This window comes from Pinus tabuliformis, chromosome 6 (genome assembly GCF_031772625.1).
Source record: "Pinus tabuliformis cultivar Carrire ecotype Pingquan chromosome 6, CPIR1, whole genome shotgun sequence".
Classification (NCBI taxonomy): Eukaryota; Viridiplantae; Streptophyta; class Pinopsida; order Pinales; family Pinaceae; genus Pinus; species Pinus tabuliformis.
Genome location: NC_142292.1, coordinates 829,997,115 through 830,141,293, shown reverse-complemented (window position 1 = coordinate 830,141,293; position 144,179 = coordinate 829,997,115). Strand labels below are relative to the sequence as shown.

Sequence of the window (144,179 nt, the reverse complement as noted above, 5' to 3'; positions counted from 1 at the left end):
AAACTATTCTCCAAGCAAAATTTTGTATTCTACAGGTGTCTTTTAGTAAAAATCATTTTTACTCAAAACACAAAACCATGAAAGAGTGAGTAAGATTTACAGTGAAAGGTAAAAGTAAAAGTAGGTGACAGAGCATTCATAGTAAAAGACTAAATAGTGGAGGCAGATGAAAGTGTATAAGATGAAAGGTCATAAGTAAATATGACATCCAGCGTGAAGACAAAACAACCAAGTAGCTTAAAGGGCAAAAGATCAAAGATTAAGAGCCAGTAGAACCTAAATAACAGGGACAACAAACAACAGTTCAATAACTGTCTCTATCTTCTTGCATGACGATATATCTTTTTCCTAGATTACTTCTCAATGCAGTTTGAGATATTTTGTAAGTTCTTTTGTATAAATACTTCATAGTTTGAAGTATTGAGTGTGGATTGTTATAAATTTGTAGAGTTATTTTGATCTTAAACCTAAGGGTTATTGTACCAATTTTGAAGTCAACTGACTAGAGCAAGTAACAAAAAGGTTGCACTACATGATTCATGAGATGAGCTATTGCGGTGAAGTATCTACTTTGTCTGATTTTGTTACTTTCTTATGTGTTTCATAAACTTATGTGTTATCTGAATTCGAATGAATTAACTAGAAATTTAACTCAGAATTTGTTTAAGTACACTCTGTTTTGCACAATTAATCGTTAAATATATGTTTTTCTTTGATATCCGGATTTGAGAATGCTTAATTTCTCTCCCATCTTGGTTGAACTCTTGCATTTCTCTTCATAATTTGGCCTAGGGAACCCTTAATTGCTACTTGGATCCAATTGGAAACCATTTCACCATCAAACCTTTGAGATATGTAGTAACTCCTCTATCTTGCCTTGTAGACACAGTTTTTAAGCCTTAATCCAGTACTGTTTGTCTGATATTTGACCCCATAGCACAATGGTAAAAGACAACCCTTTTTCATATAAGTAAGTGATCCTACCACCCAAATTCAAATAAAAAACCCAAGCACAATCATAACTAGCCTAAAAGGAAATAACTAAACAAAGTTAAATTACAAAGAGAGAACCCTCTCTGAGATTAGGAAGGCTAGGTCCTGATCTCCAAAGTTGGTTTGTGGTTACCTCTATCATTTCTTTTTCTGACAACTTAGAAGAAATTTTGGAGTGATAACATCATTGGTGACCATACTGGGGACTTCGATCCTCAGTCTAATAAAACTTTAAGGAAACCTTAAATTTCATCTTGAGCCCCTTAAGGTCATTTTTATAAGTTGTTTTTGAAAAATTTCATAAAAACAATTAAAAAGTTAGAATTCTGGCTCCTAAGAAGACTCACTATACCAGGGAAAACCCAGATCCAAACCCTGCTACTATAGTTGATGACCCAGACAGAATTTTAAGAAAACCAAAAAAGGTAGAAACTCAAGCAAGTAGTAGCCAGTTAGTCAAAGCAAATTCACTCCCTGAGGAGTTGTCAACTTTAGAGGAAATTCCTTTTGATTTGTCATTTGACCTCTCATTATTTAGAACTAAATCTGAGAATGCAATCCATGAAACAATGTTAGACCCTAAGTTTATTCAACTCATTGAATCAAAAAGGGTGATTATCCATCCAGATTTAGATAAATTTGTCTTTGAGACTTTTGACAAGTTAGAAGCTTTAACCTCTACATTGATCAGCCATATAGATGATGCTTACCTTCAACAATCTGTTGAACTAGCTGCCCTTACTGTTGTTGCCTATGAAATTTCTACACAATCTTCAATTAGTATAAATACACCTTCTTTTACCACTACCTCACCAATAGTATCCACCACAATCCATTCCCCTAAACCAGTTATTCATTAGCCAAACACCTTATCCTCATCTAGTTCATCTCCATCCATTTCAAGCCCTTCCTCAAGTACCAACTCTTTACCCCCTAGTCAAACCAGAATCCAAGCCATGGCAAACCAATATGCACCTCTGGTTTTACCAGCGCAACTCCATGCCATTCCCGAAGATTATCAAAGCAAAATCTTTTTGTTTGATGATATTGGTCAGTACATTGCCCAACATCATGTGAACAAAATGACTGACTATTTTGAGTTGCATGAGATAGATGAATCAGATGTCCAAATGAGGTTGTTTGCCCAAACATTAACTGGGGATGTTAAGAAATGGTTCAAAGCTTTACCTGCCCACCATATTGTAGACTTAGCTGCTTTTCATAGATTATTCATTGATAGATGGGAGAGAAAGAAAAACCCTTTGCAAATACTTTCTGAATATGATAACATTAGAAGAGATCCTAATGAGTCAGTTCAAGATTATTGTATTAGGTTCAATAGCATCTACAATGCAATCCTTGCTAATATTAAGCCTCCACCTAACCTAGCATTAATCAAATTCCCTTATGGTTTTGACACTGACATGTCATACCAGTTAAGGGAAAGAAACCCTGAAACATTGGAACAAATGCAAAGTAATGCTATTAGTGTAGAGGCCAACCTATTAGCCAAGAAAGCCAAAATAATAAATGAAAAGAGAGTTGTAATTAAACAGGAAACTTCCACTTCTAATGGAAAAATAGATAATTTAGCAAAGAGTGTGGAGAGAATAATGGATAGATTAGAAAACATGGAAAGAAAAACTCAGTGGGAGAATCAACAACCATCCCCAATAAGAAACCCCAACTTTAGGAAGAATCCTAATGCTGGAAAGAATGCTATACCAGATCGGCAAATTAGGCCTCCCTTCTAGGAGAATTATTCTGAGGGTTCACAGAACCATGAAGAAGAGGATGACACCTAGATAAACTTATTAGGAATCAATAATGAAGATGTTGTTTTTCTTACTCAAGAAGAACAAGAGTTGTACATGCTGCAACAATTGCAATTAGAATATGGTGAGTCCCTTGACTTTAAACAGGGTTATGAGTAAGCTATATACGAGGTTCACAAACAGTATAGCTTAAGAAGTAAAAAGCACAATGAAGCTCCCACTAAAAGATCAATGCAGACCCAAACTAAAATGATAACAATAGCTCCTGTCACTAAAATTTTACAAATCCTTCCTAGAGGAACACCAGAGACTTCTACCCCAAAAATTGTAGATATAACCTCCAACGAAACTCAAACTGAAACAATCACTCAAAACATTCCAACTAGGAGTAATCAGAACAGAATTGCTAAAACACAGACTGAATTGCCTACTACTGAGAAACGAGATAAAAACACACAGACTGCATTTGTTAAGGAAGATCTCATCCAAACAAGCAAAGTTCAACTCCCTTTCAACATCAAAACTGAAATAGAAAAATTGAAGATATCAGTTCCCTTGACTGAGTTAGTAAAGAATGAATCCTATAGATCATAGATAATTGAAACTTTAAATATAGGAGAGGGAGAAGATGTTGTCAATTTGAATGATGATCAACCTGAATTATTGTTTGGACCTGAGGCGAATGGTATTCATCAGCAAGGGAGAGTCCCTCCTTTCTACATTAGCTTGACATTCATGAAATTTTTTTGCATAATGCTATGTTAGACTCAGGGGCATCCCATAACTTGATGCCAAAAGCAATCATGGAGAGACTAAAATTAGACCATATAAGGACTTATTTTCCTTTGACTCTAGCCAAGTTAAATGCCTTGGTTTAATCAATGATTTATGTGTAACTTTAGTCCAGTGTGCAACAAAGAGTATTGTGATGGAAATAGTAGTTGTAGACATCCCACCCAAATATGGAATGCTGCTATCTCACTCATGGGGAGAAAAATTGCAAGGATCCTTGCAATTAGATATGTCATATGCCACCATATTTGTTTTTGGCCAACAAAGAAAACTATATAGAGAGACCTCGATGAAATACATGGTGAGTAGTGCTGAAAAACCACAAAAATTTCCCATATACTCTGTGCATTTCGATATGGACTCTTTCATCTTGTACAATTCAGATCATGACAAAAAGGAATCATAGTTGAAGAACTGAAATACAAAACATCTGACTGTGAGAACATTTTTCATGAGTCCCCATGGCATCTAGATTTTGATGGATATGTCAATAGGTTGGGGGCTGGTGCGGGAGTGTGGATATATAATACAGAGAATGATCATTCTGAAGGACATGCATTCAGATTAAACTTCAAGTGTACAAACAACATGGCAGAGTATGAAGCTCTAATCTTAGGATTACAAATGGTTAGAAAATTTGGAGCCAAGAGAGTTTGTATACTTGGAGACTCAGAATTGATTATTAAACAAATTAATGGTGAATACTCTGTAAACAATCCCACACTTAGTCAATACAGGGAGACTGTCCTAGATTTGATTAAAGACCTCCTGGAAACAAACTTTGCTGCCATTCCTAGAAAACAAAATATGCAAGCCCATAGTCTTGCCACTTTTGCTAGTACCTGCAAATTGCCCTTTCAACCCAACCATTAGTACATTATAGAAGTGAGACATAGGCTTGTTATACCAGACAACTTGAAGTATTGGTAGATTTTCTCCCAGGATTCTCAGATTTACGATTTCATGAATGTTGAAGGTGAGATTCAGAATTGTAAAATAGATACAGACTGTACAATAGAAAATAACATAGATAGTGGCATAGATGTAAATATTTTAGATATAGGTAAACCCACTAAATTCACTAAAGTAGAAATAGATAGCTTAAAAAATGTAGAGATAGAAGAGATAATGAATGATGATCCTGAAATTCTAAACCTTAAAAATAATTTTTTGCCTAAGGGATTAGTCCCATTAGAAGATTTGTTTGACTCAAACGATGTAGCTAGAAAATCGAAAATGGAGCCTTTGAGAGTAGATATAGAAGAATGTAACATAGGAACTGAAGAAAAACCTAAACTCATTAAATTATCAAAAACCTTACCTCCAGAGGAAAAGGTTAAATACATAAATTTGTTTAAAGAGTTCCAAGATGTTTTTGCCTGGAGCTATGAATACTTGAAGTCTTATGACACCAGCGTAATTCAACACAAAATACTTCTCAAAGAAGATCATAAACCTTTCAAATAGAAACTTAGGAGAATTAATCCAGTTCTTATGCCATCTATTGGGAAAGAAGTTAAAAGAATGTATGATGCCCAAATCATAGCTCCCATTAGATATTCAGATTGGATTTCAAAATTAGCCACTACTGGGAAAAAGACTAGGGAAATCAGACTTTGTGTTGATTTCAGAAATTTAAACAAGGTTTCATTAAAAACAACTATCCTCTACCAAAAATGGACCATATCCTTTAGAGGGTAGTAGGCTCATCCAGAATTTCGTTGCTTGATGGATTTTCTGGATATAACTAGATCTTAGTTCAACCAGAAGACCAAGCCAAAACTGCATTTACTACTCCTTGGGGTACCTTCATGTATTTGAAGATGCCTTTTGGATTAATGAACGTAGGAGCAACATTTCAAAGAGCTATGGATATAGCTTTTGCCAAGGAGATCCATGATTTCTTAGTAGTATACCAAGATGACATCACAGTCTTTTCTAAATCTGATAATGAACACCTAGATCACCTGAGAAGAGTTTTCACTAAATGCAGGAAATTTGGGATTTATTTAAATCCCAAAAAGACACTATTTGGTCTAGAAGAAGGAAAGCTGTTGGGACATATCATATCTAAAGATGGAATTAGAATAGATCTTGCTAGAATAGAGGCCATTTTAACCATCACCCATCCTAGAAACATTAAAGAGTTACAGTCATTTTTAGGCAAGATAAATTTTCTTAGGAGATTCATTTCAAATTTAGCAGAATTAATTAGAGAACTAAATAACATGTTAAGAAAATATTCAGCACTTAAATGGACAGTGGAGGCCAAACAATCCTTTGAAGCCATCAAGGAAGCCCTAACCAAAACTCCAGTCCTTATAAGTCCTGATTTTCAGAAAGATTTTATTATTTTTTCTTTTGCTTCAGAACACACCATTGCAGCAGTCTTGTTGCAAAAGAATGACCAAGGATATGAACAACCAATTGCATTTTTCAGTAAATCCTTAAGAGATGCCACACTCAAATACAACATTATGGAAAACCAAGCATTAGCTTTAGTAAAGGCTATCAAAGACTTCAAAGTGTACATTTTGTATTCTCACATTATTTCTTATGTTCCAAATTCAATAGTTAAGGACATTTTGACACAAAATGGGCCTGAAGGGAAAAGAGGCAAATGGATTCCCACTAGATTGGAATATGACATAGAAATAAAGCCTACTAAAATTATCAAAGGCCAAGGTTTAGCCAAACTCATGGCTGAATCGAACTATCACGCCCTAGATATTAATTTCATTAGTGCCCTTGATGGTCAGGAAGAGATGGTGACTCCACAGATCAGTGAACCTTTTACAGATTCACCCTGGTATGCAGATATCATATTTGTATTACTAAACTTACAAGCTCCTCTTGGTTTAATAAGAACTAAAGCTATATTTTTGAAAATGAAGTTATTAAGATATTGTATTATAGATAATGCTTTGTTTTGGAAAGATATTAGTGGTATTATTTTGAATTGTTTACTTAAAGATGAAGCTGATAAAATTATGCAAGAATTTCATGCAGGAGATTGTGGAGGACACTTGTATTGGAAAACTACCGCTGAAAGGATCCTGAGGGCTGGTTTCTACTGGCCCACTCTTTTTGCAGATATCAAGAAACATGTGACCTCCTGTCATAAGTGCCAGATATTTGAGGGAAAGAGAAAATTTTTACCTTTACCTCTCAAACCCATCTCCACAGAAATGCCATTTCAACAATGGGGGTTAGACTTATTGGAGAAATACACCCAGCCTCCTCAGCCTAGCATAAGTGGATTTTGACAGCCACTGATTACTTCACCAAATGGATAGAAGCCACCTCTTCTATACAAGCCACAGACACTGTCATTATCTCATTCCTAGAAAATAATATCCTATCAAGATTTGGATGCCCCCAAAAGGTCATTAATGATAAAGCAGCTGCCTTTAAATCCAAGAAAATGGTAGATTTCTGTAACAAATACCATATCACGCTTGTCCACTCCATTGCCTATTACCCTAAAGGTAATGGACTTGCGGAATCCTCTAACAAAAGCCTAGTCAATATCATTAAGAAATTATTGGAAGACAACAAAAAGACATGGAACAAAAAGTTTGTTAGGAAACCATCTCACCAAAAGATAGAAAAGATAGATCAACACATTAGAATTTAGCCTCTTCGAGGGGGAAACCTCCTTTACATTACACAAATGAACAATTCTTAGATGATACAAATGACTAAACCTCCCTTCTATATGTAGGAGTCTAAGGGGTCATAATATAATCAAGCCGACATAACAATAACATAAGGGCACAAAAATAACAATAGTGGGTTTCTATGAGGCATACTAATAACAATATGGGGACAATAGGGGCACATTAATAACAATAAGGGATACAATGACAATTGTAATGGGGGAATCACTAGTATTATAGGGGCCTAACATGCTCCTCTCCTTCCAAAAAGCGTTGTCCTCAACGCTTGAGTAGTTCTGGATTCTTCTGTATAAAATCCTCATCCTTCCATGTGGAATCTTCAGCAGATAAGTTCTTCTGGACTTGATGAGATACTCCAAAATTGATCGATTTCGTAGCTGTCGAGTTCTTGTTTCTGTGACTGCTTCTGGTTCCAATATGATTTTTCCTTCCTCGCCAAGTTCTGGCAATATTGTTTGAACTGGGAGCTTGTCACCTATAACCTTCTTTAAACATGAAACATGGAAAACTGGGTGCACTTGGAAAGTTGCAGGAAGCTCCAATTTGTAAGCTATAGTACCAATCTTTTGTAACACCTTGTACGAACCATAATGCTTTTGTGATAAATTATTATCCTTCTTAGCTTGCTTGAGGGACATTTGTTTATATGGTTGTAGCCATAGGAATACCCAGTCATCTACATCAAAACTTCTTTCGCTGCGATGTTGATATGCCTGTTGTTTCATTCTATTCTGCGCCAACGTGAGGTTATCCTATAAGAGTTGGAGAACTTGTTGTTGACGTTCGATATGATGTTCCACTGCTTGAACCTTAGAATTTTCTCTTAAATATGATGTGATGGATGGTGGATGATATCCCTAAAGTGCCATAAATGGGGTCATTTTTGCTGCAGTATGGAAGGAAGTGTTATACCACCATTCAGCGAGAGGCAACCATTTGACCCATTGTTTATATTTATCAGATACAAAGCAACAAGTATATCCTTCCAAACATTTGTTTACTATCTCAGTTTGCCCATCAGATTGAGGATGATAAGATGAGCTATGAGCTAACTGAGTATCGAGACAAGAAAATAATTCTGTCCAAAAATTTCCAGTGAAAATGGGATCTCTGTCGCTTACAATAATCTTTGGGTTTCCATGTAGCTTTTTAATTGTTTCCATAAATGCAGTAGAAACTGTAATGGCTTTAAATGGATGTGATAATGCATAAATGTGTGCATATTTGGTAAGTTTGTCAACTACCACCATGATGACACTCTTTCCCTCGGACTTGGGTAAACTTGTGATAAAATCCATTGAAAACTCCTCCCAACGTTGGCTTGGAATGGATAAAGGTTGTAATAAACATGGGGTCTTAATTGTTTCAACTTTATTTTGTTGGAAAACCAAACATTCCGCCACAAACTTTTGAATATCCGATTCAAGGCCATCCCAAAAAATTCCTTCTTAACCTTGTGGTAAGTTTTAAAAAATCTTGAGTGCCCTCCTAAGGGAGAAGTGTGCAATTCCATAAGAATCTTTTGTTTGAGTTGGGAATTTTTACATAGGTATAAGCAATCTTTGTACCATAACAAATCATTTTTCCAGCTAAATGTATCAGATATCTTGTTGTATCTTTTGAATGAGTGCCCACACTTCTTTATCATTCTTCCATTCCTCCGTTGCTTCGTTTATCCAATCTGGTTGGATAATAGAAATGGCACACAACAATGCTTCCACATCCTCATCCTTTCTTGAGAGTGCATCAGCCACAACATTTTGCTTTCCTTTTCTGTAGATGATTTCAAAGTCATAACCCAACATCTTTGTGACCCATTTTTGTTTCTCTTCAGAGGATAAGTTTCATTCTAAAAAGTATTTAAGACTATCATGGTCCGTTTTTACCTTGAAGTGTCTTCCCATTAGGTAGGGTCACCATTTCTTAAGTGCATGCAGTATTGCCAACATTTCCTTCTCATAAATAGCTTTGTGTAAATACTTTCCCTTGATTGGATGACTTTCGAAAGCAATGGGTCTTTCATCTTGCATTAAAATAGCACCAATTCCATTTCCTGAAGCATCACATTCCACAATAAAGGTTTTTGTGAAGTTCGATGTAGCTAAGACCAGAGCTTGGCACACTGCCTCTTTTTCGAAGGCCTTTGTTGCTTCTAGAGTCCATGAAAATGCATCTTTCTTCAATAATGTTGTTAGAGGTGCTGCTATTCTCCCATAATTCTTAGCAAACTTGCGATAATGCCCCGTCAACCCGAGAAATCCTCGCAGATGCTTTATGGATGTGGGGATTTTCCATTCCTTAATGGCTTTAATTTTGCTAGGGTCTATCTTAACACCTTCATGAGATACAATATGACCCAGATATTACACCTCTTGTACTCCAAAGAAACATTTGGAGATTTTTGCATATAATTGTTTCTCCTCCAATAGTTTGAGCACCCTGTCAACATGTTCAACATGATCCTTCCAAGACTTGTTGTAGATTAGTATATCATCAAAAAATACTAACACAAATTTTCTAAGGAAGGGTTCGAAAATGGAATTCATCAAACTTTGAAATGTAGAAGGTGCATTGGTAAGGCCAAAAGGCATGACCAAAAATTCATAATGACCCTCATGAGTTATAAATGTTGTTTTTGTAATGTCTTCAATTTTCATTATGATTTGATGATATCCTGAACGAAGATCCAACTTGGTGAAGTAAATTGATCCATGTAATTCATCCAATAATTCATCAATGACATGAACGGGAAATTTATCTTTAATAGTGAGCTTGTTGAGCTCCCTATAATCCGGACACATGCGCCATGATCCATCCTTCTTGTGCACCAATACTACTAGAGCAGAGAAATAACTTTGACTAGGTTGAATTATACCAGCCTCTAGCATTTCTGCAACCATACGTTCAATTTCACTCTTTTGGGCATAGGGATATCTGTACGACCTGATGTTTGGAGGAACACTTCCTGGAATCAAATGAATAGCATGATCATGATCACGAATAGGTGGGAGACCTTTGGGAGTCTCAAATACATTGGAATGATTGTCCAAGACTTTTGGAGATCTGGAGAAATAGATGATTTTGATGTGGGAACCTCTAGTGAACATAATTGTGCACTTACACCTCATTGTTCCTTCTTTAGAAGCTTTGTCATACCGTTAGAGCTAATTATCTTTCCCGGTTTCCCTGTAATACCTCTTAATTCAACTTCCTTTCCTTCCACACAAAATTTCATGAAAATTTCTTGAAAATTAAAAGCTATTGTACCCAAGGATTGTAGCCATTAGACTCCCAGTACAACATCAACACCACCCATTGGAATGGAAAGCATTGGGCTATTCAATACATATTCTCCCATGCATAGTTTGATATTATGGCACTTTGTAGAGCAATTTATGGTTCTTCCAATTGCAACCATCACTTGGCACTCTGGTGCTGGATATAGGAAGCAATTCAATTCCTTTGCTATCTTGCAATGAATAAAATTATGGGTACTTCCCGAATCAATCAACACCATTACCTTTTTCTTCGTGATTTGTCCTTCTATCTTGATAGTTTAAGGAGTGGTAATTCCAGCCAATGCATTACAAGATATGGTTGGATTCATTTCTTCTTTATCTAGGGTTTGTTCCTGCAATATATCCTCTTCTTCTGACATTTCTTGTTCCTTTTCTTCCTCCTCTTCACAATCTATGTAGAATAATTTCTTCTCAGCACACTTATGATCTTTAGTGTTTTTGCTATCACAACTGTAACAATGCCCTTTTTCTCTTTTTTCTTCCAATTGTTATGGTGTCAGCCTTGTAGGTTGTGGAAGGCTAGGGAAACAACACTTCCATCTTTATAGTTGTGAGTGGTAGGCTTCCTGGTTGCCACAATTTTGCTTTCTATTTTTCTTGCTAACCTGAATGCCTTCTCTAATGAATTAGGTTCCCAAAGGCGAACCTGATGTTGGATATTATCCTTTAAAGTCCCTATGAACACATCAATCCTATGCTCCTCTAGAATATCTTTTACCCTTATGTTCAATTTTTGGAAGTCCTCAATGTGCTCCATCATTGAACCCCTTTGTTTGAGATTTATCAATTAGCTAAAAAAGGTGTTGCTTTTTGTATCCTCATAACGCGCTATCATTTCTTTCGTAAAAATTGCCCAAGTGACAATTTTTTTACGAGATCAAAGCCATCGATACCATACAAACTGATTTGGTTCCAAATATAAAGTTTCAATACGTACATTTTGTGTGTTTTGCACATTATGGAGATCGAAAAATTGCTCCATTTGTAGTATCCATGTTCCGGGATCCTTGCCATAAAATTTCCTCATATCAATTTTTGGAACATGGTGGGTCTTCAAACCAACATTAGAGTCTATGAAATCATGATTAACATTTCTTTTGTTCTCATCGTGAGTTTCTTTTACTACCCTTTCACCATTAGTGACCATTTCTTGTAGCAACTTATTCAAATTTATCTTCAATTCTTCCATCTTATCGTCCATGCCATTCATCTTAGCTTCCATGCCATCCATCTTAGCTTCCATCTTAACTTGCATGCCATTCATGTTAGCTTCCACGCCATTCATCTTGGCTTCATTTAGCTTTAGTGAGAATGAAATGTGTTGTACTTGGTCTTGTAATTTTGATATATCATGTTTCATTTCTTCCTCTTCTTCACGAGTCATGCTAGAGCTTTCAGGTTGCTTACTAGGTGTTTCCATTTTATTTCTTTGGGGCATTAATTAATGCTAATAATTCTTCACTATTCCCTTTGAATTACTTCAAACTAATTTTTCAAACCAATCTTATGCAAAATTAAAAAAAAAACTACACATTTTTTTTTTTTTTTTTGTAAGAGCTCGATATTGAATCTGTTGTATCTCTTTAACTGTGGATCTCAAATATCTGAAATCACATCCTATCTTAGCCCTCTGAGTCCTCTTTCTAACCTCATAAGTATTGGATTCTCCAAGGATGAGTTACGCTAAATCTTACACAGTGACATGATTATAAACTAGTTCAGTAGAGCAAACTTGTACGACGAGCCACACTGTTTTGACCTTAGTACCTGAAACTAATAAACAAAAAACTATAGGCTATCCTCTTTTTGAAACTTCTTACGAAATTTCAATCTGATGCTTAAAACAAAAGTTATGACGATTTTCCCTGGGTCACCTGTTTGGAATGTAATTCGGGAGTCTGCAAAAACCTTAACTTCCTCAGATCATATCTCCGCAAATGTAGTGAGACAAGCTCTAAAATTCGGACCTGAAGTTCAAAACGATTTCGGCTCAAATGGGTTTTTTTCTGTAGCTTCTGAAACGTCGCAGAAAAAAGCTATAGTGAAAATGCCACGATGACCTGTTTGGAGCAGTAAAACCCTAGAATCCAAAGCTCTGATACCAAATGTTAGGAAACCAACTCACCAAAAGATAGAAAAGATAGATCAATGCCTTAGAATTCAACCTCTTCAAGGTGGCAACCTACTTTACATTACACAAATGAACAATTCTTAGATGATACAAATGATTAAACCTCCCTTTTATATATAGGAGTCTAAGGGGTCATAATATAATCAAGCTGACATAATAGTAATAACATAAGGGCACAAAAATAACAATAGTGGATTTCTATGGGGCATACTAATAACAATATGGGGACAATAGGGGCACAATAATAACAATAAGGGATACAATGACAATAGTAATGGGGGAATCACTAATATTATAGGGGCCTAACAAAGTTGGTCAATGCCTTATGGGCATATAAATTAACTACTAAGAAGTCAACTGGTACATCTCCCTATCAGTTAGTATATGGGATGGATGTTGTTTTTCCATCCTCTTTGGGAGTGCCAGTGATGAAGATCATCCAGGAGTTGCAGGTAGAACCAAATGATATCCATAGAAGGATAAATTAGACCATACACTTGTAGTAGACCAGAGAAGTAGTATATGGAAAATCATAAGTAATCAAGGACAAAATCAAAAAGGTATTTCATAAAAAGACCAAAGATGATGATTTTTATATAGGTGATAAGGTTCTTAAGTGGGAGTCAAGAAGAGAAGACAAAGGCAAATATGGAAAATTTGACTTATTATGGCAAGGGCCTTATGTCATTTATGGTTACAGAAGTAACAATGCTTTTTTCTTGAGAGAGATCGATGGACCAGATCTACAAGGAGGACCTATTAATGGTAGAATGCTGAAGCATTACTTTTCCACTAATTAACAACATTTCACTTTACTTTGCATCATTGTACATAACATTGTAGAATTTAGATTGGATTGGATGGTGATCTTTTGAAATTGAAGTCCGGAGAGAAGGCCCTGAGCTTTGAAGGATTCACCATCATAAGTATGAATAAGGCAGAAATCACAGAAGAACAGTTTACAGGGTAATTGCAGTCACAGTTCAAAGGCTATTGATCTTAAATTTCTTGACATTTCACCAGGAAATGCTATCCCCATGTGGAGCCACGGTTAGGGTCCTATAATAATAGGATTCATAATTTTGAATTGGCTATAATTAGTCTTGTAATATTGTACATACTTTTTCTTTTCGCAAAATGTTTTCCATATTGAAAATTAAAAAACGTAAAGAGGGTATGTCCTAAAAGAAATATCAAAGGAAAAAAAGAATAAGAAAAGATCAAAAAATTGAAAAAATATGAACCCCAAACAAAAACAGATCATGAAAGTGTGCAAGTCTAAGTGCCACTACTTTTTACTTTACTGTGCAAAATAATGGTTGTGTGCAGCTTGTCATAAATGCCACAACCCATGATAGTCAAATAGTTTAATCTTGACTAGTTCATGCTTTAAATTTCATGTTTATAGATAGAGAATAAAGATCTAGCCAAACTGTTTAATCTTGGCAGATCAGTAGTTAGGTAGAGAAATAAAATGTGCTCAACAACTTAATCTTAGCCATTGGAAGTTATAAGGTTGAAATTAGATAGTTTACTTTTCAAAAGAAAAAGGAAAGAAAGGGTCTGCTAGCTTAAATGCACCCAATAAAGTGAAGAAAAAATGTTAGGGTAAGTAGAAGAAAAGTTGCAGAAGTACAAAGTTGATTGAAACATAAGCACATTTATCATGCTTAATCCTATGTTTCAGTGTGCAGGAGCAGTTATGAAAGTGAAAGGATGTTCACAATCTAATTTAATTAACTTCCCCTCATTTCATTTCAGTCCCCACTACATACTCACTAATTTCTCCATTATCCCATCATTTCTTAAGAAAATACCATTTTCCCTTCATTTTGACCCTTACCCCTTAGTTTCACACATTCCCTTAGCAAGTTACCCTTCAAAGGTCGTTTTCCTACCCAAAACCCCTTTTCCTTAGTGTGAAACCCATTCCCCTTTGAAAAAATCATTTTCCCCTTATTAATTTCCCTATTTTATCTAAAAAACCCATAAAACCCCCTTGTCCTAAGTTTAAATTCCCCCTCCGCATTTATTTAATTAACTCCGCCATTCATATATTTCCCGACAAAACCCTTTTAACCCATAAAACCCCTTTATCCTAACTTTTGTTTCCCCCTCGATTTATTTAATTAACTCTGCAAAGTTCACATTTTCCTGATATAAACTCGTTTAATCCACCACCCTTGGTGCGGTTAACAAACCCCGCTACATACAACCCCGGTCCCACTTTATTAAACCCACTTATGTTTAACCCCACCTTATTCATTATTTAATTATAGTTAAGTGTAATTAATCCCCCCCGGGCCCCACTAATCTCCACCCCTTTTCCCTCCATGCATCTCGACTGCGCGACAGCCCTCCGATCATCTGCTTCAAAATCCAACGACCCACATCCATATCGCGCGCTCTTGATGTCTGACAGATAAAAGCCTGAGAGCATGCGAGATTCATAGTTTTGCTCGGGCCCCTTTGGGTTACATGGCAGCTTTGTGTTAACTCGTGTGCTCTCATGGAAAAACCACCCTACTGCCAAAAGTGGTGTGATGAACCTTAATACTGCCTCCCCGCATATGCCGAAACCATCTGTTGTTCATTATGAAATTCCACGCCAATTCTATGCGTTACCCGTTAAAAGGCTGAAGACGCTCATTTTCACTCTTTTCGCTCATTCAAACTGTGAAAGCTTCCTTAGCTAGTTACGCCACCTTGAGCCTCTGTGACCAAATTTGACCGCTGATTACCTCCCGAACACAGTGTGGACTCCGTCCCACAGTTCTTCCCAATTCAATACAGCCTTGGGTCACCTCCTCGCAGACCTGGATTTTATTAAAAATTGTTGTATTTTGCAGGTGATTAGCAGAACATGAGCTTGGATAAACAGTTTTGATACTAGTTCCAAAACCTGTTTACTCCAAGATTCGCAAGGAAATGTATTCAAAGGGCTTAATTCAGAAGGAAAAGAAAATTATCATAAAGCAGGAAGAAATCATTTACACAGAGGCAGTAATGGTTAAAACAGAGATGAAATCATTTTCACCAGCATAGAAAAAGATTCTTACAAACTACTCTCCAAGCAACATTTTGTATTCTACAAGTGTCTTTTAGTAAAAATCATTTTTACTCAAAACACAAAAGCATGAAAGAGTGAGTAAGATTTACAGTGAAAGGTAAAAGTAAAAGCAGGTGACAAAGCATTCATAGTAAAATGCTAAACAGAGGAGGCAGATGAAAGTGTATCAAATGAAAGGTCATAAGTAAATATGACATCAAGCGTGAAGACCAAACAACCAAGCAGCTTAAAGGGCAAAAGATCAAAGATTAAGAGCCAACAGAACCTAAATAACAAGGACAACAAACAACAGTTCAATAGCTGTCTCTATCTTCTTGCATGAAGATATTTCTTTTTCCTAGATTAGTTCTCAATGCAGTTTGAGATATTTTGTAAGTTCTTTTGTATAAATACTTCATAGTTCGAAGTATTGAGTGTGGATTGCTATACATTTGTAGGGTTATTTTGATATTAAACCTGAGGGTTATTGTACCAATTTTCAAGTCAATAAACTGGAGCAAGTAATAAAAAGATTGCACTACAGGATTCATGAGATGAGATATTGTAGTGAAGTAACTTCTTTATTTGATTTTGTTACTTATGTGTTTCATAAACTTAAGTGTTATCTAAATTCGAATGAATTAACTGGAAATTTAGCTCAAAATTTATTTAAGTACACTCTATTTTGCACAGTTGATCATTTATATGTTTTCCTCTGATATCAGTTTCGAGAACCCTTAATTGCTCTCCCATCCCGGTTGATCTCTTGCATTTATCTTCATAATCCGGCCTAGGAAACCCTTAATTTCTCCCTGGATCCGATTGGAAACCATTTCATCATCAAGCCTTTGAGATCTATAGTAACTCCTCTATCTTGCCCTGTAGACACTGTTTTTAGAACTTAATCCAGTACTGTTTGTCTGATATTTGACCCCATAGCCCAATGGTAAAAGACAACCCTTTCTCATCTAAGTAAGTGATCCCACCACCCAAATTCAAATAAAAACCCAAGAACAATCATAACTAGCCTAAAATCCAATAACTAAACAAAATTAAATTAAAAAAAGAGAGCCCTCTCTCTGATTAGGAAGGCTAGGTCCTGATCTCTGAAGTTGGTTTGTGGTTACCTCTATCATTTCTTTTTCTGACAACTTAGAAGAAATTTTGGAGTGATAACAATATCAATGTCTTCTTGGATGGGTATCTTGGTCTATAAGGAGACGACATCAAAGCTCACTAGTAAATCTCCAGGATCTAATTTGATATCTTTCCACTCTTGAATAAAGGAGGCAAAGTCTTTCACGAAAGAATTAGTGCAACCGACAAGAGGTTTGAGCTTTTGGGCTAGGAATTTAGAAAGAGGATAGGTTGGTCTGCTTATGGTATTAACGATAGGTCTCAAGGGGGCACCAGATTTATGAATCTTCGGAAGGCCATAGATTCTAGGGGTAAGGGGGTTGCTCTCAATGAGTTTTCGGGATAGGGGATTAAGAGATGGATCTACTTTAATCGTAGAAGCAACCTCTTTAGAAATGGATTTAAGGGGATTTTTCTTGAGCTTGATGTAACTCCCACTATTAGATAGATGATCCACCATTTTGTGGACATAATTGAACTTATCAAGAATGACAACAACTCCACCTTTGTCTGCCCTAAGGACGACAATGTCGGGGTCATCCCTTAGGGATTTAAGGGCAAGAAACTCGGCCTTGCTAAGGTTTTTCTTAGGAGGTTTAGCCTTCCTAAGAACAACGACGCAATCTTGTCTGATAGTCTCCTTAATATTGTCTGGAAGGTCCTTGATCCCGTATTCGATGCTACAGATGATGTCAATAATAGGAATCTTACTTGGGGCAAGGGAAAAATTGAGACTTTTGTTAAGGAGACTAAAGACAGAGGGATCAAAATTCTTGCTCGAGAGATTAATAACATTCTTAAAACCTATATTATTATTATTATTATTATAGAGTAGTTACTATTATTATTATTATTATTAAACTTGAAAGAGGAGTTGTTATTACAAACGAAGTCTTTTTTGTTGATAGTATTCTTGTTTTTGTATTTAATAGGGTTTTTAGAATATGTATTATATTTCTTCATATTATTTTTAATATTGTCAAAATATCTGTTACTTGTGTTGGGAGGAAGACACGAATAAAGTAAGATCAGAGTTGGTGGTATCGTCCTTGTTAACAATATGGTCAAATTTAGCGGAGGAATTAGGATTATCGTTAACAGGTAGGGTGGACTAGCAGAAAACGAAGTTCGATGGAGGGGGGTAGGAGTATTCAAAGGAAGAAGGAGCCACAGAATAGCAAGCATTCACGTGGAGAGGGGGATGGATGACATCCGGAGGGGAGTAGAATGTGAGCGGATAGGGACGTCAGGGAGTAGGCAGAAGCCAGGACGGAAGCTGAAGAAGGTGCAGATAGGATCATAGCTTCGAGCAATGTCGTCGCGGGGCGAGCTGGATGCATTTCAATGAAATGGGAGAGGATGGAATCAGACTATTCAACAGATGAAACAAAACTCGAAGGAAAAATAGGAAATGTACTCACCAAATTTATCAACGGGTCTGCATGATCTTTGGAGGATGAGAGTGCGGTCGGAGACGAGGGAGACACCAAGACTGCCAGCATTGAAGATTGAGAAGGCGCAGCAACAGGGGATGCCGCTGAGGAAGGAGATAGTGCAAGAAATTCTAGAGACTGCGACAGTGAGGAGCGTGGAGAGGCCGAAGCGGATCCAGACGACCTTGCAGTCTTTATCATTTCCTGCATCATCTCCTTCCTTAGTGCCATCAGTGGTTGCTGCACCTTCTCAGTCCTCAACGCTGGTAGTCTTGGTGTCTCCCTCGTCTCCGGCCGCACTCCCGTTCTCTAGAGATCATGCAGACCTGTTGATAAATCCGATGAGTACATTGCCTATTTTTCCTTCGATTTCTGTTTCATCCGTTGAACAGTCCAATTCCATCCTCTCCCAATCTGTTGAAATGCATCCAACTCGCCCTGCATTGACATTTCTCAAAGCTCCGATCTTGTCCGCGCCTTCTTCAATCTCCGTCCTGGCTTCTACCTGCTCTGTGACGTCCCTATCCGCTCACGTTATGCTCCCCTCTTCCTCTCTAGACGTCATCGATCCCCCTCTTCGCGCGGATGCTTGCAATTTCGTGGCTCCTTCTCCTTTGAATACTTTTGCCCCCTCCCTTGGACTTCGTTTTCCGCTCGTCCCCCCTACCTGTTAACGATAATCCTAATTCCTCCGCTAAAGTTGACAATATTGTTAACAAGGTCGATACCACCAACTCTGATCCTACTTTATTCGTGTTTTCCTCCCAACAAATTTGTAGTAACATATATTTTGACAATATTAAAAATAATATGAAGAAATATAATACATATTCTAAAAATTCTATTAAATGCAAAAACAAGAATACTATCAATAAAAAAGACTTCATTTATAATAACAACTCCTCTTTCAAGTTTAATAATAATAGTAATAATAGTAACTACTCTAATAATAATAATAATAATATTAATATTAATAACTATAATAATAATAATAATAATAATATTAATATTAATAACTATAATAATAATAATAATAATAATAATATTAATATTAATAACTAATAATAATAATAATAATAATATAGGTTTTAAGAATATTATTAATCTCTCAAGCAAGAATTTTGATCCCTTCGTATTTAGTCTCCTTAACAAAGGTCTCAAATTTGCCCTTGCCCCGAGTAAGATGCCTACTAATGACATCATTTGTACTATCGAATACGGGATCAAGGACCTTCCAGACAATATTAAGGAGACTATCAAACAAGATTGCATCGTTGTTCTTAGGAAGGCTAAACCTGCTAAGAAAAACCTTAGCAAGGCCGAGTTTCTTGCCCTTAAATCCCTAAGGGATGACTCCAACATTGTCATCCTTAGGATGGACAAAGGGGGAGCTGTTGTCATTATTGATAAGTCCAATTATGTCCACAAAATGGTGGATAATCTATCTAATAATGGGAGTTACATCAAGCTCAAGAAAAATCCCCTTAAATCCATTTCTAACGAGGTTGATTCTACGATTAAAGCAGATCCATCTCTTAATCTCCAGTCCCGAAAAATCATTGAGAGTAACCCCTTACCCCTAGAATCTATGGCCTTTTGAAGATTCATAAATCTGGTGCCCCCTTGAAACCTATCATTAATACCATAAGCAGACCGACCTATCCTCTTGCTAAATTCCTAGCCCAAAAGCTCAAACCTCTTGTCGGTTACACTGATTCTTTCGTGGAAGACTCTGCCTCCTTTTTTTTTTTTTTTTTTTTTTTTTTTTTTTTTTCTGAATATGCTTAAATCTATTATCGTACAAATCAAAAATACAAAATAGAGTACATTGGGCAAGGCTGAGAAAAATTGCCTGTCAGCCCTTGCCTTGCCCTGTTATCAGATCCAAAATTGAAAGGATTCAAAATTGGAATTGTAGCCGACACAGTTACATAACATAAAATGACTGGAACAACACCAAGACACCAGGACCATGAACTGGCCCGGACAAAGACAAACAGACATCTGGACAAAGACCAATGACACCTGAACCATTACAGTTGACACCTGAACATTACATTTGACACATTGACAGAGATAATGCCGCCACATAGCCGAGATACACATCGAGATCCCAACAAAAATAACAGAGATTACCGGGGCGAGTTCAATCCTCATCAGTAGTCTGGGGCGCCTCTGCAATTCGACACCCAAAACGGAGCGCGTCCTCTGAATCTGAAAGCTGGATGACCGCATCTGGGCTTCCCTCTCGGGCTGGCCTGCTCGGACCAGCATAATCAGCATGCGTAGAAGGGCCAGCATCCGGGTCATAGTTGGTGGCAGGGCGCTCAAGATCCAGCCCGCGTTCACAACCAGGCGCAATCCAACTCGGCCCAGGTTCACGTCCATGTGCCGACCAGCCCGTTCCAGCTCCAACCGGAAGGCACGCAATAGGGGAATTCTCCCTGCTGGAGCGCTGCCCTTCCGGCAGAGGCTCGACCTCTACATTCTGAGTGACTCCAGGCTCGACCGCGATCGAAATAACCAAAGTGGAATTGACTTGAGGGCAGGGGAGCCGATACCTGAGCATGGGGGGCTCCCGCTGCCCTTCTTCAGAACTCGGGCCTATGCCATGATGCCCCCCCTCCTCCTCATTGCTGCCCTGAAATCTCTGAGGCAGCGAAGTGACCTCGAGGGAGGAAGAGGGCGAATAGTAATCGTTCTGCGGGAGGGCCCTGCCCTGAATTCCCCCTCTTCGGCTGCCCATACGCGGTCTTGCTCTCGGCATTTCTGCGCTCCTTCCTACACAGGCACTCTGAATTTCAACAGCGACCAGAATTAATACCAGCCCCAAGAACCAACACCAGCGCCAAGAATCGACCCCAGCGCCCAGAACCAACACCAGCGGCAAGAACCAACACCAGCGGCAAGAACCAACACCAGCGCCAAGAATCAACACCAGGCTTGCAAACCGGCGGCACACCTCTCAGATCCTCATTCCCATTTCCGTCTGAGCGGAGCAGGGTCTCATTACTATGCACACTCATACTCTCCTGCCGAGCCAGCTTGCTCAGTTTAAACCTCATCACAGCGTCGAAGTCCAGCGTTCTCCCTCGAGCCGAATAGACAGGCATTAATGCCTTCCTTCCCCTGCATTCAAGCGGGTTAATGCCCCGCTGCGCGTGGTACCGACGGACGCCATGGGCATGCCACCTGCCCACGTGATGGCGCGTGCCATTCCCACAGCCTTTATGCACCCGCATCCGGGAGACTCTGCCTCCTTTATTCAAGATTGGAAAGATATCAAATTAGATCATGGAGATTTACTGTTGAGCTTTGATGTCGTCTCCTTATACACCAAGATCCCCATCCAAGAAGCCATTGATATCATTAATCATATCACTGATATAGGCACTGCCAAGTTAGTTGGCCTTTGCCTCACCTCTACTTTATTTAGTTTCCAAGGTGAGTTCTATGAACAAACTTGTGGTGTTGCGATGGGCTCCCCTCTCTCCCCCATTGTCACAAACTTGTTTATGGAAGATTTTGAGACCAAGGCCCTTGCTTCCACAAAATTCCATCCTAAAAAATGGAAGAGGTTCGTTGATGACACTTGTGTCATCTGGCCTCATGGATGAGAGAAACTAGATCTGTTTCTCAAGCACTTGAATTCTCAATCAGATTCCATCAAGTTCACCATGGAAGTTGAGGAGAATGGTCGCCTTCCCTTTCTTGACATCCTCCTTTCTAGGAGGGAGGATGGTTCCGTCTGTCACCAAGTTTTTCGAAAGAAGACTCACACGGAACAATACCTCCATGCCAATTCTCATCATTTCCCAGCTCAGAAATTCAGGGTTCTCAACACTCTCGCTACTCGTGCTCTAAGAATCTTCGATGATGACCACCTTGATTAGGAGAAATCTCATCTTCTTGAGGTTTTTGAAAATAATGGGTATAGTAGATCCCATAGCCTCAAGGCCTTTCACAGAGCTAGCAAAGAGCCGAGGGTTAAACCTACCCTTGTTGATCCTATCTCTAAGGTTTATCTCCTGTATATCCAAGGAACCACGAATATGATTGCCCATATTCTTAAGAAGACTAATGTCTCTTCTTCCTTCAAACCTCTCAATACCATTAAAAATTCTCTTAGATCGGTTAAGGACCCTATTGACCTGAAGGACTCAAAAGGAGTCTACCTCGTTCCCTACTCCTGTGGTATCCCCTACATTGGAGAGACAGGAAGGTCTATTAAGCAGAGGATCAGCGAACATGCTGCTGACATCAGGCACAATCGCTCTTGCACATCAGCCCTTGCAGAACATGTTGAGAAATCAAAGCACCATGTCTCAATTGAAGAATCTAAAGTCATTGCTAAAATTGATCATTTACACCACAGGTAACTCAGGGAAGCGATTGAGATAGAGAGGCATGCCAAAAACCTTAATAGGGATGATGGATGGAAATTAAGTAAAAACTGGATTCCAGCTCTCGCTTCATAGCTCCTCTGCCTTTTCCTCCCCCTTATCTTTTTTGGCTTCAGATGTTTCTATCCTAATTTTTATTTTCTTTCTCCTGTTGATGGTCATTCCTTTCTTTGCTTTCCTCCTTTCAAGGAGGATGAGCTATCCTCTAGCTTAGGGTCTCATTTATTGTAGAATTCTATTAAATTGTCCTTATTGGTGTTTTGATAATTTTTTTTAATAAAAGATTCTAAAATATAACGAAATTAAATGAAGTTTCAACCAAATATTCTTTAATTAAGTTGACCCCCAATTTTTAAATAATTATTTTAGGTCATAGTATTATAAAAATTGATAATTAATTTATTACATTACAACTAATTTTCAACTAAATATTATCTTATAAATTATTTATTTTTAATAATATTAGTAACTGCCTTTTTCTACCTAATTCACTTTAAAAGGTCAACCCCAACTAATAATATTATAAATTATTCTTGGATACTATTATTATTTGAATTGATTAATATATTAATTATTTTTAATATTATTACCAACTAATTTATTACATAACAACTAATTTTTAACCAAATATTATTATATAAATTAATTATTTATTATAACGGCTAGTTTTCTACCTAATAGGTCAACCCTTACCAATAATATTATATAAATAAACTAATATTATTAATATTATTATTTATTATATCATGATAACGACTAGTTTTCTTCCTAATTCACATTGATTAGGTCAACCCTAACTTATAATATTATATAAATAAGTTTTTCTTACATTATATTATTATCTAAATTAATAAATTTTGACAATTTCAATATTAAATAATTGATTATTACATAACAACTAGTTTCTAACTAAATATTAGTTGATTACTCCTAAATAATTTTATTTTACCAACGGCTAACTCTGAACGGCTAACACTGAACAATGATGCATCCATGCTATTTATTCTCTCAGATTGATTGATTTCTCACCTTGTCCTTAGGATGGACCACATTAGTTGGTTCGAAGCATCAACCCAAACCTTACAATGTGATTAATCCGAGAGACACTTTAAATTATGGATCACAAAAGTCTTAGATCTAACAATATTTAGAATATTGGATGGGTCCGTGTTAGCGTGGTCCATAAGCATGAAGAGAAAGCACAAGTACTGAATAAATGTTCTAGTTTTTCAAGATGAAGAAGACATAGTGGATAACGTGATGCCCTTGGTAATTGCGCGTTTGAATGTTGTACCATGTTAGAGGCTTATTCTCCATCAAGAGCCACATAAATCTTTGGCCACATATTTTGTTTATATATTTGTAACCAAACCTCACTTTTTTGTAGTGCTTGATAATCGAATTCCAGGTGGTAAACTTCACATATAGAAAAGGTTCCTTTTGATGTGCATCCCCAATGAAACTTGTCTCACTACAGGCAAAATACCTTCTAGTGGAGGTTATAACAAAGGTTTTTAGTGTTATAAAATGGGCAATACCAAAAATTGTTAGAAAAACCTCTACTACAACATCCGTTTGTGGTAGCGGATGTTTTAGCGGAGATGATAACAAAACTTCATCACAACTGAAAAAAAATCTAGGCGGTTGGACATTTTAGTGGATGTTTTTTTTAGTGGCGCATTTCAGGAAATAATAGCACAAGTGTGCTAAATAAATAAAAGCACCGGTGTTGTATACATAACCAAAAGTCCTGAGGCGTTGAATGCAAAGAACACCAGTGCCTGAAATTTATACTGCCCCAGTGCATATAAAGTAATAAAATGCTCTAGGGTGTTCTTTTCATGAATGACACCACGACAAGCAAAAAATACTGTAGCTCTGATGCTTTAATTTAAACTCGTGTCATCTATGCATATGATTTGCATAAAAGCCTCAGAGCAAAAATAATACAAAAGAACCAATGTTGTTAATTTGAATAATGCACTGGGGCTGGAAATAATATTTAATAGCATCAAGATGTTAGTTCTATGAAAGCACTAGTGCTTTAAGAATTACGGTGCATCGGGGCAGTAAATGCAAACAACATCAGTGCTTTAAGAATATAACGACCCGGTGCTGTCGTTTTCAGAAAAGGCACCGACCATGCAAAAAATATTGAAGTAACGGTTCTTTTAGATAAAATAATGCATTGGTGCATGTTCATGTTATAGACACACAAGTATTTTGAATGCGATTTTCTCTTTTTAAGAAACATTGACCTGTGACCATTCAATTATTGTGATTTTAAAAATTTATTATTCATCGAAAAATCAACATATATCTTATAACAATATTCTATAAATTATTTTTTGATTAGTTCATTTGTATATGATATTTGAATTAATTTTTTATACCATCAAATTTCTTATCTCTTCATTATAATATTTAATCATCCATATATTTACTGAGTGGTGTAACATTTCACAATGACATTGGATAACACAATAAGATAAATTAAAATGTATTTTAATGTATATCAATAAGAGACTCTTTGCCATACAAAATGGGATAGTTATTAGTAATCCCTTGTCTTTTAATTGAGACGCTATGTCCATTACATTAAACAAAATGACTGATTTTCATAGACAATTATTTCAAAAAATACAACAGCTTGCATTGACATCCAAATAGGTCATCATTCTTTGTTGGAATTGTTGTTAGTGCTGAAGCTATTTCCATGACTTGGGTTATTTGGACGAATGTTTTGTTGATTGCATTGATTTTTTTCGTCTTCTTGATCACGTTCCATCTGCAAATATAAAAATAAAGTGTAATGAGTGTATCTACATTGGTGAGAATAATAAAATTGAAATAAATAATATACATCAAGGTAAATCGAATAGCAATGTACCATAGCAAGAAGTGACTCATGAACTGTACATATGGTTTCAAAACCAAGTCTCATGCCTTGTTGGAACAAGTCTTCTATTGGCATATTCCATACTTTGTTTCCTGTAAGCTTTATACCCTATTATAAATCATAGATTTAATATAATTTATTTTTTGTTCTATTAATTATAAACTTAGAGAAATAAAACAACATAGATACTTATAAATTCCACAATTAATTTTTGATATGTCAACATATACTCACAACCCATATGTAACCCATTATCAATCAATTCTTATGATGGATCTTCTTTGTATGTTAGCACCTATTTGAAGATATTCAAGGATCGTTGTTGTAAAACAACTTAAAATATACCAAAATGAAACTTTGAGTTGTTACAAGGAAATATTACCAATTACTCACAAACTTTGATATCGACCATTTTTTTCCTTGTTGTCCCGTTTTATGTGCTGAATGAGTTCCATTTTGTTTTCTCTTCTGCAAGAAAATACTTGAAAATTAATATTTAATGCCAAATTATTTGTTTTTATGTACAAAGTCAATTGTGATTACATACATTTGAATCACGTTGTTATTGAGATGGCTCCTCTTGTGATGCAATTATTCCATTTCTTTGACCATCTCCTTGTACACTTTTTTGGACATTCCTACTGGCATGTTTCATATATCAAGTTGTTGATCCTTTGAGATTTTCATAATCTTGCTGAAAAATAAATAAATAAATTATTTTTATATTGATATATGAAAACTAAATATAACAAAATTGATATTAACAAATGAATTGTTTGTAGTAATATATACATAAAATTCTAGAAAATCATTTTAATTAATAATACTATCTTTTGAATGATTCTTTTTTATTGTTGTATGTTTTTGTTATTGCAACTGTGACAGGTATCATTGACCATTGCTCTTGAAACACTTCCTGTAGCTCATATGTAATTTGGTTATTGGAATTATTGGATTGACTTTTGTATTGTAAGTGGAAAGTATGTCTATATGTTCGTTCCACTATATCCTTCATAGTTTTGTAAAAAATTCCCTCCCTTTCATTAATCTCTAGCCCCACTCCAGATGAGCTAAGGACCAATTCATCGTGATTTACATATTCTATAATTTTTATTTTCTTAAAATGGCATTGATCTTTTCCTTCATTGTTGCTCCCTGTAGAACATTAAACATTTATGAATTAATAGATTGTTTGAAATGTGTTATCTAATATTTTTAAGTATATTATTAATGAAAATTCAAAAAAAAAAACTCACATTGAATAGTATTTTTTCAATCACCTCATTCATCCTTCTGCAATTTTTCTATCAAGCTTTTACACTCTTCTGCACTTAGATTATAGATAGTTTTATTGATCTTCTTCATTTGTGGCTCTGCATGACACACACTAACCAATAAATATGATTTAAACTTATATATAGTTTAAACATATTAATTTTGTAAAGAATTTACAAAGAACTTCAATTTTCTGATTTTCTGGATGTGTCATCAATGCGTTGATCAATATTTTTGTTACTTGACAACTTTTCAGACATTTTTTTATTTATATGCAACCTATACCATTTAATTCAGAAGCCATTAAATATATTTTATACATAAATCAAATAATTTTCAACCGAAAAGAGCTCCGTTAATCGGTGCGGTTATTTGAATAAACACCTGATGCATTTAATCTACTAAATGCACTAGGCATTTAATTGTTAAACACCGACAACGAAAATTATTTTTTAAAAATAATTTTAAATTACGACGGTATGATTTGTAACGATAAAAGAACTGCCATCATAGTAAAAAATAAAAACATAAAAAATTACTTACAAGTCACTTAACTATGCTATTTGGCAAAGGCGAGCTTGTGCGTTATATTACACCGGGCACACTGATAAACAAACTGGACACGTCTGACAAGATTCAGTGCAATATGTAACGATAGAAGCACACCAACACCGGTGCGTTATATTACATAGGGTGCACACGAAACATACATTTTTTTTTTAAATGAACATGGCTGACATTGTTTGGATCTAATTCAATAAGTGACCCCCCTACTTTACATATGAAACACCCTATATATAGTAAGCACACAAACCCATTAAGCCTAAAATGAAAAACCCTAATTGTGAAGTGTTAGACGAATTTAAACCCTAAGGTGAAATTTTGTAGTCACATAAGCAAGAAGAAGCGAGGGTTTAAGGTAAGTATTGGTTTTTTTTTTTTAATAAATCTAACAGAAATTGTAATAAAATTAATAGTAAAATTTAAATTTTTTGCTATGCAAGGTTTTGAGTGAATCACCATAACTTTCAAATTTGATCATTATGCGGTTCCAAAATATTTTGTTACTCCACAATGCTCCCATTATATCTCTCTTTCAAATGATATATTTTCTAATTAAATCCTAACAAAAATTGTAAAAAAATTATTAGTAAAATCAACAATAAAATTTAAAATTTTTATTATGCAGGGTTTTGAGTGAATCACGATACCTTTCAAATTTTGATCTTCTGATTAGTTCTGTTGCTCTAGAGCATTCTACTGCTTCACAATGCTCCCAATAAGTCTCTTGAAAATCACACACTTGAAATTTCGAGAAAAATAATGAAACAATAAATAACTTTTTACTATTTAAAATAATTTATGAAATTAGATTTCAAAAAATCAATTGCCGCTCATTTTTAAGCTATTATATATATATATATTTTAATCCGAACATTGGTGCGCTCGATAGTAAAGAGCACCAGTGCATTTAGAAATAAAACACATTGAATTTGTCGGGGCATCAAATTTTCTAAACACACTGACATGATTTATTTTTTCCCCTAGGAAAAAGTCGTAATTTTATTCATATTGATAAAATTACATTTTGTAGATGCATGATGCATATTCAGATGGCTGTTCCTGTAAAGCCAGGCAGCAAACAGAGTAAATGAAAATCACAAAATTGCAATTAACTGTTCCTGTTGTGACAGGAAGCTACAAGATATAGAGAAAAGGAAAAAGAATTCCAGTAAGATTAGACTTTTCTGCCCTTCTTCTTCTCCACCCGTCGCCAACCACCAGTGTCGGGAGTGGGTGTAATGATGGCTAGCTGATTTTCCATGGTGATTAGTTGGAGTTCTTTGTCAGAATCCGAGCCCTCTGATCCATGGGTTCTTTTGATGCCGCTTATTTCCATTTGTGGCTCTCGTTGCAGATCCAAAATGTGAGTCCCTGAATGTGTAGCTGGAGCGTTCTCCTCCTGAGTAAATGTCTGTCTCATTAGAGTATCGGGTTCTGTCTGATTCTCTGTAGGCTCCACATTTGTGTCTTCTTCTTCCACTGGTTCGGTGTGCTGCCAGCCTTTGGGATTTTTTTGCTGATTCTTGGTTCTCCTGGTGTCCTTTCGAGAAAAAGGGCAGTCATATGAAGGTGCCCTGTTTGCATACATCCCCTGCACCGGAACGCTGTGTTCTCATAGTTGAGCTGTTGTATCCATTGTGAGTTATTGAAGTTCAACGTGATGTGGTCAGGGAGCCCTTGACTCAGGTCCACTTCTACACATATTCTGGCAAAAGTAAATATTCCCCTGATAACTCTGTCTTCATCCGTTTTTAGGAATTTCCCCAGGGAATCCCCAATGGCAGCTAATACTTTGTGATGCCAAAAGTGTAGAGGGAGACCATGTAGCCTCACCCATACAGGCCTCGTTGAAACTTTCATTGTATTAGCGTCGAAATCAGGAAACCAGGGGGTAAGGAAGAGGCCAGCACTACCCCAGAACCAAGGCCCCTGATTGATAATGCTGTCTCGTTCTTGTTCTGAGTTAAATCTGACTATGAAGTAACCTTTGGGACAAAGGTATATTTCACAGCTTGATGTCCATGTTGTATAGATCCATTGGTGCAAGGCATCTGATTTTGGCCAGAAGCCATTAAATCTGCAAATAACTGCACATTTACATAAATCAGAATGAAAACTAGTTACCTCTGGCATAGCGACTTGTAGCGTTGGTGATTCTGGCTTTTGTTCAACAATGTAGGGTCCTGGCGCCTCTGATGGTGGTGCTTCTTTATTTTTCATTTTTTCTTTTCCTTTCACAGCATCCCGAAAGGAACCTGTATTTTTAGAGCTGGTTCCAGTGCTCCCGCCACGCAGTCGGAGGTTTAAGATAATGGTTGAATCTTTAGTAATGCCGTATTGCTGGAGAGTTTGTTTGTCCTGCATACTGTATCCTGCATATATAAGATTTTGGTGTTGTGCTGGGGTTCCAAGATATCTCTGGATTTCCTTTTTTAACTCATGAATTCTCATTCTCTGACTGATCCACATGCAGTGGTGTTTGCCCTCTGTTGATTTTATGAAGATCTGGACCAGATCGGCCTCCATATTGAGTGGATCGGTCTTGTGGGGTTCTCGTTTTGCTAGATCTAGCCAATCGGGAGGAAGTGGCGGCATATTTTGTTCAACCCTCATCTCCGCGGCCATATCCAGCCTGTTCTTAACGCCCTTGACTTTTTGCCCGAGTATAACAGGGTGTATTTGTAGATCTGGGCGTTGACGAGTTATTTCGTCCTCTGCATATTCAGTTTTACCCTGAGTCCGATGCCCCCAAGCTTGGACTTCGAATAAACCGTTTGGGGGCTGCCAGAAAGTGATAGATCGTGCCCACAGCTTTCCGAGAGGGGGTCGAGGAGTGGACTGCCGGATCTTTTTTCCATCAGCGCAGGCAATACTTCCTGGCCATGGCGTAATCCTCGCTGGGGAGATCGCAACTACCCATCGTTTTGCTAGCTTGGCCCCAAGGCCGGCATCATTGCTCGTAGATCGAAAACCACCGCTTCCATAATCCCTTAGCAGATCGTATGGGTGCAGAGGAGGCATCAGCCGCATCTCTTTCCACCTTGTGCAGACATCTCTGCCTTGCCGGTCTGGATCACCCACGCATGGTAGCTCAGATACCCAGATCTGTGTATGATCAAGTTGTGTTGAAGCGAAGCACCCAGGGTTTTGAGGAAAAAAACCCAGATCCACCATGAAAATGTCGGCCTGCTCCATGAGGGGAGATATTTCCTTCTGCTGTTGAAGTCTTTGATCCAATCCATGTGTATCCTTTCCAGCAATGAAATCGGGAGAGAACCAAAACGATGACTCGAATTTTGAGATCCCAGCAGCCAGACGCCAAGCAGATCCGGGGCCTGGCTGATCTCTGGGGACGACGGCGGCATAGCATGTTCGTTCTGAAACCCTAGGTGCTTGAAGACCCGCCATCGCTCCGTTCTCCAGTGTTTGAAAACTCGAGTTTTTTGAGTAGTTGAGGAATTATTATTATTTTCTCTACTTCCACTGACATGATTTATTATTATTATTTATTTATATATTTATTATTATTATTATTATTTTTGAAATCTCGAAATGGTGCGGTTAATATTTTAACACAACAGTGTGGTTTGCATTTAAATGCATTGGTACTCTAATTGCTATAAGAGCACCAACATGGTAGAATTTGTTTTTATTTTTGAAATCCTGGAAACAAGTGCGAATTGATATTTTTTAAGTTTAAACGCATCATTGCTGTTTTTTGCAAGAGCACCGATATGATATATATATATATATATATATATATATATATATATATATATATTGAAATGTCGAAAATCGGTGCAGTTATTATTTTAATGTCTTGGTGCAGTTATTATTTAAATGCATCGGTGCAGTTAGTCTTGATAAGGGCACCAGTAGGGTTTAAAACCTATTTGAAATTTTATTTTCACATAAAATAACATATTCATCTCAAATTATCTTTTAGGATGCATCCACATGAGTTACAATAGTTCATAGTATACATTTTCTTCTTAAAGTCGCCTTATTTTTTAAAAATGGTTTGAAAACTATATTGAAATTCAGATTGTGGTTATATGGTTCTTGAAATTAATTTTGGATATGTACACAAAATTTTATTTATGGTTTTTCTCAAATGCACAAAGAAAATCTCATAATATCAAATGGCCAATTCTTCAAATTCCAGCTTGTTCCATATTACTGATCAAAGTCTTTCACAAAGTTCTCCCTTTCCATCTCTAGTAAGTTCAGATTTTATTTATATTTTGATTATCTAATTGATTTTTGCAGGATCTTGATTCAAAATCAAGTTCAATTACAGAAAATGTTCCTCCATTCCAAAAATGTCGGAAGCTCTTATTAGGATCAACATATCATAAGCAGTTGGTAAATGAAAATGGACAACCACTTCACCCTGCATATTGGAACATGACATTTTCTAGCCGCAATCTTGGATCAACGATAGTAATAATTGTTTTCAACAAACCAATTGCATTGACGTGCTTACTAATATCATTGATGTACTAATGTTCAATATTTTTTAAAATTAGGATTCTAGTGATGATGAGCGACCCACCTACCATATTCCGGTGCACCCTACTACAACATCAAATCGAGAGAAGGTTGCATTAAGAGCAAGACTCAGTGAGGAAGCATACAAAGAATGGTTGAATCAACCACCTATTTAATTCCCACTGTGTACAAATTCACCAATTAGGAATGACTACAACAATAGTAGTTCTTCAGCACAAGTTGGCAAATGGAGGCAATTAAATAGAGATTGGTAAGGATGATTACTTATGGGATACGACTACCATGGAGGCAAGGTTTTTAGATGCATTTCAGAATGATGAGTTAGCGGATGATGCTCATATCACTGATACCTTATTCGAAATCCTGAAATTTGCTTCCACCACCCCTATCTTTGGACCTGGCGGTAAGTTAAAGTTTACTCAACTGGGGAAAAAGAAGTTACTATACAACTTGAAAGCAAAGCTTGGCATGTCGAATGCATGTTTCTCAACAATATTGAGGTAATTCACCTACATGATCGATTAAGTCCCTTATATTTTGAGAAATATTGTCACACAATCAACATTAAAAATGGTTGATTTTATGAACGTTAAATATTGACATTGTACAATTATATTTCCCACCAACTTTAGGTTATTAAAAGATAAGTTTTTTCTGAGTGATAATATCTTGCCGGGTAGATGCAAAGAGGCAAAGCAGTTGTTGAAAATGTTGGGTGTTGTGTACATATCATATCATGCATGTTTGAATGATTGTAATATATATAGAGGAGAATATGCAGACAAGGGGATATGTTTGAAATGTGGGCATTGCAAGTACTGTAAATAAAAAAAATGGGTAAATCACATGGTCCTCCTCATAAGATATTGAGGCACATGCCTAGAATCCCAAGGATTCAAAGGCTCTTTCGTTGCAAAGAATTAGCTATGTTACAGGGATGGCGTGCCTCACACAGAAATAAGTTAGGAGTTATACAAATCCCAACATATTCAATAGCCAAGAAGCATATAGAGGATACATGGCTTGAAAAATTCAAGGATGAAGTACAAAGTCTACGATTTAACATAGCCATAGATGGAATCAACCCATATTCCCTCTAGAACACCAAATATATTGTTTGGAATGTACTGTGGTCAATAACAATATCCCCCCATGGTGGAAGCTCAAAGGCGCGATGGCTAGGGTTTCATAGTTTCTCGGCTTCCCTTCTACTGCTAGCATTCTTCAGATCTCAGAATCAACATCTGCACCACCGCTAGGGTAAGGTGAAAGGTATCAAGGTTATGTCGAGATCATAGTCTGACACTTCTCGCTGCTGCTGATTAGAAGGAGTTATTTTTATCACCGATCTCACTGCTCGAGGGATTGATAAGGGAGCTTGTGAATGGTTCGAACCCTGGTTTCAACATCCCGTGCTAGGAAGGAGAACGATAGCTAGGCTTTTGTTAATACTACGCATCCGCTTTCGGTTGTAGCATTCTTGTATAAACCCGTCGTGCACGATGGCTCAGATGGGAGAGAAGGGCTTTGTTTTCATGTGCCAGGATCAGATCTATACAAGAATGTAATGACTCTTGAACATAAATCAATTCCCTATCTACTCTTGGTCACAAGGGAAGGATTGGCCAGATCAGAGGGCAAACCCTTGGTTTCTGAAAAGGATTTTTTTCTTGGAACGTTTCTTGTCGTAGATTTGTTGTTCAAGCAAATGGACCTGAAAGTTCCCAATCCTCGACACAAATTAAACTACCGAAAAGGGGGTGCAAATGTAGATTTTCTTTGCCTGCTCTCCCTCTCGTCGGATCAGTATTTATATCCAAAAAATCAAGTTGATTTGGTGGTTTGGATATCATTTATGTAGACATTTATTCCACTGCAACCCCTTCCACTCCTCTCTAATCCTTACCCTGATTTTGATCCGGCTAAAGACTTGCGTGATTGTCATGTATGGGATTTAGATATGGGAACCAAGACATCTTTTCAATTTTTTATTAAAACCCCATATGCAAATCAATATTATTCTGGTTTCGGGGCTCATAGTGCATCAACCAATTGAAGCAAAATATCCCACACATTCTGGGTATTCCGATGCTCCTACAAAGCTTGATCTACGGAGGAAAATCCATGCAGGATGAACTGAGATTACAAGATTATAACATTCTTCCATCATCCACCATCATATTAAATTTTAGGCTTCGGGGAGGCTCTCTTGGACCAAGCAATCAAAAGGGAGCATGGGGAGTGTCTATATTAGTCTCCCCAAAGGAACATAATCGAATCAAGGACAAGTAAATGGAGGTCCTTCATTCAAAGACATCCTCAAAGGGAAATCTGTTGCATCAACAATACCAGATCAGACACACAATATACCCAACCCCTATATAGTGGAACAACTGAATCAAATACCAAAAATGATTGTAGATCTATAAGAAACAATTGATCTATGCACAACCTATGAATCTCAAGCAGTTATATGCAAATTCAACGGTTTCCTTCCAAAACCAATGGATATTTTCCACTGGATCTTCACAACTTGGACAACAAATTGTGATATTCACCTATGCTCCAAGGGCTTTTTCATAGTAAAGTTTGCATCATCAAAGGAACATGAATATATATTGCAAGAGGGCCCGTGGTTCTGGGGTTCTGCGGGACATTTTTTCACCCCTTGGTTTCTAGATTTCGATGCCAATACAATGGTGGTATCAAGAATTATGGTTTGAATTAGATTGCATAATACCCCCCTATATTTATGGCACCATAAAGTGCTAGAAGGCGTTGGAGACCTCTTAGGGAGATACAAAAAGACAGACACACACAGAGTTAAAGAACAAATCTACACTTTCGCCAAAATATGTGTGGAGGTGGATCTCAGTAAAGGATTGCCGAATTGTATTTTATTGACACATAGCAAGTAGTGCTAGACACAACTTCTAGATTTTGAGAGCATGGCTTTTAGATACTGAATATTCTGACAAACCAAACATCTACAGAATTCATGTCCTGATGCCAAGAAATCGCCTCGAAGGAAGAAGAAATCAGGAAAGAAACCCAAGGGATGGCAATTTCCACAATAGCAACATAACGAAGAAAAGGATGATGAAGAAATGGAGCCCCCTACCACTACAGAAACCCAGAATCCACAAGACAACGTAGAAAAGGAGGGAGTTAATCATGAAGTTTTAGGAACTTTAGCACACACATCATGGCAGGAGATCATCCCCAAAGCAAAGGATACAAGGGGCTCTAAACGCCATCAAGTATTTGAAAGTTCAGATTCAGATAAGGAAAATCCAAGAATGAATGAAGGGTCCCAACTAGCACTTGTAACAACCACTCCATCCCAAGGAGAATGGCGAAAGGTAGAAAAGAAGAAATGGAGAAAAGGGTAACCTGTTTACTTCCATTTCATAATAGTTTTTTTGTCTACGTGAACACCAGTTTCCACTAGGAAGATTGAATGTATTATAAGTATCTACAACATGTAATTTTGTTTTCATTAACAAAATTACAATTTTTCCTGGGGGAAAAAAAGAAAAAAAAACAATATCACCCCATGGTTGTCGATGAAGAATGAACATCTAATGTTGGTTCTCATGTCACAATCCTTCTCAAATAGGAAAATGAGAAGAATATAACCAAACTGAGAAAATAAGGAATTTGGAAACAACATTGAAGATTATTCTAGATTTAGATACTTATTAGTTTATTAACCAGTTCAAATGTTTTTCCTTCTTGTTTATTTCAAAATGAATATAAATATAAATCATGTAGTGATAAATCTACGAGGACTTTAACAATGAAAAAACTGTGTATTAATATGTAAGATTAAATTTTTGACATGATAGGTATAGTCATGTTTACTATATTTAAATTCCAATTCTTGCAACATTATGTAAACTAAAAGGAGGCCTTTTTCATGTATAAAATGTTGATTACATCTTTTTATGGACCATAAGAGAAACAAATGGGTTTACATGGATGCATGAGAGGTTTTAATTTTTTCTTCACGAATAATGGAAGAGTTTTGACTTTCTTTTCAATGGTATTTATAGATAAAAGTTGAATTAATAAATATTTTATGGCTAAGAATTAAATGATAAATAAAATGATGGTGATTAAGAGACATTTGTCTGAATTTCTAATAGACTTGGTGATGCATTTTTGTTTCCTATTTAGATTACATAAAATAAATATCTATTTTTTAAGTATTTAAAAGTAAATTATTTAAAGTAGACATGCATTTATCATTGTGAACATGTTGTAATATTAGCTAGGAGAAATGTGAAAACATGAATTTTAGTGGCTATATCGTGAGAAGCATGTGGAAAAAATAATATTCCCTCAGTTGTTCATTAAGAAATAATAAAATATATTATTTGTCAAAAATCAAATCTAATATAGTATGGTTTTTGTATTATTTAAATCATATTTATTATTACAAAAAAGATAAATTTAAATAACAATAGCAAATAAATAACCAAAACAACACCAAAATGATATACATGTAAAAAGATTTAATCTCTTTTAGTGATTGATAAATATGTGATTAAGATGGGTCTATAGTGGTTTTCTATCTCAATATATAGATCAACCATAATGTAATTTTCCATTGTTTAAATTATATTTTTGAATAATTTATTATTATTATTATTTTATATTAATAATTTGAATGAGTTACACATTTTCGTCTTAATAAGAACTAACTAAGATATTTTACTTTTACTTATTTTTTCCTTGTGAGTATTGAAATATTTTAATGATTAGGTTAGAATGAATATGAATGAACTATCTAAGCAATAGAAAAATATTCATGGTAAATTTACAAGTATAGTTTCCACCATACTAAACTTTGTAATTTATAAAAAAATCTTTGTTTTTTTTTTTAAAGTAAGTCATTTTGCATGTAATTTCATATATAAAATTTTGATACAAGTTCACCAATACATAATATATAATAAATATTATTTCATAAAAATAAACATAATGATGATAACCATCTAACAAACATAAACATCATCTAAGATATACATTCAAATTCACTACTATCATTTAATTATATACACCTCTAATATAAACATCATTAGCTAGCACACAAATCTAATAATCTAATAGGGCATCAACATTGTGATCACATCTAACAAAACACACACATTGTGTTCTAACATCATTGCCACACACATCCTCAAATTAATGTACATCTCATGTCAAATAACTGTTATCACATACACATATATCTGCAAGCACATTAAATAAACATATCTAACATGACCCAACAATATACACATCAACACCAACATATAAATTAAGTACATAAATATGAACAAAAAATATGTGATATATATATATATATATATATAAACAAATCAGATAACTGCTATCAAATATCTGATACAACCAACGTAGTAATGGCAGCCTGGTCTATAGTAGAAGATGATGGCTGGTCAAGTACTGCCTCAACAATCGAACTATCAGGTGGAGGAGAAGGTAGTTGGTCTGCTCTCTCAAGAGAAACATGAGGCACCTCGGCTAATACCGGGACATGATAATCAAGCAAATGATGAGGAGGTGTACTACTAGAAGGATCATCGACACCTTGACCATGATCCAATGGGGTAGTACTACTAGAAGGATCGCCTTCACCCTAACCATGATATGATGGGGTAGTGCTACCAAAAGCATGATCACTACCCTCATCATCATGATTCAAAGGGATAGCACTGCATGAAGACTCGTGTGACATATCTGTTGCATGCCCTACATCCCTCCTCACTGCCAGTAGCCTGCTAGTTTCAACGATATGACACATAAGAGTCATCATATCGTGCAGACAGTCCCTCAAGAGCTCTAGGAGCTTAAGATCTACCCGGATATCTTGATCCCTCGCAGGTCAGACCCCCTCCTAAACCAAAAAACTAGATAAATGGTCGTAGTAGTCTATCCTAAATCTAAGGCCATCCCTACGGGCTTGGATGCCCACACCCCTTTGCATCTGAGGATGTGCCTCACCCTCTTGAGCCTCTCCCATCTCTGCATCTGATCCCTCTAGTGGGGAAGGAGGCATGTCCCCAACGAAAGTGTCGATGTATACAAAATATATAGTACACAACAACAATCAGATAATTTCATTAAACAATTTAATAAAACAAGTTAAATAACATGCTAGAATAAATTTTATTCTAATTAATTAGGCAATAAAATGAAACTAGAACAATTTAAAGAAAACACTAATATTACCTCTATCATCTGCAGGTTCATCCAATGTGAAGAGGATGTTGGGAAACTGTCTCCAATCCATCACTGCATATAGACACAACACTAAGATAACCATGTGGTCATCCTCACTAGCCAATAGTGCTAGTGCCTAGGCGGAAATCCTGGCTAGATACTTTGACAGGCCCCTCTTGGGCATCATCTCGCCCCACATGCACATCTGTACCTTAGTCATCATCCTAAGAGGGTGACAATCAAATGTATGCCTTGTCTTTGGACACCTCTGAAAAACTAAACAAAAAAGATCTGAAGCGAAAGGGAAGTTCGCCATCCCATGTATCATTGCACGAAATCTCTTTAAGCCCTACAAAACTACTGCAAAAAAATGGCAGACCATCTTATACATCGTGGCGCCGACATCAAAGAATCAACATAAAACAAAAGAGGGTAACTAATGCATTGTCCATCACTAGTATAATGTGTAATGGTGGTCACTAATAATGAGAGGCACCTAAACTCCTATTCAACAAAAGAAGCAATCCATAGCTATTCACCATGCACCTGCTATACGAACTATATAAACCCCAACATATCTCTGAGAGTAGACAAGTTGACTCTCTGTTTCAACCCCATGGGGGACACCAGGGAACCTGGGAAAATCCTCCCTTCTCCTGGATGGGCTAGCGATTAAATATATGTCCTCCTTAGAGGGCCTATACCATGTCTCAGGACTGATATGGAAAGAATATTGGTGGACATCCCACTAACGGATCAACTGTGCCAACAAGCCAAGGTGTGCCTTCATAGATGTAGCCTCATCATAGTACTTAAATAGGCTTACATTCCTCAAGAGCACTTGGGTTGTTGCGCTAATAGGGTGAGGGTATAAATCTCTCTCCTCTCTCATTCCTTCCATGGTTGGACCATATTGTATTGGTTTGCCATTTCCTCCTGCTCCCTGTGTTGACATATCTGCTACATGATTGACATATAAAATATATCAGCCTCATACATAAAACTTTTTTTTTAGCAAATGAAAAATGTATTTATAAATATGGACACATAACTTTCAATTAAAAAGAAAAAAATATCATCCCCGGTGCACCCAAAAAACAATAATGCATCAACTCCGGTGCAATATCAAACAAAACAACACCAACTCCGGTGCACTATCAAACAAAACAACACCGGAAATAGTGCGTACATACATATGATGCACTGCTTTTGGTTCACATACATATATTTTCAATGTAATGCGTTGAGACAACCTTATGCATGGTACAGAACATTCAGGTTATCAAACACACCAAGCTATATTTTTTTAATATTATGTTTGTGGTTCGTTTGATAAATATAAATGTACCAGGAGTAGCCTAAAATCGTTCGCACCGATGTACAATTTATAGTTTTTCCCGGTGCGTTGTAATTTACAAAACACATTGACAACACCATGGTGCATTAGGTTCATGCATCGAATTGCGATGAACCCTGTAAATTTATGGGGTGCACTGCTGTCAGTGTGAGTTGAACCTATTAAACACACCGCAAAAGATTTTTGTTTTTCAAAAAAATAGTATTTTTATAACTATTTTCCAATTCTAATTCACCAAAAAAATTAAATTAGAGAGAAACATAGACATTACCTAGACATTTGGTCGTCAAGGAGGCATAATTGACACGTAAATGAGAAAAACAAATTTCACCACCCTTTGAGAAAATTGGAAAGCCACGCACTGAGCACAATATAAAAGGATGGTGAGCAAGATAAACACCGACAATAGGGCGCTTGTATAAGGAAAGAGTAGCATCGATGCTTTAGATCTCTACAACATTGCAAATGGTAAAAATGAAATTTACAGATGGGAGTTTTTTTTAAACCCTATTCAGTGCGTTATTATATGATATGATGGATAAAAAGTATGCTAAAAAATGAAAGTTATCAGAATGGCTCGAAAATGGAATAAATGGATAGATCTCGGCGATCTGAATTCAACACAAGTCGTTTCGTTCATAACAGACACCGTATGCTCCCAAAAATGTGTTCTGATCATTTTTGGAAACAAGTAAATTAAAAAAAAAGGCAATATGCAGGGTTGCCTGTCGGCAATTCGTACAACTGGCTGGGCCTGCTGACTTAGCAGGTTGACTGGGTTCCATGGGACAATCTCAACATGACACTTGGCAGGTTTCTATGGGATATAAAATGGTCGAATTTGATTGGAGGTTGATTGGTTGAGGTGAACCAACCAGAGGCTGCCACGTGGCACTTTGGTGGCCAACAAAATTTTGTTAAGGTAAAAATTACACCTCTCAGGGGTTTGAAGATAAGGCCTCTACTACACAAGCCACATGGTATTACTTGATAAGCATTAGGCGCAATTGGTATTTGAATACTATATAATGTAGGTTTGGGAGAAGATTAAGGGGTCAGCCCCAGGTCTCATGTGGACCCACATGATCACGTGCGCAGAGAACAGAGCCAGTTGGAGGGGGGCCAGCCCCAGGTACCATGGAGACCCACATGACCAAAGGCGTGCGTCAGCTAACAGGCCCCCAAAACTTAGCCCCCAACGTGGTCGCATGGGTGCCACGTGACTGAGATTTTCAGAATAAGGGGCTAATGGCGAATTTAATGAGGCCACAAATTGTGGTGGCTATTAGCCAAATTGTTGCTCCGTTAGCGATTTTTGGGGTGAAATTGTAGGACAGTTTGTAGACAGTTGCATTTTGTAGAACGAATAACATAAAAACTTAGGGAGATCACAACTTTCTTAGTTTTTGGTCCTTTTGGGAGCAAAAAACAACTAGACAGGGGTTTTTGATAGCTTTGAAGCCGTTGGAGCTAATATTGGAGCTACTTGAGCAGTATAACTTGATGTAATCACTATTTTATGAGCATAATGATATAGGCCCAACCATTGGAAGCTGGACCAGGAGATGTAGCCAAGGAGGGGTGAACTCCTTCATCATTTTGTTGTGTTGTGTTTGCTGTTATGGTGATGTTGTCTCATGTTTTCTGCAAAAAAATAAACTTTTTTAATTCATGTTTATGTGTTTATGAATTTAACATAAGAGGCTTAAAAGACCCTATTTAATCACTTGCAATTTTTCATAAACCTCAAGCAAATTCATATACAGATAATTATAACAACATTGGTGCGTACTATTTCCAAAAGCACCATTTATATATATATATAACTAAATACCCTATAGCGATGCTCTTGTTAAGATGCATTGGGGTGTTTTAATACATGAACCACACCAGTGCTTCGTGGGAATATAGTCCCACATTTAAAAAAAATAATTAAAAACCCCCTAGCGGTGATCTTTCTAAGACACACCAGGGCGTTTTAATACATGAACAACAAATAGTGTTTCGTGGGAATATAACATCACATTTAAAAAATAATTAAAAACCCTATATAATTTCTCTTATTAAGACACACTAGGGTATTTTAATACATGCACTGTACTGGTGCTTTGTGGGAATATAACACCACATTTTTTTTTAAATTAAATACCCCTTAGCAGTGCTCTTTCTAAGATGCACCAAGGCATTTTAATACATGAACAACATCGGTGCTTCGTGGGAATATAACACTACATTTAAAAAAAATTAAAAACCCTGTAGCGGTGCTCTTTTAAGTATGCATCGAGGTGTTTTAATACAAGAACATCAATGGTGCTTCGAGGGGATATAGAACTGATACGGTGAAAAGGATTTTAGGACTAAATATTTTAAAATTTAACCTTTGTCCGGTGCTATCGAGTAGTGCAAGCACTAATGTGTTATATATATGTGGCGTATCATTGCTTTAAATAATGCTTCGATGGTGCACTATACTGTGTACACATCAGGGCATTCACATATTGGTTTAGCACTAGGTCATCATCACAACATAGCACTAGACTGGGTAAAATGAATTTTACAACCAACATTTTTGTAAATTTAACCCTTTTACGTGGTATCAAGTAGTATACACACCAGTGTGATATTTTATTTAGCGCACTGTTTTTTTTTTTGCAATAACTCTGCCACTGTGCACCATGTTCTATTAGGCATGCACCAATGCATTTGTATATTGTAGACGCACCGTTAAAAAAACGTCCGTCCGCCCACCGTCGCTAAAAATGGATTTTTGGGTAATTTTTATAGGGGCTTCTACAAAACGAGCATGCTTATGCATCCTTAAATTGTTTAAGAAGCATGGGAAAAAGCATAATAAGTAGTAAAAATAGTTTACCTCGCAACACTCCAAAGCACTTCACAATATGGCCTTTGTCTTGTTCATGTACTCTGTGACCAACCTAACCCAAATGACTTGGCTTCTTCCATCACTCTGGTTCGTTCAACTTCAATCTATCATCATTCATCTGTCCACTCCTTTTCCATCGGTAACACCACTTCAAGCATGTCAATATCAAGTTCAACATCCTGGTACTATTCTAGTAGAGAGGGGTGAAAGGGGGACCCACGTTCAGTCTGTGTGTTGGTGCAGATGTCTAAATGTGTACATAATACATACAAAATGTAGTGTCTATATAGGATGAATAGGGGATAAGCCTTTGTTGTATGTTGCTCTTGAAGTTTAGCCATGATTTAGTTTCTAACTTGGGGGTGTCATGCATTTGATGGTAGCCATTGTTGCCATCATGGGAAGGTATTGATGTTTTCCCAATAATTTGCAAGCTTGGTTAGTCCCTAAGCAGTCATTTACAACCTCAGTATATCTAGTTGTTGTTGATCACAAAGTTTAGGAAGTTGTTGCCATGAGTCATCCTGTAATAAGGAAGTATGACCATTTTTAACTTACCAGAAGTAATGATATTGAATCATATGTATACCTTTTTTGGTAAGGGACTGCATGGAAAATCCAGTGGTAGTGATGTGCATTCATGTGGGGTGTTGTGGAGGTGCACGAGGAACATATTTGTGGTGCCAAATACTTTTCCATAGACCTGGGCCTCCTTGGATCCATCTCCAATAGATTTTTTTCTCCTAGGAGGGTCACCATGATCAAGGGTTTATGTAACCCAAGTCCTCCTTTTATCTTTGGTCTGCAATGGCTAACCTAATCCACCAAGGACCATTTTTTTCTAGACGGGCACCGCCCTGCAAAAAGGTGTGCTAGACATGTCGTAGTTCCTGTATAATAAAAGATGGAGCCACCAACGCTAAACATAAATAAATTGGTAAGGCCTGAGGCACTGCTTTTAGTAGCACCAATATTCTAGCAATGTTGAGGGAGTGGAAGGTCCAACCTACCAATTTATTGTTGATTTTGGATAGTATTTCCTCCCATTGGCTCCATTTGAGGGAGTTGGCAGCCAATGGGGCATCCAAGCATTTAACAAATAAATATTTAAAAATATATGTAATAAAAAAAGCATTGTAAAACAATAACAAGCAATATATGATAAGATTTCAACGATATTTGTGAACATGGTATTTTTACCTTTTAATTTTTTTTAAGAACATAACTATCTTTTAGATAAATATCAATTCTCGACTACTACTACTACTACTAATAACTAAATTAAAATCTTAGAAACCCTATTCCCAAATAAACACATCAATGAATGTAATTACATTGAAATGTTCTAAACACCATCCTAGATCCATATTAATTACCTCTTTTCACTTTAACACAAGTTTGCATCTCAAGAAATTTGATCCCTCTTCGAATCTAAGATGGATGTAGGTTGGTTTAATTATTACTTATAATTAATATAATTATAATTATAAATATAGTTATTAATTTTATGTTATTTTATTTTATTTTATTTTTACCAAGTCAAAATGTTAAAGATTACAACATATCTACCATATTGGGATCAAATATTTACATTGGAGTTAAGTTTACTTATGAACCTTGAATATAAAGATTTTTTTTAATAAAAGTGAATTGGGTGAGGGGAAACCTTGGATAAAATATAATATTACGATATTTATTACCACCCCCACCCAATAAAAAGTGGTTAGGGGTGGGAAAATACTAATTAAAATGTACTATTATTACAATTCACTTAATATTTCCCGTCACAACTCACCTAAATATTACATACATTTTACTCAATATTTCCCCTCACCCCTGCTAATTTTATAGTTGAGTTTGTTTACTTTCAAACTTCAAATATAAAAGTCCACTAGGCCTTGGATACATGAATACCATGTGATAATACCATGGATTCTTAACACCATGGATATTTTTATTTTTATTTTTATAGGATTATTTTTATTTTGTATTTTTTATTTTATTTTGACCGAGTTAAAATATTTACATGTTACTTTCCTAATATTTCCCCCACCTCTGAACAAATCCAAACAAATGGTGAAAATATAAATATTTTGTTTTAACCTTTACATGCCACATTGATTCAAGGCCATCATTTTCTACAACTAATTATGTATCTACATATAACATAAAACTAAGATGGATCTAGGCTACTTTAATTTCTCCTTGAAATAGGTTATATTCGACATGAATACCATGTGATAATACCATGGATTCTTAAAACCATGGGTATTTTTTTTTATATAATTATTTTTATTTTAAGCAAAGTCTTTCAGTCGAAATCACATAAAATAAAATTTTTATTTTATTTTGTTTTCACCGAGTAAAAATATTTACATGTTACACGTTTCTAGCATACTATAGGCATTAGATCTTGGCTCAATGAAGGAATTACATATATCCTTCATACTAAGAAGAAAATTATTTTATTTTATTCTATTTTTTTAAAATTTCAATTACTTTATCTCACTATATAAAGTGTGATATAAAATAAAGGTGAAAATTGAAGTATTTTATTTAACATCCTTCGCATATACATATACCAACCTAGATCTATCTTACATCTTTTGCATATAACTCTACCAAGCTCCCTGAGGGATCAAATCTCTTTTCACTTATACATCTTTTAAAAGTGATTTGCATCTCAATAAATTTGGTGGATCAAATTTCTTTACTTGGTAGATCAAGAATTAAGATGGATCTAGGTTGGTTTAATTATTAATTATAATTACAAATATAAATATAAATGTAATTATTGATTTTATGTTTTTTATTTTATTTTTATCAAGTCAAAATGTTAAAGATTACATCTCTTCCATATTGGGATCAAATGTTTACATAGGATTTAAGTTTACTTATGAACCTCAAATATAAGAAAATAAAATTAATAAAAAGTGAATTGGGTGAGAAGAAATTTTGAATAAAATATAATATTACAATATTTATTACCACCCCACCAAATAAAAATGACTAGGAGTGGAAGAAAATATTAATTAAAATGTAACATTATTACATTTTACCTCATATTTCTAATCACATGTAATATTGGACAAAGGTAATAATATTTACTTTTACCATGAAAAATCAAGAATTAGTTACAAAAGTAAAATTAGTTCTAAAAATTAATTTTAAAACATTTGCGCAACTAAACTAAAAGATAAAAGAACAAGATTACGGAACATACACTATTATCATAAAGAGAAGAGAGGCTTCATTGGAAGGAGGGGAGAACCATAGATCATAGTTTTCAAAAGCAGAGATCTCTTTGTATGAACAAACGTTTATTCATTGAGCTACCACGAGGTGGTAACCTGTAAGCCACCATTAAGTGACTGCTATTCCACAAATTTACGCTCCACATAGGAGGGGTTGTCGTTGAAGATGACAATAGGATGTTTTAAAAGACATTGAAAGAACCCTTTTAGATGTTAAAAGTAAACAATGTGTCAGGGAGTGGGACTTGATTGTAGTAGTTAATTGTTAATTGAGTCTTTGCATGGTTACATCAAGATGGTTGGTAGCATTGATTAGTTAGTGTTGCATGGCTAATTAAAAAAAATTATATGCATGAATTGGTTTTGATTAAAACTTATTGCAAGTTGTAAACAAGTGATTATGGTAGTACTTCATGTGTTGATCTGTTGGTAACAATACACTATGGGAAATTGGAAATGTTTAGATTGTTCCCCTAACTCTTATAAACATTTACCCATTAATGAATATTTTCATATACTTTTATGCATGAAACTAAATGATTGCAAAAGTGAATAGTTGTTTAAACAGTGCATATTTATGACTTATGTTGTTGATGGGATTGAGCAGGGGTACTTTAATGGCCATAATAAAACATGTGAAGGTGAAACGTTGCAATGCAAATTGCAACCGTAAATGAGAAAGTATAATGTTATGATATGCATGATTGTGTTATTTGGAAAATCAAAATGTATATCACATGTATGTCAGTTATGTTTCCTATCAATCTAGATATTGTGGACCCATGTTGTATGAATGCATGGTGTACATAAATGTTTCTTTTGTTTTAATGAGAATATGAATATGGTTGATTATGTAAATTATTGTGGAAAAGAGTGTTAAAAGAGAATTTCACATGCCAGACAGTTGTGAAGGACCAGAAGGCCTTGAGTTGATGGCGATTGCTTGCCCAGATTTCCTCTCCCTAGAGATAAGATGATTTTAGTAAGGGAAAATAGTTGGTCAAGATGGTAGGAGGGGAAAAATCCTAAGGGAACTTTGCTGATTTGGAATTTGTTGGAGGCAACCCAAAATTCATCATAGACAGGACACTGTTGTAGGAATAGGTAGGATGCTACCAAGAGGAATCCTGTATTGGAACCTATGTGGTCATTGGAATTCTCGAGATGGTTGGCCAGTGGAATTTGTTATGTAACTAACTCACAAAATAAAAGAAGAGATAGATCAACAACTTCAAAATTATCCTCTTCGATGGGGAAACCTCCTTTATATTACACAAATGAACAATTCTTGGACGATTCAAATGATAAAAACTCCTTTCTATATATAGGAGTCTAAGGGGTCAAAATATAATCGGAGCCGACATAACAATAATAATGTAGGGGCATAACAATAACAATAGTGGTCTTATATGATGCAAAATAATAACAATATGGGGACTACATGGGCACAACATAACAATAAGGGGTTACACTGACAATAACAATGAGGGAATACACTAGTATTATAGGGACCTAACATGCCCCTCTCCTTTAAAAAAGTGTTGTCCTCAATGCTTGAGTAGTTCTAGAAGCTTGTATAAAATTCTCATCCTTCCATGTGGAATATTTAGTATGTAAGTTCTTTCACTTGATGAGATGCCCTAAAATTGATCAATTTCGTAGCTGTCGAGTTCTTGTTTCCGTGACTGCTTCAGGTTCCAATATGATTTTTCCTTCTTTTTCAAGTTCTATCAATATTGTTTGAACTGGGAGCTTGTCACCTAAACCTTCTTTAAGCATGAAACATGGAAAATTGGGTGCACTCAGGAAGATGCAAGAATCTCCAATTTGTATGCCATAGCACCAATATTTTGCAACACCTTGTAAGGACCATAATACCTTGATGATAACTTATTATTCTTCTTAGCTTGCTTGAGCGACATTTGTTTGTATGGCTATAGCCGTAAAAATACCCAGTCACCTACATCAAAACTTCTTTTGCCGTGATGTTGATTTGCTTATTGTTTCATTCTATTATGCATCAAAGTGAGGTTATCCTTTAAGGGTTGGAGAACTTGTTGTTGATGCTTGATGTGATCTTCCACTACTTTAACCTTTGAATGATTGTCCAAGACTTTTTGGAGATCCAGAGAAATAGATGATTTCGATGTTTGAACCTCTACTGAACATAATTGTGTAGTTATGCTCAATTGTTCTTTATTTAGAAGCTTTGTCATGCCATTAGAGCTGATTATCTTTCCTGGTTTCCTTGTGATACCCCTTAATTCAACTTCCTCCCTTACAATTTTTTTTCAAGAAAAGTTCTTGAAAATTAAAAGATATTGTAGTCAAAGATTGTAACCATTGGACTTCTAGTACAACATCAGAACCACCGATTAGAATGGAAAGCATTGGCCTATTCAATACATATTCTCCCATGGATAGCTTTATATTATGGCACTTTCCAGAGAAATTTATGGTTCCTCCATTTGCAATCATCACTTGACACTCTGGTGCTGGATATAGGAAGCAATTCAATTCCTTGACTATCTTACAATGAATAAAATTATGGGTACTACCTGAATCAATCAACACTATTACCTTTTTCTTCTTGATATGCCCTTCTATCTTGAGAGTTTGAGGAGTGGTAATTCCTGCCAATGCATTACAAGATATGGTTAGATTCATTTCTTCTTTCTCTAGGGTTGGTTCCTAGTGTATATCCTCTTATTTTGACATTTTTTATTCCTTTTCTTCCTCTTCTTCACAATCTATGTAAATTAATTTCTTCTCATCACACTTATGACCTTTAGTTTATTTGTTATCACAACTGTAACAAATGCATTTTTCTCATTTTTCTTCCAATTGTTGTGGTGTCAACCTTGTAGGTTGTGGAAGACTAGGAGAAACAACACTTCCATCTTTATAGTTGTGAGTGGCAGGCTTCCTTGTTGCCATAATTTTGCTTTCAATCTTCTTGCCAACATAAATGCCTTCTCCAATGAATCAGGTTCCCAAAGGCGAGCCTCATGTTGGATGTTATCATTTAAAGTCCCTATGAAGACATCAATCCTATGCTCCTCTCGAATATCATTTACCCTTATATTCAATTTTTGGAAGTCCTCAATGTGCTCTACCTTAAACCCTTTTGTTTGGGATTTATCAATTGGATAAAGAAGGTGTCGGTTTTTTTATCCTCATAACAGGGTATCATTTCTTCCATAAAATTTGACCAAGTGACAAATTGTTTACGAGAGCAAAGCCATCGATACCATACAAACTGATTGAGTTCTAAATATAGAGTTGCAGTGCGTACCTTTTGTGTGTTTTGCACATTATGGAGATCAAAATATTGCTCCATATATAGTATCCATGTTATGAGATCCTTTCCATCAAACTTCCTCAAATTGATTTTTGGAATATGGTGGTTCTTCAATTCAATGTTAGAGTATATGAAATCATGATTAACATTTCTTTTGTTCTCATCATGAGTTTCCTCTACTACTTTTTCGTCATTAGGAAGCTTTTCTTGTAGAAACTTTGTCAAACCTTCCTTCAAACCTTCCATGTATTTCTTCAAACCATCCATCTTAGCTTCTGTTACTTTTTGTGAGAGAGAAATTTGTTGCACTTGGTCTCATAATTTTGATATATCATGTTACATTTCTTCCTCTTCTTCATGTGTCATAGTAGATATTTCAGGTTGCTTACTAGGTGTTTCAAATTTCTTTCTTCGAGGCATCAATTAATGATAATTGTGCTTCACTATGCCCTTTGAATCACTTCAAACTAATTTTTCAAACAAAACTTATGGAAATTTTAAAAACTACACTTTTTTTTTATAGGAGCTCGATATTGAATATGTTGTATCTTTGTAATTTCGTATTTCCAAGGTCTAAAATTTATTCCTATGGTATTCCTTTGATTCCTCTTTCCAACCCCACAAGTCTGATCATGATTGGATTCTTCAAGAAAGAGTTATGCCAAATCTCCCACGATGGTCAGATTATGGACTTGTTCAGTAGAGCGAAGTTGTACGAGATGTCATGTTTCACTGTTTCAACCTTAGGCCCTGAAATTGCTACACAAAAAACTATAGTCCATGAAATTTCAACCACTTTTTATAGAATTCAAATATGATTCCTGAAACAAAAGTTATGGCGCTTTTCCTTAGGTCACATGTTTGAGACAGAATTCTAGAACCTACAAAAACCCTAACTTCCTCAGACAATATCTCCAAAAATATAGCGAACCAAGATATGAAATTTTACACGAATTTCTTTGGGATTTTGGCTCCACGTGGTAAAAATTTCAGATTCTGAAGCCTCATAAAAAAAATTTATAGCGAAAATTCCAAGATGACCTATTTGAAGAAGCGAAATCCTAAAATCCAAAGCTCTGATACCAAATGCTATGCAACCATCTCACAAAATAGAATAAGAGATAGATCAACGACTTCAAAATTAGCCTCTTCGAGGGGGAAACCTCCTTTATATTACACAAATGAACAATTCTTGGATGATTCAAATGACAAAATTTCGTTTCTATATATAGGAGTCTAAGGGGTCATAATATAATCAGAGCCGAGATAATAATAATAATGTAGGGGCACAAAAATAACAATAGTGGGCTTATATGGGGCACAATAATAACAATACGGGGACTACATGGGCACAAAAATAACAATAAGGGGGCTACACTGACAATAACAATGAGGGAGTACACTAGTATTATCGAGACCTAATAGAATTCCAGAATGGATCTTGTATGGTCTTTGTCATAAAACTGTCTGGATGTGAAAATAAATCAATCTGGTTGTAGAAACCAGTTCCCATTGGTTTGAAGGAGTATTCTTTTTCCATTGTGGTTCTCATAGCAGAACACATTAACTAATTGGATAAGTTATGTGTTAAAAATGATTTTTCTATATAATTGTATAAATATTTTATGTACATCTTGATAGGAAAGGAGCCTAGTGCTCAGAAAGGAATTATTGAAAATGTAATTTTCTTTGTTGTGTTACCAATATCGTGAATTTATTTAGCAATAGGCTAATCCAATATGCACTTGGTGTAGTTATTGATCATTTTGATGATTGGAGAGCTAGGTGCTCTCTGAGTACTTGTAGAAGTACTGTGTGGATGTCTTTAGCAAGAGGCTAAGATAGAATGCGCTTGATGCAGTTATTGATCAATTTGATGGTTAGAGGGTTGGATTCTCTCTCAATACTTGTGGAAATATTGTGATTAAAATATCACTTGACATTGTATAAATAAATGATAGTTATAAGTATTCATTTGATTGAGAATGTTTTGAATAATGTGCTTATGTTGGATTTGTTGATCATAGATTACAAGGTGCTTATTGTTGGGCTATCAAATCATTGGAGTGCTTGCGTAAAAGTGACCATGACTTCTAAAATTAAATGGTAAGTAATGGTAAGTTGGTATAGAGATTTTGTTTTGTCTCTATGAATGTGAATATTGGCTAAGTGATGGAAGTAGAAATTGCATACTATTATAGCTGTAAATGCTTATGATTGTTGATAAAAAGTTATTACTTTTGCTTATTGGTATTTCTTGGAAATGTAAGTCCTTCATTTAGAAGGTGAAGGCTCCCCTTATGAGTTGTTTAAATTTTTATATCATGAATAAAAGTTAATGATAAACACCAAGGACGGTGTTTACTTCAAGGGGGGGAGTATGTGATATCTCGCAAAAGAAATAATATTTACTTCTACCATGGAAAATTAATAATTAGTTGCAAAAGTAATTGTAATTTACTTAAACTAGTTATGGATTAGGAAATTAGTTCCAAAAACTAATTTTAAAATATTCGTGCAACTAAAAGTCAAAAGAACAAGATTAGGGAACAAAGACAATGAAATTATTGGTGTGATTATCATAAATGGAGAAGAGAGGCTTCATTAGAAGGTGGGGAGAACCATAGCACATAGTTTTCAAAGGTTGTTGGACAGAGCTGCACATTAAGTTTTTGGAGAACTCGTGAGGGAACATCTCTTTGTGTGAACGAAAGCTTCTTCCTTGAGCTACCACCGGGTCGTAGCTTGTAAGCCACCATTAAGTGACTGTCATTCCACAAATTTACGCTCCACGTATATTGTTTGTTAACAATTGCTATTTAGACCCCTAAGGCTACAATCCTCAAATGATTAACTCATAAATCAAACATTGGAAGTCATATCTTCCAGATTTGCATAAGTGAATAGTCGAAGTGTTGCAGTTTGAAGAGAGATAAGTTAACCCCTTCGAAATTTTATTTATTCCTATGCGTTGAAAGGTATGGCTAATCATACTAACAATGTTTAAAATGAATTATTTATTTCTGTGCACAGATGTATAGTTAATCTTGTTAATCTCTTTGGAAAATCTTGTAAAGTTCCTGTGCATTAAAAAGATTGCACACATATATCTCGCTAATTTATTGAAAATGTTTGCTTAGTTTATGCACAATAAAAGATAAGTTAGGGATGTTATTTTTCTTGGAAATAAAACACGTCAAATCTGCACACAAAAAGATTAAAGAAATCATGATATTTTTCATGAAAATAATGTATGTAGATTTTTCTTATGAAAAGAGAAAGAAAATAAGTAATTTCATTAAAAGAAAAGATTGCCAGGAAATTATGAGAGAAAATTAGATTATTAATTTCCTTAGAGATATTAACATGATTCCTATAGACTCTTAATATGAATATGTGTACAATAATAATATCCATTATATTGGAATTCTTGAAATACATTTCTATGTTAATCCTTGGAAAGGAGGAAAGATTTTGCATGCATTATTGTATTAAATTATTGGAAAAGAGAAATGTGTGGACATGCATGAAAGAATGGTGCTATGCATTAGACCTTATGAAAAAAAAAATGATTATTTAGTGCATGTACATAAAACGACCAATGTGCTATAGAATTATATATTTACATGCAGGGAAAAGATTAATTGTGTCTTAGAATTCTTGAAATTGAAACACATGTTTAATGGCTATTATGTTTAAAATCTCCTTTTGAGAACATCAATGTGTATTTGCATGCACATAAATTGAACTAGTTAGTTTGATGTTTCTTGAGAGGAAATAAGTTCCTTGCATGCACCAAAATAGAATTATTATGTTGGATATTTCTTTAGAGGAAATAAGTTATTTGTGTGCACATAATAGAACTACTATGCTTGATATTTCTTAAGTGGAAGTAAGTTATATGCACGCACGATATAGAAATACTATGTTTGGTATTTCTTGAAAGCAAATGTTATTTGCTTGCATTAAAAATATAAATATTGTGTTTGATCTCTTGAAAGGAGATATGATATTTGCATCCATGAAAAGTACACCTATGATGTTGGATTCTTTGAAAAGAATTATGCATGGAAAGTATATAATTATTGTGTTAGGCCTTTTGAAGAGAAACAAGAATTTGCGTGCATAAAAGAATAATCATTATGTTAGACCTTGGAAGAGAAACAAGTAATCACATGCAATAAATGCATTAGATTTTCTTTGGAAAAATACATATATCCGCATGCAATAAATAATAACTAACACATTAGTTTTATTTTACAACAAAGCATGTATTTGCGTGTACAATAGATTTTGTAAATAACTCTATCTTGGGAAAGATGCTTTTGGAAAAGGGACTTGCATTTACATGCATGATAATAATATCTATTGTATTGGAAAGATTACTTAGTTTCATGCACAAATAATAAGTTGAGGGGCTAACTTTCCTTGAATAAGTTTTTATCTAATTACATGCACGAAAAACAAAGCTATGTTGCTAGTATCCTTTAAATGAAAATGGATGGTTACATGATGGTTTTCCTTTGGAAAAGAACGTGTGTTTGTGTGAGAGAGATCATAGTAATGTGGTATTTATTTTGACATGCTTTTGCTTATAATTAATGCATGAGCAATGTGGTTAGAAGAAACATGTTGTGATATTTTATGTACATTTCATGTATGCACATGAATAGATGTTGAAGAATCACTATTAAAGATGGATTTTTGGTTAATAAATACTTTATGTAATCATGATAACAAAGTTGCTGACGACAACAATGTTGAGAAAGAATGGCGACTTGTGAAAATGATAGATTATGTTTAACATTGTGGTAGGTAAAGGACTAATGGTCCATGCAGATGAGTGCGAGATGCAGGATGGTCCTCTAATGGAACAACCATACCATAAAAATGTAAAGATTGAATATTTGTGGGTAAATAGTATCATGATGATTGTAATAGCTTTTAGTTAGATATGTTGTATTTAAATGGTGTAATATTTTATGGCAATGGTCAAGGGATGGACTCCCTTGTAAGACATTGAGTGAGGAGTGAACACCCTCATGAGCGTTTAAAAATAAAATTAAATGTTTATTGGTTTTCACCCTACGGGGTTTCTAGGTTATATCAGTGTCTAATGATGTGGTTGCATGTTGTGCTACTTTTATGATGTGGATTCCTTGCATGAGCTGACGTTTATCATATCAAGTATGGGATTAACTAATCTAGTTAAAGGAATCACGAAAATGATGCAAGGTTACATAAAAAATTATGTTAATTTAGATAGTTACCAGTGGGTAAATTGCGTAAATATTTTCTAACTCCATGCATTGCCATGCGAGGTTACCGAGGAATGTTACAAGTGGTATAAGAGTTGAAGATTGCAACATTGATGCCTTTTGGGAATTAATAAAGGAAAATAAGTAGAGATATGATACTAGTGGGAATTTGCTCAGGTGTGATTCTAACAAACTACATAATGATATATGCAATAGAGTATTTTTGAAATGAAATGCATGATGCATGATTATAACCGCATTGAAGAGTAGTAAGTAATAAAGTCTGTTGCAAAACCATGCTCATGACATTTGAATCTTGATGAGGATAAAAGACAATAAAACCTCTATTGCACCCATGAACAATCTTGAACACTCACTAGTGAAAGTGAGAATTGATTACGAGCCTTTGCATATATGAAAACATTAATGACACATTTAATGAACATAACTAAAGTTACCATGCACTAATTATAAAGGATGAATGTATATAGTGATTCTATGTGAAACAAATGCTTGAATGTAAAAGGTGGAAGGGGTTGTACTTGAAGAGGACAATAGGATGTTTTAAAAGACATTGAAAGAACCCCTTTAGATGTTAAAAGTAAACAACAAGTCAAGTAGTGAGACTTGACTGTAGTAGCTAGTTGTTGATTGCGTCTTTGCCATGGTTGCATTAAGATGGCTGGTAGCATTGATTAGTTAGTGTTACATGACTAACTAACAAAATTTATATGCATGAATTTATTTTGATTAAAACTTATTACAAATTGTATGCCAGTTATATTTCTTGTCAATCTAGATATTGTGGACCCATGTTGTATGAATGCATGATGTACATATATGTTTCTTTTGTTTAAATGATAATGTGCATATGGTTTATGATGTAAATTATTTTGGGAAAGAGTGCTAAAAGAGAATTTCACATCCCAGAAAGTTGTGAAAGGCCAAGAGGCCTTGGGTTTATGGTGATTGCTTGCCCAGAGGGGTTGATGGCACTTGCTTGCCTAAATTTCCTCTCCCTATAGATAAGATGATCTTAGTAAGGGAAAAGAGTTGGCCAAGATGGTAAGTGGGGAAATCCTGAGCCAACTCTCTTGATTTGGAGCATGTTGTAGGAGGCCCAAAATTCCTCATAGACAGAACACTGCCAGAGGAATAGGTTAGACATTGCCAAGAGGAATCATATATTGGACCGAGTGTGATCATTGGAATTCTAGAGCTAGTTGGCTAGTGGAATTCCATAATGAACATGGTATGGTCTCTATAATAGAATTGTCTGGACTCAATCTAGTTGTAGAAACCAGTTCCCATTGGTTGGGAGGAGTATTCTTTTGCCACTGTGGTTCTCATAGCAGAACAAGTTAAATAATGAGATAAGTGATGTGTTTAAAATGATTTTTCCATATAATTGTGTAGATATTTTATGTACACCTTTACAAGAAAGGAGCCTAGTGCTTGGAGAGGAATTATTGGAAATGTAAGTTCCTTTGTTGATTTACCAATATTATGAAATTCTTTAGCAATAGGCTAAGACAATATGCACTTGGTGCAGTTATTGATCATTTTGATGATTGAAGAGCTAGGTGTTCTCTGATTACTTGTAGAAGTACTGTGTGGATGTTTTTAGCAAGAGGCTAAGACAATATGCACTTGATGCAGTTATTGATAATTTTGATTGTAGAGAGCTGGATGCTCTCTCAGTACTCATGGAAGTACTGATTAAAATATCACTTGAAATTGTATAAATAATTGATAGGTATAAGTATTTCATTTGATTGAGAATGTTGTGACTAATGTGATTATGTTGGATTTGTTGATCATAGATTACAGGGTGCTTGTTTTTGGACTGTCAAATCATTGGAGTGCTTGCGTAAAAATGACCATGACTTCCAAGAGTAAATGGTAAATAACAGTAAGTTGGTATAGATATTTTGTTTTGTTTCTATGAATGTGAATAATTGCTAAGTGATGGAAGTAGAAATTTCACACTGTTATAACTGTAAATGCTTATGATTATTGATATAAAGTTATTATTTTTTCTTATTGGTATTTCTTGGAAATGAAAGTCCTTCATTTAGAAGGGAAAGGCTCCCCTCATGAGTTGTTTAGATTGTTATATCATGAATAAAAGTTAATGATAAAAACTAAGGATTGTGTTTACTTCAAGGGGGGGAGTATGTAATATACCACAAAAGTAATAATATTTACTTCTACCATGGAAAATCAAGAACTAGTTGCAAAAATAATTGTAATTTACTTAAACTAGGTATGAATTAGGAAATTAGTTCCAAAAACTAATTTTAAAACATTTGTGCAACTAAAAGACAAAAGAACTATATTAGGGAACAAAGGCAATGAAATTATTGGTGCGATTATCATAAAGGGAGAAGAGAGGCTTCATTGGAAGGTAGGGAGAACCATAGATCATAGTTTTCAAAAGTTTATGGACAGAGTGGCACATTAGGTTATTGGAGAAGTCACGCCAAGAACATCTCTTTGTGTGAACGAATGTTTCTTCTTTGAGCTACCACTAGGCTGTAGCTTGTAAGCCACCATTAAGTGACTTCCATTCCACAAATTTATGCTCCACATATATTGTTTGTTAGTAGTTGTTATTTAGACCCCCGAGGCCATCAATCTTAGAATGATTAACCTGTAAATCAAAAACTGGAGGTTGTATCTTCAAGATTTGCAGAAATGAATATTCCAAGTGTTGCAATTCGAAGAGAGATAAGTTAACCTCTTGGAAAGTTTATTTATTCTTATGCGCTTAAAGGTATGGCTAATCACACTAATGCTCTTTAAAATGAATTATTTATTTTTGTGCACAAATGTATGGTTAATTTTGTTATGTCTTTGGAAAGTCTTGTAAAGTTCTTGAAAATGTTTGCTTAGTTTATGCACAAAAAAAGATAAGTTAGGGATGTTTTTCTATCTTGGAAAGAAAACACGTGAAATTTTCACACAAAAAGATTAAATAAATCATGATATTTTTCATGAAAAGAATGTAAGTAAACTCCTCTTATGAAAAGAGAGAAAATAAGTTATTTCATTTAAAAAAGATTTCCAGGAAATTATGAGAGAAAATTAGATTATTAATTTCCTTGGAGATATTAGCATGATTCCTATAGACTCTTAATAAGAATATGTGCACAATAATAATATCCGTTATATTGGAATTCTTGAAACAAATTTCTATGTTAATTCTTGGAAAAGAGAAAAGATTTTGCATGCATTATTGTATTAAATTACCGAAAAAGAGAAATATGTGGGTATGTACGAAAGAATGGTGCTATGCATTAGAACTTTGAAAAAAAAAAGATTATTTAGTGCATGTACAAAGAACAACCAATGTGTTATAGAAATATATATTTATATGCAAGGAAAAGATCAACTGTGTTTTAAAATTCTTGAAATTGAAACACGTGTTTATTGGCTATTATGTTTAAACTCTCCTTTTGAGAACATGGACATGTATTTTCATGCACGAAAATTGAACTAGTTAGTTTGATGTTTCTTGAGAGGAAATAAGTTCCTTGCATGCACCAAAATAGAACTATTATGCTAGATATTTCTTGAGAGGAAATAAGTTATTTGTGTGCACAAAATAGAACTACTATGCTTGATATTTCTTGAGAGGAAATAAGTTATCTGCATGCACAATATAGAAATACTATGTTTGATATTTCTTGAAAGGAAATGTGTTATTTGCTTGCATGAAAAATATAAATATTGTGTTTGATCTCTTGAAAGGAGATATGATCTTTGCATCCATGAAAAGTACACCTATGATGCTAGATTCTTTGAAAATAATTATGCATGGAAAGTATATAATTATTGTGTTAGGCCTTTTGAAGAGAAACAAGAATTTGCGTGTAGAAAAGAATAATCATTATGTTAGACCTTGGAAGAGAAACAAGTAATCACATGCAATAAATGCATTAGCTTTCCTTTGGAAAAATACATATATCTACACGCAAGAAATAATAACTAACACATTAGTTTTCTTTTAGAACAAAGCATGTATTTGTGTGTACAATAGACTTTGTAAATAGCTTTATCTTGGGAAATATGCTTTTGGAAAAGGGACTTGCATTTGCATGCATGATAATAGTATCTATTATGTTAGCTTTCCCTTAGAAGGGGACATGCATTTGCATGCATAATAGTAATAATAATAATATTTATTGTATTGGAAAGATTACTTAGTTACATGCACAAAGAAGAAGTTGAGGGGCTAAAAATTTTTGAATAAGTTTTTATCTAATTACATGCACGGAAAACAAAGCTAAGTTGTTGGTATCCTTTAAATGAAAATGGATGGTTACAGTGGTTTTCCTTTGGAAAAGAACGTGTGCTTGTGCGAGAAGGATCATAGTAATGTGGTATTTATTTTGACATGCTTTTGCTTATAATTAATGCATGAGCAATGTTGTTAGAAGAAGCATGTTGCGATATTTTATTTACATTTCATGTATGCACATGAATAGATGTTGAAGAATCACTATTAAAGATTGATTATTGGTTGATAAATACTCTATGTAATCATGATATCAAAGTTGCTGACGACAACAATGGCAGGAAATGATGGTGACTTGTGCAAAGGATAAATTATGTTTAACATTGTGGCAGGTAAAGAACTAATGGTCCATGCAGATGAGTGTGAGCTGCAAGATGGTCCACTAATGGAACAACTAGGCCACAAAGATGTAAAGATTGAAGATTTGTGGGTAAATGATATCACAATGATTGTAATAGATTTTAGCTAGATATGTTTTATTTAAATGATATTTACTTGTAATATTTTATGACAATGGTCAAGGTATGGACTCCCTTATAAGCCATTGAGTGAGGGGTGAACACCCTCACGAGCGTTTAATAATAAAATTAAACGTTTGTTGGTTTTCACCCTATGGGGTTTCTAGGGTATATCAGTGTCTAATGATGTGGTTGCCTATTGTGCTACTTTTATGTTTTGGATTCCTTGCATGAGCTGACGTTTATAATATCAAGAATGATACTAACTAATCTAGTTAAAGGAATCATGAAAATGATGCAAGGCTACATAAAAAAGATTATGTTAATTTGGATAGTTACCCATGGGTAAATTACGTAAAAAATTTCTAACTCCATGCATTTTCATGCGAGGTTACTGGGGGAGGTTACATCATACCTCAACCTAAGCATTACATTTTACTCAATATTTTTCGTGAGCCCTACTAATTTTATAGTTGACTTTGTTTACTTTCAAACTTCAAATATAAAGAAAAATTACAATAACAAGTGGACCAGTTGAGGGGAAATATTGGGTAAAATGTAATATTATAATATTATATTTTACCCAATATAACCTAGTAAAAAGTGGATGAAGGTAGACAAATATATTAGATAAAATGTAATAATTAGATTTCTCCTAATATTCCCCCACCTCTAAACATATCAAGAAAAATGTCCAACAACAATATATCAATAAAAATGTTTTACCTTTACAGGCTACTTGGATTCAACGCCATCATTTTCTACAACAGATTATGTATATAAATATAACATCAAATTAAGATGGATCTAGGCTAGTTTAATTTCCCCTTGAAATAGGTTATATTCCACATGAATACCATGGGTCAATACCATGGATTCTTAAAACCATGGATTAATACTATGGGTCATTTTAAAATTTTTAATTGTTTATTTTTTATAGTGTTATTTTTAGTTTATTTTCTCCGAGTTAAAATGTTTACACCATTATAACATACTATAGGCATTACATCTCGACTCAATGAAGGAATTACATATATCCCTCATACTAAAAAGTGATTTTTTTTTTTTCAATTACTTTGTCTCACTATATAAAGTTTGATGTGAAATAAAGGTTAAAATTGAAGTATTTTATTTATGGCTGACATTGATTTTTAAAGTTATGTTTTTTTTTTTTTTTTTTAAGTAACGTTACACACAACATCTCTAGCATATACATATATTAGCTAACACACACATTTTTTTTTAACGTTATGTGACAACATCTTCCTCATGCACTGGGTTGTGTATTAATTGCCTTTTGGTGCAATTAGTTGACACACACCCACACATACACACATACATTAATTTTTTTAATGTAACGTTACGTGACAAGATCTCCCTCATGTATTGGGTTGTTGAGCCCCTCTCAGCGTAAAAATAATTATGTTGAAATATTCAAACTTCTTTTCAGTCCTTGCAAAGGACAATTAAGATCTATTTTCCTATGGACCACTATTAGTTTAGCATTGACCAAATCAAATTATAATATTAAACTTTGAAAAGTAAATATTTACTTTTCAATGTTATTATAAAAACTATTTTTCAAAGATTTGATTGGACCATAATTTGAAGGTCTTAGCATTTGCATAATACAATGTCATGTGGATAACTGCCTCACAAATTATTTGCCATAATTTTTATATACAAGTACAATATTCATGGCATGATTTTTATATATTTGTGCAGTTATTTTTTATTGTTAGGTTTTGCATGAAAACCACTCAAAATTAAAATCTTTGAAAATGTTTCATTCTTAGGTAGATAACATATTTATTGTTAATGACTACCCACCATAATTTAAACAAGTGTTGTAGGGCAACGTAGTCCTTGCCACTTAAGTGGATGTTATGTTTTTGGAAAAATTGCAAATTGATATATGAAGTGGAAAAATTAATTGCTTCCTAAGGGATAAGGACTTGCATACATTTTTGGTGAGTAGTAACTGTTAGCCTTGCTGGCAAAAGGCCCATTAATGGATCCATTAATGCACTTGACATTTTCAATTTTGGCTCAAAGATCATCTAATGATCAAAATAGGCACAAGAGGAAAGCTCGTGGAAGGGCAGAAATGCACTATCGCGAGGCTCAAAACACTCTAAAACCATGAAAAAGCATTACCGCAGGCTTAAACTGGGCATTGCACAACTGCCGTTAGATCTGGCCGATCAACTGCCTGGAAGGGCAGAAATGCACTATTGCGAGGCTCAAAACACTCTAAAACCATGAAAAAGCATTACCGCAGGCTTAAACTGGGCATTGCACAGCTGCCGTTAGATCTGGCCGATCAACTGCCCAGATCTAAGCGGAAAATCGCATATCAGCCGGGCAGAGGGGAAAGACTTAAGGCGAGCACATGACACCGCTGATAAGCGATCGCCGATGATCAGATCGGTGGGGAACATATGTAGCGATATATATATATATATATATATATATATATATATAAGGCTCGAGCATTGAGAGATCAACGATTGCGATGGGTTCGCATTGCTGTATCGTAACGATGCTATACCATAAGGCGAGGCCTATGCACAGGTGTAAGTGCGATGCGATAACCAGACCCAACGACATTATAGTGGGGATTTCATACATTTTGAGATTTGCGCCTAGGCCATTTTCAATATATTTGGTATATTTTCGTTATATAAACGAAAATACAAAGGGAGCCTTGGCAGCGGCGATAGCGATAAAGCCCGAATCCAAAAGGGTTCGGGAATGATATTATATAATGTTTTAGGTCCGGGGAAAGCCACATTTTAATGTTTTTATGTATTTTCGTTATTTCGACGAAATACAAAGGAAACCTAGAGGCCTTGCGATTGTGATGAAGCCTAGACCCGAAAGGGTCCGGGAAGTGATATATATAATATTTGAGGTTTGCCAATGGCAATTTTCCCGTGTTTTTAGTGTTTTAGGCATGTTTCAAAATACAAATGAAAAGTCAAAACATGCAGGATTTCGGGTGGGCTGTGGGCGGTAAGTGGTTTAGGGCAAGCTTTGCCTGATGCCATACAACTGCTACCACGTGTCCAAGACAAGGAGAGTGATACCACCCTCATCGACGGTTAACTCCAATATAAAAGAGGCACCCGAAATGGATCACCGCCGTTGGATCTATGACTCCCAAATCAACGGTGGAGATGTGATATCACTGCAATGCTAGACCCGAGAGGAAAATGAGCCATATCTAATAATTTTTAGGTTCGAAAAAGACAAAGATGGGTGGGATTTTCACAAGATTGCTGTGTTTTTCTGCGTTTAGTAGAAAAGAGTCATTCTAAATATCTAAAGAGAAAACAGAGGCCCGATAGCCCTTCCATCGCAGCATGGCTCGCCCTAAACAGAAAACAGTCATGGAGCACACACAGCTAGCCCTAAACAGAATCGATCAGGTAGCATAGACAGCGCGACACAACCATCAAACAGAAAGGGTCATGGAGCAGACAGTGCAGCTCATCAAACAGACATCATGGAGCATCTCTGGCTCAAGAGAACTCCCAGACATTGCAACAAGCTACCAAAATATCTGAAAGTAGTTACTCTGCTGTCAGAAGCAAAAAACTCTAATCCCATGCTTGCCTAGAGGGCATCGAATCAGTTAACAATGCATATCAGGGAGACTAAGATTCCGAGCCTCTTAGAGCTCAGAAGCATTGTAAACAAGGTATAAATAGCTGAAAATAATATGTAATAGAGGTTCAACTCTTGGAGATTATTCCTCCTCTGTTCCTTCAAGATTCTCATCCCCATTCTAGAAATACAAGCTTCTTTTTCCATTATATGTTCAACATCCATTCTCTTTGCCGTTCTATGCTTGCACTTGAACAATTTTGTTCATGTTTCCTTTGTGTCTAAGGCCAGATAACTGTCATCTTATCTCTGCTTTGATAACTTACAATTGCAAGCTTCTTTGCTGCCTATAGCTAAATATTCATATGTGGTCATATATGCATCTGCCAGTACAGTCAATATTCTCTTTTGTTGCCTATATCTAGTCATTCATTTATGTTTATATATGCAATTTGCTGATAAAGTCAGTATTCTCCATCTATACGTTAAATCTACAAATTATTGAGCATTAGTGGTTTAAAGCCTTGTGTTGTTGAGAGTGTTCATGCATGTCTTGAGTGAGAATAGAGCCGAAATGATTATTTGACTTGATCCAAACCATCATCCATTCCAATATTTCTGAGAACAATATTGAATATTATATGTTACCAGGTGTGGAGTACTAAAGAAGGTATGTTTTTGATGATTATTTCAGTATCTTTTCATTGAAATTTACAAACCTTTTGCATCATGAACTAGGAAAATGATAAAGAATTATAATAGACCATGTGAGATTAATATGCAAGACGAAAACACTGACAATTGTCATTTCCTTATGCAGAAAGGAGGAAAAACGAGAAGTTTCCATTCCAAAGGAAAGGACAAGGACTGGTTAACCGCTGTCCCTTTGACGGGAGACCGAATGCAAACAAGGCAAAGAAAATCAAAGCGAATCAGCCCGGGAAAGGAGGTGGAGGTATCAGCTCGACGTAGGAGAGAAAAGAAATGACTGAGGACTAACGGTTTGGCGAATCCCTCAGGATCCTTGATCCCGAGGGATCGCTGTTTTATCTATTTCTGCACTTAGATATCTCCGCCATCACCCTTATAAAAGGGGCAGCACTGTTAGCTCGGGGGAGAGTTAGAAACGGTTATGCTTTTATGTAATTTCCTTTAAGATCAAAACTTTGATCATCGAGTCTCCTTAAGAACTGGTTTATTGTAATTCTGCTCTATGCATTAATACAAACCTGGTTATTATTTCATCTCTGAGTCTGGAATAACTTTAAGCGTTGTACCCCTGGAGGCTAAGGGCCTGACCCTGGAGGACACTTGCTCCTATATTATTACGTTTGGTTTATGCGTGGTTTGCCTATCGACGTCATTTGGTAATCTGGTGTGTTTTATAAGTTTACATCACATGCTCTGTTATGTTTAATTCATTAAGGCTTCTACAGACAGAACGATTGTAATGACTTTGCATCAAATTACTGTTCTTTTAAGAGTTGATCTAATACTGCTAGTCTTTACAGAATACTGTTACTGTTCCATTATAGAGCTTTTGTGCTGTGCACTTGTTCATTAACGTTACGGAATTCATCTTGGAAGTTATGTTCTTTGTGACTGTTGGATTTATGAACAATGCTGTTCTATTTTGAAATGCAGTCGTATTCTTTCTAACTGAGATTGATACTTGGATCAGATTACTATTTAAGTGTGCTGTGTGCGTATATGGTTTTCAAGCACTGTTCCATAATTTATCAGTAATCAGTGCTGTTCCATTGGTGTGTGTTATTCAATCCACCCTTAAGAGTGAAAGATTGCCGTTTGATTCCTGTAGATTACGATTAATGCATTTGATCTGATAGACTAAGAAGTTACTGCTTGTGAGACTTAGTTGCTATTCTATTTCTTAGCTGTTGTTCCATTTTGGATTTGCTGTTCCATTTCAGATTTTCTGTTCCATTTCAGACTTGCTGTTTGATTTCTTAATTGCTGTTCCATTTCTTATTTTCCGTTCCAATTCCTAGTATTGGCGTGAAGAACGATTTCAGACTGTAGTGAGCATTGACATCTACTGTCTAGCTCCCAGATCCACGATCTGTTCTCTGATTTCCTTTTCCATCAGTTTCCAAAGGGATGGGTTATTGCTACCAAACCCTTGACTGATAAGTTGCTTAGTCTTTTGAAGGTGTGATTTAATCTTTTGAAGTGGTTAAGTTGTAGACAATCATCCATTTACTCTTATATTTCTGAACACTGTACTACTAGCATTACTCTGGCAAATGATAGCCTCAGATTGAGACACTTTTTGAAATAACGAAACGTTCCCGGATTGACATATTAATGTGAGGTAATTAGAGGTGAAAGAGACCCTTTTTATAGCTCTACATTTTGGCACCGTTGCCGGGGAAAGAGTGTAGCCATTTGTTCTTTTTTTTTTTCAGAGTAGTGTACGAACCTGTTAGGGAAGAATTCGGTTTTAAAAATGGATGGTAAGAACCTACATGTGGAGCATGTAAAAGACCTGCTCCTCTGCCCGCTTTGCTACAGATTTGCTGCTATTTTGTTTGAGTAGAATTTAGTAGTTAATTTGAGTGCATGACTAAGCAGAAAAAGCCAGAAAAAAATTCCAAACCTCTACCCAAGCCAGAAAAAGCTAAGGGGCCGGTGACCCTTGGCTGAACAACCTTCATAGACGAAATCTACAAGAAAGCAGAATCTCAGCCCTCAGTAGGACCCAAGAAAGTCATTTATAAACAACCTACTAGTTCCCTTAAGGCCACAGGATCACCATCTGTAGCCTTTGCTGAGGTGCATAGTCAAACTGAAGAGCAGGACTTTCAAGAAATTGAAAATTCTACTCCAGAACTATTGCAGGAAGGGAATCTCAGCAATCTTTGTGAAGGAGAAGGAGAAATAGGGGAAACTGAGGAACCAAGGTCTCCTATTGGAACAACTCAGCCATTAAACAACCCAGACAAGGGAAGTGCTACAAAAATCATTGTTGAAGAAACTCAATCTCCTCAGACATCAGGCACTCTCATTATCCCAAATAGAGGAAGTGTTATTAAAATTGTCCCTGTTAAAGCCATTCCCTCTCAACCTAGGAATACCCTCCTAGATATCCTAGAAGGATACTGGCATATATTCGACCCAATGGCTCAAAACCAACCAAACGCTCAAACTTCTACATTACAATACCCCATGGTGGATTCTGCAACAAATGCACCTATGAAAGCAATCCCTCTTCAACATATCCCTACATTCCACGGTCTTACATCAGAAGATCCGGATGCATTTTTATTTGAATTTGATGTACTGTGCAGGGGATATGATTACACCACCGACCCCCAGAAACTGAAACTATTTCCCTCTACATTAAAAGGGGATGCTTTAAGATGGTTTATGGGATTAGGTGGCGGGGTTATAAATAACTGGGATCAAATGAAAGAATCTTTTCTGAAAAAATATCAGGACTATTGCAGGTCTAGAGAACTGAAGGACGAAATATTCCAGATGACAGCTAGACCAAATGAAACATTAGAGGAGTATGTGGAACACTTTTAGTATAATCTTCAAAGATCTCCCTATGCATCACTACCTTTACCTGATAATGTGTTAAAAACAACATTAATAAGGGGCATGAAGGAACAATGGATTGAAACATTAAACATTATGGGAAAAGGAGATATTTATCAAGAAAATTTTGCTGACATTATTGATTTATGTATCAGGAGCTCAAGAGGCAGCACAAGAGTAAAACCGGCAGAAAATGATCGGTTTGTAAGAGATAATAAAATTCCGACAGAAGGAGTAACGCGTGTAGAAATTAGAAATTTATTAGAAAATTTTAAAACTGATATACTAGGGACACTAACTACACAACTTGATATTATGCACGCCAAACAGAAGCAAATGGAGGCAGAACAGAATTTGGCAATCTCCCGTCCCCGATGCAGGAAAAAGCATAGTCATAAGGAGTGTCCACTGGATGTAGTCCAAACATGCGCCATCTGTACAAAAGATCACCTGACGGAAAGCTGCCCCTCACTCCCTGGATTGAAAGCAGTATATAAGGAAGCAGAAGAAGAGCCAGAATCGGTGTATTTGCTCAACCAATGCCGTCAGTGGCAGCCGAGACAATCTGGTATGTTTCCAGACCCAACTTCTTCTTTTCAGCCTCCGCAGTATAATGCTCAACAATATAATATGTGGCAGAGTCAATCCCAATCCCCGTTTCCAAACTGGTCACCGCAGTCGTTTCCTTCCTCAAACCCGTGGCTGAATCAGGTAAGCCAATCTGGTTGGCCGAATCTTCCTTATACCCCACCATATTGGCAAAGTAACTCATATCCACCACAATGGACTCCCCCTACTTCACAAAGTTCAGCTTGGCAGACAAACTGGCAGAGACCGATGCATCAGCCAGTAGGAACCATTCCGCTCCCTCAACCTACACTGCCAGCCTTACAACAAAATCCCCAGTCTAATCTGAGACCGCAACTCCCAGCCCAACCCAACCCCAATCCAAATAACAGACCGGTCCAATCTGTCCAAATCATAGAAACACCAGAAATAGGAGCTGATCTGAGGGAGTGTAATGATCTTCAGTTAAGATCTGGGTGTATTATTGAAACTGAGGGAGATAAGACAGTTGAGGTTGACAATCAGTTACCTAGAGAACATCTGTCACAACAAGAGGATGTGAATAAACAACAAACTCATAATCAAGCAACCACATCCTCTCCCCCTTTCCCAGGACGATTAGTCATAACTCGACCTATACAATATCCTGATTTTGACATTCTGGGAGAATTACAAAATTTGTACATAAAAATTCCATTCCTCCAAGCCATTCAAGACATCCCGATATACGCAAAAACTATCAAAGAAATGTGCATAAAGAAACCAAGAAGGAATATAACAAATAATCCAAGAGTCCAAGTCGTCGGCACTCTATCTGAATTACTATCAGGAAAAGAAACACCCGTTAAATGTGAAGACCCAGGAAATCCAATTGTAACTGTCCAAATTTATGGTCAGACCCTGTATAATGCCTTAGTTGATCTAGGAGCTGCAATTAATATCTTAACAACCACTACTTGCCAAAAGCTAGGCATTACATCTGTAGAACCCACCTCTACCTTGCTATAATTGGCTGACCGATCTGTGGTTAGTCCAGAGGGTACACTGCATGATGTCATGGTCTCTGTTGATTCCTGGGAATATCCAACCGATTTCCTGATAATAAATCCCAAAACCTGACTTGATGGACATCCATTGATTTTAGGTAGACCTTGGCTTGCCACTGCCGATGCTTATATTGGCTGCCGGCAAGGAAATATGACCATAACCAGAGGACCAAATATCAAGAACTTAATTCTATATCCTCCAGCGTAGCCAAGTGTCACAATAATCAAAACTAATAAGCACCCTGTATCATACCTTACTGATAACATTAGATCTCCATTAACCATACAAGAGGCACTTGATTTCAAAGACCAAACAAAATATGATGCCATTAATAATTTCATTAGTCAAACTGAATCCAAATCCTGCACACAGTGTCATATGATAGAAACAACATTTGATAATGAATTAGAAGAAGATCCTCTGAAAGATACGCATGATCAAACAATACTTGTTACTTCTGTTGCAAATAGTAAAATTGTGGAAATTGAACAGGGTAAAACCTTAAATATTAATGCCAACCTCACACCCGAGCAAGAAATGAAGCTCATCCATTTGTTAAGGAAATATAAAGAAGCATTTGCATGGGACTATCCTGATATGAAAGGAATTGACCCCCAATTATGTACACACCACATTTATATAGAAAAAGATGCAAGACCTGTTCGTCAATCTCAAAGGAGACTAAATCCTCATCTAAAAGATGTGGTAAAAGCTGAAATTCAAAAACTTTTAGATGTCAATTTTATCTACCCTATCTTTGATAGTAAATGGGTCTCTCCGCTTGTGGTGGTACCAAAAAAGAATGGGAAATGGAGACTCTGTGTGGACTACAGAGAGCTAAATAAAGCAACACAAAAAGACCACTTCCCTCTCCCATTCATCGACCAAGTATTAGACACTTTGGCAGGAAAGAAATTCTTTTCTTTCCTGGATGGCTTCAGTGGATACAATCAGATTCAGATTGCCCTTGAAGATCAAGACAAAACTACTTTTACTTGTCCTTGGGGAACATTTGCCTACCGAGTTCTACCTTTTGGCTTATGCAATGCTCTTGCCACATTCTAAAGGGCTATCCTTAGCATTTTTTCAGATTTAATAAATGAAGGACTTTAAGTATACATGGATGAATTTACACCATACAGAGATGATTTCGATCGAGCATTAGATACCCTAGAAAAAGTCCTACAACGCTGCATTAATACTAGGCTTTGTTTAAGCCACGAAAAATGCTATATGATGATGAATGAAGGACTTATCCTAGGACATTATATTTCAGCAGCTGGCATTCAGGTAGACCCAGCCAAAATCCAAATAATTTTGCTTATTCCCACTCCTACCACTCAAACGGAGGTACACAGTTTTCTTGGATTTTCTGGTTATTATAGGAGATTTATAGAACATTATTTGCACATTGCTGCACCTCTGTATGCACTAACTGGTAACGTTGATTTTCTTTGGACAGAAAAATGTGAACATGCTTTCAAGGATCTGAAGAAGCTTGTGTCCACAGCCCCAGTCCTTCGAGGACCAAATTGGGATTTTCCATTTCAGATATCATCTGATGCCTTAGATACAGCCATTGGAGCAGTCCTTGGGCAGGAAGAGAATAAAAAACCATATGCAATTTACTACATCAGCAAAAATTTATCCCCTGCTGAATTAAACTATACTGTTACTGAAAAATAATTTCTAGCTGTAATACATGCTATCAATAAGTTTAGACATTACATTACTGGATATCCTGTTATCTTGTATACAGATCATTTTGCCATAAAATATCTAGCAAATAAGCCTGTCACAAATGGCCGAATAACTAGATGGCTGATTTTATTGCAAGAATGTGACATTACAATCAAGGATCGACCTGGAAAAGAAAATCCTGTAGCCGATTTTCTCTCAAGAATTCCAAAGCCAATCGATGCAGCAGCAGTTGAAGACCAATTTCCGGACGAGCATCTGTTTTCTGTGGCTGTTCAAACACCCTGGTATGTTGATGTTGCCAATTATTTAGCAGTGGGTAAATTACCGAAGCATCTAACCCCTAATGAGCGGAAATAGATTGTTCAGCGGAGTGCTCGATTTTCTTGGATTGGGGGCTATTTGTTCCATACAGGGGCAGACATGCATATCAGGAGATGCATTCGAGAAGATGAAATCTTTGACATTTTAAAAGCCTGCCATGACGGACCATGTGGTGGACATTTTGCCGATCACAGAATTGGACATAAAGTGCGCAGACAGGGTATTATTGGCCCACAATTTTCAAAGATGCAAAGAAATTTGTCTAAACCTGTGACAGTTTCCAGAGAGCAGGACGCCCTGGTCAGTTTGATGAGATGCCTCTGAAACCACAGCTAGTCATCGAACCATTCGAGCGATGGGCTCTTGATTTCGTTGGACCAATTAACCCATCATCAAACCAGAAAACATATATTTTGGTGGCAACAGAATATGTCACCAAGTGGGTTGAAGCAGAGGAATTGCCAAGAGCTACATAGGAATCTGTCATACAGTTCCTGTTCCATCTATTTGTACATTATGGCCTTCCAAGAGAAATAATTACAGACGATGGACCATAGTTTGCTGGGAACAGAATAGCTGCAACACTCAACAACTATCATGTCCAGCATAAAATCACTACTCCATACCACCCACAGGCAAATGGGCAGGTAGAAAGCAACAATAAAATAATAGAAGCAAGCCTAACGAAAACCATTGCGTCACATAGATGTGATTGGGCTGCCAGACTACCTGAAGCACTATGGGCTTACAGAACAACATGGAGAAGCACCACTAGTTACTCACCTTATCAATTAGTGTTTGGAAAACAACCCATTTTACCCATAGAATTCGAAAACCAAACATTACGAACAACACAGGAAGTTGGCTTAGATTTAACCGAGGCACAGATTAATCGATTGTAGTAGATCAATGAGCTGGACGAAATTAGGCTCTCTGCACTTCAAAACATTGCCCCGATCCAACAACATCGAGCTAAATGGCATGATGCTCTCATTAAAAATAAAGTCTTCCACGAAGGAGACTGGGCTCTTTTGTACGACTCCAGGTTTCAGGACTTCCCCAGGAAACTCCAGACTTGTTGGTTGGGACCATACGAAATCCAAAAGGTACATGACAATGGGACCCTTACTCTAATCACTATTGACGGTTCTGGATATGCCTTCAAGGCAAATGGCCACTGAGTTCATCTCTATCGCAAACCACTTACCCAAGAGTCCTTCTGCCAAGAGCTACGCTAAGACTCCGATATGGAGATTTTGGGGGAGGAAGAGAAGTCTTCCTCACCTGTAATTCATTAAGGAATTTATTTCTTTTTACAGTTTGTACATAATTCCTTTTCTTGAATCATTTTTGTACATATTTTTGAATCAACGTTTTGCTGCTATTTTTGCTGTTCCTTTTCTCAAAAGAACAACTTTTTCTTCTGGCTGTTCCTTTTTCAAAAGAGCAACCCCCTTTGGATCAGCCGTCATTTTGTTGTAATTTGGTTTTTTTATCTTTGTGTTTCTGCTGTTCCTTTTCCAAAGGAACAACATTTTCGATTTCTGCTGTTCCTTTTCCAAAGGAACGACATTTTTCCTTGTTTTGCTGTTCCTTTTCTAAAGGAACAACATTTTCGATTTTTGTTGTTCCTTTTCCAAAGGAACGACATTTTTCCTTGTTTTGCTGTTCCTTTTCCAAAGGAACAACATTTTCAATTTCTGCTTTTCCTTTTCCAAAGGAACGACATTTTTCCTTGTTTTGCTGTTCCTTTTCGAAAGGAACAACATTTTCGATTTCTGCTGTTCCTTTTCCAAAGGAATGACATTTTTTCTTGGTTTCCTGTTCCTTTTCCAAAGGAACAGCATTTCTGCTGTTCCTTTTTCAAAGGAGCAGCATTTCTGCTGTTCCTTTTTCAAAGGAACAACATTTCTGTGTGTTTCTGCTGTTCCTTTTCCAAAGGAACATCATTTTTTTCGATTTTTGCTATTACTTTTTCAAAGGAACCGCATTGGTATGTTCTGCTGTTCCTTTTCCAAAGGAACAACGTTTTCGATTTCTGCTGTTTCTTTTCCAAAGAAACGACACCTGTGTGTTCTGCTGTTCCTTTTCCAAAGGAATAATGCTTTCCATTTTTGCTGTTCCTTTTTCAAAGGAACGAAATTTGCATGTTCTGTTGTTCCTTTTCCAAAGGAACAACATTTGTGCTCTTTTGTTGTCCCTTGCATGTTTTTGCTCTCCTTGAGAAACAACTTGTTCCTTTTGCTGTTCTAAATTGAGGATGCTTATTGCTCTTGTTCTTGCAAGTCTTTTAGAATACAGCTATGCACTTATGCGATGGATACAAAATCACAACATACTGGAATCAGTCAATCATAAATCACTATCTTTATAAGAAATTGCTCTGAATTGGTAAGAGGACAGAAGGAAGGACACGCTTATTTATCATCTTTTGCTGCCATTGTTCTACTAATTCTGCTCTGATTGGTTATCTTTATCATGATGATCCCTTTTCATCCTCTTTGATCATTATTTAGGAATAAGAGCAAAGGGTTTGTATCTTCCTATTGAGATGTTAAGACTTCTTCCACCATTCCTACTCTTAAGGAGTATTGAACCACCCTTTGTGTATAAATAAGGGAAAGTAATTTATGAAAAACAAAGAAAAAAAGAGCAAACATGACTTATAAGTTGTCAAATGCAGGATAGGGGGTCTCATCAAGAGCCAACCTACCATGATCATGAGGACGAAAGCGAAGTGGAATTCCCACTATGGCCACCACACCAGGGATATGGTCCAAAAGGTATACCAAATAAACAACCCTTAGAATAGGAGGTCTCATCACGAGCCGCCCTGCCCACTTTTCGCTCCTTCCTCGTGAATGGCATTGTGGTTAACTGGTCACCAAGCCAGCATAATGGCCTACATTTTGACATCACACAACATTTCCTAAGAATATACAAAGGATCATGGTTCCATGGGTGAAATAAACAACTCTGCCAAGGTTATGGACCCCTGTCGGCAGCAGAGCACTGTTAATGGTATTGAAGTCACATTATTTACACCAATAGGTAAGTTACTAGCACCCTTTTGTTTCTTATACCTTAGTAATTAATCATATATTATTTCCCGAATCATATAACGCATGAAAATATATTATCACCAATCATGGCAAAGCAGTTGACAATGACTGCATCAGACTTGGAATGTACGGCAGATGTCCTATCCTCCCAGCCTCGCATCATATCACAACAGCTTCTTACGTATTAAGCGATCCAACTCCATGCCTCGATTTCGGTAATTTGCTGCTTTTGTAAACATGGCATATTGCCATACGCTGTTCCTTTATGACTCTGCTTCAGAGCGGGCGCTGCTCCTTTATTTGACGGCTGGGACAGCCTATCACATTGCGGGGGGGGAGGTTAACCTCATCATTCCCTGGGTTACGTGTCAGCCCACTATTCGGGAAGTTGTGTACTAGGGTATGGCACGGCTCAACGACATACTATTTTTATTTTTTCTGCATGACTTGCTGTTCATAAGCCATTTCTATTGTATACTCTGCAGCATTAGATTTTGAACAAGTCTTGTGTTTGTCAGCCTCTCTGTGTTTCAACAGCACGAACAGCTACCGTTCCATTAAGAGTTTACAACGAAACCATGGGAGGAAGATCGATTCGGAGAGAACCGCAGGTGTTAACAGTGTCTGCTGCTACCCGGGAAATCCTGGCAAGAGCAGGGTGGCTGACTTATCTCAACCGCTTGTAGGATTCTAACGAGATTGTGGCAATTGAATTCTTGCAAAATTTGCAAGAGGATTACTCCACAGTGAGGGGGAGACACATAGCAGTCACTGATGACATAATCGTAGAAGTCTCGGGACTACCAGCCACTGGACCTGTATGGACGTTAAAAAAGGAAAGATTGCAGAAGGTTATAGAAATCTTCCAGGACGAAGGCCAGAGCCTGGCAATTAGAGGAAAGGGAGTTCTGCCAGCAGCACTAGGAGAGCCGTGGGCAGAATTGGCAAAGACCATTCAAAGCTACATCACCTGTAAAGGCAGAAAAGACGTCGTAAGACCACAACATCTTAAACTCTTAGCTGTACTAAAGCAAAAATGCTCTGTAAATTTACCTGCATTTTTGAATTCGTTACTTCATGACGTTGCACGGAGCATAAAAAAGGCACATCATGTAGAGTCAGTTGTTAGTCATCATGGGTTGATTCGGTTAATTGTCAGCCATAGCCTCACCCAGCAGCAGAGCAGCTAGGAAGAGCTAATTGCCATGATAAATGGGGGATTGACCGCACCATCCCCAAAACGTAAACATGCCACCAGTACACCCGAGCATCCAGAAAAATGCAGGGAATTGGCAAAGAGTAAACATGCCACCGGTACACCTGAGCGTCCAGAAAAACGCAGGGAATTGGCAAAGCGTAAACATGCCATCGGTACACCCGAGCGTTTAGAAAAATGCAGGAAATCGGTCCAGCTAGCACGATTACGAGGGAGGCTGGAGAAGCCACAAGAAAACACCAGCCAGCTGGTAGAAATTGAAGATGAGCAACCCTCATGGCCAGAAGGGGAGGCCGAGCAATCACAAGAAGAAGAAGAAAAAGAAGAAGAGGCCTAGCAATCTGAAGAATAAGCCGAACAATCTAAAGAAGAAGGAGAAAAAGAAACTGAAACCGAAGAAGATAAGGAAGAAGAAGCCGAGAAATCCGAGCAGGAGGAGGAAACGGAACAACAGGAAGGTAGCCCATTGCAGGACCCAGTGGGAGAAGACAAATTGGCTGAAGTCTTGGCCAATATGGGTGAATATGGCCAACCTTCCAGTCCATCAGACCTCCATGCCAGAAAGAAACCCCAGGAGGAAAATGCACCTGAAGAACCACATGCAAAGGAGGCAGAAGAAGAGAATCTGCCTGTTCATGATGAAAAGATGATAGGGGATACTGAACAGGAACAATCCGTTCCTAACCAGAAGACACCAGAAGAAATTCCGAAGGAAATAGGGGCAGAAAGAGAGGTCGCCCAAGAAATAACAGAACTAGTTAGGGTTCTTGCCCCGGAATAGCCAGAGCAGAACAGTGAAGAAACACCCCAGAAGGAAAATCCAGGAATTAGTCACAGTCCAGGTTGCAGTGAACAGCCTGCTGTTCCTTCTAAGGAAATTTTGGAAATTAAAGAACTGCGAAAGGAACAACAAAGATTATTGAATATAATAGTCCAGCTCCACCAGCAGATTAGGATTCTAAAAGCAAGGCAAAGGGTAAAAAGGACTTCAAGAAGGAAAAATGTGACCACTCCAACAAAACCCCTCAAGGCAAAGGGGCGGAGGACCAGAATCCATCCTGCTGTTCAAAACCCTGTCGAAAACCAGGCTGCTGTTCTAATTGATGCTGTGAAACAGATTGCTGTTCTAATAGAAAAGGAACAACAATGGACTGATATCCACGTTAAGATAGAAATGGATGAGATGATGACCCGTGATAAGGAAATTCAGACGGAGGCACCACTTTCGGGAGTGATAAGGGTTATGAACTCAAAGCAACGCAATAGGAAGGTTCAGGTAAAACTCTCGGCCTCCACTGCCGCATGGAGGAGAGATCCAAAAACAGTAACCCTACAAAAGGGTTTCAAGCAAGCTCAGCAAGAAGCAGAAAAGATTAGGGAGCAAACGGTCCCTTGCGAAAAGTATGAAGAGCTACAGTAGCAGCTTAGGAACGTCAATCTATCCGAAAGCCAGGCCTTTGAAGGGTGGCGAAGGGAACAAGAGAAAGTCGCAAAGATAACTCGTAGGTTAGATATAGTTATCAAGCAGATGGATACCTTGTGTTCTTTATACAATGACGTCTTAGCATGTAGAGCCCCTGCCAAGAATTATGCCTTGTTTCTACTGGAACGGTATTTGCAACTAAAAATAAAGGCTGTTAAAGTAGGTGCTCCCATACAAATTAACACTGTCAATGATTTTATAGACTGCTGTAAGCACTACGGGGTAAAAGTCCAGAGACTACTGTGTGAGTTCTATTTACATAACCTTGTATTAGACCAGGAGACTGAGCTGAACCCTGGCCCTTTTGTTGGGGATATCCAATTGCAGGTGTTCATCTCATTTGGGGTTAATCAAATTAAATGGCTTAAAGCCTATAATACTTTCCAAAGGCAAGAAAATAGACTAGATTTGTGGGTAAGGGTTGAGCCTAGGGACCTAGTACAGTTGTGGGGAGCACATAGAAACCTCATGAAGACTCCGGGTGTAATTGAAGCATTAGGACCCATGCATGAGGCACTCATTCAACAAGGATTAGAATACTTTTTCTCTATCAAAGACCTTGCCATTGATGCAGCTAAATTTCGGTATCAAATCTCTAATCCGAATATCCAGCTCAGGGAACCGTTTAAGTATGAGAATTTTAAATTAGCTGCCAACCGCTTGCACCTCTATGGCGAAATCGTTTTGAGGGCAGGGCCATCCTGGTTAGGATATAGGTTTCGGAGTCCAATTATTTGGCACCCTGCACCCGGATACCAAGACCTGTATGAGATGCCTGAGGGTCAGACAGGCCATTTCTTTGACCACCTAGTTACTCATCATGGCTGTAGGCCTCCACATGAGATTCCATCTCCAGCCTATTCTCTCACTGCCTTACATGTCAACTACAATGTTTTCATGAGGGCATGAAACAGGGTAAGCAGGGGGGTGTGTGGAGTACTAAAGAAGGTATGTTTTTGATGATTATTTCAGTATTTTTTCATTGAAATTTACAAACCTTTTGCATCATGAACTAGGAAAATGATAAAGAATTATATAGACCATGTGAGATTAATATGAAAGACGAAAACGTTGACAATTATCATTTCCTTATGCAGAAAGGAGGAAAAACGAGAAGTTTCCGTTCCAAAGGAAAGGACAAGGACGGGTTAACCGCTGTCCCTTTGACGGGAGACCGAATGTAAACAAGGCAAAGCAAATCAAAGCGAATCAGCCCGGGAAAGGAGGTGGAGATATCAGCTCGGCACAGGAGAGAAAAGAAATGACTGAGGACTAACGGTTTGATGAATCCCTTAGGATCCTTGATCCTGAGGGATCGTTGTTTTATCTATTTCTGCACTTAGATATCTCCACCGTCACCCTTATAAAAGGGGCAGCACTGTTAGCTCAGGGGAAAGTTAGAAACGGTTATGCTTTTATGTAATTTCCTTTAAGATCAAAACTTTGATCATGGAGTCTCGTTAAGAACTGGTTTATTGTAATTCTGCTCTATGCATTAATACAAACCTGGTTATTATTTCATCTCTGAGTCTGGAATAACTTTAAGCGGTGTATCCCTGGAGGCTAAGGGCCCGGCCCTGGAGGACACTTGCTCCTGTATTATTACGTTTGGTTTATGTGTGGTTTGCCTATCGACGTCATTTGGTAATCTGGTGTGTTTTATAAGTTTACATCACATGCTCTGTTATGTTTAATTCATTAAGGCTTCTACAGACAGAACAATTGTATTGACTCTACATCATATTACTGTTCTTTTAAGAGTTGATCTAATACTGCTAGTCTTTACAGAATACTGTTATTGTTCCATTACAGAGCTTTTGTGCTATGCACTTGTTAATTAACGTTACAGAATTCATCTTGGAAGTTATGTTCTTTGTGATTGTTGGATTTATGAACAATGCTGTTCTATTTTGAAATGTAGTCGTATTCTTTCTAACTGAGATTGATACTTGGATCAGATTACTATTTAAGTGTGCTGTGTGCGTATATGGTTTTCAAGCGCTGTTCCATAATTTATCAGTAATCAATGCTATTCTGTTGGTGTGTGTTATTCAATCCACCCTTAAGAGTGAAAGATTGCCGTTTGATTCCTGTAGATTACGATTAATGCATTTGATTTGATAGACTAAGAAGTTACTGCTTGTGAGACTTAGTTGCTATTCTATTTCTTAGCTGCTGTTCCATTTCAAATTTGCTGTTCCATTTCGGATTTGCTGTTCCATTTTAGACTTGCTGTTCGATTTCTTATTTGCTGTTCCAATTCCTGGTATTGGCGTGAAGAATGATTTCAGACTGTAGTGAGCATTGACATCTACTGTCTGGCTCCCAGATCCATGATCTGTTCTCTGATTTCCTTTTCCATCAGTTTCCAAAGGGATGGGTTATTGCTACCGAACCCTTGATTGATAAGTTGCTTAGTCTTTTGAAGGTGTGATTTAATCTTTTGAAGTGGTTAAGCTGTAGACAATCATCCATTTACTCTTGTATTTCTGAACACTGTACTACTAGCATTACTCTGGCAAATGATAGCCTCAGACTAAGACACTCTTTGAAATAACGAAATGTTCCCGGATTGACATATTAATGTGAGGTAATTAGAGGTGAAAGAGACCCTTTTTATAGCTCTACACCAGGCATCTCCGAGCTGCAACTTAAGAGAGTTTCTTGGAGTGCTAACATAATTGGCATCGCTACCGAGGAGAGGAAACTAAAGCTCAGATTCCCTGGGAAACGACATAGATCTAGCTTTGATGATAGACAAAGTCTAGGCACTTTTTTGGTTGTAATCATCTATTTGGCGACTCTACTAGAGGCCGAACCTCTTGGCGACTCCACTTCATAGTTCTGGCTCAGTTTGTGAGGCATACTCGAAGAAATCCTCAGAAGCCACAAGTTGACCCTGTACCTGACCCTGGAAAGATCATCAAAGAAAGAGAGGCTCTGTAGAAAGGAGCATCAGGTTCAGGTAAACCTAAACAATATTCTATATCTCTTCAGGAAAATCCTGCAATAGAACAAATACATGTTGAGAGTATAACATCTAATACTAGCAGTGAAGAAAAACTCTCAGAGATTCATAAAGCTCCTTAATCTTTAGGTTCTCCTTTTGCTTTAAGCCCAAAGGAAACCTCACCTCCTATCCATCAGACTCCTTTAGTCCTGTCAGTCAATCCTCAGCCCTCTATCATTCAGACTGCCAGTACTCTTTTAGCCACCACAGCTATGGCAGGCCCACAAGCACCTACCAAAATGGAAAGAATCATAGCTGCTAGGTATGGACCTCTAATATTGCCCACTCCTTTGAATGCAATGCCTACTGGAGAATATCAGAGTTATAGGCCTAAGTTCACTGGGACTGAAGGTCTTACTGCTGAAGAACATCTTGAGTCATTCTATAGCTATGCTGATAATCTGGACATTAGTGAGGATGATGTGTGGATGAGAGTCTTTGTCCAAAGCCTAGATGGAGAGACTAGAAAGTGGTTCAGAGAACTAACCCCAAGATCTATAGCAGATATTGAAGCTTTAGATGATGCATTCCTAAAGCATTGCGGGGATAAGAAGGATCTCCTCTACTACCACACTGAGTTTTGGAACTTAAAGAGGGAAAATGGTGAGTTGCTATTTGATTTTAATAAGAGGTTTAACTGTATGTACAACAAGATACCAGCTGAAGTAAAACCTACTACTACCTCTGCTAAACTCACCTATGCCAGTGCTTTTGATTCTGACTTCTGCCTACTGTTGAGGGAGAGGAGATGTGCTACTTTGGCTGACATGCAGGATGCAGCCTTGGAAGTGAAATAAAACATCATGGCTACAGAGAAGCTCAAGGGAAATGTTGATAGAAGAAGACAAAGGGGCGAGTCTTCATCATCCTCTGATCCTAAGGTAGATAAAATGACCAAAATGATAGAGTCATTAGCCTCTGAAATCTCCAAACTAAAGGTTGAGCAGCACGCAGGGAAGGGAGAGCTCCTAATACCTTTGCTCTTAGAAATCCAAATCCAAATCCATATAGAAGAACTAATGAGCAGTTGCAGATTTTGCAAAGAAACAAAGATGCTAATGAAGACCAAAGGGTGAGGGCTCCTTTTCAAAATCAGTCATGGAAGTAGAGTAGTTTGAAGAAGAGGATGAGATCCATTGTTTGGAAGACAAAGGAAATGCCTCCTTTTTGACCTCAGCAGCCTATGAAAGGTCATTATTCAATGACTAGATTAACCAAGAATGGGATGTTGAAGTTGCTCTACAAACTGTAGATCAACAAAGATATAATCTGAGGTCAAAGGTAAATAATGCCAAGGAAACTCCTATTCAAAGAGCTACTGTCCCTACAGTACAACAAGCTAATAAGCAGAAGCAACCAACAGTTAATCCCATCATCCTCAATGCTCCAGCTCATGAGGTAAGAGGTCTTGAAAAGTCCTTTTCTCCTTTCAATTTTCACTCAGAAATTCAGAAGTTAAGAATACCTATGCCTCTGATTGAACTACTGAAGAATGAGTGCTTCAAAAGATCCATTGTTGAGGCCCTTGAGCCTAAAGCCATCCAAGCCTCCACTGACTGTGTAAATCTGCAAGATGACAAGCCAGCTGTTATTCTCAGCCCAATGATTGAAAATTGTGAAGACAACTTACCATCATTCTATGTCTCTCTGACTATTCATGATAAAATCCTTCACAACTGCCTTTTGGACAATGGAGCCAGTCATAATCTAATGCCTAAGGCTGTCATGGATGAGTTGGGTCTTGACATCACAAAGCCTTATCATGACCTGTTCTCTTTTGACTCTAGAAAACTACAATGTCTGGGATTAATCAAGGACCTACCCATCACTTTGTCTCAGTTGCCTATGAAAAGCATGAGGATGGATATTGTGGTGGCAGATGTACCCCCCAAATTTGGTATGTTACTTTCCAGAGGTTGGATCAAGAGACTAGGTGGATCATTACAAAATGATTTGTCTTATGCTATTGTCCCAGTTTTCGGAGGTGAGAGCAAGAGATTATACAAAGAGGCACAGTTGGCTTATATAATCAGCGATGAAAGGAATCCCACCAATCATCCCATATATGATATCGACACCGATTTTGGAGCTTGAATTCTTCATATTGAAGAATCTCAGTTGGCCTCCACGCAGCTCAAGAAACCAGTTTGCCAGATCGCAAAGGAAGAAAACCCACAGGTTTGGGATATGTTTTTTCATGGGGCTTGCTCTAAAGATGCTGCAGGGGCGGGTGTAGTCTTTGTGTACCCAACATAGGAATACATCCATTTATCTTTCAAATTAACCTTTCAGGTCACGAACAACATCGCAGAGTATGAAGCTTTGATTCTAGGCTTGAGCGCTGCTAAAGAAATGGGTATCAAAGGCCTGAAAGTGTTTGGGGACGCAAACCTCATTATTCAGTAGGTAAATAAAACTTTCCAAGCTAAGCATCCAAGGCTGAAGGCATACAGAGATGAGGTATGGAGAATCAAGGACTCTTTCAATAATTTCAGTATTTCTTATATTCCAAGAATGAAGAACTAGCTTTTCGACTCCCTTGCTGTCTCTGCTAGCATGTTTATTCCTCCTTTGCCTCCTAAATTGACATATGAAGTTCAGGTAAAATATAGATCGTCTCTGCTTGAAAATGTCAAATATTGGAGGGTTTTTGAAGATGATGAGGAAATTAACAGGTTTTTGCAAGTCGTTGGGGAATTTTTTGAAACGCGCATCGATCAGGAAAACGAAACCATGGAAGAATGCAGCCAGTCCAAGTTGAAAAGTGAAATTGGCCAAAGAAGCATCGTCCAGCTGCCCAGTAATCACATACCAAAAGGATTGGTGCCTCTAGAGAGGCTTTTCAATCATAATGACGTGCCCTATAATGTGGCCAAAACAGAGAATGAGTCTGCTTTTTGTAAACACAATATAGGAAGCCCAGCTTGTCCAAAAAACATAAATATGTCCACGCATTTATCCTCTGCCCAGAATTTCAACTATTGCACCCTCATGAAGTAGTTCGCTGACATTTTTTCCTGGGAATACAATGAGCTTAAAACCTATGATGCAGACATCATTCAGCATAAGATCCCGCTAGAAAAGAACACCATCCCTTTTAAGCAAAAATTAAGACCTATCAGCCCTCTCTTATTGCCTTTGATTGAGAAAGAAATCAAGAAGCTGTTCGCTACCAAAATCATAGTCCCCCTAAGGTATTCAAAGTGGATAGCCAACCTTGTGGTGGTAAGAAAGAAAAATGGAGAAATTAGGCTTTGTGTTGACTTCAAAAATCTAAACAAGTGCTCTAAAAAAGATAACTATCCCCTGCCCAAGATGGAACACTTGCTGCAAAGAGTTTCAGGGGCCAGAGTTATGTCTTTCTTAGATGGATTTTCAGGTTACAATCAGATAGCTGTACATCCTAAAGATTAGGAAAAGACTGCCTTCACTACTCCTTGGGGCACTTTCATGTACTCCAAGATGCCTTTCAGACTGATGAATGCTGGGGCTACTTTTGAGAGGGCCATGGACATAGTCTTTGTAGGAGATAAGGACAAGTTTGTCCTTGTTTATCTCGATGACATAATAGTCTTCTCCAGCAGCCACAAAGACCATTTACAACACTTGAGGAAGGTCTTCCTAAAGTGCAAATAGTTTGGAATTTCAGTGAACCCAAAGAAGTCACAGTTTGCTCTAGAAGAAGGCAAACTTTTGGGACATATTGTTTTTGTTGAAGGTGTGAATATTGATGCAGCAAGGGTTCAAGACATTCAGACATTGTCCATCCCAAGTGTTAGAGTCAGTCTAGTAGCCCTTCATCAGCGATCAAAGCTCTTTGCATTTTCATAAGTAGGTGTCTCATCAGTGTCATCTTATTGCATTCCATTAGGCATGCCATAACCCTGATGGAGGAGTTGGTGTCTTTATTCCCCTCTTGGCACTGCTGGATCAAGTTGTTTCAGTCATTAAACTTTTTCAAGGTTACTTGTCTTGTCTTGAGGTCAAAATTCTAGGTCTAGGGTTTAGGTCCAATTTGTCTTCGAGGTCATGTCTTCAAAAGTCAATAAATGCCCAGCAGGCTAGAGGGATGATTGCCAAAGTGCTTCTTTTAAAGATTTCATCTTGTACAACTAATTTTTACCTTGGATTTAAAAACCCTGTTTTTAAAGCCAAGGTCATTTCTCAAAATTTTGTAAAAATTGTAAAAATTCAAAATGATTCAAAGGACAGCATGTAACCTTGGCTCCCTTGCCAATACCCCTCAGAAGCTATCCCTGCAAAAATTATCAAGGAAAAACATCAAACCAATCAATTTCAGGACAAAAGGAAACCAAAAAGTCAAGTTTATAAAGTGTCAAAGAAAAACATTATAAAGTGGGTTATGATATGAAATTAATTCAAATAAAGTTATAAAAACCCCAATTTCCCTCCATCGAGCCTCATTGTGCATCCAAGTCATTGAGCAAGTGATTGCAAGTGAGTTCGAGCCGAAGTTGTGAGTTGCAGAGGCGCGCGACCCGTTGAGCGCCCTCCGACAGTGCAAAATTGTAATGGGTGCGACCCGTAAGAGGCGCGCGACCCGTTGGGTGAGGCGCGCGACCCGTCAGCACCTTCATTGTAAAACTGCCTGTAAATTCACCAAGTAGCCACAAAATCGCCGAATTGTGTGAGGTAGGCCCTCCAACTCAAAAATTTGTTGCTTGTTATGGTTAAAGGAAATCATGAGTGCATTTTCAAAGGTCTCCATTTGCAAATGAAAAGCTCCACTTTGCTTTGGTTTAAAATTGTAAAAATGGCTAGGGTTTATATGCTGTTTTAAGGTATCCCCTTGTTATCATTTTTGTATCCCCTTGTTATCATTTTTTTCCCCATTTCCCATTTCTTTTTCCTTGTCTTTCTATGTAAATTTCCCTTGCAAAATTGGTGAAAAGCCCTAAACCCTACCCCTCTTCCCTAAGAAATAAAAATCAAACCCTAAACCCTACCTCTCATAACATCCTTGCAAATGAAATTGTATGATGATGTATATGTCATAATTCTTCCCCTAAACTCCCTGTTTCATATATTTTTCCTAATTTCCCTTCCAAGTCTCCCTTCCCTAACATTTCCCTTGTGCTACTTGTCCCCTTGAAACAACATTTCAAAATAGTTAAAACAACAGATTTCAAAGCAGAAGCAGCAGTACATTTCAGCCACTTTGCCCCTGAAACCATGTCAGAAACCGAAACCGACTATGAGCAAAGTGATGATCGTGAGTCAACACCAGAAGTTGAGCCTGCTCCGGAACATGAAAAACCACTATTGGGCCCAAATGCACGTATGCAAGGCAAAAATGAAGGTGCTCCAAAGGCGGTTGGCCAAAGCACAAAAACGAAGAAAAAGGTCCGACCCCCTCCACATCTTGGCCGAGGCTTCCTTGAAGGAGCATGCCACTAAATAGCTCAGCCCCAACACAAATTCCAAGAAATTTTGAGCATTTTGGGTCATTTTTGGTTTTTTCAGGCAAAAAACAGGTTTTGTCCCCTCAACGGGTCTCACCCCCCGCGCGACCCTTTCGCTTGGCAACTCTATTTTCAAAAAACTCAGCATTTCTGGATTTTGCATGAAAAATTACACATGCTCACCCATTTCCAAGAGATTTTATGAAGTTTTGGGCCTCCTGAAAGTCAAAAAACAAGCAAAAAATGACTTTCTGCCACATTTTTGACACACAGAAAGCAGTCTTGGGAGATTGCAATTTTGGAGGGGCAAATGACAACCAAATTCAGAAATTCTAGTTGGGTTGGAAAGTAGACTCACAAACCTTTCCAACAAGCCTACTCTTGCCTAATTTGGACACCTGAAAGTGCCCCAAAAGTGCTCTCAAAGACGCACGACCCGTCAGGATTTGGCGCGCGACTCGTCAGGCAAATTGCTCAGGATTTCAGCCTACAGCTCAGCAAAACGCAGTTTTGACTATGTTTGACTTTTGGAGTTGATTTTTATCCTCCTTGTTGTAAATGATGTAATTTTATGACACTTTTACACTTATGTATCTCTTCTAGAAGATTCATTCATGAAATAACAAACATTTAATGAATGAATTGGTTTCCTAGCTTATAGAGGCAAGTTGTTTTGACTGCCTAGATTTTAGTGCTCAGTTTAGAATTGGTTGAAACAGCTCCTAGGATGATGAGCTCGACCCCTAGAGGCAAGGAAAGGTGTTAGCTTGCCTATATTATGTATTTTCTTAGTCATTTTCAGGGGTTGGAAGGTTGGACTCTTGAGGGAGAAGCTCTTATTGTATTACTCACTGTATCTCTGCAATTTTTGGCAAAGGAAGACCAGGGTTTTGCAGTCCTTTTTGGGATTCTTGTGGTCACATGTATTGATGGTGTGTTTCTCTTTGTACTTGTAAGTGTGTTATGTGAATCATTTCCTTACTTTTCCTTCTGCACATTAGGGAAATGAAGTGTTAAAGTAGAACTCATGACTGTCATGCTCTGCTTTTAAGTTTGCTTAATATCAATGTTTTCGACTGTTTAAAGGGAACTCAAGGTTATTGCTTGCTCTCTTTAACTCCTCACTGGTCATTCTCATCCATCCATCTCTATTAAAAGCATCAATACTGTTTACTACCTCGCCCCAAAGAACCCCATGCAAAAACTGTGTCCAATCCCCGCACCTGAAATTGTCATTCCCCAATTTTCCACCAAAAACCCCAAAAATCCCAAATCAACCCTTTTGATCAGTTTACTAGCCTAAAATCAGTGTTACCCTATTGGTTATCTCGCCCATTGAAGATCTTTATCGAGATAGACCGGAGAGAGCCCTCTCCTGCCCCGTAGGGCTAGCTACGAGGCTAAGTGGTTTGATGTTGCCTTGAGGTTTACCTTTCTCAGCCTGAGGTGAAATTTCAAGCGCTAACATACTGGCGACCATACTGGGAAAGAACAAACTAATCGTTTGCTCATTGATGTGTTTGCTTCATAAGTCTTAGATGGAGCCTGAAGTTACACAGGTAGCCTTCGAAACGCTTTTGCTTTGCATAAGCGGAAGTAGATAAACGCTGCTTCAGTCAATCTCCGCGAGCTTGTGAAAACAACACTTCGATTGAATTTTACCCCAGTACATGTATCAAGTTCAGATCTGATTTTTGATGGTGGACAACGATCAGACACTTGAAAGGCTGAAATAATTCACTTGGCGACTCTAAATCATTTTCAAGATCAGATCCAAAGACTCCACTGGAGGATGATCCCGACCAGCAAAAACATGAAAGGACAACATGGACAGATCAAGTATTCAAGTTGGAATTTCATCCAAGTTGTTTTTTTCTTTGTCATAAATTATTTCTTCTCTTTTCCCTTTCCCAAGAATGTCAAGAAGGCTTTGCAAAGTACACTATGCTTGAGAAAAGATCCTCGGCCTGCAGTTGATTCTTTCCCTTTGAAGATTGTGAAAACCAAAGATTTGCATGCCTTTCAGCTTGATCAAGACCTTTCTTCTAAATTTTGTGGTGACCATCTTCGAATTGATGAACCTCAAAAGACCAAGACAGATTCTATACCTGCTGTACATACCCCTACACCTTGTAAAATTCCAGATCGGTATAAACCTCTTGTTTTACATCCTGTTCTTCATGCTTTCCCCAAAAACTATGATCTATACTTGCCGAGGTTTGATGGTGAATGTAAGAATGTCAACGCTGAGCAACATGTGCAGAGTTTTGAGAATTTTCTAGATCTTTTTGAAGTTGATGATGAAGATGCTAGTATTAGGCTTTTTGCTCTTTCTTTGCAAGCCAAAGTGAAGAGTTGGTTCAAAACCCTGCCTGATGCAAGCATTTCAGATTTCCAGCAGTTTGTCAAAGTTTTTCTCGACAGGTGGATGATCAGACAAAACCTTTTCTTGATTATAGAAGAGTATAACCAGCCGAAAAGACTACCAGGGGAGACAGTACAACAATTTTCAGCCAGATTTAACCAAGTTTATTATTCGATGCCAGTTGATATTAGACCTTCTCCTAGATCTGCTCTCTTGCACTATCCGGGTGCCTTTGATCCGGAGATGGAGTTTCAGCTGAGAGAAAGGGATATTGCAACACTTCACGAGATGCAAAATCGTGCAGTAAATGTAGAGGCGCATCTGCTGATCCGAAGGGCAAGGTTGAAGGAAGAAGAGATGAAAAACATAGATCCGGCCGAATCGACATCTCTAGAGGTGAAGCTTGACATTTTGGTAAGTGCACTGGAAAAGATGATGGACAAGATCAACACAAGGAATGATTATGATGTTCAAGTTCAAGGCTCGCTGATTGAAAAGGAAAAAGTTGCTGATCCAAAACATTTTCTTTCTTATCCTAGTTGTCATAGATTTGATAATGATTGTTTTGTAGATCACCTTGGAGAAGAAAGAACTGTTGATATGACCTGCATGCTTGATGATGTCTTTTATACTGATGATTTGCCTCAGTTTGATCAGTATGATGATGATTATGTTCTCCAAAGAGAAGCTAATCTTGCCGACAAATCAGCAGCTAGTTTGTGGGAGGAGGAAAAAGTTCATTTTCAGCAGCTTGAATACAATGTTCAGCCATCACATATCAGCTATGACATTGCCGAGGAAAGTGCATCAAAGTTTGAAGTAAGTGAAGGATATTTGCCTTTTTGTTTTGATTCGTTTCAGTTCATCAGAGATAACTACCATGCAATCAGAAATCAAATGTCAACAAGTCTTGATTTGAATCATCTTGAGAGCAATGGAAATTTTGTTCAAGACTTCTCATATTCAGATTTGCAACCCCCGAAAGCCATTGATTGTCAAGTTGCGGCTGAAGACTTGGAAGTGCACACACATGATTTAATGATTCAAGGTGACTCCGTACCATTCTGTTTTGAATCATTTCAGTTTTTGAAGGGTAGATTGCATAGTAAATCTTCAAATGAACAACCTATAACAAATCAGCAATCTCTCAGTGTTAATGTTGAGGATGAGACAGATAACAAAATTCTTGAGCAGCCTGTAGCATCAGATTTACAGCCACCAAATGAAATTGAAGGACAGATTACAGATGAAGTTGTGGAAGACGAAATACACGATTTGATGATGCAGGAAGATTCTATACCCTTTTGTTTCGAAGAATTTCAGTTTATAAGGCAGAATCTTCGTAAAATCTCTCAAGAAAAAGATGAACAGCTAGAAGGATGTCATGCATTTTCAATGGATACATTACAACAGTCTTTTCAAGTTTTTCATGATCCAATAGCTGATGTTTTGGATGAGGTTTGCAGTCAAAGTCTTTCTCCATTGACTACATGTGAGCTTGAAACATGTGCTGATATGAATTTGATCCGGCAGCCGGTTTCTTTGTCATTTTCAGCAGAGGTCTCGTCACAAGGCTCAGATCAAAGTTTGCATTCATGGTATGAGGAGAAGAGAAGTAATCCATTGGATGAGCTAAGTTCCAGTGTGCTTGAACTTCAAGATCCTTATGCAGTGTTTTTGGAGGCGGATAGAGAATTCATATCATTCAATGGATCTGTTTCTAAGTTGTCATGGGAGTTGCCTTTCAGTAGTTCTCTCTTGTTTTTCATAAGCGAGCACTTGCGGAGAATTCGAACAGCAGATGGGATACTTACTTGGTTGCACTGGTTGTTTCATTTCACTTGATCAGGTGATGAATGAAACTGTTAGAGTAGGTTTTGATGAATAAGCTCCACTTTGAGAATCATTTTCAGTTTGTCGGTTTTGTTTAAGTATTGAGTCAGTTTTTAGTTGAGTGAGAGTCAATTTGTGTTGTCAAATCATCAGTTTTCAGTCATGCATTTCAGCTTGAGTTTTTGACTCCATTGCCCAATGAATGAAGGCACTGGTCCCCTCTCCCAGAGGTCTGAGGTTCTTGGCACCTCCAAGGAGCTACCATCCCCATTGGAGCCAATGTTAGAGTCGGTCTTGTAGCCCTCCATCAGCGATCAAAGCTCTTTGCATTTGCATAAGTAGGTGTCTCATCAGTGTCATCTTATTACATTCCATTAGGCATGCCATAACCCTGATGGAGGAGCTGGTGTCTTTATTCCCCTCTTGGCACTGCTGTATCAAGTTGTTTCAGTCATTAAACTTTTTCAAGGTTACTTGTCTTGTCTTGAGGTCAAAATTCTAGGTCTAGGGTTTAGGTCCAATTTGTCTTCGAGGTCATGTCTTCAAAAGTCAATAAATGCCCAGCAGGCCAGAGGGATGATTGCCAAAGTGCTTCTTTTAAAGATTTCATCTTGTTAGACTCTCTCATAAAACAATAATAAATCCAAAAATAAATAAATAAATTAAATATTCCAAGTTAGGAATTTGTGCCTAACTCTTGGGTTGTTCCTCTAAGATAGGAGTTAGTTTAGGTAACTCCTATATTGGTGTGTCTGGTGAGAAATTATCTCAACCAAAGGAGAAATTATCTCAACCAAAGGTGTCTAAGATAGCACGCACTATCTTGAGAACACTGTCTCTCATCTATTTATTTGTAACACTATATTCAATTATTTTGAGAATGAGTAATGTGTAATGAGAGAGAAGCATGAGGCTTCAGCCTTTTTCCGCCAATATTGTGTCTCTGGTTTTATGTGTGATTTATATATTTTTATGAGTTAATGTCATTTTCATCATGTGGTATCAGAGCATAGGATCAGAGGCCTGTGTGTTGTCTTGTGATAAAATTCCTAGAGCTGAGATGCGCTTGCGTTCAAGAGCTGTTTGCTCTGCGTTCTGGACAGTGTATTCTCCATTTTTTTAAAATTGCTGCCAGTGAGTACGCGGTCATCAACGCGGCCAGTTGAAGGCAACAAGGCATTGTCAACATCTGGTGTAAGGGCTGCTGCTTTGAGTCGGAGTCCATCCCAATTTGAAAATCCGTCATCCTCAAAAGGAGATATATCTGCTGCTAGATCTTTAACTCAGTTGGAAAGTAGAGATTTACAAGAGAAGCGACCGAAGAGGAAGTTAGAGCAGAAGGAGCATGTGGATTTGATTTCAAGCGTACGTGGTGGCAGCAGTAATGCAAGACCATCACCATTACGTTTTCAGACAGGAACTCTCCTCTCTAGTCCGCACAAACGAAAACTTCGAAGTCTTGTTATGAATCCTGCCAGTGAGCAACTCTTTGCAACTAGTGCATTGGATGGAACTGTAAACCTATGGCAACTTCAGGGAAAAGGTTTGAGTGTAGCATTGCTTAGCACATCTGACTGTCTATCTCCCGGACAAAGAAGATGGCCAGAGGACATGACCTGGCATCCATACGGAGATAGCTTATTTGCGGCATACACTGCAGATGGTGGAATATAGTTGAGTGAAAGTTAAGCGGAGCTGTAATTGAAAAGTGTTTTTTTTTTTAATTATAGTGTTTTTTGGGGAGAAATAAGTGTGAAGCTGATAACAAAAGCGCCTTTTGAATCATCTGCGGTTTTATCCGCGACAGGTCTTGCAGGAATTTCAGCTTTTGTAGCTGTTTTTCAGAGCCGAATTCTCAATCAATCTCGCAAACGCTGAAGGAAAGCATGGAATTGTTTGACTGATCCGCGTGGAAACTACAAGTAATGCTTAAGTTTCATTGAAGCATTGATGCGTTGATTCAAAGCATGTCATTTTCATCATGTCGTTGAAGTGAATGACCTCCAACTCTTCTAGCTTTCACATCGTCAGGTAGATCAAATTTTCAAAGTCAAAACATTTTAAAGCCCTCTTAATGGAGTAATATTTTTAAAGGTTTTATGCTGGGAAAATGCACATTTCCAAAACGTGAGCTTTTACTTGTATTTTTCTTAAGCCTGATGCATAAAAACGAATGAGTGGTGTAATATGAAATGGAGATAAAAACGAATGAGTGGTGTAATGTGAAGTGGAGATTTTATTATGTTTGAGTGGGCATAAGTTAGTTAAAGTGTGTTTTGGAGAGATAAGGAGTGGAAAATATTTTTTTAATTTTTGTAATGAGGTATGCCGTTTAAAGTGTAAATTTTTTGGAGTGCTTTTGGGAGATATAAGGAGTGACATAAGAAAGAAGATAAGTGGATTTCTTTGAGAGAAATTTTTTTTGTAATCCAAAGTAATATTTTATTTTGAAAGAGATTTTGAGAGTGAGTGAGTGTAGGTAGTTTTTTGAAGACATTTTCTTCTTTCACAAAATTCTAGAACTCTGATTCCATGAAGATGTTGTGAAGCTGAGCGCTTATGTACTCCAAAATTTAATAAAGACATATTATTTGTGGTGATAGTGTCCTAGATCCGCCCGAAATTGAATAAGGGGATCTTAGGTACATGAAGAGTGTGTTGATGATGGTGTATACTTCATGTTTTTTGCTTATGATTTGTGTCTAGTTTTGACACATAAATGATCTCATTTAACACACATAAAGTTCAATGCAAGCAAGCACAATACTTGTAACAAAATAGCTGCAAGGAAGGATAATTCAGCTCAACTCATGCATTTGCGTCACTACAACAAATAATCAAAGTTTTCAACATCAGCATTCTAGCTCAACAAATAAATTCACTCAATATAATCAAGTTCATGAATCTGCAAACTCCAGCATTTCAAAGCAAAGTCTACATCGCTACAATCAAGTTAATGAATCTGTACACTTCAACGTTTCAGCGCACAGTCTCCATCAACATTGTTGAACTTGTAATCAAACTCAAATCACATTGAATTGTAAGGGTGCATTCTCGGTTGAAACCGACACCCACGTCTTGACTTGAGTCATTGTAGTGAATCATTGAAATCATTGTAAGCTTTTTGGGTGCATTTTTGACAGTGTTCGACACCCTTCCTTTAAAGCACAATCAAGTGAGTCCATGAGTTTTAACTCCTTGAAACAACCATCACAGCAATCAAAACGAGTTCAACTCTAACACCAATCAAGCAAGTTGAGTTCGTCATCAAGCGAGCTTGAATTCCAGAAAGTTCTAACAAGTGTTCTCCGCAAGTACAATAAGCAACAAATCAAGCGAGCGTACCAGTCAAATCCCCTAGCAAGCGAGCCTGTCATTCAAGTAAAGTGAAATAGTTCAAAGCACGACATCTACGACAAGAGAGCCTGACTTCAAGTGAGCAAGTTCAGATGGCGCAGCATATTCAGTTGTTAAACATTCTTCACAGTTTGATCATCTCCAGTGATGAAGACATGGTGCACGTCAGCAAAGAAACTCTTGCTGATATTTCACGGCATCTATAGCAAACGCATGAAACCATTGAGTTTCTTCAGCTTGAGTCCCAACTTCAAAGGAATGAATTGCAAGAAAAGTCTTTGAACCATCCAGATGATAAGTCATTCATCCCAACAACTTCAAGTGTTGAAGTTGTTCATGATCAAATTCAAATTTCTTCTAAACCCATCATCAAGCCCTGGAAGAAATTCAAAATAACAAGAATAGACGTGGCTTAGGATATGTCCCTGATGACACCAACTTACAAATCCCAGATTATTCCAAGCCAATTAAGTTTGTGAGTGCAGGATTTCTTGAACCACTCACCTCAGCAGGTTCTGCAAAAGTTTCCGACAAACAGTATTGCACACAACGTAAAGTTGAAGTCCAATCAAAGTGCTCTCATTGTCAAAGAGCCGGTCATATGGAAGATCAGTGTTTTGATCTCCATCCGTGTTGCCATTGTGGCAACCACAATCATTCCTCAGAAAAATGTCGCAACCAACAAAAATCAGGCAAATTGAAGATACATTATGAATGGATCGATCCTTGGGAATGGTCATCCACAGTTAAACGGTTGTCTCAGTTCTACAACCGACTACAATCATACATAGTGCAGCCAGCAGTGAACAGATGATGGTACTCTCATGCAGTTGAATGAGGGAGTACAACAGTGAAACTCTCCTACACCTGAAGGGGGGGAGTTCAAATATATTTTGGAGAATATTGTCTCTCCTTTCAGCTGACAAAGGGGGGAAAATGTCAATGAAATTGACAAGTGGTTGTCAGACTGAAAGTCTCGACAACATCAGTGAAGCAGCCAGTGGGCATCTTCATCAGCCAGTGGGCATTTGTCATCAGCAGTGAGCATCAGCAAATTCGCCAGTGGGCGATCGACAGCCAAAGCAGCAGTGAGCAGCTTTCATCATAGCAAAAGCAACATTAAGTTGTTTTTCGACATCTTCAGCCAGTGGGAAATCATCATCAAATTGTGTCAGTGGACACCGGGTGCTGTTTTCAAGCAAAGGACAGTTGGATCCTTTTGTGGCTTGGCACATGATGGAGTTGTCAAGCGTCCTTCAGAGATGAATCAAGCATGCAGCTGATTCATGTTCTCTTCAGATTTGAGTTTTTTCCAGCATCCAGTTTTGGCGGTTTTTTCAGGCAATGTTTTTGAGGATCAACATGAGAACTTGGAAGATGGTTCTCGTTTTTGGATTTATCATTGAGGGGGGGAATGTTAGACTCTCTCATAAAACAATAATAAATCCAAAAATAAATAAATTAATTAAATATTCCAAGTTAGGAATTTGTGCCTAACTCTTGGGTTGTTCCTCTAAGATAGGAGTTAGTTTAGGTAACTCCTATATTGGTGTGTCTGGTGAGAAATTATCTCAACCAAAGGAGAAATTATCTCAACCAAAGGTGTCTAAGATAGCACGCACTATCTTGAGAACACTGTCTCTCATCTATTTATTTGTAACACTATATTCAATTATTTTGAGAATGAGTAATGTGTAATGAGAGAGAAGCATGAGGCTTCAGCCTTTTTCCGCCAATATTGTGTCTCTGGTTTTATGTGTGATTTATATATTTTTCTGAGTTAATGACATTTTCATCACATCTTGTACATCTAATTTTTACCTTGGATTTAAAAACCCTGTTTTTAAAGCCAAGGTCATTTCTCAAAATTTTGTAAAAATTGTAAAAATTCAAAATGATTCAAAGGACAGCATGTAACCCTGGATCCCTTGCCAAGACCCCTCAGAAGCTATCCCTGCAAAAATTATCAAGGAAAAACATCAAATCAATCAGTTTCAGGACAAAAGGAAACCAAAAAGTCAAGTTTATAAAGTGTTAAAGAAAAACATTATAAAGTGGGTTATGATATGAAATTAATTCAAATAAAGTTATAAAAACCCCAATCTCCCTCCATCGAGCCTCATTGTGCATCCAAGTCATTGAGCAAGTGATTGCAAGTGAGTTCGAGCCGAAGTTGTGAGTTGCAGAGGCGCGCGACCCGTCAGAGGCGCGTGACCCGTTGAGCGCCCTCCGACAGTGCAAAATTGTAACGGGCGCGACCCGTCAGAGGCGCACGACCCGTTGGGTGAGGCACGCGACCCGTCAGCGCCTTCATTGTAAAACTGCCTGTAAATTCACCAAGGAGCCACAAAATCGCCGAATTGTGTGAGGTAGGCCCTCCAACTCAAAAATTTGTTGCTTGTTATGGTTAAAGGAAATCATGAGTGCATTTTCAAAGGTCTCCATTTGCAAATGAAAAGCTCCACTTTGCTTTGGTTTAAAATTGTAAAAATGGCTAGGGTTTATATGCTATTTTAAGGTATCCCCTTGTTATAATTTTTGTATCCCCTTGTTATCATTTTTTTCCCCATTTCCCATTTCTTTTTCCTTGTCTTTCTATGTAAATTTCCCTTGCAAAATTGGTGAAAAGCCCTAAACCCTACCCCTCTTCCCTAAGAAATAAAAATCAAACCCTAAACCCTACCTCTCATAACATCCTTGCAAATGAAATTGTATGATGATGTATATGTCATAATTCTTCCCCTAAACTCCCTGTTTCATATATTTTTCCCAATTTCCCTTCCAAGTCTCCCTTCCCTAACATTTCCCTTGTGCTACTTGTCCCCTTGAAATAACATTTCAAAACAGTTAAAACAACAGATTTCAAAGCAGAAGCAACAGTACATTTTAGCCACTTTGCCCCTGAAACCATGTCAGAAACCGAAACCGACTATGAGCAAAGTGATGATCGTGATTCAACACCAGAAGTTGAGCCTGCTCTGGAACATGAAAAACCACTATTGGGCCCGAATGCATGTATGCAAGGCAAAAATGAAGGTGCTCCAAAGGCGGTTGGCCAAAGCACAAAAACGAAGAAAAAGGTCCGACCCCCTCCACATCTTGGCCGAGGCTTCCTTGAAGGAGCATGGCACTAAATAGCTCAGCCCCAGCACAAATTCCAAGAAATTTTGAGCATTTTGGGTCATTTTTGGTTTTTTCAGGCAAAAAACAGGTTTTGTCCCCTCAACGGGTCTCACCCCCCGCCGACCCTTTCGCTTGGCAACTCTATTTTCAAAAAACTCAGCATTTCTAGATTTGGCATGAAAATTTACACATGTTCACCCATTTCCAAGAGATTTTATGAAGTTTTGGGCCTCCTGAAAGTCAAAAAACAAGCAAAAAATGACTTTCTGCCACATTTTTGACACACAAAAAGCAGTCTTGGGAGATTGCAATTTTGGAGGGGCAAATGACAACCAAATTCAGAAATTCCAGTTGGGTTGGAAAGTAGACTCACAGAACTTTCCAACAAGCCTACTCTTGCCTCATTTGGACACCTGAAAGTGCCCCAAAAGTGCTCTCAAAGGCGCGCAACCCGTCAGGATTTGGCGCGTGACCCGTCAGGCAAATTGCTCAGGATTTCAGCCTATAGCTCAGCAAAACGCAGTTTTGACTATGTTTGACTTTTGGAGTTGATTTTTATCCTCCTTGTTGTAAATGATGTAATTTTATGACACTTTTACACTTATGTATCTCTTCTAGATGATTCATTCATGAAATAGCAAACATTTAATGAATGAATTGGTTTCCTAGCTTATAGAGGCAAGTTGTTTTGACTGCCTAGATTTTAGTGCTCAGTTTAGAATTGGTTGAAACAGCTCCTAGGATGATGAGCTCGACCCCTAGAGGCAAGGAAAGGTGTTAGCTTGCCTATATTATGTATTTTCTTAGTCATTTTCAGGGGTTGGAAGGTTGGACTCTTGAGGGAGAAGCTCTTATTGTATTACTCACTGTATCTCTGCAATTTTTGGCAAAGGAAGACCAGGGTTTTGCAGTCCTTTTTGGGATTCTTGTGGTCACATGTATTGATGGTGTGTTTCTCTTTGTACTTGTAAGTGTGTTATGTGAATCATTTCCTTACTTTTCCTTCTGCACATTAGGCAAATGAAGTGTTAAAGTAGAACTCATGACTGTCATGCTCTGCTTTTAAGTTTGCTTAATATCAATGTTTTCGACTGTTTAAAGGGAATTCAAGGTTATTTCTTGCTCTCTTTAACTCCTCACCGGTCATTCTCATCCATCCATCTCTATTAAAAGCATCAATACTATTTCCTACCTCTCCCCAAAGAACCCCCTGCAAAAACTGTGTCCAATCCCCGCACCTGAAATTGTCATTCCCCAATTTTCCACCAAAAACCCCAAAAATCCCAAATCAACCCTTTTGATCAGTTTACTAGCCTAAAATGAGTGTTACCCTATTGGTTATCTCGCCCATTGAAGATCTTTATCGAGATAGACCGGAGAGAGCCCTCTCCTGCCCCGTAGGGCTAGCTACGAGGCTAAGTGGTTTGATGTTGCCTTGAGGTTTACCTTTCTCAGCTTGAGGTGAAATTTCAAGTGCTAACACCAAGGTCAAAAAGGGACATTCAATCCTTCCTGGGTAAGATTAAATTTGTAAGGAGGTTCATTCCAAACTTTGCAGAGCTAGTTAAGAACATCACTTCCATGCTGAAGAAAGGATCAGAAATAAAATGGACAGCTGCTTCAAGAAGCTCTTTTGAAGCCATCAAGCAAGCTATCATGGAATCTCCCACTCTAATCAACCCAGATTACACTAAGGAGTTTTGAATCTTCTCTTTTGCCTCTTATGATACACTTGTGGCAGTTCTGTTGCAAAAAAATGATGAAGGCATAGAGCACCCATGGCCTTTTTCAGCACAACTCTAAGGGATGCTGAACTAAGGTATGACCTCATTTAAAAACAAGCTTATGCTCTCATAAAGTCTTTAAAAGCATTCAGAATTTATATTCTACATTCCAAGTAGTTGCATATGTACCTTCAGCCTCAATAAAGGATGTCTTAACTCAGCCAGATATTGATGGAAAGAGGGCAAAATGGATTGCAAAATTCATAGAATTTGACATAGAGGTGAAGCCCACTAATCTTGTCAAAGGCTAGGGCTTGGCTAAGCTTATGGATGAAGAAAATTGCAGCTTGTTAGACATAAATTGCATAGGTCTAAAGTCAGATGATGAAAAAACCGAGGGAGCAGCAGAAGAGAAAAAGCAAAATCAGTCGTTGGCTGAATAACTAGCCACATGCGAATGGTATTACAACATAGTTCATTTTTTGCAAAATCTAGAAGTCCCTCCAGGGCTTAGCTCAAGTCAAGCTCGTGCCATTAAACTCAGATCAGCCAAATTCTGCATTAATAAAAATCTTCTCTATTGGAAAGACCCATCAGGAATCCTCTTGAGATGTCTAGATAAAGAACAATCTATGGAGGTCATACACCAGTTCCATTCTAGCATTTGTGGAGGGCATCATTATTGGAAAACCACAACTCACAAAATCTTGAGGGCTGGATATTATTGGCCTACTCTGTTCTCTGATGTGTTTTATTTTGTAAAATCTTGTGACAAGTGTTAGAGGTTTGCAGGGAGACAACAGCTAAAATCTCTTCCCTTGAAGCCAATATATGTCAATGGTCCCTTTCAGCAGTGGGGCTTGGACTTTATAGGTGAGATCAACCCACATTCTAGTGGCCAGCACAAATGGATTTTAGTAGCCATCGATTATTTCACCAAGTGGATTGAGGCTATACCCAATAAGAATGCCAATCATCAAGTTGTCATAAAGTTCTTGAATGAGCATATTTTCACTAGATTTGGTTGCCCAACCATACTAGTCACTGATAATGCAGTAGCTTTCAAGGCAACAGAATTGATGGATGTGACTGAATCCATGGGCATTCAAGTGGTGCATTCTACCTCATATTATCCTCAAGGCAATGGCCTGGCAGAATCGTCTAACAAGAGTTTGGTAAGGGTAATCAAAAAACTGTTAGACGACAAAAAGAAGAGTTGGGATTCCAAGTTGAAGTTTGCACTATGGGCTGACAGAGTTACCATCAAAAAGTCCATAGGGAATTCCCCATTTGAATTGGTTTATGGTGCTGATGCTGTTTTCCCCATCCAACTCATTCTCCCTGTGGCTAAGTTCTTGTAAGAAGAACAATCTGAAGAGAATGATATGGTAAGAAAAATGAATAACCTGGTTGAACTACAGGAGATCAGAGAGCAGCTGGTTGAGAAGTCAAAAGCTCATCAGAACAAAATCAAAGAAACCTTTGACAGGAAGGCAAAGGTGGACAATTTCCAAGTTGGTGATTGGGTGCTTAAATGGGATGCATTTAAAGAAAAGAAAGGTAATCATGGCAAGTTTGACTCCTTATGGACAGGTCCTTTTATCATCGCATAAAATTAGCAGAACAATACATTCATTCTACACAGTCTAGAAGGAGGAGATACTTTGGTAGCGCAGTAAATGGGCAGTTCTTGAAACTTTATTTCGATTAAGGCTTTTGAAGCGTTGTCATTGTAAATATGTTTTTACATTTTTTTATTTCATTACAAAATAGAATCCATGCCCAATAGAACACTAGAAGGAAGATTTCATTTTTTGTTTTACAGGAAAGGCATTGATCTGAGATCCTTGAAACCTCACAGGGAGGATTTCATCCCCAGAAGGAGCCAATGTTAGCCTTGCTGGCAAAAGGCCCACCAATGGATCCATTAATGCACTTGAAATTTTCAATTTTGGCTCAAAGATAAACTAATGATCAAAATCAGCGCAAGAGGAAAGCCCGTGGAAGGGAAAAAATGCACTATTAGGAGGCTCAAAACACTCTAAAACCATGAAAAAGCATTACCGCAGGCTTAAACTGGGCATTGCACAACTGCTGTTAGATCTAGCTGATCAATGGCCTAGATCTAAGCGGAAAATCGCATATCGGCCGGGCACAGGGAACAGACTTAAGGCGGGCACATGACGCTGCTAATTAGCAATCGCCGATGATCGGATCGGCGGGTCGCATTGGCGGCGAACATATGCGGTGATATATATATATATATATATATATATATATATATATATATATATATATATATATATATATATATATATATATATATATATATATATATATATGCGCATTGAGCGATCAATGATTGCGATGGGGTCGCATCGCTGTATCGTATCAGCGCTATACCTTAAAGCGAGGCCTATACACAGGGGTAAGTGCGATGCTATAACCAGACCCGATGGCGTTATAGTGGGGATTTCATACATTTTGAGATATATGCCCAGGCCATTTTCAATGTATTTGGTATATTTTCGTTATATAAACGAAAATACAAAGGGAGCCTTGGCAGCGCTGATAGCGACAAAGCCCGGACCCGTAACGGTTCGGGAATGATATTATATAATGTTTCAGGTTCGGGGAAAGCCACATTTTAATGTTTTTATGTATTTTTGTTATTTTGACGAAATGCAAAGGAAACCTGGAGGCCTTGCGATTGTGATGAAGCCCGGACCCGAAAGGGTTTGGGAAGTGATATATATATAATATTTGAGGTTCGCCAACGACAATTTTCCCGTGTTTTTAGTGTTTTAGGCATATTTCAAAATACAAAGGAAAAGTCAAAACAGGTAGGATTTCGGGCGGGCCGTGGGCGGTAAGTGGTTTAGGCCAAGCTCCACCCGATGCCATACAGCTGCTGCCACGTGTCCAAGACAAGGAGAGTGAAACCACCCTCATTGGGCGGTTAACTCCAGTATAAAAGAGGCACCCGAAATGGATCACCACCATTGGATCTATGACTCCCAGATCAACGGTGGAGATGTGCTATCACTGCAATGGCAGACCCGAGAGGAAAATGAGCCATATCTAATAATTTTTAGGTCCGAAAAGGACAGAGATGGGCGGGATTTTCACAAGATCGCTGTGTTTTTCTGTGTTTAGTAGAAAACAATCATTCTAAATATCTAAAGAGAAAACAGAGGCCCAAAAGCCCTTCCATCGCAGCATGGCTCACCCTAAACAGAAAACAGTAATGGAGCACGTGCAGCTAGCCCTAAATAGAATCGATCAGGTAGCATGGACAGTGTGACACAGCCAAATCAAATAGAAAGGGTCATGGAGCAGACACCGCAGCTCATCAAACAGACATCATGGAGCATCTCTGGCTCAGGAGAACTCCCAGACAGCGCAACAAGCTACCAAAATATCTGAAAGCAGTTACTCTACTGTTAGAATAAAAAAACTCCGATCCCATGCTTGCCTAGAGGTCATTGAATCAGTTAACAATGCATATTAGCCAGACTAAGACTCCGAGCCTCTTAGAGCTCAGGAGCATTTTAAACATGGTATAAATAGTTGAAAACAAGATGTAATAGAGGTTCAACTCCTGGAGATTATTCCTCCTCTGTTCCTTCAAGATTCTCATCTCCATTATAGAAATACAAGCTTCTTTTGCCATTATATGTTCAACATCCATTCTCTTTGCCGTTCTATGCTTGCAGTTGAACAATTTTGTTCATGTTTCCTTTGTGTCTAAGGCTAGATAACTATCATCTTATCTCTACTTTGATAACTTAGAATTGCAAGATTCTTTGATGCCTATAGCTAAACATTCATATGTGGTCATATATGCATCTGCCAATACAGTCAGTATTCTCTTTTGTTTCCTGTAGCTAGTCATCCATTTATGTTTATATTAGGGAAAATTTTAAGAACCCCCTAAATTTATAAATATAATAAATGGGCGAATCTCCATGGTATATAGGAAAAATGGAAGGCAATTTTATCAATAATATAATATGTATATATAATTTTTTGGCGAATCTCTCACCAGGCATGGCGAATATTTTACTCAATTATAAAATCTTGTAAGATCTTGGTGAGTCTTTCACTAAATAATAAAACTTTGTAAAGTCCTAGTGAATCTTAGCATTGTGAACTCTTAGAGAAGAGTAAAAATGGATCTATGCTGGTTTAATTCCCCCATTTAAATAAGCCACATTCTAGGTGAATACCATGGGTCAATACCATGTGCCATTTTGGTGAATACCATGGGTAAATACCATGTGCCATTTTTATTTTTATTAATTCTAATATTAAGGTTAATAATGGTTTTTTGCATGGTATTAATAGCAATCTAGTCCATGGTATTTGTCCCATAGTATTTTTCCCATAGGTTTCACCTAAATATAACCCATTTCTTGAGTGTTCGTAAATATAAGGTGACTTATGGAGTAAATATAAAAAAATGTTTTATTTGTTTACCATACCTCTAGTTTATTTATATTTTTATTAATTTACCATACCTCTGTTACAAATATGGTATTTGGCCAATAGGATTCACTTAAATAAAACCTCTTTCTTGAGCCTTCATAAATAGAACGAGGGTTATGGACTAAATATAAAAGGAGGTTTTATTTATTTACCATACGTCTAGTTTATTTACATTTTTATTTATTTACCATACCTTTTGAGTAAGTATAAAAAGACGTTTTATTTATTTACCGTACCTCCACTTTACTTATATTTTTATTTGTTTACACCAGGTGACTTATGGAGTAAATATAAAAAATGTTTTATTTATTTACCATACCTCTCATTTATTTATATTTTTATTAATTTACCATACCTCTTTTATAAATATGGTATTTGGCCCATAGGATTCACTTAAATAAAACCTATTCTTGAAAATGGGCGAATAGATTCACTTAAATAAAACCTATCCTTGAAAATGGGCGAATGGAAGGTTGTAACTCCTAATATCAAGGGCTAAATTTACCTTTTTTACCATCTCCCTTAAAATAAGGTGGGCTATTTGAGGTGATTTGTAAAAATGTACTATGATACAAAATATTCGCCCACTAAAAATTTAAGACCCCTTAATTTCGCCAAAGGGCGAACATTCGCCCCTAAAATTATCCTTGGTTTATATATGCAATCTATTGATATAGTCAATATTCTCCATCTATCCATTAAATCTACAAATTATTGAGCATTAGTGGTTTAAAGCCTTGTGTTGTTGAGAGTGTTCATGCATGTCTTGAGTGAAAATAGAGCTGAAATGATTATCTGACTTGATCCAAACCATAATCCATTTCAATAGTTCTGAGAACAATATTGAAGATTATATGTTACCAGGCATCTCCGAGCTGCAACCTAGGAGAGTTTCCTGGAGTGCTAACAATAACCACTACTAAGTTTGCATATTTACACTTTTACTCCTACATGTTAAAACATTGAAGAAAACATAAATAATCACAGGCAGTAACTCCCAGTAGATATATTTATTTTCATCTTGTTCCTATTCATTTTTTATGCAAAAACTTGCTTAAATTATGTTGGGTAGTAACTTATGGTAAATAGATTATTTACGTGAGTATGAGCTATTTTCAAGGAATTTATTTTTAGGTGGTTTTCCTATGAAGCTTAATAATGAAAAATCACTGCACAAATGTTTAAAAATCATGGCAACAAAAGGATGATATCAATCAGGGATAACCATTAGAGCGTGGAGATAAGAAGGTAAATATAAATATTGGAAAGAGGGCTTGATGATGAGAAGGTAAATATAAATGTTGGAAAGAGGGCTTGATGATGAGAAGGTAAATATAAATATGAGAAAGTGTAATCTAGTTAACCTAATATTAGGAGGAGTGAGCTATGATCATTTTGATCAATAGTGCCAGCCATCTCCATGCCACAATTTGACAGAAGACATGAACCACTGTCTTCCCTACTATTTCCCAAGATTAGATAAGAAGGCCATGAGACAAAAGTTAATGTCCTTGTGAGCACTAAAACATGAAAAAATATATGCATGGTTGTATAAGAAGGTCGTGAGACAAAAATTAATGTATTTGTGGTCACTAAAACAGGGAAAAAAATATTTAGGGTAATTTTTTTCCCTTTCTCTATTGTAGTTTTTTCAAAACATCCATACAAAAATGAATCGTAGTCGTGGTTTTTATTAATTTATGTTTTATTTTGATTTAAGATTTTTTTTGTAGATCATGCTTTTTTTAACTGGATGGTTATTGTCCTTAAATCTATTTGCCCCATTTATTTTAGGAATGTATATCTCCCAAGGATGCTTAGAATGACTTTATGGTTGTGCAACTTGATTTTTTATGCAAAATAAATTGCTTTCATGTTCTAGTAGGATTCACCTTGGTAGTTCTCTATTTTGAAAGAAAATTTTGTTTCAACTAGGGATTTCAATTTGGTCTTATATTATTCTATAAAAAAAACATTTTGCATTGCGTTTGAACCAACACTAAAATAGGTGAATTGTAATATTAGTGTCTATGAAAAAAACATAGTAACCATACTCATGTGTATTCGACTCTGCACCGCTTAAATATAAAGATTTGAATTTTAATCCACACCTCGTAAATATAAGGATTCAAACTCATTGTAATCATAATGTAACAATATTTACTCTTGTAAAAGCTCAAGAATCCATTGCATCAATTGATTTGGAATGGAATATATTGAGATGGAGAAAATTATTGTAAATAGCCATGGCATCAAATCATTTGGAACCTAATATTTAATAGTTGTATTTAATGTTTGTTTAAAAATTTAATAAAATTATTTTTATGTCTATCAAAGAGAGCATCATTCTTTGCATATATAGTACAACCTAAGAAAATGAAAAATATTTTCCTTCTAATAAAAGTATCTTCATATTGTCCATAGGAGCATGTTATGATATATGCATACAAGGCAATATCAAACCCTAAATTCTTCTATCTTCTACCAGGCTAGCTAAAACATCTATTCAACAACCTAAGTGACTATCAAAATTATTCTGTAGAGCATGATAGAATTACAAGATCTATAGTTGTTACAATATTCCAAACCTCTTGAAGTCACGAACACCATAAAACTATAATTCACAAAGTACCGAGATGCTTATAGAAAGAAAAATTGTGATAAAATGTTGCTTGCTATTGAAAATATCAAACTAGATTACAAAACCAAAACAACATTAAACCATAGATGAAGGAATAGAAAATGTGAAAAGTTAGTGTGATACAGAGAAATATTGACACATTAACAAAACACAAGAAAAGTTATAAAACACTTTGTACATATATTTCACGATGAATGAATAAACCAAAGATGTTTATAAAACTTTTTTTAGAAGAAAACTCAAAAACCCATAATGGCATACTCATATCACTATTTACTATCAATGGAGAATCAATGATTACATGATAAGTGATTATTTGCTTCTGGTCTTGCCAATGGGAAACCCGACTAGATATTTAGCTTCAAAGTCTTGAGGTCATGTATACCTCGCTTGATTGTAACATCTATTAAACAAAAATGACAATACATAGACCGAATGAACTAACACATAGATTTACAAAAACCAAAAACAAAAAATTAAAATTGTATAGAAGCTATTGTCTTTAGTTGTCTGGCTTGGGGATCTGTTGGGGAGAAAACTCACTCCTAGAGAAGGGGCTATTGTTGCATTTTTTGAGGAGGATGTTTATTTTGTGATCCATACCATCCAATTTCTCCTCTGATTCTTCCAACTTGTCAGCATTCTCCTTTTCAAAATTGTTGTTGTTTATCAGGATGCACTCTAAAAGAATTTTTGTATATAAATATATGTCAATTGCATGCATGTATCTTGAAAATATCAAGTGAGTGGTGGTAACTAGATTAGGAATCCAGTCCCCGATCTCATGTTGAACATGGTGGTTAGGAGTGCAACGACCTTTCTGGTACAAAATAGCTTCAATTATTTCTATTTATTGATAGAAAAGCTCAGTGATGTACTGATCATACTAAGCCATGGGTTCCCTTACCTATTCATGGGCTCACAGTTGAGAGGTTGATGCCATGTGGTTGGGGATCAGTGAGGAAACAAAGGGAGGATCTCTATTACTTCCTCCGTGAGAAACCACATATCAACAACAAGTCTTGTAGTTCAGGATTCATAATAAGGGGAATGACTAGGGATGAGAGACACAACAATTTGGGGATTTAGAGAGTCTAGATGAACATGCAAAGATGGAGTGGGAGAGAGGCTAACAAGGAAGTAATTGATGCAAGAGTAGGGGTAGTCAAGAATTGATGTGAAAGCATAAGCTGTAGGGAATTTACGCGAGAGCAAAGGTTGATGATAATTTTTGTGGGAAGAGCGATTGAGGAGGCTGGAGTGAGTTGTGAGGGGAGAGTTACAAAGAACATAGTATGGCTAGGAGGCCAATGCAAATTAGAGTATTTTATAAAGAAATATAAATCCACAGACCATAGAAGCCATAAAATGGCCCAACTAAGCACAAGTAGATGTGAAGGAAGAATAATTGGAATGAGAATAGGCTTACCGAGAATGCTAAGGAGCCTATTACTAGGTTTGTAACTAGAAAAGTTGAGCACACTGAATGAAATTTGCCAACAATAAGGGAAAAAACTCTCAGAGAGTTTTTCTTGTTTTGATGTAGATACAAGGGTGCCTTAGGTCGCTCAATTTTTCCAATACCAAGGGTGCTTGTATTGCTAGTATTTTGAGCACACCAGTCATTAAATTAGAATGCAACACGTTTCTTGGAGATGGTGCTTTGATTGTCCAATGTGCCATCGATATTGCAACAAAGGACTCCCATGGTCACCACTTCCCAGGAAATTTGAGTTGAAGTGCTCAGGTTATGAATGATGTCCATCATTATCATATAAGAATTTGATGCCTCCACCATCCATCATGAAATTGACTTGTGCGACTTGGTGCCTGCATGGTACTCTACATGATGCCTTAGCTTGCATTCGGTAACTGGGTGAGCCTTTGAGGTGACCCATGAGACAGTCACTTGCTAGATGGATTGCATGCAACAACGTCTATTTTGATGATAAATCATGATATTAAAGTAAGAGGAGAAGGTTCATGTTAATGCCCCCTCCATAGGGGGTAAAATCTGCTTCAATTTGATTCTAGCATTAAGAACGAAGGGAGTTAAGAATGGCTTGTTTGCAATCCAAATATATTGAAGAAGCACTTAGAATGAGACCATGGTTGTCCATTTGGTCAACTAGTTTGTTTCCGTCTTGTCGAACATGAGAGAGAGGTACACATAAATTAGAGTTAAGAGCTTCGATATGTTTATTATGTGAGCCTCCATTCTCCCGCTTTTGGTTTCTTTGAAGGGGTAAAAACCACATTGGATTCTTTGAAACATATCTATTATTATTTTCGAATCTCCGTCTATCATATCCTTGGAGTAACATGTGTGTATTTCAATGAGGATACCTTGTTCAAGTGCCAAATATCCGCAAAATTGTTAGTAGTATGACTAGTTTCCCTGACATAAAACTGTGTGATTTGTAGGGTTGTGTTAGGCCCTTGGCCTGAGTGCACCAAAGAGGTGTGCTCGAGTTGGATTAGACTGAGTTGGAGATGACATGTCCAAGTTGTGCAAAAGGGGCAATGTGCAACAACATACCCTCAAGGAAGAAGAACTAAAGACTTAGACTAAATGGTGGGATGGAACACCTACACGAAGGTGAGCACGCCCCACCGAATGACATGTGAAAGATGGTGAAATTAGGCGAGGGAACCCAACATAAAGTAGATCGTGAGGGTGCCGTGTGATGGAACGAGTCCGTAATGGAAGAATGATTCGACAAGATTAAGTGTGAAAGAAGGAACCATGGGTTGCACGCCCTCGGCATGCTCTCACGAAGGTGGGGCGTCAAGTGCCTAATACAGGTGAACACGTGTCCTGCATAAAACGAAACCAGATTAGGGACGCGACTATGGGAAAGACAAGTTGGATTGAGAATTAGACAGGGGTCGGCACAAAGGGCATGACCACCCAACCAAAGGACTTGGAAAGTATAAATGAAAGTTCGTGAGGTTGGGGAAAGGAAAATTTCAAGATAGCAAGAAGGTGTAAAATAAAGAACACAAATCACAAGACATGAAATGAAGGCACATAACTGACTAAGGAAGTGAACGAATTGTACAGTGGGGAAATGAGCTAAGGATCACCCAAGTTGAGCTGAGTGGGATAAGGTTTTTGGGTTTTTGAGGCAAGTTGGGCTTCGCATAGGATGGGTTCTGGCAGGTCAAGGTGCGAACTCTAACAAGAGTTGTGCACGAATTTGTTTTTTATTCTGGTTGGTTTAGGTGCAAGCCAAGGTTGCACATGACCTGTGTAAAGTTATTGAAAATGTTGTTATTCCAGCATGTTGGATTTGTTGTTGTAGTTATATTTGGAGCATTAAAGTTTAATAAAAGAAAAAAGGGAATTTATTTTTGGGAGTTTCCCCTCCCATCTATTATTGTTGTACATGTTCATGTTTTTTTGAATTGTACTATTGTTCTATATTTCTGTTTGTAATTGAAGTGTTCATATAACAAGTTGAAAGAATGTTAATAAAGTCACTTGGAAAATTGGTTAAGTTTTGAAAGAAAAATTGAAGGGCTATCATGTTGAGGTTACTTGAAAGCTTATTCTCCAAGTTGATAGTGACTTCACTAAGAAACACATAGGCTAGAGGCATAATTTAGGAGTAAGTAGTCATGTGCCTTACAACGAAAACTCACTAGTGCCACACACCCTCGGTGGTATGATTAAGGTGATAACCGTAGGGTCGTGATAGTTGGTATCAGAGCTCAATCTTGTAATGAATACTTTTCGGTGCTGCATGCGCTCAGTGATATAAGTGGTGTGATTATCATAGGGTCATGAAAGTTGGTATCAATCTAATTTTTTATGAAGTTGGGATTTTGACAATGTTCATGGTCCTAAGTCAAAGCTTGAAGACTTGGTTGATAGAGTTGAATTTCGTTGCAGATGGCCAGAACTAGACAAGATAATCAACAGATGGAGAACACAGGGGAGGAACCGCAAATGGTTGAGGAGAATGTCCCTCACCATGAAGAGACGAAGCGAATATCTAAACTTGTATTGGGATCTACTTCAAAAAATGATTTGACAGGTGGATGAATTTTTGCCTAAACAGGATGAAACAATTGCTAAGCGTGGTGAGATGGCTACCAATAATGATGAAATAAATGCTCAACTTGATGAGGTGATGGCTAGAATCAAACATGTAGAAGAGGATATCAAAGACCTTTCTCTTGTGAAGGATGAAGTGGTTGTACGAGTTGAGAAGTTGGAAAGAATTTAGAGAGACATATTTGCAATAAAGGATGAACTTCTGACTTTGAAGAAGGTTGTTGGACAAGGTTCATTTGGAAACCTTTTTCATGGAAAAGTGAAGGATCCATAATCATATGATGGTATGAGGAACATGAAAATGCTTAGAAACTTTGTCTGGGACATGGAGTAGTACTTGGCTTGTTTGGGGATCACTTTCGAAGAAGCGAGGATCAAGACTATCATGCCATTCTTGATGAAGGATGTAAAGACATGGTGGAGAAGATGAGTGGAGCAGGTTTCCCTTGGAAACACTAATGATATCACCACATGGAAAAATATGAAAGAGGCATTGATGACTCATTTTAGTTTGCAATATGAGACATGGGATGCGAGAACGAATATCAAGTATATTGAGCAGAAAGGAAGCCTTCGGGCCTATGTTCGCGAGTATTTGAGCCTTATGTTGGAACTTACATATATGGTAGAAAAGGACAAGGTGTTCAACTTTGTGACTGGACTGCAACCCTGGGCATGAGATGAAGTGAAGAGATAAAGGGTTCAAAATCTTGAAGATGTGGTCATGGTTGCTGATAAACTTATAGAATACAATGAGGGTAAGGCAGGAGGAAAATAACAAGATGAGAAAAAGAGGAAGATAGGGGGAAATCCGAAGGGTAAGAAACTGATGGTGTGTTGGCTATGTGACAGAGAGCACATGACAAAGTAATTCCCATTGAGGTAGAAGGATGTAGCATTGGTGCAAGCATAAGATAACGAGAAGGGGAAAACTTCTCAAGGGTCTGTTGGTGTTATGCAGGTTTTGGGAGTTGCTACCATGAAGGAAGCCACCCCGAAACATGATCTAGAGAGGAACAAGTTACTATACATCGAGATGGATGTTGATGGGTACGTTGGATAGTGGGGCTTCTCACAACTTTACGAAGGAAGAACTTGTTAGGAGGTTGGGACTAAGATTCACCCCAACCCAAGCATTCATTAAGGCAATGAATTTGCAAGGAGATAGAGTCCTTGGAGTTGCAAAAGATGTGCAGGGGAATATTGGAGGTTGGAAAAGGAAAGTCGACTTTACAATAATTCAGTTGGATGACTATGAAGTTGTGCTTTGCATAGAGTTCATGGTGCAAAATGAATGCCTATGCCACACTTGGGGATACTATTCATACATGGAGGGATGGATGAACCGATGAGTATTCATACTATTGGATCTACGAAAGGTGCATGTAAGATAACAATGATAAGTGTGAAGATAGGGAAAGGAGATGATGAGGTTCATGAGAAGTTAGGTCACAAAGAGAACATGCTCATGGAACGAGCTAAGTTAATTTCAGTATTGTCAGACAATGTTCAATGGTTGAAAAATATATTAGAGATGATGGATATTTTTATAATGGAGTGTAAGGTTTCTAAGGTAGAGAGAGTCAGTACCCATACTTCTATTGATCATAGAGGAGACAAGAACCATCAATCCTACATGAGGAGGTTAGAAGAAGAAGATATGGACAGATGTATTGAGATGTTGAGTCAAGAAGATGATGTTGATGGAGAGAGTGTTGTGGGATGGGTCAAGACCGAAGAGATAGTGGTATCATCCCATGATTATCCTATCTTGATGACATTGATACAAGATATCGATGGTAAAATGTCTTATCCACCTTTGATGGGTTATGTTATGGAGAGATATGGTGGATTCATGTCAAATGGATAAATGCATATGGTTAGAAAAAACACCATTGTGTTTGGGAATGGGAAGAAACATGACTTCCCAACCCCACCATATTTATAAGCTCTTAAAGAATATGGGCTTGCCATCATTTACACAAGATGGTGAAACCCCTTTGAAGGTGGAGTGATGTTGTAGGGTGCTTCATGATGAGCATCGTTGGGAGTGTTTCTCGATGACGATTAAATATGTGACAAAGTGCTGGAGAAACAACCAATGAAGATATAAGGAGGTGCATTCTCATGGATTGGGTGTGACAGTTGGATTAGCTACCCCACTAGTTTGAGTCATGGGGGCTAGCAGTGCACTGAGATGTATATATTGGAGTTGAGTTGGAGCATGGCAGTAAGAGTTGATAGGATATGGAAATTTGGTAATTGGCATGATGTGTTAATGACTGGGAAGTTTGAGAGATCCTTCCTACATGAAGCCTTGCGAAAGCAAGGGAGCAATGAGCCTTGATGGAGGTTCGTGCAGAAGTTGAAGAGTTCATGCAAAAATAATGATGGGAGAAGGATGATTCTTCTAAGATGTTGGTGCTAGTGACACTTTGTGATAGTTTGGACTTGGCGCCAAGGTTTGCTGAGTGGTATGTTGTTGAGGACAACAACTGTTTTAGAGAGGGGCAGGATGTTAGGCCCTTGGCTTGAGTGTACCCAAGAGGCATGCTTGAGTTGGCTTAGACTGATTTGGCGAGGACATGGGTGAGTCATGCACAAGGGGTTACTTGCAACAACATACCCGCAAGGAAGAAGAACCGAATACTTAAACAAAGTGGTGGGATGGGATGCCTACATGAAAGTGAGTGCGCCCCATCGAATGACATGCGAAATATGGCAAGATCAGACAAATACACTAGCACAAAGGCAGGTGCACCCAACATAATTAAAGTAGGTCATGAGGGCACTGTGCGATGGAGTAGGCCCACAGTGGAAGAACGCGTCGGGAAGGTTGAGTGCAATGGAAGGCACGATGAGTCACGTGCCCTAGACATGCTTGCATGAAGACGGGGTGATATTCACCTAGCACGGACGAAAACGTGCCATGCACACAAAGAGATCAAATGAGGGGCACAATGGTGGGAAAGACAAGTCAACTTGAGCATTAGACGGGGTCAACCAAAAGGGCACGACCACCCAACCAAAGGACTTGGTAAGTATAAATGCAAGTTCGTGAGTTTGGGGAAAGGCAAATCACAAGATTACAATAAGGTGTAAAATGAAGGATGTAGATCATAAGACAAGGCTCGAAGGCACATAACTAGCTAAGGGAAGGAACCACAAAGTGGGGAAATGAGCTGAGGCTCACCCAAGTCGAGTTGAGTGGGGTAAGGTTTTTGGTTTTCTAAGGCAAGCTGGGCTTCACATAGGTTGGGTTCTAGGAGGTCAAGGTGTGAACTCTATCAAGAGTTGTGCATGACTTTGTTTTGTATTCTGGTTGGTCTAGGTGTGAGCCAAGTGTTACGCAGTAATTTGTCACTGTCTCCCTGTCAGTCTCCCTAATGTCTCATGGAACCAAATGCACCATGCTCATGCTCTCTAAACTGGCCAAATGACCCACTTTTCCAAAGTTTACTGCATCAACGCGTCTGTTATTAAAATAACCGCGCTGACGGGTGGCTTATAGTGTTACTGGTGCGCTGCCAGCGCGGAAGCACACGGGTTTCCCACGCTGGTCAGATTTTGTGCGCCAGCGCATCCTATGAAAGTATCAAGCCGCGCCGACACAACCTCCACTGTTATTGTGATGCGCTGTCAGCGCGTCAGTTCAGTGTTGCACCCGCGCTGATCCAGTTTGGGCGAATTTGTTCCAACAGCCAGCCTTCCAGATGGTTCCTGGCCTGGTTGTTAGCCTTGTGAGTATCGCCCTCCCTTCTATGGCATGTCTGTTCGTCATTTGGAACCACCTTCCTTGAAGATAAGCTTGTCCTCCCACCATTCATGGAGACTCCTTCTCTACTTAAACCTCCACCATTACCATGAGCAGCTAGTTTTTGGATAGTGTGGAATTGATAGTGCTTGGATTGCTGCTGCTAGTAGGTAGTTGGTGTGACAAGTGTGGTTTTGTTAGAGGAAGCTTAAGGAAGGTTTTGAGTATTGCTTGTGTGAGAGAGAGCTTTTTGTATTGGGAGAACTTACTTCCAAGGGTGAATGCTTAAGAGGCTTGCTGGCTGGACCCTCAAGAGAAGGACTCAGCGTCAGAACATTGGTTGTACCTTTCTCTGTTATTGATTTAATAATAGATGACTGCTGTTATGGTTCCATTCTCATTTGTCTTGCAATGGTTAATGTGAATTACATCCTTTCTGACTGATGTATAATTGCTTTTATTAGATTTCACGCTTGTGTTTGTCTGTCTCTTCGTGTGTGCAGGTATCTATTCACGGAGATCGTGGAAGATCGTGACCGGCCAAGGCGAAGGAGCGAGAGCGACATCTCTTCATCAAACAATAGCGTTGGAATCCAAGTAGGTGTTCTTTACCTCTCCTTTAATTGCAATTAGGAACTTGCACAGTAGCATTGATCGATTGTTGCTAGACCCATTCTGGGCTAGTAGGGATCGCCTCTATCCGTAGAGGGGATTTACCTCTCCAACAATTTGGCGACCCCGCTGGGGAGCTGGCCTTTTGTCTCGTTTGTCCATCTTTGTGTTTGAGTTTGATTGTTCTCTCTTTTTGAAATTGGGGATTAGTTCTCTGCTTTTAACCCTCCTGGTTCAATCTGGGAAGTGTCTTAATTGTTTAAAGAGTTCTGGCCTTGGTTTGGGAGTTTTTGGCTTGATTTTGCCTCTTTTTTAACCTCAGCGCGGTTTATATCAAAACAGTTGCGCTGACAGCGCATAGCTATTTCTTTGAACCTGTTGTCATCGCGCTTGTACGTAAAACAGTGGCGACGGTTCTGAAATCGAACCAGCGCACTTAATACATGTCCTTCCGCGCTGACAGTGCCAAGTTGCTACGCGTGACCTTTTGTCAGCGCACAGTTGCTGAGCGCTACCCGCGCTGATCCTGTAAAATTGAATTTGTTTCAGTTTTACCTCCTGAGCCTGTTGGTTTCACTATCTCCAGCTTTTTCTACTTGGTTTATGATTTTATATTCATTGCTTGAACTGTTACACACTTGCTTGCGAAGTCTTGTTGGACGGATTTCATTTTTGTGTCTCGTGACCTAGTGCCATCACCCAGTTTCCACTGGACTGACCTTGTCTTGTTCGCTTGCTCACTTGTTCGCAAAAGTTCGTTGCTGCTTGCCTTTGCTACTACGGAAACCTTCCTCTTTTTGCCTTCTTTGCTTGCTTGCTTGAGGTGATTGTTCTCGGACCAATCCTTCGATTGTTTCACTACCCAGGCACGGATCACAGCTGCTAGGGTTCAATCGGCTCTTTTCACGCTTGTTGTGCTTTTCATTGAGTGATTTTAATTCTTTTGCTCAGTGTTGTTGTCTCTCAAAATTCGTTTTAAAGTGCATAGTGCCATTGAAAGGAAAATCAAACTAGCATCTTTTGCATCCAATAGTTAATGAAAAGAAGAGCATTTTATTGATTTGTGTTCTTAAAAGGAAAAATTTTATTTCTTTGTCATTAGCTGCATTAGATTGTTTGATTGTTTGAGTTCATTTTGTTTGATTGAAAGCTCTTAACCTTCTCATAGTTAGAATTCATCGAACAAAATGGTATTCTTTGGCATGTAGTTTGCATCTAGGAAATTGTGAGAGATCATACGATAAGGCCTGAAACCGAAACTTAATTCAAGATCAACCATAAAATAAACTGAATAAATCTAAAAACGCATTGGAACTTAACGCTCATATTGTAGAGGTCTAGGCTAGAGACGTGCTCCGGCGTCGTTAAACCTAGTCACTGTTGTTTCACATTACGGTTGGGTGATTCCTCCTCTTGTGACTCGATAGTGGTCTAGCACGGATTTGAGCTCCCACGTACCGTCGCGTATATAGGGGAGACCCCACTAGGTTATCGACCTTGATCCATAGGAAGCCGAGTCTGCCACCTTGCGAGCCGTAACGCACCGAACACAGCATTCGGGAAGATTGACTGCAGTACGGAAAGTCCTTGGTTCTCATACGATTTCCAAGGTGTATAAGCAGTTTTACGGATTGCTTGGTAAACCCTTTGCCTAGAATCTCCAGAGCAGTCACTTTTGATCCTTTTCGGACTCCCTAAATGAAAAGGTGCCAGTGAGCTTCTTGTCACTTCGTGCTCATTAAACATTCGAAGGAGACTAGAGTCATCTTTTCGTCCTTTTCTCGACTCTTGAAACATGAAAAGGTCAAGTTCAGTTCCTGTGTCTTAAAAATTTATTCGGCCACGATAACATCGCCTGGTTAGATCTTGTGTACGTTAGCTTGAATAGGTTTCCTTTTTGTTTGCCATGGCAACTTTTCTAGTGTTCACCAACCCAAGTTCCCCTCCTGACGGGAATCCTGGTCATTTCCCTCCTCTCGGGAATGTTGGTGCCCCTTATATGGCAACGTTATCCCTTCCAGGGTTAACTGTCGGGTTGCCTGTATGGTTGTTTTCAACCTCGCTGGTCCCTGTCGTGTCGGCTGTTAGTCCATCAGTCCCTCCACCTGAACAACATCATGTTGATCCTAAGGTGGATCTCTCCCCTTCGACGCCTACTTCTACGTCTTCCTCTTGTACTTCGCCTGGTGAAACTCTCGATGTGAGTAACCAGGTGGCTAAGAAGAAGAAGAAGAAGACCAAGAAGAGGAAGTCCCCTAAGGGAGAGCCTACACGCGCCGTCCCCTCCTCAAGTCCAGCTATCTCCTCCAGTACACCTGAAGTCGGGCCACCTTCTGCTCCCCCGCGGAAGGTTAAGTTTCCTTGTCGATTATGCAAGGAAGACCATCTTCTTCGTGATTGTCCTGGCATTCCCCGGGTGTTAGAAGTCTGGTCTCATGATCCGGCCCGCCCCTCATCGTCCGCTAAAGATCATGGCGATGCTACCTCATCAGCTGGGAATGGTAAAGGCAAAGGGAAAATTCGAGTCCCTTGTAGACTTTGTGAAGACAATCATCCCCTTCACCTTTGTCCACTCATGGATAAAGCCTCCAGTGTATTGGAAAATCTCTCAGCTCCCTCGCCCCAGCTTCCCGTTGGATATCAACGTCTTTTTGCAGTTGCAGATTATCCACTTCCCGACAAAAGATTGGTTCCCTTTCCTCTTTTGTCCGGGCCCCTCTTCCCGAACCCGGCAGTGTCCCGCCTGTTCCAGACCAACCATTGGTCGGAAAGAGTGACGACTCGAGTCCGCCGCTCGCTCACTCTTTTTCGGAAGAAAATCATGCTCACGTTCTTCACGTTTCTTCAGATTCTCCGGAGTCCCGAAATGACTCTCCTGACCCAGCTGCTCCCGAAGGTTCTCCTTCGTTCCCTTTAGCACCTGGGGGCAATCATACGATTCCCCCACCAAGTAGTCTAGTTGCTTCCTTTGATTGGAATCGCCTGATCGTCGGTCGCCTTCCGTCCCATGTGCCCTTCCAGGTTACGGTACTTGCCTGTGATAAGGCAGTACCTGGCACTCTTCTAGATGAAGGTGCGTCGGTCAGTCTTATGCCGTACACTACTTGGCAAGCTTTAGGGTCCCCGCAGCTCGGGCCGGTTACACAAAATCTGTTGGCTTTCGACGGAGGAGCCTGTCCATCTCTAGGAGTTCTCCCGAAGTTCCCCATTACTTTGGGAGGAAAAACCGTCTATATAGACGTCTTGGTTACCCAAGGTGTTTTAGACTTTAGTCTTCTCCTTGGTCGCGACTATGTTTACGCCATGGGGGCACTTATTTCTTCACTTTTCCGTGTGGTTTGATTTCCACACGATGGAAGAATTGTGACTATCGATCAATTTTCGTTCGCTAGCCCCCCGATGCCTCCTGCGCAGTTGTCGCCCCCTCCTAGTTTTTATCCACCAGTTGTATCTGCCCCACCACAGATCAACTACGTGGCTACCTACCCTGTGCCTATATCCAGTGATGACACCATCATGCATAGTGTCCTGGGGGCATTAGGTCCTGACTTCCAAGATGTGGTCCTTCCATCAGGAATCGCGCTCTTGGAAGCACCGACTTCCTTTTCCTTATGAAGCAGTCTGGTCGGAGCATAGTTCACTTTCCTATGTCAAGCTCCCTAAAAAATGAAATTGGGTCTGAGTCGAGGATAGTTTCGCTAATGTATCAACCTCGTTAAAATAATGAACCGACTTGTGTCCGAGGATAGTTCTTTTACTTGTGTCAACCTCGTTAAAACAATGAAACATGAGCTCGTGCAATTCGAGCGCAATCATCGTTATGTCAACCTTCAACCCATTTTCAATGGACTGAAGCTTGGGGGGCATGTACCTCGAATTGAGACACGATGCTGGGGGGCATGCCCGTTTCCTTTACCATCAAGCATAGTTTGCATATGTACCATGTGCTTTTAAGCTTGCGTAAAAATAAAATTTTCTATCAAGCATAGTTTGCATGTATATACGTGCCTTGAAGCTTGCATCAAAAATAAAATCCATTTTCAAAGCATAGTTTGCATACGTGATTGTCATGTGTGTTTTCAAGCTTTCATAAAAATAAAATGTATGCGTGTGCGTAAATACATTTCACGATGGGTCGTTTGTTATGCAAGTAGATACATCAGATCACACGTGTGTCGAACAGTCGCATAGCATATAAAACGCATCATCACATGAAAAAAGATCCATCTAGGAATAAGCATAAGCATATGTAAATAATTTCTTTTCCAAGCATAGTTTGCATGTGTGCCTGCATATGTGTTTTTAAGCTTGCATAAAAATAAAAATACATGGGTCGTGTGTTGTGCAACTGATACATTAGATCACATTTGTATTAGACATTTGCATAACATATTAAAAAACATCATCACATGTAAAACGATCCATCCAGAAACAACATATATATATATATATCGTATGGCGCACTAAGGCGCTCAAAAATAAGTGTATATGTCCCAAAAATAAAGCCGGTGTCCTCAGTACATCCGAGACATATGTCTCTCAAAACATCAGTGGAAGTAAAACCTAGGTGACTACTGATCTGGGTTATGCTCTCTATAGCATACTGCTGCCCGTGCCACTCGCCTCAAAAGGCGGTGCATCCTGGGTGCCACCCCCACTATGTGGATCTGATGCTCTATAGGGACCTCCTCGAACCCCTGGTAATCTGGCACCCCCTCCAGCAAACCCTCGAGGTTGCGAGCTACAGTCTCCGACGTGTTAACTCCTGGAGGAACTAGGGCTAGGGCTCCAGCTCCCTGCCCCTCTCTCCGTGCCGTTGGGGCTAGGCCAATGGGTCTCACGGGTCCCACATCTGCACACCGTGACATTTATCAAGACATGTACATAAAAAATCAAAAACATCAAAAAACATTAAAAAGAGATCAAGTGTCATACCTCCGTCGTCCGAGTGCTCTCCCACGGGCAGTGGCATGTCAGGATCGTTGCGGAAGTCCATGCCAGCATATGGCCAGTCCTCCACGATGACAACCTGTCGATCCAGCCACTCTCGGAAATACACTCCCCAAGACACTGGGCGGCCTCCACCTCCACGTGGCATGACGCGGGCCCATCGACTGGCCCTCGTCTCCCGAGGACCTCTAGGTGGATCCACGGCCATGGTTTGTAGCTGTAGGGCCAGCACCCGCTCCAGCATGAGCGGAAGTAGAAGCAACCCATAGGCAAACTGCTTCGACTCTCCGCGTTGGCAGTTGTTCAGTTTCCTCTTCATGCTAGTGGTCACAGCTGCTGCCCAATTGAAAATGGTGGGCTGTAAGCACTCCAGAGCCAGTAGCAGTTGGGTCTTTGAGGCCTCATGATTGGCCAAAGAGCCCGCTGCCCGTGTCACCAGAAAGAGTATGGTACGAAGAGGCATGTCCGCCACTGTCGGGATACCAACTTTCCCGCTCCGTGTTTTCGCAGCCCGTGGGCACACTCGAGCCATGAGCTGATCAAGAGTCTCACCGCTGGGTCGTTGCCCCTCCAGGATGGGCATTTGGCCCCGGCGCGATAATCCAGTCAAGAAATAAATGTCCGTGGAATCAAACTCAATGTCCTGGCCACGGATCGTGAATTTTCCATCCACTGGGTTCCAAGCTCTGATTAAGAGCTCAAGCAAGTCAGGTTGCGCCCTCAGGCGCGGAGTAAGGAAGAATTTCAAGAACCCGCATGCCCGCATTGCGTTTCGGCATTCGGCAAGTGCATAAGCGGCTATATCCTCATCATCGTGAGCTCTCTCTTGCCAAACAAAAGACATTTTGCCCTGCAAGACCATGAAAAAACATTAGAGTGCTAGTCGTTGAAATTTGAACGTTCATTTTCATAAAAATAAATTTTTACGGCGCCAGCGCGACTGTTTTTAAAACAGTCGCGCTGATCATGGCGCTCCGTTGTTTTTTCCTTGGGTCAGCGCGGAAGAACATGCATTTTCCGCGCTGACCCATGAGGTGGTACGTGTAAATATAAATCGATCAGCGCGGTCCCGAGCGGGAAACCCGCGCTGACCGAGAGCGCACCAACGCTCAAAAAATTCGCCCAAAGGGCCACATCCCACCGTGGAATTGCTCAAAAAAAGGCTCAAAATGAAACGCAGGGAGAGGAGAACCTACCTGGAACAAGCTGCCGGATGAATGGTGTCTGTACGGGCTGGAAATCGCTCCGTCAACCTTGCAGCTCCTCAACGTTCTTCACAACTCAAAATGGTAACAATGGTAAAAAATGACTTTTACCCCCCTATTTATGGTAAAAAATTCATAATTAGCCATAATTTCTTATCAATGTGGGTTTTTGTCGTATTTTCACCATGGATTTAGCGCTAATGTCACTGAATTATGCCTTTATGCATGTTTTACTATGTTTTTACACATATCGAACAGGTTTATGCGGGTGGTGTTCTTGTGCAGGTTCTCGTAACCGGCGTGGTCATAACGATTCTTCGTGCACTTGGTCCCAAAAAATGTCGTCTTTAAGCTCTTTTCCGACATGAATCAAGAAAAGATGGCCGAGCTTCCTTTCGGCTCGTTAAAGGGAATGAGAGGCGGTCGTTTTAAGCTCTTTTTCCGACCGTGTAACTTAAAAAGATTGCCGGGTGTTTGTCGTTTCGCACTCGTTATTGGCTCTAAAACGACGTGCTTCCGACCGCTTTTTTACTTTTTCGGGTCGAAGCTACTATTCACGAAAAGTACTCCTCGATCGTAATGGTCGGGCGGTTCTTTCGAGCATTGTTTTATACTTTTTCGGGCTCGAGAGACACAACTTTACGAAAAAGGACCCCCCTGGAGTTTCCTTTTCTGCTGTCTTTTCAGACTCTCTAAACAAGAAAAGACGCCGAGCTCCTCCGTTGTCAGGCTCGTTAAAACTCAGTGACATCGGATATTGTCAACATGACGCCTCTCCAAGCATATGCTATCCCCATCAAGCTTGTCATCCAAAAATAATCGGGGTACCTACCAGAAATGGTGGGGAAAATGAAACTGTAATAATGGTCGTGTCGGCAGTATGTCGCTCTTGAACATGGCACTCCTCTGCATTCGTGTCTGGGTGGGCATTTCTCATCTTGTTTTACACTAGCCTCCATGGGTTTGGGTATCCTATTTGACCTATCATCTGCTCATTGCCTTGTCACCATGACCTCTGCTCATTTGATGTCAGATACAGCCAAATCCGCTATTGTGCCGCCAATATGTTCAAGAGAAGTTGACCTCTGCAAGATTACCACCTCCCTCTGATGTCTCACACAAAATCTTTTATCCTTCTCTGTCTCGTGTCGATGATGTGGGAAACATCATGGCCCACCTTCGATCAAGGTTACTTCCTATCAACTTCAACTCATTATCCAGGAAAATGACCTAGAGACTCCCTTCAGGTGCCTTAGAGCCTGCATGCCTCAATGGCAGGTTCTTCGTGTTCGACGTGAGGTTTTCATCATTGACCCCTGATCAAATGATTCTGCGGGTGTTCGACAGCAGCTCATTGATTCACACGCCGTGGATTGTACCTATAAGTACCTTGAGGACCATTGTCATTATTGGTGGTACCTCTCGCGTCTGTTAATAGTTTTCATCATTGACTGGTAATCAGACGATGTTCATGCATGTTCGACTTCAGCTCATGTATTCACATGCTTGGACTTGTACTTTGTTCGGGTTGGGATGGAGCGCAAGACCCTGGTTTTTGTCTGTTGTGAACCAGGCTGCGATTTTGTGGATTGTTATTACATGACTCATTGATGGATGGCTGCGCCCATACCTGAGTCTTTGGGATGGCTGCGACCATACCTTCTTATCATCATGGTCTTTTCAGCTGGGTGGCTGCGTCCATACCACAGACCTTCTTCATATGTCTTTTGGATGGTTGCGCCCATGCCTAGACTACATGTAATCGAGATATCAGTTGTACATACGTGCAGGTCCTTCCCCGTGGTGTTCCAGTTCAGCAGTTTTGTAAAGCATTTCACCCCTCCCACTCTCTCGGGTCTCATGCTTTAGGGGGCATCTGTTACGCAGTAATTTGTCACTGTCTCCCTGTCAGTCTCCCTAATGTCTCATGGAACCAAATGCACCATGCTCATGCTCTCTAAACTGGCCAAATGACCCACTTTTCCAAAGTTTACTGCATCAGCGCGTCTGTTATTAAAATAACCGCGCTGACGGGCGGCTTATAGTGTTACTGGTGCGCTGCCAGCGCGGAAGCACACGGGTTTCCCGCGCTGGTCGGATTTTGTGCGCCAGCGCATCCTATGAAAGTATCAAGCCGCGCTGACACAGCCTCCACTGTTATTGTGATGCGCTGTCAGCGCGTCAGTTCAGTGTTGCACCCGCGCTGATCCAGTTTGGGCGAATTTGTTCCAACAGCCAGCCTTCCAGATGGTTCCAGGCCTGGTTGTTAGCCTTGTGAGTATCGCCCTCCCTTCTATGGCATGTCTGTTCGTCATTTGGAACCACCTTCCTTGAAGATAAGCTTGTCCTCCCACCATTCATGGAGACTCCTTCTCTACTTAAACCTCCACCATTACCATGAGCAACTAGTTTTTGGATAGTGTGGAATTCATAGTGCTTGGATTGCTGCTGCAAGTAGGTAGTTGGTGTGACAAGTGTGGTTTTGTTAGAGGAAGCTTAAGGAAGGTTTTGAGTATTGCTTGTGTGAGAGAGAGCTTTTTGTATTGGGAGAACTTAATTCCAAGGGTGAATGCTTAAGAGGCTTGCTGGCTGGACCCTCAAGAGAAGGACTCAGCGTCAGAACATTGGTTGTACCTTTCTCTGTTATTGATTTAATAATAGATGACTGTTGTTATGGTTCCATTCTCATTTGTCTTGCAATGGTTAATGTGAATTACATCCTTTCTGACTGATGTATAATTGCTTTTATTAGATTTCACGCTTGTGTTTTTCTGTCTCTTCGTGTGTGCAGGTATCTATTCACGGAGATCGTGGAAGATCGTGACCGGCCAAGGCGAAGGAGCGAGAGCGGCATCTCTTCATCAAAAAATAGCGTTGGAATCCAAGTAGGTGTTCTTTACCTCTCCTTTAATTGCAATTAGGAACTTGCACAGTAGCATTGATCGATTGTTGCTAGACCCATTCTGGGCTAGTAGGGATCGCCTCTATCCGTAGAGGGGATTTACCTCTCCAACAATTTGGCGACCCCGCTGGGGAGCTGGCCTTTTGTCTCGTTTGTCCATCTTTGTGTTTGAGTTTGATTGTTCTAGGAGGTCAAGATGTGAACTCTATCAAGAGTTGTGCATGACTTTGTTTTGCATTCTGGTTGGTCTAGGTGTGAGCCAAGGTTGCACACGACTTGTGTAAAGTTATTGTAAAGTCTGTTTTTCTAGCACATTGGTTGGGTTGTTGTAATTATATTTGAAGCATTGGAGTTTAATAAAGGAAAAAGGGGAATTTGTTGTTGGGAGTTACACCTCCCATATTGCACATGTTCCTGTTTTGTTGAAGTTTACTATTGTTCTATATTGTTGTTTATAATTGAAGTGTTCATATTGCAAGTTGAATGAATGTTAATGAAGTAACTTGGAAAATTGGCTAAGTGTTGAAATACAAATTGAAGGGATATTGTGTTGAGGTTACTTGAAAGCTTATTCCGCAAGTTGATAGTGACTTCTCTAAGAGACACATAGGCTAGAGGCGTAGGCTGGGAGTAAGTAGTCATGTGCCTTATTGCGAAAAACCGCTAATGCCACATGTCCTTAGTGGTATGATTGAGATGATCATCATAGGGTTGTGATAGGTTGGAAGGTGATGGGTGGTGGGAGATGAATGGGCATAAGATGAGAGATGAGGAGAAAGTCCCAAGGTGGAGAGGATGAGTTTTTCAGTGAGATTACATTCTCTGTCCTTATCAACCCAGGAAAGAGAGAGGTTTGTTTCCCTTAAGTTGTTGAGAATAGTCTGCAAGAGGTTGTTGAAGGATGTAATTCTATATTAGAAAATTTGTCAATTTCTATCCTTATAGGTGTTTAGAGAAGGAAACTTGGGAGCATATTCAAGGCTTTATTGGCGATGATATTGGTGAAGGTAGAGGACCACTAGGAATGCAATGTAGAGATGATACTGGTATAATTACAATTAAATTGTTGAAACAAGATGACAAGATTATCCCAAAAGGAAGAAGTGTAACTACAACTATTGAAGAGATTATTACACATTTTATAATTAGAGATGGAGTGGGGCAAATTAAAGGTCAATTGAATCCACAACGTTGGATCTTATCCCAAGTAAGAGTTTTGTTCCAAAATAAAAGCCATAGGAAGAGGGTAATTTTGGGGCAATGTCTAAGATGCCATAATTTTTCCCATTTGTTGCAATATTCATCTGGATTATGAGGGGAGAGGAGGCTGCAAGGTTTTATAAGATTGAAAATTTCCTAAGGTTGATGCCCCCAACATATAATATCTACTTCTTATTGAATAGGATTTTCTCCAATAAGCCAAAATTTGTTGAAGAGTAGTTCTTTCTATGGTGGAGACCAACTCTGATCGACTCGTCCAATGTTTCTAGTTGCGCTAGTGAGAAGAATGAGGGGAATAAGAGCCCCAATATTGAATAATAGAGGTTAGTACTTGGGGGAAGAAGAGAGCCTTTGATAGAGTTGATGTGGTCTCGTTGAGACATTTTTGGCCTTTGGTGCTAAGAATCCTCCTAGAATTGTGCACTTTGACCTTTTCTTACTTACCAGAAGATGTGTTCCTTGATGATATTTTTGTGCTCCTAGGTAGCATTCTATATGTGTGAGCTTTTAGATTACTTGTTAGTCGAATGAGTTGTGACTCCTAAATGTTTGGGGTGCATTTCTGTCTCTACATTTTACACTAGAGAGCTTTTTGATTTTTGATCTATCTCCACCAAGTTTTGGCATTGAGAGATTTGTTGAGAGTTTCTAGACCTCTGAGCTCCAATATACCTTCAAGTTTTGGTTGATAGAGTTTGTCCCAAACAATGAGAGTCCACTTATTTTCTCTCTTGGTATCCCCCTAAAGGAAGTGTCGCTAAATGTTTTTAATCTTATTGAGAATGGCCTTAGGAGCAAAAAAAACAGAAAGGAGGGTAAGGATTGAAGGACTGATTTGAGGAGGGTGAAATGCCCTGCCAAATTTAATAAGTGAATGGTATAACATGAAGGCCAAGCTTCAATTTTTTTAAGAAGATTCTCCCAAATGTTTTTCCTTAGAGGGTTGTTAGTTAGAGGGGCACCCATATATTTGGCTAGAAGGGAGATCTTTTGGAAACCAAGAAGCCTGAGAAGTGGGTTTGAATAGATAATAGAGTGTTAAAGAAGAATATGTGGGATTTAGCTAGATTAATGGAAGTTCTAGACATATCAAAGAAATTTTTGAGGATGTGCTTTAAGGTTAAGGATTCTTTGACAGTAGGGTTGCCCATTAGGAGAGTATCATCCATGAATTTTTGATGAGTGGAATTATGACTTGAAGATCGTATGGGAAAACCTTTTAAGAGTTAATCTTGGAGGGCCGTAGAGATTGAGCGGTTGATGCCTTTAGCGATTAAGAGAAATATATAAGGGGAAATGGGATCTCCTTGCCTAATGCCTCATGAGGGAACAAAAGGGGTGGTGGAAGAATCATTAAATAAAATGGAGAATGAGATTTTGGTGATGAGGGCGAGGATCTAATGAACCCATGTTTCTTTGAATCCAAAGCCGTGAGCACAAGAAAGATGAATTGCTAACATAGTTTGTCAAAATATTTAAACATGTCAAGCTTGATGAGCATACTTAGGGTTTTGTTGTATTTAAGAGAGTGGATGTGTTCATGTATAAGGATTATGCTATCCATTATTTGCCTTGATTCCACATATCTTGTTTGCACCAAAGAAATAAGAGAGGGAAGAATGGGTTTAAGTTTGCTGGAGATGACTTTAGAGATGATTTTGTCGATAATGTTGCAAAGGGAAATGTGGTGATAATCAAAAGGAGAGTTGGCGCCCAAGGACTTGGGGATGAGGGTGATGAATATGGAATTTAAGGCTAAAAGGATTGAGGAGGAGCACTTGAAGTCTTCTATAATTGTCCATACACCCTGTCCAAAAATTTGCCAACAAGCTTGATAGGAATCTGTAGTTGGCCCATTGAGATCTAGAGATTTTCCTTCAGGCATGTCCATGACTACAATTTCCACCCCTTGCATAGTTATCTCTTTAAGTAACAAGTCATTCTGCTCTTTGGTGACATTTTTTTTATGTTATTATTATTTTATTTTTTTTTTTATTATTATATTATATATTATATATATTTATATATATATATATTTATTTATATATATATATATATATTTATATTTATATTTATATTTTTTTTTTCTTTGGAGGGGAGCTTGGGCCATAGACATTGGATATTAAGCAGTGGGTACCATAACAAATGGGTTGGAAGCTGGCAGTAAGGATTCTTTGGAGAGGGAAGGAATTTTTGAGGGTTATACTAGAGAGGATACATATGAAAGTGAGGCCTCCTGAGGCACCTAGGACATCTTGGGTTATGTATTTACTATTTTATGAAATAATCTTAAGAAAGTTGTGAAGAGTATTCGTAGAGCATTTGGTTTCTTGGATCACGAGGATGTCTGGATGTTTTTTCTTGATTTTATGTTTCAAGATTCTGTTCTTGGATTTACCATTAAGATCTCGAATGTTCCAAGTGTTGAATTTCATTGAGAATATTATTGGGAGGAATAGTTAGAAAATAACATCCATGGTTATTACTCGTTTAAAATTGACTAAGAAGTCACCTAGAGCTTATAGTTGTTGATTATTACTTTTTCTTCCTTATTTTTTGGTTCCTTTACATTGTTCCCTTGGTCCTTAGGGGAATTTATTTTTGTGCCATGATATGAAAAAGGGGGATGAAGGGGAGGAATGCCACTTGATTCCTAAGCATGGCAAAGAATTGATTCTTGATTTTTGATGTAAGCTCTTGCTATGAGTTGCACTTGTTCCTCTAGGATTGCTGCTGGGTCCTTGTTGTGCCATTCTTCAGCTAGTGACTACAAATATATGTCTTGCAACTCCACGGATTTAACATCTTTGACATAAAATTGATCTTGGATAGTTTCTTTCATTTCTAGATATTCTAGATGATTTTGATCGATGGAATGGATGTGTTTACCATCTGTGGTCTAGTGGAGTGGATGATTGGTCTACCTTGAATCTCTCTCTAATGTTGTTCTGTCTTTTGTAATGGTTCATATTCTATGAGTTGTTATAGAATTGTGAACTGATTGTGCTCTTCCTCATTGTCGTAGGGTGGAGTGGCCATATTTTTTATTTTTTATTTATTTGTTTTTAGTTTGCAACTTTGGTGAACCCTTCTTGGTCCTGATTTCGGGTTGTCAGTGCACTGTTTTGAGTTTGATTTGCTATATAATCTCAGAACAAATGACCATATTCATGAAATTTGTGGGAACAAAATGGGATTTGTTCATAATTGATTGGTTGTTCCCAGATTTCATCCTCACTGCTCAAGAGTATGCTAGTAGGGAATGGCTGTGAGAGATCTATATAAGCATAGAGGCACACATAGGAGGTATACCAGCCATGCTTGGTGGTGTCAGATATGATCACAAATTTTATAATTTCATTTCCAATTCCTGCCAGGATGTCATAGTCCTAGTACTCTTAGAGTAGAGAATAGAGATGTATCCAAACTGGCATCGAGGAGAAATCCTCTTTCTTAGGGTTGAACTTTTGAACCCAAGGTTTCATGAATAGGCCTACTGAATTCATGAAATAAGGCCCTCCCTGGAAGGTACCGTCCATGTCATTTATGTTGTTGAAGATTGTAGTGAAAAATCCTTTTGAGCCTAGTTTAAGTTCTAGGTCCCCTTTGAGCATCCATTTTTTTTGATCTAGCTTATCAACGTCCATTTTTCCTGCCACTATTTAATAAATTTGCATATGATGGCATGTTCCCACATATGTTCGATTTTCACTCCTATTTTCTCTGGAGGGATCTCCAATTGGGGAGATTTTTTCATTTGTGGTAAATAAGAGCTTGCTCCATTTGTGGCAGAGGCTATCTGATTCTCAGGAGCTACAACAGAGGACTCTAGGATTTACACATTGAAAGGAGTTAAGTGAGGGGCTGTCTTTGCTACTAAAGACTTATCATTCTTTTTTGTTGCCTATGGATTTGATCTGGAAACTATGACATTAAGAAATAAAGGCCTCCTCCTCCTTCCATGGGGGTGCCATGATTCAAAATAGGTGTGTCGAAAAACACTAGAATGACTCAGAGTGCAACCTCATCTCGCTTATCTCGATTGATCTTCTAAAAAAGTAAATAGTTATCTATTGTCTTATTCTAATCGTGTTATTACAAATCTGCCCAAATTATTGTCTTATATATAATATTAACTTGTGTATGCAGAGTAATGCAAATTTATGTTATTAGTCCCTACCACATGCAGAATGGGACTATTAGAAATCAATTTTATTAGCTAACATTACTCCCTCTTGAAATTAACATAAAGTTTTTAGTTGTGTTTCATAAAATGTGGTTACTCAACCTATCAAATTGCTGTCATGATTTGCAGGACCAATAAGATATTTGATCATCTTATTAGGCCTATTTTCGAGGCAAATAGGTTATATTCTTCATATTATTTATGTGTTCATTGAACATACTTGATTCATGTTTTTGAAATGGAAAGTAATGCTAGCGTTAATTAATAAGCATTAAATGTTTTTTTGTTTTTGTTCTTGGTTTTTTGTTTGTTTTTGTTTTTTGTTTTTTGTTTTGTTTTGTTTTTTTGTTTGTTTTTGTTTTTGTTTTGTTTTTTTGTTTTTGTTTTGTTTTATTATTTTTTGTTTTCTTTGTTTTTGTTTTTTGTTTTGTTTTGTTTTTGTTTTGTTTTGTTTGTTTTTGTTTTTGTTTTTTTGTTTTATTTTGTTTTTGTTTTTATTTTTTTATTTTGTTTTTGTTTTGTTTTGTTTTTATTTTTGTTTTTTGTTTTGTTTTGTTTTGTTTTTGTTTTTTTGTTTTGTTTTGTTTTTTGTTTTTTGTTTTTTTTGTTTGTTTGTTGTTTGTTGTTTTTGTTTTCCAAAATGTTTGTAGTTCCTTGGTAGAATATACAAGACACACCAAATGGCATGACACAGTAGATGACTGTGTGCATGTACGAGTGTGGTGTCTAATGAAACGATGATTCATAAAAGGCATTACGAATTTTGGGTTGGGATAAGCCCTTGATTCAAGTCTTTCCATTTATTTCCCATTTCCGTTTGGTATCGACCCTCAAAGAGAAGAGCTGAGCTTCAACAGGAAAGAATAGGTATCTCATTTTATTGCATGGTGTTCTACAGAGGCACAAGCCACTAGTTGTTATTAAAGAGGGTCTCTCTAAAAATTCTCATAAGCCCACTCTTCTTGATGGAGGAAAAAATAAGATCTACTGGCGAAGGCAGAGGTAAGAGAAGAGGTGGGAAACACATCTTGAAAGCCATAAGCTAGGGTTCTGTAAGGTCAACCCTCAAAGAGCAGAGTTGAGCTTGAGTAGGAAAGAATAGGTATCTCATTTTGTTGCACATTGTTTTCTGCAGGCACAATCTACTGGTTGTTCTTAGAGAGGGTTTGTTTCTGATCTCTCGCTTTGTCATTATTGCTCTCGTAACCTACAAATTATACACAAATTTTAAAAATTGTTGTCCTCACTTGAATTTATGCACAACTGCCAGTATCTGACAAATTTTTGTATGATGACATGTTCCCACATATGTTCTAATTTCAATCCTATTTTCTTTGGAGGGATCTCTAATAGGGGAGATTTTGTCATTTGTGGTAAGTAGGAGCTTGCTCCATTTGTGGAAGAGGCTGTTTGATTCTCAAGAGTTGCAGTAGAGGACTCTGGGATTTACACGTTGGAAGGAGTTGAGTGATGGGCTGTCTTTGCTACTAACGACTTATCATTCTTTTTCATTGCATATGGATTTGATTTGGTAGCTACAACATTTCAGAAGGAAAGGCCTCCTCCTCCTCCCATGGGGGTGCCATGAATTGAAATAGGTGTGTGCAAACAAAAGCCTAGAACAACTTAGAGCGCAACCTCATCTTGCTTATCTAGATTGATCTTCTAAAAAGGCCAATAATTATCTATTGCCTTATTCTCATTGTGTTATTACAAATCTACCCAAATTATTGTCTTATATATAATATTAACTTGTGAATGTAGAGTAATGCAAATTTATGTTATTAGTCCCTACTGCATGTGGCATGGGACTATTAGTAATCGATTTTATTATCTAGCATTACTCCTGCTTGAAATTAACCTAAATTTTTTTGTCGCGTTTCATAAAATGCAGTTGCTTAACCTATCTAGTTTCTATACTTTCATTTATGAGTACATTCTATATCTAAATACCGACAATTCTTTATTTTTTCTAGTAAGTTGATCACCTATGGTTGTCCTGGATTATAGCTAACTACTTCCTTGCCTGTGCAATTGTGTGTTCACTAGCTCATTACTTCATGTTTCTCCTCTATCTTTTCAATACTACTAGCATAGTGTAGACCATTTTCATCTTAGTACATTAGTTAGATTTAGCTTAGATTCAACATACCTGTGATGTGATGATCCCTCATATCTCACAACATTCTTCAAACTAAGACTGGTTACTATGACAAAACTCAATTGGGTCTCTTATCCCAAATGGTGCGAGGTCTAATTAAGACCTCATATCAGAGATAACCTCTAACTATTTCTAGGACATTTTCCTTGTCAATAAAAGGATAGGCATATTAATAAGCAATATCCATACCTCATAACTACACAATTTATCCACACATTTATTAATCAAACACATAACTACAACCTAGAGTAAATTCACAATCTAAACGAATTGATTTGGTTGGAAAATACAAATTCATGAGATATCCATTAAATCACATATTAAGAGCAAATACTGATATCACATTGGTCTCTGCAATTTCTTGGCATTTTGTTTTAAAATTTCTAGGATACTTTTAGGATTCTTTCCTATACCTTGTTAAAAGGAATATAGATAAATAAACATAGTTCTTAGACCAATAACCGGGTTAGCATTACCATAAATATGTATGTGACCAAATATGTAGAAAACCATATTATAAATAAACTACAATATGAAACTAATGAAATTATATCTCATTGGTAGGTAATTTGATCAAATTTATCAATGTTTGTTTCATCAACTCCAATTTCCTTACGATTGCAAATTTTTGTGTTGCCAACTAGTTTCCTCCTAGCCATAGTTAGAAAGCATTTATTTTTCCTAAGAACTCTATGCTATGTGAGCTAAACAATTTGATATGCATAATATACACAACATAGATTTGCCATCCATTGAAAAAAATCCAAATTGGTCATGATAGCTTCCTTACATATCCCATTTATCATTTGGTTAAGCTATTCATGTTGGTGGAATTTATGTAGCATTTTTTTACTCTATAGGTTTCCCAACTACCAAACCACGGACTTCCCCATCAATTTATAGAACCACTAAAGCTAACTACCTCACCCCTTTCATCCAAAACTATGAGTTTCCCCTTTTTATTTTATTTATTAAATCACTTTTCCCCCATTTGTCATCCCCTCTTTTTTTCTCAATTATTCATTTTTACTAAATAATAATTCACTTAAAAGAATAAAATAATAATATTTTTAAGAACACCCTAAAAGTGGGTAGTTAATTTATGAATTAATTCAACCGTAGGCTCTTTTAAATTTTAATTAAGCTTAATTTAGCATCAAGAAGAATGATCCACTGGGGAGTAAGGTCGTCCCACCTTATTCTATTCCCCTAAGTCACAAGAACCATATATTTTGTAAATAAAGACTCTGCACCCCTATTGAGACACTCAGCCTCAATTGAGACTCCACTTATCCATTAAGTTTTTACTAGTTATGGTCTACGCACATCTATTGGCAAGTTGGAAATGCTTTTCCTATAACCTGCACATGCACTAATCACCCACATATCACATAGATGCATATCATATAAAGCATCATAGCATCAATTGTTTAATATTACCAATTACCCTCCCCAAGTATTTATTGTTTGACCCCCAACTTGGAATTCTCCCAAAAAAACATGTGTGTCCCCTTGGTTGATCAATATCCTACTCCACTAAAATCAATCGTTTTGATTTTAGTGATTTTGATGTGTGTCCCCCTTGGTCCCTAACCCTTCAGTCAATCCTTGGATTAACATCCTAATCCTTCTCAGAATAGAGTTAGGTAATAAGGGGCATTACATGCCCCCTCGCCCCCCCTTGGAACAAAACTTGGCTTCAATGTTTTGTGTATTTATCAGATACTCATGCTATGTAAATCATATCAAAATAAGATCATAACCATATATGCATCAAATCTTTGAGTTAAGGTTTTTTGATGTGAATAATTTTGATTTAACTCTTCCTGCTTTCTGTGCGCCCTTGCGCTCCACTTGGGCCTTATTTGCGCCTCCTTTTTCCTCTTCTTGGCCAGATGTTGCATCTTAAGCTTGGCCTCCTCCTTTTTCTTCTGCGCGGCAGACTTGCTCCCGGCCACCGCCAAGTCTTTTGTAGAGCTCCAATTTGCTGGCCATTGATCAAGCACCGCATCAATGGCATCACCCATTTCCAGATATGACAAGTCGTACCATTTCTGTGCAAGGTCCTTCCACGCCTTGATGGATACTCGATGGAAGTCGGATTTGAATTCAGCGTAGGCCTATAGGTTGGCATACACCGTAGGCGATAATCACAATTTACGATTGATGGCCATCTGGATGTTCATCTACGTCAAGATCCAAAATATCTTGTTGTCCCTGACTCACTGCGCGTCCTTGGTCGCCCACAACGAAGCGTACTTCGCTACTTCTGGGAGGTCTGGCATGACTGAAGCGAATGAGCTATCCTCTGGTAGCTCCCATGGTACTAGCATAATTGACAGAAAGAGCCACATATAGTGGAATGTCTTGCTGAGCTCTTGTGCTTCGTGACAGTTCGCCAGGAACTCTCCACGAAGGTAGTCTGACCAGTTGAACTGGACTCCTTCAGCGTATTGTGCTGTGAGGGCAACGACAGGTGCTGACACCTCATCAGCGCGACACTTCCTCATTGTTTTCCCTGCTAAGATCTGTGTGGCCACCTTCAAAGTGGGGTCGCAAATGCTAGATATAGCGTATCTGCGCGACTTCTTCACCAGTTTAATTTTTGCTTCCATTGATTCTACGAGAGCCTGCTCGCCACCTTTTCTGCCAAAGATCATGGCCGAATTCTCTCCTGTATATGGCAGTCATGTTATTCATTGAATCAACCTATCTGTGATGGGTATCGACTCCTCCAGCCACAGACACCCATCATACACCAAGCACAACAGGTGCTTGATGACCAAAACTAATAAGGAAAAAGGTAACACAATTAGTTATCAATTAGAGGAGAATTAATATATTCATTTCCCTATTGAATTCTCAACAGCCCTAGCTTATTCACTTATCCTTAAGAGGGTCGAAATAGGAAGGGGAGCGAAAATCAGATTTATGGATGAAGTGAGGATCGCCAAATAGACATGGCCAGTGCCTATTCCTTGGGATGATGAATTCTATGGGTGTGATAGATTGGCTAAATCTTGTAGAGGAGTAAGGATATTTTGATGCCATAACACAAAACCATAACTATTATGGTTGTGAGGGATTAAGGTCACTTGGGAGAGCTATTACAAAGGTTCACCAATGGGATTGCCATTCACATTTCATGCATGAATAATGCATACAATGATGATATCTAGATTCCATACAATTAATCTACAAGAATAATGGCACAACAGAAAAACCCTAGATTATCAATTCATTCCATACATTAGACATAGAATCAAGGACTTATCAAATACAAGGTTCACTTACAAGACAAAATGCATGTACAATCCTTTATTGATCCAAGATAACTTCTCCAATGCTAAGAAAATAATTCCAATAGACAAAGTTCTCCATAGAATCACATCTCTCCAAGATACAAGAAGGTTGAAATTCTCATAATTTAAAGGGCTCATGGAATATTGAATCCAATATTTAATCCTTCTCCTCATACTTACCCGATCCATAAAAGGGATACTAGGAGATTCATTGTTTCCTCAATGATATGTTAGGTGTTGGTTGGAGTAGAGAAGTAAGGATTTTGCTTGTCTAAGTGCTAAGACTAGCAGAAGAAGCCAAAAGACTGCCACTTTAGTAGAATATTAATTTATTTAACTATTTCCTAAAGTTAGACTTGTTGAAAAGTGTAACTAGGTTCGCTCTTCATAATGACATGTGTAATTGCGATTTTATGTAATTGATGAAAAAAGGAAAAATAAAATTATTATTGTAATGCTTGTCTCATGGGTTTCATGAGCAAGGAATTTTATTTTAGTGATGGCTCCCATTGTGAGCCTTTAGGTTGTGTCATCTAGTCATAAAAGTCATTGTCATGTATGAAGGACCCTTCTTGGGTATTATATTTGTATATGAGTCAATGGAAATGTCAAGTAGCCCTCCAAGACCAAGCACAAGCACTTACCTCAAGTCGGCTTCAAAAAGGAATAATGTAAACTTTCCAAAGGACATGTCAGCTCACATATACTCATGTTGGCTCATTAGGATGGGAAACTACTTTTTATAACCAGCTCGGATTTCATTCGACAAATAGATTTTCAGTCATACATCTAAAGCACAATAGAAAAGTGCAAGAAACAGTAGTAGAAGCCTCTCAACCAGCATGGGAAGGAGGAGGAGAATACAAGCTGTTTTGGCACTGATTTTTAGTTATTTCTCCTCACGTGTGTCTGATATTAAGGGTTCTGAAGTAACGTGTCCATAGTCAGCAAAGAAGCCAAGAATAAGTTCTCCATACTAGCATACATGCTAGCCGAAGTCATACGATAGAATCTCCTAGTCAAGTGAAGAAGGTAGATACCTCCTAACAGCCCACACGTGTAAATTATAGAGGTACAGATAGGACGAAAGTTGCAGATTTGTGGAAGAGACCGAAAATTTCAGAAGTGCAGACAGTTTGACTTGCATTGACTATAGAAGGAGGAAAGTGCTACAAGTTTGTTTCAAGAAGGATCTGATCAAGGAGGTTTGTGACTTGGTCTTGGAGTGGCAAAAATTTATAGGGTCTCGGTCTTGGTATTCATCAATTGGAATCTCTATAAGAAGAAGAATTTGTTCGATTTTCCCTCTCAAGAAGGAGAGGTTTTGGCCCTGGTTGATAGTCTATATTCTGTGTCTCTTGTCTCCTTATGGTTTATGCATAGGAATGTTGGAATGCATTTCTAGATTCTTATAATTGTGGCTTTCTTCTTTGTTGCATAGGGGTAGGATTTCTCTAGAATTTTGAGAAATTTCGGCAATGGTTTACCATAGTCTATATTTACTTCCAGCGGGCTTAAGAGCTGCTTCCAGCATTCTCTTGAGAATTTACAGTCCTAAAATAAGTGTTGAATGGTTTCTTCTGCCTGCTGGCATAATGGGCATATTGATGGCCCTTGGAATCCTCTTTTTTTAAGGTTTTTGCCAGTCAAGATCTTTCCTTTTAATAGCGTCCAAATGAAATTTTTTATCTTAGGCAAACTTTCAGATTTCCATGCTATTTTCCATGGTTCCCAATCTTGCTGATTGGTTTGATCTTGGAGAATTTTATATCCAGCTTTGACTGTATATTTCCCATTACTTGGGTCCTGTTATCACCCCAAGAAACCCTCCTAGGTTGTATCTCAAAGATGCTTGGGAACATTACAAACTCAACAAAAATGTTGGAAAATGGTGGATGAATGAAAGAAATGCTGCATATTCAAGCCAAATAACCACTTCTACTGTACTTGACCCCAGACATGGGTGAACACCCCCAGACTACAAGGCTTTAGACCACCAATTACTCACAGTTTAAGGAAAATATGATGATGGAGAAGACTGATCACACCAGCAGATGCACAGGACGCTATGATGGCCGGGTGCAACCAGTTAAAAGGTCTGTAAATCTATTTCCTAATGCACAGACAGGATGATATCTCTTTGGCATTAAAATAACATAAACCTGCATACAAATTCAATGACACATGCTAGATCCAAACACAGAGGTGGGATGACAGCCCCTCTAATGCTAAACATCTACAACACATGAATAAATGCATAACAGGGATAGCCTGGAAAAAAGAAGAAGAAGTGGACAGTGAGCAATTAACAACAAAAGAAGCTTACATTAGCTGAAAATGAAGACTAGACGTTGCAGGTATCACAGTAGTTACAATCTCCAGAAGTTGAACCTTACATCAAAATAACATTCATTAACCTCATTACATTCTGTCTCTGGATATATATAGAGATTGGTTACAAAATTGCTCTGTTGAGTTATATGAGGAAGGATAATAATGGGCCAACTAACACATTAATTTTTAGATATGGGGCTCTGCTGAAATCTACTGGTTTTAATGGAAAAATTTGATCTTTTCTGATACTTCATTGTCCTTCTTGAGTAGGTGGTACGTTGATTGAAGGAAACCCATAACTGATAAATGTTGTTATCTGCCTGAGGTCATCCATTTTCGTCCTTGGCCGTGCTGCTCTTTAACTGTGGTTGCTGGGAATTCAATGCGTGGAGGACCAGATCAGGGCATCCTTCCTCCTTCGGGTGCACAGGATTGCCAAAGAACACGAAAAATGCATTGAAAACTGGCGGGAGGCGATGGAAGACACAAAGGCATTACAGGGATCAATAGCAACCGTTGGATCGCAAAGATCAACGACGGAGATCAATCTATGGAGGAGATCGGAAGAAAATGAGATCGGACGAATGAGGGCCGTTGGATCTGGATGCGACATATCCGACGGTGATCGCAAGCGGAAGGTGATCGATAGTTAACGAGTGGGAGGAAGGCGGTTTCGCGGGCGGGCGGTATTCCCTGCACCACCTTTTGACCCATGGCGGTTTCCATATAACGGGTAGCGATCCAATAGAAACGCGACATGCGGCGGAAAAAAACCACCACCCCCACGGGTTAACACACGCGCAAGTCACGCGATCAGGGAAAGCGTCCATTATTGATCTCGCGATGGATGGCCAGATGGCAGGGAAAAAGCGCGAAGTTTAACGCGTGGGCTGGGGTGACGAGGACTGCTAGATTAAGGCGCAGAAATCAACGACGGAGAATTAAAACATGCGTTTTGGTTAATATGAAAGGTGAGGGCGACAATGCGCGGTTAAATGCATATAGTTATGTGGATTTAGACCTTGCGCCCGAGAGTTTGAGGAATATGGGTTTGTGAGGAATTTTAGCGTAAAACGGAGGAATGGGGATCCATAAGAGCGCAAGCAGAGTAATAAGGGAAAGGCAAGTTATGGTGTGAGGTCACATTATCAGGGTTTTATGGGGTTTATAGAAGACAAAAGAAATAATAGAGTTAAGAGAATAAGGAGCATAAAAGGAAAGAAGGAAATGGAGGTAGCAGAGTTATAGGAGAAAAGGGAAAATGAAGGAGAAAGCATGAAAAACTGCTGCCAGCCTTACACAACCAAACCGGCACTGCTCAACACCTATTTTAATCCATCAAGTATCAAAGAACATAACAGAGCTAACACTGGCTCCTTCTGGGGATGAGATCCTCCCTGTGAGGTCTCAAGAACTGTAGACCAATGCCTTCACACAAAACCAGCTTAAAAACATTTGCCTAGTATCCATTGGGCATGGAGTCAACTAAGCCTACCATAAAAACCTGTAAAATAATATGATTACAATCACTAAGGCTTGAGAGCCTTAAACAACATAAATATTCAAAAACTGGCCAACTGATGGGCCATCAAAATTGTTTCTCCTGCTCTCGGCCCCTTCATCATAGAGCTGCAAAACATGATTTATTTGATCCTCTACCTCAAATAGTTTATGACATTTGATCTTAATAGGTAGACATGGATCAACTTTCATCTCCCTTCTGTGTATTTTCCTCCTTGGATGTTTTTCACAGGAGCTTGTGTACGCCTGTTGAATAATCATGACTGCTGTGTACTTGTCTGTGTCTTTTGTAGTCAGCACAACTAATATGAAAGATGCACCATTGTATTCTTGTGCAGGGGACACAGAGACATTTTCTATTCCTGTATCTTGCTCAAAACAGTCCACATCCAAGTAGGAATTCCAAGACTGTGCATCCTCTTCTTCTGTTATCTGATAAGCTGCCTTTTCAATCTGTGTGGAGGCCATCTGAGCAGGTTTAAGAATATCAAGACTGAGATGATCATTTTCGGCCTTGAGCATTAAATTTTGTTCTGCCTTAGTGTTCAAGGGGAAACTTTGAGGGATTTTCTTCTGAGTAGACAGAGAAACAAAAGATGATGGAGAGCTTTCCTCTCCCCTTTTCATCACTGTGCTGGGGATGATAGCAGGTTGGCTAATTTGTAGATCTGCATAGCCATGTGAAGATGAGCTGGCTTTGGGCACAAATTCTTGGAGGTTGGTGGGACCAGCTGCTGACTGTTGCTGCTGATCAACTTGTTGTTCTGTAGCTACAACAAGCTAGTAAATAGTGCCTCTGGATAATGCTTTCTCATATGCAGCTCTGGTTAGGAAAGGAGCACCTTCCAAACCATGGACCTCCCCCTCTTCTTCAGGCTGCTCCTCTTCCATGACTATATTTTGACAAAGGGTCTTCACCCTTTGATCTTCATTTGTAACATTATTTCTTTGCAAAATCTGCAAATGCTCATGTGTTCCTCTACATGGATTTGGAGTTGTAAAAGAAATGGAACAATGAGCTCCTGCCTCCTTAGAATACTGCTCAGCTTTTAATTTGGAAACTTCAGAGGTTAAAAATTCTATCATCCTAGCCAACTCATCTATTTGAGGATCATAGGATGATGAGGATTCACCTCCCTGACTTCTCCTCTCAGCATCACCTTCAAGTCTCTCTGTAGCAATGATATTTGCTTCTACTTCAAAGGTTGCATTTTTCATATCAGCCAAAGAAGTGCACCTTCTTTCTCTTAATAGCAGGCAGAACTGAGAATCGAAGGCATTAGCATAAATAAGCATGACAGAAGCAGGGGTGGGTCTTACTTCAGCTGGCATTCTGCTGTACATATGATTGAATCTGATATTGAAATCAGACAGCAACTCACCATCTTTTCTCCACAAGTTCCCGAATTTAGTATGATAATAGATCAGATCTTTATTATCCCCCCAGTGCTTTAGGAACACACCATCTAAAGCCTCAATGTCTGCAATGGACCTAGGGGGTAAATTTTTGAACCATTTTCTAGCCTCCCCATCTAGGCTTTGGACAAAAACCCTCATCTAGACATCCTCTTCATTGATATCCAAGCTATCAACATAGCTATAAAAATATTCGAGGTGCTCTTCAGCTGATACTCCTTCTTTACTAGTAAACTTAGGCATAAATTCTTGATAATCCCCTACAGGCATGGCATTCAAAGGGGTAGGCAAGACTAAGGGTCCATACCTAGAAGCAACTATTCGTTCTATCTTTGTGAGGGCTTGCTGACCTGCCATGGCTAGGGTATACGAAAGGATACTGGTGGACTGAGTGGAATGAATCAATGAAAAGAATGACAGAAACAAAGGAATACGATGGACAACAAGGAATATTTTTTTCAACTGAGGTCCGAAAGGGAAATGAATGACTAAGGAGCTAAATGAATCTCTGAAGGTGACATTCACTAACAAAGATACATGGAACTTTTAAGGCTTACATGATCCTGGTGCTCCTTACTGTGATATTTTCTTCTGCTAACCGATCTTCTCAGGATCAGGCACTGGTTCAGCTGATGATTTCTGAAGATTTCTCCAAGCATGCCTCACTAGCTGCTCCAGAACTTCAATGTGGAGTTACCAAAAGTTGGTCTTCCTCCAGTGGAATCGCCAGATAGATGATTACAACCAAATTATGTGCCCAGACCTTGTCTATCATCAAAATCTGGATCTGTGTCATTCTCCCAGGGAACCTGAGCTTCGATTCTCCTCTCCTCGGCAACGACGCCAATTAATGTTATCACCCCAAGAAACTCTCCTAGGTTGTATCTCAGAGATGCTTGGGAACATTACAAACTCAACAAAAATGTTGGAAAATGGTGGATGAATGAAAGAAATGCTGCATATTCAAGCCAGATAACCACTTCTACTGTGCTTGACCCCAGACATGGGTGAACAGCCCCAGACTACAAGGCTTTAGACCACCAATTACTCATAGTTTAAAGAAAATGTGATGATGGAGAAGACTAATCACACCAGCAGATGCACAGGACCCTGTGATGGCCGGCTGCAACCAGTTAAAAGGTCTGTAAATCTATTTCCTAATGCACAGATAGGATGACAACTCTCTGGCATTAAAATAACAGAAACCTGCATACAAATTCAATGACACATGCTAGATCCAAACACAGAGGTGGGATGATAGCCCCTCTAATGCTAAACATCTACAACGCATGAATAAATGCATAACAGGCACAGCCTGGAACAAAGAAGAAGAAGTGGACAGTGAGCAATTAACAACAAAAGAAGCTTGCATTAGCTGAAAATGAAGACCAGACGCTATAAGTATCACAGTAGTTACAGTCTCCAGAAGTTGAACCTTACATCAAAATAACATTCATCAACCTCATTACATTCTGTCTCTGGATATATATAGAGATTGGTTAGCTCTGCTGAGTTATACGAGGAAGGATAATAATGGGCCAACTAACACATTAATTTTTAGATATGGGGCTCTGCTGAAATCTACTGGTTTTAATGGAAAAATTTGATCTTTTCTGATACTCCGTTGTCCTTCCTGAGCAGGTGGTACGTTGACTGAAAGAAACCCATAACTGATAAATGCTGTTATCTGCCCGAGGTCATCCATTTTCGTCCTTGGCCATGCTGCTCTTTAACTGTGGTTGCTGGGAATTCAATGCGTGGAGGACCAGATTAGGGCCTCCTTCCTCCTTCGGGTGCACAGAATTGCCAAAGAACACGAAAAATGCGTTGAAAACAGGCAGGAGGCGATGGAAGACATAGAGGCATTACAGGGACCAATAGCAGCCGTTGGATCACAGAGATCAATGACGAAGATCAATCTACGAAGGAGATCGGAAGAAAACGAGATCGGACAAATGAGGGTCGTTGGATCTGGACGTGACATATCCGACGGTGATCGCAAGTGGAAGGTGATCGACAATTAACGAGCGGGAGGAGGGTGGTTTCGCGGGTGGGCGGTATTCCCCGCACTGCCTTTTGACCCATGGCGTTTTTCGTATAATGGGCAGCGATCCAATAGAAACGCGACACGCGGCAGACAAAAACCACCGCACCCGCGGGTTACCGCGCAAGTTGTGCGATCAGGGAAAGCGTCCACCGTTGATCTCGCGATGGACGGCCAGATGGCAGGGAACGAGCGCGAAGTTTAACGCGCGGGCTGGGGTGACGAGGACCGTTAGATTAAGGTGCGACAATCAACGATGGAGAATTAAAACATGCATTTTGGTTAATATGATAGGTGAGGGCGACATCACACGGTTAAATGCATATAGTTATGTGGATTTAGACCTTGCGCCTGGGAGTTTGAGGAATATGGGTTTGTGAGGAATTTTAGCGTAAAACGGAGGAATGGGGAGCCATAAGAGCGCAAGCGGAGTAATAAGGGAAAGGCAAGTTATGGTGTGAGGTCACATTATCGGGGTTTTATGGGGTTTATATAAGACAAAAGGAATAATGGAGTTAAGAGAATAAGGAGCATAAAAGGAAAGAAGGAAACGGAGGTAGCGAGGCTATAGGAGAAAAGGGAAAATGAAGGAGAAAGGATGGAAAACTGCTACCAGCCTTATACAACCAAACCAACACTGCTCAACACCTATTTTAATCCATCAAGTATCAAAGAACATAGTAGAGCTAATAGGTCCCAAAGGTAATTATCTTCCTCATCACGATGAATTGGTGCTCCCCCCTTTAGATGTTGCTTGATTTTTTTCCATTGTCCTTCCATGTTTGCTGGGATTGCTGGCCTTCTCCATGCCTTCCATTCCTTCTGATTCCATAGGGAGATTGAATGTAAGGTATTAAAGCCTTTCCCTCTCATCCACTCTTGAATGCCATCCATTTCCGGTTGATCCTGTAATGGGTCTTTTCCCATGATTCTGTCTTCCCAAATTGATATTTTTTGTCCATTCCCTAGAGTTTTGGAAATGTGACTTCTCATTATTGGAATGACTCTTTTGACTAGCTTCCATACTTGGGTGCTTTGTCTTATTGGGATGTTTCCACTCAGCAGTTTCTCCTTGGAACCATTCAGATATTTATTTATGAGGGCTTTTTTCCACCAGCTCTCTTTACCTGTTATGAGTCTCCAAACAATTTTTATTCCTAGGGCTGCATTCATGAGCCCAGGAAACCGAATGGACACACCTCCTTGTTCATATGGTAGCACTACTTGTTCCCACCTCACCAAACTGAACTTTTTGTTTTCCTGCTTTCCACCCTGCTAGAGAAAACTTCTTAGAATTAATTCCATCTGCCGATGGGCACTTGCTGGTGCCATGATTAGAGCATATTGATATATTGGTAATGCAACAAGGAGAGCCTTAATTAATATCACCCTTCCAGCCATATTTAACCACATCATTCCCCAATTCTTTATCCTGTCTTGCATTTTCCCAATTTGTCCATATTTCTGCCGTTTTTTAAAACAATGGTTCAGAGGGAGGGCATATTATGACAATGAATTCCTTGAAGTAATAATGAAGCCAAATGAATGAAAGTACTACAGATGAATCATCATCAAGTTACAATTTGTAGGAAGCTTTCTTCTTCTTTCATTTCTTCAACATAACCAAATACAACCTTAGTACTTCTTCAAGTCTATTGTTTGCAACTTGTCCGGAGATTCCGGGCCAAGATCAGCAGATGACCCAGTACCGAAAGTAGGTGGAGGATGAGATGACAAAGGTTGAATGCTCAGAAAAATTCTGAGTTCAACACCTTGGTCCTTGAGTGACTCTGGTAACTCAGGAAACGACTCCTCAGACAATCTTTCAGATGGAGGAGAGGAAGAGGAACTAGGTGAACCAGATGGTTCAGCCATGATGACCTTGTCTTAGTTGACAGAAAAGGGACAAATAAACTTCAAGTCTTTAAAATGTTCTTTAAGGGAACTCATGAATTGGTCTCAGAAAAGACTAATAGGATGTTATCAGATCATGGGCAATCAATTATTAAGATGCATAAAAAGACTAGTGCTCTTTCATTTTTTAAGAGTTGAGAAAGAAACAAAGATGACTCTATCACTTTCGATTGGAAATGAGCTTGAAAGGACAAGTTATCGAATGATCTTTTAATTTTAATGAGTCAAAAATATCAAATGATTGCTTTGGATGATCTAGGTAAACAAGATTACCAGGCAACTGTGAACTGCATAATACCTCCCGGCGAACTGAGAAGTACGAGCTGGCAATCTCCCCGAATGTTGTGTTTGGTGTATCACGTTTGCAAGGCGGCCAACATAGCTTCCTAAGGATAAAGGATTGCAGCCTATATGGTTCTCCCATTATATACTTGATGGTACGGGGAACACAAATCCATACTAGCATTGTCTAAAGTCAATAATTGTGACTTATGGAGTGTTAAACCTAAAATAATTTTCAGCCATAGTTATTTTCTATTACCTTGTTTGAATGAAAAGTGATTAACAATGTTGAATGATGGAAAATGGGAATAATAAGAAAGAATCCAATTAAAAATAGTTTATAGTTTCAAGAAGAAATCATTTATGGTAAGTGAACATTTTGTTTGGGATGAAAATTCAAGTATTGTATTTATGGTTTGTTGACATCTAATCATTGGGATTGGGTGAATATATGTAAAATAGTGTAAATAAAAAATTAAGGAGAATAGGAATATGAAGAGAAACTGGGAGATGAAGCCCAAGAGTCTCTCCCTCCATGTATATATCTATGATCAGCCTTAATGGAAAAATATAATTCATTTGAAGAGTTACCCCTTAGCCCGACATGGTATTAAAGCCAGCTCCATTTTAGCTTCCCTCTGCTCGTGTAACTCCCTTTTTCCATTTTTCACAACTCCTGAATCTATCGTTCCTATCAATTTCTATGTGTGTTGCATGATTTTTGTAATGTTGTGTTGATAGTGCTAGACCCACCAACATGTCAGGGGATCTCCTTGGTAAGAAGTCCCAACTAGACCTCAGACCATTTGGTGTAGGAGTACCAGCAATGGGTCATGCAATATTGCCTTGAAAGCGGTTTCGCACAGAGGAAAGTAAGGTGTCCTTATTGGTAGCAAGGGTGTGACAGTCGTAGCAAGCCAAGGAAGGTGTATGAACAGTTCTAGCAAACAGAGGGTGATGTGAGTGCACCCCTTGGAAACCTGTGATAGCATGGAGTTAAGAAGGGAATGCACGAGAAAAGATGCATCACAACATGGAAGGCAAGTAATCAAGTAATCCAAAGTGATGGTTAAACCAACATCACATTTCAGAAAGATTCATACATACATATAAAGAAAATAGCTACACATGCATGCATAAGCAAACAAATACATATATCATTTAGAGTAAACAAGATAGTTGAAATACAATATGACATATACATGAAACATGATGGCTCTATTATATTAAGAAGTGTAAGTTCCAGTCATACAATACATCCATGTCCAACCACTAGTTTCGACAGCGGAACGTTATAGCCACAACCAACTGCTCCTCCAAAGAGATTTACTAGCTCTACGCAGTGGAGAAGCCAAGGTCCGTTACAACACTGTCCAAGCTCCCTCTAAGATAGTCCTATTGGAAGCTTGGGTGACCAAAAGCCTATACAATGAGTTATGAGGGACTATTTATAACAAAGGGTGGGATGACCCTTGACATTCCCCTTTGCGACCGTTCATCTACCCTCATGACTCTTCAATTATTCTATGATTGTTACATTCAACTATTGACACTTGAACTTCCACTTGACAAGACGTTACATTACAATGCACATGTACCCATGTGAGAAAAAATGGATTGAGCAAGCCATGCAAGACATCACTAACACTCGGACCATTGTGGTGAGACCAACTCTTTGACATCCTTGTATTGGTCAATGGTGGCGAAATGATGCTAATGGAGGTATTGTCAACTGCATGGGGAGGTGAAGGTGAATCAGAGAGAAACCCCGAAGCCATGAACCAGAGCAGGGAATCTCTACTAGATAAGAGGGAAATGTCGAAGTTGCCCGAGGATGCCATGGACAAAGGAATTACGACAAGTTCGCTTAGCCGTCAGATGGAGTTGATCCGTAGTGGACTGTCGATGGGGCGACCATACCAATGAAGTGATCAACAGTTGGAGAGAAACCATAATCATCAAGAAGTCTGCTCCCGCCATCTCTTGGGGTTGGAAATCCCAGGTTTAATATGTTAGGATATAACATCATTAAACTAAATCATGTGAAATATGTATACTAATAATATAGCCAATTAATATATAAAGAATAATTATAATTGCGTAGAATGTGAGTTAAGCGAACGGTACATGTGGTCGTGTACTAACCTGATCTATAATTCCTTATAGATATAATCTATCAAGAATTTGTTTATCGTTAATCTTTGTACTGTAGTAATTATTGTTTTTTTGTTAAGAGATGTGACAAATACCTTTTATAAACAATATAAATAAAAAAACTAAGATACAGATTCAAAAATAATAAATGATAAGACAACAAATTTAAAAATCGAAACATTTTTTTATTTTACATATGTTTCATTTATATATTGAAATTATATCTATATATATATATATATATATATATATATAAATGAAAAATTAACATATATATGCCAATAAAATTTAAAGTTAAAATATTTTTTTAATATGCATGACTTTTTAATATATTTAATTTTTTATTTAATTTAGGGCCTCAAAACGGCTCCGGAAGTTCAGGATCTGAAAAACTGCTAAAAGTAGTAAACTGTGCTACAATTGAGGAAACTAAAAAGCTGAAAAAAACAATGGTGGGGGTCCAAGTGGAATTGGCGGGTGGACACCAATATCCACTTGGATCATTCCTCCCCCCTTAGGAAGTAATGGTCCCCATTGAGTTGATTTATTCCATGAGATGAGGAAACTTCTGTTGAACTTTGTCCTAAGTATCCCTTGATGTCTACTTTCCAACCCAATTTGAATCACTCAATTTGGATTTGAAATGAA

At 38.1% G+C, this 144,179-nt stretch overlaps 1 protein-coding gene across 1 annotated transcript; it reads left to right on the top strand.

Annotated features, from left to right (window-relative positions):
• Nucleotides 1-32,224: 32,224 nt before the first annotated feature.
• Nucleotides 32,225-89,854, top strand: LOC149261400 (uncharacterized). The gene is made up of 2 exons (XM_089369000.1): nucleotides 32,225-32,345; nucleotides 89,316-89,854. Exons 1-2 carry the CDS (start codon nucleotides 32,225-32,227, stop codon nucleotides 89,852-89,854), a joined length of 660 nt encoding a protein of 219 aa, XP_089225126.1.
• The last annotated feature ends 54,325 nt before the right edge of the window (nucleotides 89,855-144,179 follow it).

Coding starts and splice junctions, on each gene's coding strand:
- LOC149261400 (XM_089369000.1), top strand. CDS start 32,225: ATGGAGGCAAGGTTTTTAGATGCATTTCAGAATGATGAGTTAGCGGAT. Junction 32,346..89,315: donor CCCTATCTTTGGACCTGGCG/GTAAGTTAAAGT, acceptor AATTGCTGCCAG/TGAGTACGCGGTCATCAACG.